The sequence below is a fragment of the Lissotriton helveticus genome, chromosome 9 (genome assembly GCF_964261635.1).
Source record: "Lissotriton helveticus chromosome 9, aLisHel1.1, whole genome shotgun sequence".
Lineage (NCBI taxonomy): Eukaryota > Metazoa > Chordata > Amphibia > Caudata > Salamandridae > Lissotriton > Lissotriton helveticus.
The window spans coordinates 91,925,816-92,054,155 of NC_136070.1; the positions used below are offsets into that span (position 1 = coordinate 91,925,816).

General features: G+C 46.5%; 2 protein-coding genes across 2 annotated transcripts in view; one reads left to right on the forward strand and one right to left on the reverse strand.

The window, feature by feature from the left end:
- Positions 1-690: 690 nt before the first annotated feature.
- On the reverse strand, positions 691-65,072 carry LOC144782639 (galectin-related protein-like). The gene is made up of 4 exons (XM_078661996.1): positions 64,870-65,072; positions 54,465-54,553; positions 36,110-36,284; positions 691-959 (listed from the first exon to the last, which is right to left on the reverse strand). Exons 1-4 carry the CDS (start codon positions 64,894-64,896, stop codon positions 816-818), a joined length of 435 nt encoding a protein of 144 aa, XP_078518122.1. The 5' UTR covers positions 64,897-65,072; the 3' UTR covers positions 691-815.
- A 54,810-nt stretch (positions 65,073-119,882) lies between these two features.
- The window catches only part of LOC144783137 (zinc finger FYVE domain-containing protein 26-like), a 73,819-nt gene continuing 65,361 nt past the window's right edge, over positions 119,883-128,340 (forward strand). Inside the window, exon 1 of the mRNA XM_078662272.1 lies at positions 119,883-120,259. Within this exon, the coding sequence (XP_078518398.1) occupies positions 119,985-120,259 (275 nt within the window). The 5' untranslated portion in view covers positions 119,883-119,984. The remainder of the gene's footprint in view (positions 120,260-128,340) is intronic.

Below are 128,340 nucleotides of genomic sequence, written 5' to 3' on the forward strand. Positions count from 1 at the left end.
GCAACATCCATGAATTTTGACACTGCCCCAGATTTACTAAATTAAGTAAACCTAAACTAAAACCTTACGACTCCCCAGAGCAGGTGCAACAAGGAGAAATTATTTCATTTCTCCTCGTTTTTTCCTCTTTCCATGTGTGCTGCATTCTGGAGCACACATAGAAAGAGGAAAACACCTATGCGGATTCTTTTTGTGCAGGATGGTGGCCCTTCCTGCACAAAAACTATTCTGCCTGGCATTAGGTAGCAAATTGTGCTTAAGCACAGAGGAAAGGACAGGAATGTACCATATTTCATAAATACTGTACATTCCTGCCCTTTCACATTAGAATAGGGCAGCAAAGCAAGAAGACTTGCAGCACTGCGCTGCCCTACGCCAACTCCTTGTAAATGACCCCTTGAGCTTTAATGCTATTGATCACTCCCTGTTATGGCCCAAAGCACCCCAAGGCCACCATATTGTAGTTAGTAGCGTTTTACAAAAATCATGAATACAAATAATACAGAATACTCTGGTTACGCTTGTACTTCAAAACAAAGCAATGGCTGTCACAAGCTTTTTTCACAAATGCAGTCCCTTTTAATAACCATAAGCCCACCCTCATTGTATGGAACTGTGCTGTCTGCTCTACGTGGCAGCATTTGTGCAAACTAACTTAAAATGGGCTCCTATCTGCAGCACTAGGCTGAGATTTCCCCAGTCTGGCCCAGTATATTTCAGTAACTCAACAAATAATTCTGAATGCAATTGAAGTAACGTTGTTGAGGCAAGTTTTTGTGTTTTCCTTCTAGTTTTCTCTCCATCAGAGCTTCTCTTTATGCTACTTTGGTAAGCTTGGCATCCCCAGATATTTTTAAAGCAGTCACTGTCCTAAGTTGCTGCACTCGATGGGCGAAGTTGCAGATCTGCTGTCCATCCACAAGAACCCGAATCTGCTGGTGTTCACAGAGGATCTCTATCTGCAAGGCAACAAACACTGTGTTAGTACATAAGAGATGCAAAGGCTGCTGGGAAATACATGAATACATTGCTGCAACGAAATTGAACTAAATTATAGCTCCACAACTGACATGTGTCATACGCACAGGGCACTCCACAGTGTAAGGCCTTCTTGCAATAGTCCATTTGCAAGCGGCAGCTCTGCCAAGTACCACGCATGAGGGGTTAGACTAGCACATTTTAGTGCTGGGGTCTGCATCACTGCATAAAAATGCATTTGTCATGCAATTATGGTACTCCAGACCACCCCACATGTCGCAATCTATGAGGAGCTGCATTAAAACAACAATCACACTGACAACAGTGTGAGCTACGCAGAGAGCGACTCTCTATCGCTTGTTTATTCAACATCAGTACTTCGTGGGAGCGTTCAGTCTTTGTCATGTGCACTCTTTCTATTTTCACATATGTGAAAGACACTACCCACTTTATTAATTTGATTGAAGCAGAACACTTTGATCCCACCACAGTGGTTCTGGTCATGTTCGAAATATAATCTCTCTATACCAATATACCACAGACGGGAGGCATTCAGGTGATTATGGAGACACAACTCGTCCCAAATGCTACCAACCCCTTTCTTTCCAACATACGCTTATGGAAGATATACATATAATGTTGGGCGGAATCACTTCTGCCCGACACCAACTCGGTCATGGGACTGACCGACACCCGGTTGGCGGTCCCGACCGCCCCATTAGGATGCGATCGAACACTGTGCGGTCGCATTCCTATTTTCACTATGGGAGCATGCATTACGGCCATAAACCAACTGTAATGCTTGCTGCCATAGTGAGATGGGAGGTGCAGTTCATCCCTACACCCCCTTGGCAGGCACCTCAAGGTGTCATCCATGATTGGCACCTCAAGGTGCCTGCCACATGGTTCAGGGATTAACTGGAGGCCATGCACCAAAGGCAGCCCTGCTGAGGGCCCCATAACACGCTTTCCGACATGGTTTCCATGTCAAACAGACGGGCATGGAAACCATGTCAGAAACCATGATCATAATGTCAAGGGCAGAAAAGGCCGCCCTCGACATTACAGGCTGGATTCTGACTGAGGGACGGGCTCTCCAAGCTCATCAGAAGCCATCTGGAATGACCGGCTGGTTTCCTTTCCAACCGTCTCCATCATGATGAGGCGGGTAAAGGAAACCGACCGGCCCATTATGATGTGGCCCTAAAGGCTCCAACCAAAGGTCGGAGCCTTTACGAGCAATATCGTAATCGGACCCAAAGTCTTTTTGATATGGTTAGGCAATGAAACAACTTACCAAGTTCTGACAATAGCTGAACTATTGTCAACCAGATCTCAGATTCACACACCACCACAGCAACATCCAAATTGAATACCTAGATATCACAATTACGGATAATGGAAACTAATTCTTCGAAACCTGTTCATTGCAATACATCATCGTTTAGCTGCCTATTTTTGCTTGCCTTTGTGGATTGATAAATGTTTTGTCTTGTAATTTTTTAACCCAATAGGAAAAATGGGGTGACCCTGTGTCTCTCAGAACCTGAGTATGTATGATATATCGCAAAGTGGTTCTGTCGGGAAAGTGTCAATTTCTTTGTTCAATACAATCAATGTATCCAGAACAATCAATGTTTTTGTGAAGAACATATACAATTTTGAATGGGAAAAAATTCTACGTCACTTTTGCAGAACAAAACAAGAATATTAGGAACACACCACAAGGACAAAAATATTTTTTTGTCAGAAATAACACTTTCTATTATATGAATATTATGCATACAAATTAATGAAAATGGCTGTCCATAAAGCAATACAATACAGGATAATAAAGTGATTGAAGTGCAAGAAAAGTGACGTCGAATTTTTCTCCCATTCAAAATTGTATATGTTCGTCACAAAAAAATTGATTGTTGTGGATACATTGATTGTATTGAACAAAGAAATTGACACTTTCCCGACAAAACCACTTTGCTATATATTTTAATTTTTTAAGACAAATTATTTCTTGATTGTTTCTTGCAAAAGACTCTTTCTATTTCCATGGCACAGTCTGCAGCAGTTCTGTGATTGGCTCCTTCCCCCTGCCTGCATTCCTGCATGTACCAGCCTGCTCTCATTTGCACTAGGTTTATGTTGAGCATGCTTCCTGATTGGGCTGCAGGATGCGAGTGGGAGAAAAATGCACAGGTTCGGGGTGGGGGCTGCGCGTTCGCTAAGAACAAACCTGCTGAAGTGACCTGCAGTCAGGGCCGGACTGGGAACCAAAACCGGCCCTGGCAAAGTGCTCGGCCGCCCCGGGGAAGGGGAAGTGGGGGGGCTGAGGGGGTGGGAGGGTTTTGGTCTGAGCTCTTTGCCACCCGGCTTTCGGGCGATTTTGTTGCAGGGCCAATTTTGCAGCTATGCTGCATAAACAGCCCTGTAACCGGCCCCCAACCTTGTGGCGCACCGGGGGATTGCCCGGTGCCCGCAACGGCCAGTCCAGGCCTGCCTGCAGTGCTAAATAAGGATAGCCCCAGCGATTTTGGGATTTTGTTATCCATGTGTCATCCATGATTGGCTACTGATACCTTATAATACGTTACCAATGAGTGGTGCACTCAAGAGAGAGTGGCAATCCGTTTTCAACCCTGCAGTGCTTTAATGGAACCTTTGGGAAACATGCTAATATATATATATATAATAGTCTGCAGTGAACCTCATTTCTTTGCCGCACTCTTCAAGCTGCAATTCCTGTAAGAATCTAACAATTTTGTTTGCTTCTAAAGACAATAAATCCAAATTAAAAGAGAGCGAGCCACTAACAAAGATTTTGTTTCACCTTATTTGAAATCCCACTATATTATTGCAATTGGATTGCATGTTCAGTCATTGTCATGTCACCATAGCACTATCTTCATCAGGCCTGGCAGAGTGCCCCAAGTGGGTGGTGGGTAGGGAGGTCGTGCATGCGACTGACATTGAGGAGGTCAGGTTGCAGTGGTGGTTTCTTCATGACGGCGGAGGAGCTTTGCAACCTGCCCACTGCAAACCACGCCATAATATGAAAAATAAAATGGCAATGAAATGACTTCATTCCCATTTTATTTCTCACCGATGGATGCCACAGCGCCAGTCTGCCACCAAGCCGGAAGAAATGTGGGGCGTGTCCTCTGATGCCGATTGGCAGCATGGAGGACTGGAGCAGTGGATGGCCAGACACTCTAAAGTGTGCATGTCAGTTTGGCCGATGGTCTTATGATGGCCAGATTCACAACCCAAGCTGTTTTAGTGGGTGTAAGCCTGAAGGAGCATCCAGGCAACTCGCTCCATCCAATCCTAACGCTTCTCTCATGCTGGTTAACTGCATGAGATCTGTGTCTGGATTAGGAGACCTCTTCATGCCACAGACTGCAGAAGAACACAGAGGAGGACGCACAGTAGAGTACCATTTAATTTAATTTAATGTATTACAAATGTTAGTGTAATGCATGTCAGTGAAGTGATTTAGTTCGTATTAATGTTGTAAAATGCTTTTTGTTTTATTTTGGGCTTTTGCAGGGAAGGGTTGTTTAGTTTGGGCTTTTGGAGGGAGGGGTTGTTTAATGTTAGTTTTTGGGAAGCGTTGGGGCACTTCTCTTGCCCCATCACTTTTAAAGGTTACCAGCCGCTCCTGTCAGGTGGGTCGCTCTGACAGTGTGGTCAAAGTCCTGTAGCCCTGGCCCACATTAGAAGCCCCGAGCACCACAATCCACGTGTGTGAAGCACAGACAGATGGCAGGATGTTAGGCCTCATCTGACCTCCTGCCTCCAGTCATGTGTGGGATCTTTGTAGTTTAATCTCATGCCAGTGGGCGAACGCACACTTTTAAAAGTGTGACCTTGATTTCACCCGAGCCTGGCAGCAGCACTCAAAAACAGCCTGCAGTGTAGCACAAGCCTCAAGGGTAGCACACAGACACAATGCATCCGGGTGCCAACACCCCTCCTCCCCCCCCCAACACGCGATATCCCAGTTACAAGACGTTCTCTCTACTGACAGCCTAAGTCTTCCTTGCCAGCCACTTCTGGTTGGCACTGGTGAGTCCAGAAGCAATGGGGGCAGTGTCAGAACGTTGGGCAAAGACGTGGGTAGAAAGAACAATATTATTCTGTCTGCATTGTTAATGGTCTTTCGCCTTTAGATACCTAATACAGTCACACGCACCTTAAATGAAAGCTAATGCAAATTCAAGTAATACATGGGAAATACACTCTTTTACATTTTGAAACCTCAATTGGTTAATTCAGTCTTTCTGCAGATGTCTGTCTGTGTTTAAGCAGAACTGAATCCTGGTTGGCACAGTAGGGAATAGTGACTTCTCTATTTATAGTGTTACGACATCCCATTCTGCAACTGAGAAAGCACTTTATGCAAGTAATGGATTAAAATACACACAGTAAGAGATAAGGGTTACTCAAAGTGTCACACATTTGGCGTCTCGCAAACGTTGGAGGGCAACATCACCTTGGGCCAGCAGGACTCCTGACATCCTCCTGACATCGCCGCTGGTCTCCCCCCGCCGCCGCAAGCCTTTCCACACCTAGGCGCGGCCGCTGTGAGGGGGGGACTACCAGTCCCAGGTGCCTCAGCGGCAGGAAGCCGTTCCCGCCCTTTCCGTGCCTGGAGCGCTTTAAATTGGACGAGCGCCCTGGTGGAGCGGGCGTCTCTGAAACGTTGGAGGGCAACATCACCTTGGGCTAGCAGGACTCCTGACATCCTCCTGACATCGCCGCCAGTCTCCCCCGCCGCCGCAAGCCTTTCCACACCTAGGCGCGGCCGCTGTAAGGGGGGGACTACCAGTCCCAGTTGCCCCAGTGGCAGGAAGCCGCTCCCGCCCTTTCCGCGCCTGGAGGCGCTTTAAATTGGACGACCTCCCCGTGTCGCGGGACGCGCGGGCGCCGCCAGGCTAAGCCCGGGCAAAGGGCGGGCCGTCTGTGGCCGTCCGGGGCAGACCGAGGCAGGGCGGGGCCACCCCTCTAATCACCGCCGGAGGAAAAGTGAGTGTAACTATTATATTATGGAGAAACGTTCAGCTATACCTGGCACTAAGCCTTCGACTGTGACTGCTATTGAAAGCATGCTGGTAGAAGCGGTCAACATGGTCTCAAATGAGATTGAACTAACCGAGAGAAGACTCTCCATGAGCCTACCTGCACCCCTCCGGCTTTCATTGGGGGAGTAGAACAGGGTAATTTATCCATCCTGCCCCCATTGTCGCCAGAGATTCTGATCATTACTCCTAGCCAGCGTGATATGTCAACTAAGGGCCTGGAACCTGACACTGAATCTGCTGATGCTGATGTCGATAGAGTTAATATAGTGTCAAAAATTAACGTCAATAGTGGAAACTTGTCCACAGATATTACGGCTGTCAATATAGTGGGCGGAAAAAGGAAGAGAGGAGTAACCAAACCAACACTAAGTAAAAGGAAACAGCCGGCTCGTTCAAAAACTCAACCCACTCCGCAAAGCATGTGGAAGCGAGGACCGACCGCCGCCCGAAGGGTCCCACAGAGCCTATACTGACTGATATCGTGGATTTGACCCCAGTTGTAGATAATATCCACTCCGCCAACACACAAACTGATCATATGATAACATATGGTATACAGGGTAAACTGGGGGACTTTTCAATTGACATTTTAACACATTCAGTTTATGATCGCTTAAAACACTAATTGATAAAAAATTTGACGCTCTATTTAAACGGCTGGATAGATTGGAAAATTTGGTTAAAAAACCTGAGTCTAAGAAAAATAATGTTGTTGTTGTTGACAAAACTGCGGGTGGTAACAAACATATGGGAGTAACAGTTCAGAGCACGTTGAAAGCTAGTGGCATATGCTCATCCCCAATTATTAATGTTGCTCGTGATGAGCAGGGCCTTTCTAAAGACAGCCACCTCCCTAAATCAACTCCCACCATGATACTTATACCCAACTCAGTAGCAGTTACCAATGGGTCTACTAGCAATAGCCAGTCAAGGTTACCAGCGTCAGCCTCCCCTGCATTATCAATGCCAGGGCTCTCAGGTGGAGCAACTGCTCTGAAAGATGGTTTTAATGCTTTTAAAGATGTTCTTAATTTACCCCCTGAAGCCTGCCCATACGTTGTAATCCTAGCTGGCGTCCCCCCCCCCCTGAAAAAAGACCAATCGGAGTCATGGGATCAACTCAAAAACAAGAGTACCGATTGGCTAATAAAACATAAGGGTTTAGGGATGGAGCACGCCAATGACATTCTTGTGGTGCGACGTGTAGGCTGGGTGGGGTCTTCAGAAAAGAATATCCAAGGTGATTGTATAATCATAAACTTTAGACGCCCCCCTTTGTTAAAATGGCTATTACAAGCACAAGTTAACCATCACCCAGCCCCAACAAACATACAATCTCTACCATTGGGCTTCTTTTACAACCCCCCATTAGGCCATTATATTCCCCCTACAAAAATTTGGAACACACAGAACCGTCCTAGAGCTCTGTTTTGTTCAGAGGGCTTGCGTAATCCCTTTATGCCACCATGGAATTTACAGAACCGGTTTTCCGCTCTGTCCTGCCTGAAGAGTTAGGATTGACTACCGAACCCCCAATCCTTTACCGTGTCTGAGATAATAGACCCTTCCACAACACGTACAGGCCCCAGCGAATAAAAAAATGTAGATCCAAATATAAATGTTTTAAGCTGGAACATAGCGGGTTTAAGATCTAAGCTGGATTCTGTAGAGTGGGTTGACCTGGTTAGCACCATTGATATTTTAATGTTCCAGGAGATATGGTGTATAAACGAATTGTTCCTAGAGGGATTCGTGTGTCATAACAAAATTGTAAATAGACCAAAAACAGGTCGACCATGTGGGGGGTTATCCATATGGCTAAAAATAGCGGTCGAGGGCAGTATTAAACCCATATCTACGGATAACTTAAACTTTCAAGCCATTATTTATATCCGGGGGCCTCAAAATGTTTAATTAATTTTTTATAACAATGATTTTATGTCACTACCAAACAGAAATTGTATTAGATTGTTTGAATTTATCGACGAATTAAATGATGAACAGAAGTATGGTAAAATAGATGGTATAATGTTAGCAGGGGACTTTAATGTCCGACTATCAAGCACCACCAACAATAATACCATTACCCAATTGAGCGTGACTTCATGCAGAAGAGGGGAGGAACTTTATAACCTTTTATCACCCCGTAATCTGATTAAAGTAATGGAAAAGGCTGGTGTACACCATAGTGAGGGGCCACTGCCCACTTATAGAGGCCGTGGCTGTTCCTCCGTCATAGATTATGTTTTTATATCATCCACTTTGGAGAATTTCCTGGTAAAAGCAGAGGTTTTATGTACAAGCCAAGGTGATCCATTGAGTTGGGTAACAACAAGCATCTGTTATTCAGCGCCAAGATGCCCGTAGTGGTGAACGTGCACTTTACAAATACACATGTTATGTTATGTTATGTTATGATCATAATCCCATTTTAACAACTATTAGACTGTATTCTAAATTTAATCTACTTAGGGAAATAGGGGCAAAAAACTTGGAGGCATCTACCGACAAGCTCAGATTGATATGGAGGGGGATAGACAACAAAGCCCTCCTTGCACGTACGATACGAACGTACCCTGAGCTTGTTGATATATGTCTATCAAGCAGCTCTCCAGGCGGGGTGATTATTGAAGCCTTCGGTGGTCTATGTTCTGGTATCAAACATTTAATTTCCAAACCCGCAACCAAAATAAGCAGAAATCCCAGGTGGTTTGATGGCTCTTGCTCACGGGCTAATAGAGATCTGCGTGAAGCATTAGCGGCTTCACCCAGAGATATAACTCTAGTCAGATCATTAAGAGTCCGCTACAAGAAAGCCACCAAGACACGCTCCGATGAGATAGTAAAAGCACACTGGGATGATCTAGTCAAGGCTGCTTCTTTAAAAGACACAACTGGATTTTGGAAAGAAGTAAAAAGTATGAGGTCGATGGACACAAATATCACCCCAATAAGTTGTAACATTTCTAGTGAACTATGGGAGGAACACTTTGCTGGGATTTATACTGCTTCGTCAACTAACAGTAATGTCATTTGCTCCCAGGTCTTAAAGATCATTATTGCAATATCTGAAGTTCAAGAGGCCATACAACAAAGCTTGGGAAATAAAGCACCAGGCCCAGATGCGCTATCTATTGACCTTATAAAAAATGCACCAGATTTCTGGGGCCCCCTTCTATGCAATGTTTTCAATAACTTGACCAATGCAACCATCCCGAGCACCTGGTCAACCAGCATTATTGTCCCCATTTTTAAAAAGGGGGATCGATCCAACCCCAGCTGCTACCACCCTATCTCGTTAATTGATAACACTCTAAAGATTCTGGGCAGGGTTGTTTTTAACAGAATTAGGGACTGGGTGGAAGACAATCATATTTTAAATTGTTGCCAACTGGGTTTTAGGAGTAATGTTGGAACTGTGGAACAGTGTTTAAATCTGAATCTTATCCTGGGGGAAATACACGGTTGCACAAAAAGCCCCATTGTACCTTGGTTTTATGGATTTATCCTCAGCATTTGATTTCGTTAATAGATCACGTTTATGGGAAATTCTTTTAAATTATGGGTTGGATGAGGCACTGGTTAGTTTTTTGGCGTATTTGCACAGGGACCTGAAGGCACGGGTGAGGATAAGTAATGACGGGGAAGTCTCCAGGGATATTAACATTGGTCGAGGGGTCAGACAAGGTTGTGTTCTGGCCCCTCTGCTTTTCATTATTTATTTAAACGAACTACATAATACCCTGGGGAAAATGACTGCGATGTACCCAAAATCAATGGAAAATTACTGCCCGTGCTCCTATACGCAGATGATGCGGTCTTAATGGGCCGCACGTCCAATGCACTTCGCACTTTAGTCTCGGGATTTGTGTCCTTTATGGCAGATCTTGATCTCTGCACTAATTAAAAAAAATCTTTTATAATGAGTTTTGGGCCGAAAAAACACTGTATTAAATCAATTTCATCGGGCAGCGAACTTCTGACAAGCACTAGCACTTTCCCCTACCTGGGCTTAGTCTTTTCAGAATCAGGTTCATGGAAAGCCCATACGGCTCATGGAAGAAGTACACATTCCAAAGCGGTAAATTCCATCATTAGCTTACGGCAACCCAGGGAATCTGAGGTAGTGGTACCATTGATACAGATATACAAATCTCAATGCGTACCAACGGCTACCTATGGAGCGAAAGTCTGGGGGTATGCGAATTGCAGTGGGATTCAAACCGAACAGAACAGATTCTGTAGGAAAATCCTTTGTGCACTAATTTCATCGCCCAATTATTTATGCCATAATGAATTAAATCTTCAACATGTGGAGGATTTCATACACACTTGAAGGTAACATCTCCAGGGGTATCCGAGCGCTTAAAGGTAGCATGACCTTTTGGTCCACCCTGCCCCTATCGGTGGCGGGAAGAATTGCACTACTGAAGATGGTCGCGCTGCCCCGCCTGTTATACTACTTCAGGACGCTGCCGATCTGGATCCCTAGATCTAGCTTTCAGGGCCTGGAGTCCATGATAGTGGCATTCCTGTGGGGCTCGGGCCGCCGCAGAGTGGCGCTCAGGACCTTGCAGAGACCTAAGGCGGAAGGGGGGTTGGCGGCGCCTGACTTTGAGAAGTACTATTTGGCCGCACAGCTGCAGACCTATACCCAGGAGATGGCGCGTGAGTTTCGGGGTCCGGAAGAGACACGGGGTACTGGCATACCCAGACATGTCTTGTCATATATTGCGTTACAACAGAAACTCGACTTGAGGGACCTCACTCTGGAGGAACGCACCATACGCTCATGTTGGAACAGAACGCATCGTAAAATCGGAAGACCGAGACCTTATGCCCCGGAGATCCCGCTGGGAGTGCTCACTGCACTACCCCATGGTGGTGACTGGTCACGTCTGGAAGAATGGGAAGAGATGGGTGTACAGACCGTGGGCGACCTTTACGAGGACGGGACGCTGTTGCCCTTCCAGGCGCTTCTGGACCGATATGACGTCCCTAGAGGCGATTTCTTGCTCCACGCAGCGGTCACAAGGGCACTTCAAGCACATTGGAAGATGGGCCAGGAGGAACCACAGATATCGATGGCGTGCCAATACGTCATGATGTCTGCGGGAACGGTTAAAGCAATGTCATGCTTATACTCCAGAATGGTGGAGGATAGACTGACCCCCTTGACGATCCTCAAGACCAGATGGGAAATGGACATAGGAAAAGAAATCCCTGAGGCCACGTGGGCCCAGCTGGTGCAGCAGGCCTGGAGGGGCACACGTAATGCCCGATTCCAACTGGTCCACTTCTACATACTACATCAAGCCTATCTGACACCGGAGAAACTACGGAAATACTTCGACCTGGAGACGGCGGCCTGCCCTAGATGCGGGACGGACGGAGCGGACCTGATGCACATGCTGTGGTCCTGTTCTGGGCTGACTTCCTACTGGTTGTTTGTGGGAGAAACACTGGCCGAAGTGACTGGGAGATCGTTGCAGATAGATGCAGCTGTAGGGATCCTACATTGGTTTCCACATACCCCTAAACATAAGATTACTAATAAGTTTATAGATTTAGGGCTGCTTCTGGCCAAAAGAGAAATCACCAGACACTGGAAGGCGCGAGTTGGTCCTACAGGTGATAAGTGGCGTGGTGAACTTCTCAAGTGGGCGGGGAGTGAAAGCACATTGCGATACCAACAGGCGAGGAGGCGACGAGATGAGAAAGCCCTAGGGACGGCGCAGGCATGGGAGACACTGGTGCAGGCCCTGCGCGACCACAACACACACACTGACTCTGATAGTATGGACGGAGAGCGACCTGGATCCCGATAACAGATCACTAGTGGGTTGGACCCCTGTGGAAATTTAGTTCGTATACTGAACATTATCTACGCCATCTTGCAGACTCACGTACGAGCATACACGACAGCCATTTTAAGACACCATGGTCTCCCTGTTCACAATCGCTCATCAGCACACTTCCCTGACCCTGCGAGCATCCCCCATGCACCCTGACTGCCCCCGCTCTCTCTTGCACAAGTCAGGAGCCCTCCCCTCCCGCATGATTCTGTCCCAGAGAATCGCACCCCGCGCCTGACCAACACCTCCTTTCCGTCCATGAATACCCCTCCTTTGATGACCCTTCCTCTGAGCCTAACGTCAGCACTGACCGCTGGTCATCCTTTAGCCCGAGGTTACAGTTTATTGACCCCCTACTGTATGCACTCGCCTCTCCTGAAAGAGGCCACTATTGATCACGACCCTCCACCCCCAGAGATTCGATCAGGCGCACACATTCCAGAGAGATCGGCAGATCACTCAGCTGCGTGATAGCCCCTCCCAATCATATGAGGGGAAAGGGTCTCTACTGTTGTCATGTGTTGGAATGGGCCGGAACTGGGGGGGTGACAGGGATATCGTTCTGTCATTCTCATGCTCTACAATGTCCCTGTTGTAATAAAGGACGTTCACATGTCTAAAACCAGTGTATAAAAGACCAGCTCTCAGAGAAGTTGGGAGAGCACCTCGAGACGATACCTTGTTGTCCGATCTGATGTGTTCCACTCCGTCGGAATAAAACTTGTTTCCCGTCTTCCAGTCTCCAGCGCCTGCCTCTTTATTGAGTAATTTCGTATGGTATTAGAGGCGTTTTACGCCGGGCAAATTCACTTAGGAAACAACTACTGAAATCGCCTGACCATTGTAAATTGATCTTTATCAATTGGCGCCCCAAACGCGGGGCCCATCAGCGACACGTGGATCCAGTGGGAGAGGTCCTGACGACAGAGTGAACGACTGCAACGATCGGAAGAGCTCCTGTCCGATAGACCCTCGTCTGACAGCCGATCATCTGAACTTCACTGATTCCGAGCAGACCTCTCCCGAGTGATCTACGGTCCTGACTGGGATTAACCAGGAGTGCCGCGATAGCAACAGAGAGTAGAGGACGATCGGGCGCTGGAAGCGGAAGACGAGAAACTGTCCATGCGGTCCGGGTAAGGTCGTGACACACGACAAAATTGCGAAATTGATTGATTGATTGTTTGATAATACTAGTATTACTTATTTGTCTCTGAGAAATTCTCTATTTGCAAACAAACACAGAATCGCCATACTCTGTTTAGTCTTTGCAGATAGGGGAGAGTAGGCAACGCAAAACTTTAACACGTCGTGCTTATTCTTTTTTTCTCCCCATTGATTGATTGATTGAATCGAGCATTGAATTGTTCGAAGTTGGTTCTCTTAGGGATCTTCTCTGCCTGCAAACGGGGAAGAATAGGAATATTCTCTCTCCCTTTGCAGAAAGTGAAGGGTAGGTAACGCAAACCTTTAACACATCGTACCTATTACGTTCCTCATTGATTGATTGTTCGACCAAACATTGACTGTTTGGAATTTGGTTTTTCGGAGGTATTCTCTGTTTGCAAATAGTGTAAAATAGAATATTCTGTCCAGCCTTTGCAAATAGTGAAAAGATAGGTAGTGCAGGCTTTTGCCCCCTATGGTAATTCGTCATGCCTATCTTCTCCCCATTGGTTCATAGTTGGGTCAACCCGGACCGCTTATTAGAGATGAACCATCCAGCTCCACTGGAGGGCACCCCTAATAAGGACATGTTTACTAAGCAAGGACTAGTCGCTATAGCTTATAGTAAGTTATGGCATAAATATACAAAAAGGGATCCTAAAAACCAGTGGCCACTGATAGGTTCTTTTGATGAAAATAAAATAAAAACACTAGAAGCAGCTGTAAAAATAAATAAGGCAACATCCACTATGCTCGATAGTATCGGCATGTGGCGCAGAGAAGCAGAGCATCGCAGGAAAAAAGAGGAAGCAAAAACAGTGAAAGAATTACGAAAAGCAGCCCATCTGGCCGCAAAAGAACTAGATGAAGAAATAAGAAGAAGAGAGGAAGTTAAACAATCGCAAGAATCAGGACTGACAGGTCAATGCCCTGTCAGGACCACTCCTACGCTCTACCCGGAGATACCCTCCAAACAACGGGCAAATGACGAGTTACTGCTCGGTCCTCCAATGATCTACATGCCTCCTCCTTATGCTCCCTGCCAGCCTCTAGCACAACACTCACCAGTCCAGAGTGCAGTCGAGGGTAACCCTAGCGCTAGTGCCCCGACTCTTACGGTCTTCGCACCAGCCGCATCGGTAACAACACCAGATGAACTTGAGACTGGCAAACAATTAACAGCCAGACCAAACAGGTTGAGCAAAGATGAGCGGGATGGAATCGACCAAATAGCAAAAACCCTGGTAGAACGGAGGGCGAGTGAAGAATATACGATGAATATGCACAACTCGCATGCCGGTAGTCACAGACGGCATTTTATTTTACGGTTCAGCTACCACACCCTGAACGCGTATGAGGATAGGTACCAGACTAAGGGTCCTGCTAAATTGACGGCCCTATATAGAAAGGTTGATGTCGGAGATGGGGCTGAAAGCGATATGACGGATCTCTTCATGCAAATGCTTGAGGTCTTCCGCCACCTCGCGGAGCAGAAACCAGAGGTCAAGCTCACAGTCCCTGAGACGATTGAACCCTCACTAGGAGCAGCCAACACTATGATGCCTATCAGAGAAGCCGCCCCCTATTGGGTTCCCCCGAGAGGTCAGGGAACAAACGATGATATCAACCATGCAGATGCCAAAGGGAGGGTTGTGTACAACTGGGTTTACCAACCATGGGATCGGCAAGATATTTTAACTTTTAGACAAACCCTGCCCGATTTAAGAAAAAACCCTACAGCATTCTATACCGAATTAGGCACAGCTTTGGGCTCAACTATAATGACTTTAGCGGACATGGATTTATTTTTCGGGTTGTGTCTGCCGGCTGATGTGTGGAAGCAAATCCGGAGAACTGACCACACAGAGCTGTTCGGACACACCTGGACAAAACTCGATGAACTAGATAGGCAGCGAGAGCCCGGAAAGAAACCTTTAAAAGACATACTGGAACTCCCCGACAAAATAGTGCAGAAGCTAAAAACGTTGGTCCCAGAAAAGAAGGTAGACTGGTCGATAGTCACGGCCTGCCGCCAGAAACCTCAGGAGGACGTATCAGAATACTTCTCACGATTTGAAACAGTGTTCTCCGACTACAGTGGCCAAGACATGACCACCGCAACCGGACAACACCTATTCGTGCAGAACTACGTAAAGGGGCTATTGCAAGAGGTCTCCCAAAAGTTACAGACTAGCGAAAGTAGTTGGGGAGCTTCCAAACCTGCAGCTATACTTCAGATGGCTCAGTATTACGAACACCAAAAGAATGAGAACGAAAGGGCAACTGAGAAAAAGAAAAAGGACCTAAAGGAACGAGTAATGATTGCGCAACTACAAGGAGTGACCACAGGGAGGGAACGGTATAGGGGGAACTACCAGTCGAATGCCCCTAGGAATTCGACCCCTAGAGACCGCAACCCCGCCCCTGGCGCTCCACGAACCGACCTTGATGAGAACCAATGTGCATTCTGTAAAGAATTTGGGCATTGGAAGTCTCAGTGCCCAGCCCTTCGGGAACTAATTAGAAATAAAGAGACGAGGGACATGGCAAATGGCCCCAAAACTGGAGGGAAGGGACGAGGACAGACCCCCGACACCACCAATGACCGATCTGGTAGACCAAACACATTTGACCGCCCCCGACAGAATCAGTGCCAACAGTCCGATGGCTACAATGATCACGACTCTGCATAGGACTGCCAGGGGCAAGGGAGGGATCCAGTCGAGCTCTGTGTAGACCAGCAAGGTCCTTATGTCACCGCTAAGGTCCTGGGTACAAAGACTCCATTTTTGGTAGACACCGGAGTGACACGTAGTGTATTATCAAAACGACTGATTCCAAGGGCACCCTTGTCTGGCTCACACATTACCTCGATAGGTTTCGATGGGACGCCCTCCACTAACCCCCTGTCTGTACCTATCTCCTTTGACCTAGGAAACAATCCCACTGACACGACCTTTCTACTCTCCTCCAACTCCCCTGATGCTATTATGGGTATTGATTTACTGAAACATTTCCGAGCTACTATTAGGTGTTCCCCGGAAGGAGTCCGAGTCATCCTGTACGACAACCCGAACATGTCCGGACCCTACCCCGCACGACACATGTACATTTTGACAGATGCTGACCTATCCTTGCTCGATTCGCTACCCCCGCACCTATGGACCAGAAACGACTCAGATGTGGGACGAATGATGATCGATCCTGTACACATAACTGTTCGACCAGATGCAATACTCCCGAAACTCCCACAGTACCGGATATCGCCCGAGGGCGAGAAGGCATTGGTGGCGATTATTCAGTCCTTGGCAGATGCAGGAGTGGTAGAGGAAGTAGTTAGTAATGTCTGCAATAGTCCTATCCTACCCATTGTTAAGAAGCAAGGTGAGGGGGATGAGAAAGCGTATCGCTTCATCTTCGATCTACGAGAAGTCAACAAAGTGGTGGTGCCACAGTACCCTGTAGTCTCAGACATCGCCACCATTCTGACTCTCATCCCGTCCACTGCCACCACCTTCACCGTTATTGATCTTAAAAATGCATTTTTCTCTATCCCCATCCATCCAGACAGCCGTTATCTCTTCGGCTTCACTTTAAAAAACCGTTCATACCGATTTTGTAGAGCTCCCCAGGGCTACACTGAAAGTCCCAGCATTTACAGCCAAGCCCTGAAAAGGCAGCTGGACGCTGTCCAGCTACCAGATGGAGTAGTGTTGATCCAATATGTCGACGATATCCTTTTGGCGGCCGACACCACTCCACTTGCAATCACAGCCACTATCCAACTCTTGCACTTTCTTGCGGAGAATGGCCACAAAGTCTCCAAAAAGAAACTGCAGTTCTGTCAGTCCCAAGTAACATACCTAGGTCATCTCCTGTCCAAAGAAGGGAGGAAACTTACACCCGACCGAATCCAAACCATCCTAGACACCCCTATTCCAAAAACACAGAAGCAAGTCCGTTCATTAGTAGGCCTTACTTCTTTCTGCCGACAATGGCTACCAAATTTCAGTCTCATTATAAAACCCCTACTTTCCCTGTTGGCCAAAGATGTTCTGTTCCCACTCCCGTGGACTCCCGAATGCCAAGCATCCTTTAAGGAGTTGCGAGATGCCCTTTGCTCGGCACCCGTTCTAGGAACACCAGATTACTCCAAGCCCTTCTCCCTCTACACTCACGAAAGGGAGGGATGCGCATTGTCCGTTCTGACCCAGTCCATCGGCGCCAAACAGCGCCCTTGTGCCTACTTCTCTGCCACTCTTGACCCAGTCGCCAGAGCTCTACCAGCCTGTCTTCGAGCAGTAGCCGCTGCTGCTGTCTCTATCCGACAGAGTGAGGGAATTGTACTTTCGAACCCTCTCACAGTACTAGTACCCCATGCAGTTGACACACTTTTGAACCAGACAAAGACTCAACATCTGACTAGTGCACGACTGACAGGATACGAATTGACTTTGCTTGCGCCCCACATCACTCTGAAGAGATGCACGACATTGAACCCTGCTACACTGCTACCCTTGCCCGAAAATGACCCCGATGTGCCCTCTATACACGACTGCGTGACTCTCACAGACGAACAGACTAGGAGTAGAATTGACCTCCGAGACGTTGCTCTCACAGACCCTGACGGAGAACTATGGGTAGATGGCTCTTGCATCAAACTCCCAGACGGCACCACTTCTGCTGCCTATGCGGTAACGACTGCTCGAACAGTAGTTGAAACAGCTTGCATCATACAACGATCAGCACAGGCAGCAGAACTAATTGCCCTCACACGAGCATGTATCATAGCAGAAGGAACCACGGCGAACATTTACACGGACAGCCAGTACGCCTTCAGAGTAGTTCATCATTTTGGGATCCTGTGGAGGGAAAGGGGATTCCTGACGTCCCATGGCACACCCATCCTTCACGGAGATCTAGTCTCCGCCCTGATTGAAGCAGTCCTTCTCCCCACACGATTAGCAGTGATCAAATGTCAGGCACACAAGAAGGTGACAGATTTAGTTGGACAGGGAAACGCACTAGCCGACATCACTGCCCGAACCACAGCTGAGAATAGGGCCACGACGCGCATATATGTGACCAGGTCACAGGCAGAACAATGGACCGACGCTAGGGAAACGATCAGGGATATCCAATCAACCAGCACATCACACGAACTGACTGAGTGGGCACGGGTGGGTCTAAGGGACGAGGAAGGCTGCTGGCGGACAAAGGACACAAACAAATGGTTGCTGCCTGATGCATACTTGATCCCCATACTGACAATGGCACACTCCCCTGCACACATAGGTTCTGCCCCCATGATCGAACTCATTTCCAAAGTCTGGCACAACGGCAAGATCCCCGACTCAGCCAAACGCCTAGTCCAACAGTGCCTTATCTGCTTACAACACAACCCCGGGAAAGGAACTGTGGTACCCCGGGGAGGGTTTGGGATCCCCGACCACCCCTTTGAGGTCCTCCAGATGGATTACATCCAGCTAGAGAGGTGCCAAGGCTTGAAGTACATATTAGTCATTGTATGTGCCTTCAGCAAATGGGTGGAAGCCTATCCGACCCGTGATAACACTGCCATGACTACTGCCAAAGTACTGCTGAAGGAGTTTTTCCCTCGCTACGGCCTTTGTCGAATTTTATGGAGCGACAATGGCCCCCACTTCATAGCTGAAGTTATCCAACTTATCCTGAAGGGGTTGGGGGTCAAACAAAGGTTCCATGCGGTCTTCCACCCCCAATCCGCTGGCCTGGTTGAGCGACACAACGCTACACTGAAACTGAAACTGTCAAAAATAGTGGCCACCACAGGGCTTAAGTGGCCAGATGCCCTTCCACTGGCACTACTATCGATGCGCTCCACCCCCACTAAGCATCACTTGACCCCCTACGAAGTTGTGTTTGGGCGGCCTATGAACCTCTGGACTGCCCCCAAACCAACCTCCATTCATGACGTCCCCGACGTCCTGCTGTCAGATTATTTGTACAAGTTAACTAAGACATTGTCTGTCATTCATCAACAGGTGCAGCAGGCCATCCCCGATGCTTCCAGGGGCCCCGGTCACGATATCCAACCGGGTGACTACGTCCTAATCCGGAATTTCCAACGAGCGAAGAGTCTGGAACCCCGGTGGACGGGCCCCTGGCAAGTACTGATCACCACTCGGACGGCTCTTCGAGTGGAGGGGAAGAAGCACTGGCTGCACGCCCATCACTGCAAAAAGGTCTCCTCAACCCTGGCCACGACAGACAACGTCAACACCCAAGAAGAGCTCCTGAACAAAGACCGACCATCACTGAACTGTTATCCTGATACCGAGACACTTGAACTTTCAAAACACTCTGATCCCACTGTGCCATCTCGAGAAGGGTATTTCCTACGTCGAAAGGAGGGAGCTTCGGCTAAGTAGACCACTGACTAAGTTAAAAGTCTCAGAACGGTGACCCAAAGCAATCAAGGGCTACCTGGAGAGAAGCTAAACTAAGTCTGGGGTTCTGCCCACTACCGAGCACCTTGAAGATGAAGATGATGGAAGCGCCAGATAAGAAGATGATGGAAGCGCCAGATAAGAAGACATCGAAAGCAACAGGAAATACCCACTATAGGAATCCAAAAACTGACAAATTGCACAGCTCAAAGACAATCGCTTTCTTCGTTATCTCCCTGTTCTGCCTCCTCCTCATGACTTCCTTCTGGATCCTGGAGGAAAGCACGCCCGCTCACCAAATGTTGCCGACCACTGTCCAGCCGACCACCGTGAAAGAGCACCACCTGATCACCCTTTCACCTCAGCTCCGAGAAAGGCGTAGGGAATTCTGGAACAATTCCTTTGTACAACTGTTGCACCAGCACAACCTTGCTACAAATGCCACAAACTGTTGGATCTGTGGGTTGCTCCCACATGCTACCGGACACTCCATCCCCTTTATTCCTTCACCTTTCTCAGTTCACGGCTCTTGCCTCGCCTGGTTGATCCTCATGCAAGAAAGCCACAAGGACAATGTTGCTTCTGGTCAGACAGTGTCGCACTTCTACTATGGGTTTTTGTTGAACAATACAGGAAAGCCCTTTTGTCCTGCAATTTCAGGTTCAACCTTCCTTACGAACATCCCTGCCAAAGAAAGGGTCGAAATGCAAGTGCTCCACAATCCAGCCAGATCCACCTTCTCTCACCTGCGGAAACAAATGGCTGCCACGCTGACTACGGCCCTGTCCGTCATCAATGTCACAGGACTCCTATGCCTCGAAGGACAAGGAACACAGCTGGTGGGTCACAGTTCTTGCCGCATCACCAAACCATTGGCCTCAGCTGACTCCCCTTCCTTTGTTGCTTCCCCGAATATGTACTTTGTTTGTGGCACCAAAGCTTACACGTGGCTCCCAAAAGGCTGGAAGGGTACGTGCTACATCGCCTTCATACTTCCTCCCACGTATGTGGCCCCAGCCAACCACCACCGGCAAAAGCGCGCTGGAGATGTTGAACAAGCCGACTCCACCGGAGCACAGTTCCTGGATGCAGCAAAGGGACTAGTTCCTCTGTGGGGACCAATGGCCAATAGCCGCGCAATCCGACATTTGACTCAGGCATTAGAAACAACCATCAACATCACTGCTGGCGTCCTCGCCAACAACACGGCTGAGCTTCAGGCAGTCCGCCTGGTGGCTCTTCAAAACCGTCTTGTTTTAGATGTGATTCTGGCCGACCGTGGAGGTGCATGCCGTGTCATCGGCTCCAGCTGTTGCACCTACATGCCAGATAACTCACCTTCAGTCTATAAAGCAATCGAACACCTCCACAGACTGTCCTCGGAGGTTCACCAGGAACAGGAAGGATGGTCGCTTGGAGGCTGGTTCTGGGACACTTTAAAGAACTGGGGATGGAGACTGTTCACGTTTTTATTGATACCGATCACGATACTATGTGGATGTTGTTTAGGTATTCAATGTTTACCACCTTTATGTGCACTTATTTCCAACTGTATGTGCCCTAAGACTTTGAACTTTAAACCTGAGCACATGAGTCCCCTATACGAAATAGAAGTGCGTGGTCTCATGGGGATTGATCCGAACTGACAAGCTGGCGAGACATGTTAAAGGGAGGACTGTGGAAATTTAGTTCGTATACTTAACATTATCTACGCCATCTTGCAGACTCACGTACGAGCATACACGACAGCCATTTTAAGACACCATGGTCTCCCTGTTCACAATCGCTCATCAGCACACTTCCCTGACCCTGCGAGCATCCCCCATGCACCCTGACTGCCCCCGCTCTCTCTTGCACAAGTCAGGAGCCCTCCCCTCCCGCATGATTCTGTCCCAGAGAATCGCACCCCGCGCCTGACCAACACCTCCTTTCCGTCCATGAATACCCCTCCTTTGATGACCCTTCCTCTGAGCCTAACGTCAGCACTGACCGCTGGTCATCCTTTAGCCCGAGGTTACAGTTTATTGACCCCCTACTGTATGCACTCGCCTCTCCTGAAAGAGGCCACTATTGATCACGACCCTCCACCCCCCAGAGATTCGATCAGGCGCACACATTCCAGAGAGATCGGCAGAACACTCAGCTGCGTGATAGCCCCTCCCAATCATATGAGGGGAAAGGGTCTCTACTGTTGTCATGTGTTGGAATGGGCCGGATCTGGGGGGGGTGACAGGGATATCGTTCTGATGTCATTCTCATGCTCTACAATGTCCCTGTTGTAATAAAGGACGTTCACATGTCTAAAACCAGTGTATAAAAGACCAGCTCTCAGAGAAGTTGGGAGAGCACCTCAAGACGATACCTTGTTGTCCGATCTGATGTGTTCCACTCCGTCGGAATAAAACTTGTTTCCCGTCTTCCAGTCTCCAGCGCCTGCCTCTTTATTGAGTAATTTCGTATGGTATTAGAGGCGTTTTACGCCGGGCAAATTCACTTAGGAAACAACTACTGAAATCGCCTGACCATTGTAAATTGATCTTTATCACCCCCGGAGAAGAATTAAGTCTCTTACACCAATCTGATAGACCACACGATACTCTGCCGATGACGAGTGGGGAGGGGGAAAGAGGAGGAAAGCGCTCTCGATTTCCGTGAACACTAAAATGAGATACCGCTGAGACTGACAAATTGCTCCTCTGGGGGGGAAAGGGCTGTTTGGGGAAGGGAGAAGAGATGTTTTCGTTGGGTTGTTTAGAAAAGCAGAAGTGTTTAATTCTTTCCACCTGCTGAACACTGTCGGAACGGAGAGAGGTTACCTGTGATCTACTGGCACACCTGGCCGACCCCCGGGTTGTGGGCTGAATGGCCGTGTATAGAATTGATAATTTTAACATCCTCATGGCTCTTCTTATCTGTCAGGTGCCAACAATGTGTTCACATTTCTTTCCTGCAATAAAAACATATTTGACAAAAAAAAATGTGGAGGATTTCATTAGGTCACGGCCAGCGTTATTCTGGATGAAAATATGGCAGAACCCTGCGGCAGCTCTAACCAGAGAAATTATTTTAGACTGCCTTAATTGCGATAAAGGTGGCTGTATACCCTGGCTAGCCGCAGTAAAAAATAGCTTAGCCAGTGTAGATATGGAAAACTTCTTTCTATGTCCCACAGGAGCGGAAGGAATAAATATAAGATCAGTAAGGGGGGCACTCTACGACTCGTATCGTAAAAAGAGACAAGAAGTTGAGCATCTTAAACCATCTATTGCTAAATACATGTCCCTCTTTGAGACAACAAGCACCCAACATCTTATGCCACAGCAATATCTCAGAAAGAGCACGGGGAGATGGAAAAGGAGTCTCATCTACCGCCACAGGGACGGAAGCATTAAATACTCACTCTGCTTTCCACTAGGTTTTAACAAAGATCTAGAGCAACTTAACCCCTTCGGGGCTGATGACGAGCTGAGCTCGTCATGGGCGTAACCTGCCCTACGCTGATGATGAGCTGAGCTCGTCACGTAACGCGGGTTTTTTAAAAACGCAGCGCGCAGCGGGAAAACCGCTAGCGCGCATGCGGTTAATTGTCCCTGTGGCTTTGGTGGCAAACAAACTCTGCTACACTTTTTACTTTTTTGTAAATTCTATGTAAAATACACTAAATGGTACCTCGCCCCATACTTTAAAGCACGGGCCATCACTGACTTTGAGAGCGCATATTTTGAGATATTAAAAATAGGTAACGATGACTTGATCTTTCGAGTTAGCACATTCCTTCAAGCTGCAGTACGTGCTTCAATGGAGGAATTCTAACGCTGTACGCACCCACTATTCTTTTAATTATTGTTTTAACTTTGCGCAGGGTATCCCAGTGTACAATAATTTCGGGTTCTATCTTAGAAGACTTTTTGGACTGACGGATTATTAACATTGTTATGTCAACTATCGCAGCCCTTGTACAGTCTTAAGTAAAAAATGTTTGCACCTTCCAATGTTCGATTGTACAACTTTGCACCTTATTGGAAACTTTGCGAGATTTGCACATTTTGTCCTGACTTATTCTGCGCAAACGATACTCAAGCTGCTAGATTGTATAACTTTGCACTTTACCGGAAACTCTGCGAGATTTGCACATGTTGTTCTGATCAATTTTGCACAATGACATTCAAGCTGCAAGCCCCCAGACCGATCCAACCTCCCTTTTTATTATTTTAAGATTTTTTGTATTGTGTGTTTGTATTGGATGGAAATGTAAATTTACAACGTTTTTAATATTTATTGTATTCTGTTTGTTGGTGACGAATTGTACTTTTATGGATATTCTTATCAGAATAAAGATCATTTGAATTGAATTGAATTGAATTGAAGTCACTCTTAAGTACACTGAAATCATGGAAATGTCACACATAAGCAAACTGAAAACATGGCAGCTATGAAGTGGTACAGGAGGTGGGCATCTAAACCATCAATGTAGAGAAAGCAGAACTCTTGCAGGTCCCTGGAGAACTAAGGTAGCGAAGGTCCCTCAGGTCCCTGGAGAACTAGAGTAGGCAGAGCGCTCTCAGGTCCCTGGAGACCATGGGTAGGCAAAGCTCCCTCATGTGCATGGAGACCATGGGTAGGCGAAGCTCCCTCACCTCCCTAGAGACCATGGGTAGGCAGAGCTCCCTCGAGTCCCTGGAGACCCAGGGTAGGCGGAACTCCATCAGGTCCCTGGCGACTTAGGATAGGCAAAGCTCCCTCAGCTGTCTGGAGACCTTGAGTAGGAGAAGTTCCATGCAGTCCCTGGAGACCTAGGGTAGGTGAAGCTCCATGCGGTCCCTGGAGACCTAGGATAGGCGGACCAGTGCTCCCTTGAGTCCCCGGAGACCTAGGGTAGGTGAATCTCCATGCGGTCCCTGGAGACCTAGGGTAGGTGGAGCGCCCTCGAGTACCTGGAAACCTAGGATAGGCGGAGCGGAGCTTCCTTGAGTCCCTGGAGACCTAGGGTAGGTGAAGCTCCATGCGGTCCCTGGAGACCTAGGGTAGGTGGAGCGCCCTCGAGTCTCTGGAGACCTAGGATAGGCTGAGCGGAGCTTCCTTGAGTCACTGGAGACCTAGGATAGGTGGAGCTTCCTCGAGTTCCTGGAGACCTAGGATAGGCGGAGCTCCCTTGAGTCCCTCGAGACCTAGGGTAGGTGGAGCGCCCTTGAGTCCTTGGAGACATAGGATAGGCGGAGCTCCCTTGAGTCCCTGGAGACCTAGGATAAGCGGAGCCCCCTGAGTCCCTGGAGACCTAGGATAGGCGGAGCTCCCTTGAGTCCCTTGGGACCTAGGGTAGGCGAAGCTCCATGCGGTACCTGGAGACCTAGGATAGGCAGAGCGGAGCTTCCTTGAGTCCCTGGAGACCTAGGATAGGTGGAGCTCCCTTGAGTCCCTGGAGACCTAGGATAGGTGGAGCTTCCTCAAGTCCCTGGAGACCTAGGATAGGTGGAGCGCCATCGAGTCCCTGGAGACCTAAGATAGGCGGAGCTCCCTTGAGTCCCTGGAGACCTAGGGTAGGTGGAGCGCCCTCGAGTCCCTGGAGACCTAGGATAGGCGGAGCGGAGCTTCCTTGAGTCCCTGGAGACCTAGGATAGGTGAGCTTCCTCGAGTCCCTGGAGACCTAGGATAGGCGGAGCTCCCTTGAGTCTCTGGAGACCTAGGATAGGCGGAGCTCCCTTGAGTCCCTGGAGACCTAGGATAAGCGGAGTACCCTGAGTCCCTGGAGACCTAGGATAGGCGGAGCTCCCTTGAGTCCCTTGAGACCTAGGGTAGGCGAAGCTCCATGCGGTCCCTGGAGACCTGAAAACATGGCAGCTATGAAGTGGTACAGGAGGTGGGCATCTAAACCATCAATGTAGAGTAAGCAGAACTCTTGCAGGTCCCTGGGGACCTAAGGTAGCGAAGGTCCTTCAGGTCCCTGGAGAACTAGAGTAGGCAGAGCTCTCTCAGGTCCCTGGAGACCATGGGTAGGCAAAGCTCCCTCAGCTCCCTAGAGACCATGGGTAGGCAGGGTTCCCTCGAGTCCCTGGAGACCCAGGGTAGGCGGAACTCCATCAGGTCCCTGGCGACTTAGGATTGGCAAAGCTCCCTCAGCTGTCTGGAGACCTTGAGTAGGAGAAGTTCCATGCAGTCCCTGGAGACCTAGGGTAGGCGAAGCTCCATGCGGTCCCTGGAGACCTAGGATAGGCGGACCAGTGATTCCTTGAGTCCCTGGAGACCTAGGGTAGGTGAAGCTCCATGCGGTCCCTGGAGACCTAGGATAGGCGGAGCTTCCTCGAGTCCCTGGAGACCTAGGATAGGCGGAGAGGAGCTTCCTTGAGTCCCTGGATACCTAGGATAGGTGGAGCTTCCTCGAGTTCCTGGAGACCTAGGATAGGCGGAGCTCCCTTGAGTCCCTGGAGACCTAGGGTAGGTGGAGCGTCCTTGAGTCCTTGGAGACCTAGGATAGGTGGAGCTCCCTTGAGTCCCTGGAGACCTAGGATAAGCGGAGCCCCCTGAGTCCCTGGAGACCTAGGATAGGCGGAGCTCCCTTGAGTTCCTTGAGACCTAGGGTAGTCAAAGCTCCATGCGGTCCCTGGAGACCTAGGATAGGCGGAGATTCCTCGAGTCCCTGGAGACGTAGGATAGGTGGAGCTCCCTTGAGTCCCTGGAGACCTAGGATAGGTGGAGCTTCCTCAAGTCCCTGGAGACCTAGGATAGGCGGAGCTCCCTTGAGTCCCTTGAGACCTAAGATAGGTGGAGCTCCCTTGAGTCCCTGGAGACCTAGGGTAGGTGGAGCGCCCTTGAGTCCCTGGAGACCTAGGATAGGCGGAGCTGCCTTGAGTCCCTCGAGACCTAGGGTAGGTGGAGCGCCCTTAAGTCACTGGAGCCCTAGGATAAGCGGAGTACCCTGAGTCCCTGGAGACCTAGGATAGGCGGAGCTCCCTTGAGTGCCTTGAGACCCAGGGTAGGCGAAGCTCCATGCGGTCCTTGGAGACCTGGATAGGCAGAGCGGAGCTTCCTTGAGTCCCTGGAGACCTAGGGTAGGTGAAGCGCCCTTGAGTCCCTGGAGACCTAGGATAGGTGGAGCTCCCACAGGTCCCTGGAGACCTAGGGTAGGTGGAGTGCCCTTGAGTCCCTGGAGACCTAGGGTAGGCGAAGCTCCATGCGGTCCCTGGAGACCTGAAAACATGGCAGCTATGAAGTGGTACAGGAGGTGGGCATCTAAACCATCAATGTAGAGTAAGCAGAACTCTTGCAGGTCCCTGGAGACCTAAGGTAGCGAAGGTCCCTAAGGTCCCTGGAGAACTAGAGTAGGCAGAGCTCTCTCAGGTGGGAAACATCCTTAACAACGAAGATTGTACAACGACGTACCTGAACAACGAAGCCGGAACCACGACTTACAAAAACCACGAATTTCATTAAGCACGACTTCCCTAAATCACGAGTCTCTCCACTACACTCTGCACCTGTAAAAAATCACTCCAAAGAATTAAGGGATAAAAGGGGCGGTGGGGGATCTCCCCCCACAAAAAAATGATAAATAAAAAAAAATGAGATAATGGTATGCGTTGTAAAAGAATAATAAGATAATACATTTAGATCCGTTTTTAAAAAAAAAGAAAGGATCACGCAAGAAGTATTATAATTACAATAGTGCCATCTAATGGGCAAAAACGAGATATAACATTTCGTGGTTAAGGAAGTCGTGCTAAAAAAAGGTAGTGGTTAAGATAAATCGTGGTTAGGCAATCGTGGTTAAGGAAGTCGTGGTTCCGGCAGTAGTTGTTTAAACATACAACCCTCTCAGGTCCCAGGAGTAGGCAAAGCTCCCTCATGTGCATGGAGACCATGGGTAGGCAAAGCTCCCTCAGCTCCCTAGAGACAATGGGTAGGCAGAACTCCCTCGAGTCCCTGGAGCAGCTCTGCCAAGTGTCACACATCCGGTGTGACACTAACGCATTTTAAGGTACATTACCGCATTACCGCATGCGAAAGGATTGTCACGCAAATCAGTGTATTTAAAAGCTGAGTGTAGTATTTGAGGTTGTCACTGTCAAGCCTGCGTGACTGTCAAGCCTGAGTAAAACTGAGAGTCTGTGGCAGCGTGCAGCCAGCCTGTTGCTTATGCGCGCTGCTCCAGCAAGCTTGGGGGTTCAGCTAAACTTAGGCTGCAGGCAGCTTTATTTCAGGTGCTACAATCTATCATGATTGAATCTAACTGCTGCGGCTCGACTCTTATTGGCAGGCTGATGTCACCCCGGTGGGACGTCACGGTGGAAGCGCGCGCAGTTTATTTTGGGCGCTCGATGCGGCTGGATAGTTTGCGGGCGGCGCAGCATGTCATCATCTTTAGAGGTAGCGCTGGGATGCTCTGCTTCCAGAGAGCGCGGGGAGTAATTAAAAATGTTGGCGCGAGCAGGACTTACACTGGTTGGCAGGCAGTCGGGAAATCATGGTGCTCGCCCCGTAGCACACTGCTATTCGCACCACACTAAGAACTGCCCAGCCCACTTGGGATCGCGATGTGGGCCAAGGGAGGCCAGGAGCTAAATGGTCACGCCGCCCGCTGTAGATTATTTCCGGCAGGCAGTCCGGGAGGGCCGACGGTGAGAGGCTGGGGTTGATCATCACCGGTGCAGAGTTACAGAGTCACGCTTCCCCAGGGCAGAAGAAGGTCAGAACTAACGTTGTAAATTAACCAGCTTAGTCAAATTAACACAATCAATCATCACATAATGTAATGTTAAGAGAGCGAGTGACGTATTACTCTAGTACTGCTGCTGCAGCAAGCGCTGTGCATATAAAGTGTGCGTGTGATTTCTAATTCTACTTAATTGTCTCTGTCATTAATAGCAGACTACCTCTCATGAACACTGGGGTGACGTCTGCCTGTGCCATGTGCATTTAAAGTGAGTGCGTGTGAGATTTCTCACTTTACAACCGCAGTGAACATTGCCGAGGGTCAGGTCCTTTCAGAGAGATGGGAATTGGATGTCCCGAGTTACATCCACCCGGATGTTTATTGCTCGATCCACCTGTAAGAAACACTTCCCATGGTTCCATTTTTAACCATTACGTTAGAAAAGCTGCATTACCTTCACAGTATATCGGCACCCGCCTGTGGTGCTTTCTATTTTCGAAAAATACTCTGCCATTTAGAAAATTAAAGCTTACAATTTGCTACTTAAAAATCGGAAATGAATGCATTTTAGCCAGGACTGTACTTTGCACAATTGAAAGGCGATGTTTGACTCTGGGGTTTATTTAAAAGCAATGGCATTTTAACTTATTCCACGAATAATGCATTCTTAATTGTGCACCGTGATCTCATGTAGTAGCAGGCAACCTTAAGCAAAGCCCCCCAAAATGTCACTGGCTGGCTCAGACCTGTAACTTTCTCAATCACTGACATAGTGTAACAGACTCTTTAACACTCATCTTGTGTTTCACCAACGTAACAGACACACTCTCGCTTCTCTCGTAGCCCTCATGGTTTTCTTGAGGTGATATTGTTACTCCCCTTCATACCAGCCAATTAACAGTCGCTAGACTGAGTGACAAACCCCATTCTAACTACCCTTTTTGGTACGAGCTGTCTGTTGCGCTCTCAGTCCAAAGTTGGGCAATTGTTTATTGAAATGACTCTTTCAGATGCATACACTGAGACATAAACAACAATGTGTTGCTTTTCGATGTTTACCCTGGATAGTGCTTCACGTCTTTTTTAATTCCAATCAATGGTATCCGAATGTGCCCTCAGGTGAGTCAAATGGTAGATAGGAGTGTCTTTAAAGCCCAGTAAACTGGACATTTTCGTTCATTCTCTCATTTTGATAGGAAGAGTTTCAGCCCATAGTAGTTAAGGGGGAACCTTTTTACCACTGAAACACTGCACAAATTTGTAAGCATTTCTTGAAGACGGGGCATTCTCTTGTGATTGCACCATGCACATTTCTGCCCCAGTTGTGGAGTGTGATATAAGCTGGCAATAACATTGTTTTAGAAGTAATACTTCCTGCAAGTTGCTGCCACTGGAGAAATGTAGTTGGTGTGTGAGCCATACGTTTAATTACATGGGCCATGCATGCCCCTTTCAGAAACGCACACTGTTTTCATCCCACTTAAAACCCTGATGTCAAGCTCTTCCATTTCTGGTACTTTGCAGCACTTTTAAGATGATCTAGAGATTCTCATTGCTTAAATGGCTGTAATTTCTATGTTTCCCTCATCGTCATTGCTTGAATTTGCTCGTGAGAAAGTGTCACTCATAGTCATTGAAATGTCACTCGTAATTGCACTGAAATTCAGAACATGTCACACATAAGCAATCCGAAACCTTGGCAGCTATGCTGGAGACCCAGGGTAGGCGGAACTCCATCAGGTCCCTGGCGACTTAGGATAGGCAAAGCTCCCTCAGCTGTCTGGAGACCTTGAGTAGGAGAAGTTCCATGCAGTCCCTGGAGACCTAGGGTAGGCGAAGCTCCATGCGGTCCCTGGGGACCTAGGATAGGCGGACCAGTGCTTCCTTGAGTCCCTGGAGACCTAGGGTAGGTGAAGCTCCATGCGATCCCTGGAGACCTACGATAGGCGGAGCTTCCTCAAGTCCCTGGAGACCTAGGATAGGCGGAGCGGAGCTTCCTTGAGTCCCTGGAGACCTAGGATAGGTGGAGCTTCCTCAAGTTCCTGGAGACCTAGGATAGGCGGAGCTCCCTTGAGTCCCTCGAGACCTAGGGTAGGTGGAGCGCCCTTGAGTCCTTGGAGACCTAGGATAGGCGGAGCTCCCTTGAGTTCCTGGAGACCTAGGATAAGCGGAGCCCCCTGAGTCCCTGAAGACCTAGGAGAGGCGGAGCTCCCTGGAGTCCCTTGAGACCTAGGGTAGGCAAAGCTCCATGCGGTCCGTGGAGACCTAGGATAGGCGGACCAGTGCTTCCTTGAGTCCCTGGAGACCTAGGGTAGGTGAAGCTCCATGCGGTCCCTGGAGACCTAGGATAGGCGGAGCTTCCTCGAGTCCCTGGAGACCTATGAGAGGCGGAGCTCCCTTGAGTCCCTGGAGACCTAGGGTAGGTGGAGCACCCTTGAGTCCCTGGAGACCTAGGATAGGCGGAGCTCCCTTGAGTCCCTGGAGACCTAGGATAAGCGGAGTACCCTGAGTCCCTGGAGACCTAGGATAGGCGGAGCTCCCTTGAGTCCCTGGAGACCTAGGATAGGTGGAGCTTCCTCGAGTCCCTGGAGACCTAGGATAGACGGAGCTCCCTTGAGTCCCTGGAGACCTAGGATAGGCGGAGCTCCCTTGAGTCCCTGGAGACCTAGGATAGGCGGAGCGGAGCTTCCTTGAGTCCCTGGAGACCTAGGATAGGTGGAGCTTCCTCGAGTTCCTGGAGACCTGGGATAGGTGGAGCTCCCTTGAGTACCTCGAGACCTAGGATAGGCGGAGCTCCCTTGAGTCCCTGGAGACCTAGGGTAGGTGGAGCGCCCTTGAGTCCCTGGAGACCTAGGATAGGCGGAGCTCCCTCGAGTCCCTGGAGACCTAGGATAGGCGGAGTACCCTGAGTCCCTGGAGACCTAGGATAGGCGGAGCTCCCTTGAGTCCCTTGAGACCTAGGGTAGGCGAAGCTCCATGCGGACCCTGGAGACCTAGGATAGGCAGAGAGGAGCTTTCTTGAGTCCCTGGAGACCTAGGGTAGGTGAAGCGCCCTTGAGTCTCTGGAGACCTAGGATATGCGGAGCTCCCACAGGTCCCTGGAGACCTAGGGTAGGTGGAGTGCCCTCGAGTCCCTGGAGACCTAGGATAGGCGGAGCTCCCACAGGTCCCTGGAGACCTAGGGTAGGCGGAGCTCCCTCGAGTCCCTGGAGACCTAGGGTAGGCGAAGCTCCCTTGAGTCCCTGGAGACCTAGGGTAGGCGGAGCTCCCTTGAGTCCCTTGAGACCTAGGGTAGGCGAAGCTCCATGCGGTCTCTGGAGACCTAGGATAGGCGGACCAGTGCTTCCTCGAGTCCCTGGAGACCTAGGATAGGTGGAGCTCCCACAGGTCCCTGGAGACCTAGGATAGGTGAAGCTCCCTCGAGTCCCTGGAGACCTAGGATAGGCGGAGCTCCCACAGGTCCCTGGAGACCTAGGGTAGGTGGAGCGCCCTTGAGTCCCTGGAGACCTAGGATAGGCGGAGCTCCCACAGGTCCCTGTAGACCTAGGGTAGGTACAGCTCCCTTGAGTCCCTGGCGACCAAGGATAGGCGAAGCTCCCTTGAGTCCCTGGAGACCTAGGGTAGGCGGACCAGTGCTTCCTTGAGTCCCTGGAGACCTAGGATAGGCGGAGCTCCCACAGGTCCCTGGAGACCTCGGATAGGTGGAGCTTCCTCGAGTCCCTGGTGACCACAAGGAGACGGCGATTCAGCGCCAATCAAAGCACTGCATTCAAAACCCTTTTTTCACTGTTGTGATGTTAAAAGCAGTGAGAAATGATTATGGCATCCTGTGGTATCTATTAATAACAATATAAATATTAATGTCTTACATGTATTATACCCATAGCATTATTTGTTTTTTCATCTTTTAACATAGTTTCTTGTGTTTGCTTTGTTAAAACATTTTGGGGGAAACGCAGCTCATTCGAAATGCAACTCGAACTGCAACTGCAACTGCAAGGGGGCGCAAGCTCTTAGTAAATTTGGGGCTCTATTTGTTATGTGAGAGACATCTATTTTACTCTTCATCCTCAACGGTTTCAAGGCTCAGATGGTATTAGCGCTGTAATAAATATTCATTCTGCTTAGTCTGGGAACTTCACCAAAACTGACAATTATGCACATTTCATACATTTTATAATGTACTTGCTTATTTAACCGTGGGAAGATTCGATACATTCTGGAACAAGCATTTAGAATGCAACGGTTTCGCATTTGCAAAAGTTTGAGCTATTGGCATTGTAAATGACAACATTTTTATTTATGTGTTGGTTTTGAAAACAGATAAATAAATGGCACTGTCATTTACAATGCCAATAGCTTAATCTCTCGCAAATGCCACACATACACACCCACAGAGCCCCCCCCCACACACACACACCCACACACAGCCTCCCCCCCACACAGCCCCCCCCCCCCACCACCACCCACACGTTTGTGACAGACCTCCCGCTTTCGGGATTTAAAAAGATGCCAAATGCCACTGCTGTTCTCTTTTTTTGCGGCGACAAAAGTGATGCTCGAGTTTTGTTTGGTATGTTATCATTTAACTTAAATGGGCGCTATATACCCTGCTTGGAATGCAAACTGCAGGGTGGGTAAGGAGGTTTGGTATCGAAGGATTGCCGGGCTGGTCCCTTTCGCCCCGTCAGGGTTCAGCCAGCAGGAACCCCAGAGTCATCTGGGCGGGGTGGGGTACACTCGGCTGATCCCAGGATGTCTGCAGCATGCCTGCCTTTTGTTCCCCATCACACGCCTCTGTGTAATGGTGTATGCAAGCACACCAAGGAGGGTGCTGAGGAGCACCTGTGTCTGGGCTTTACAGGGGGCAGAGAGCAGTGGGTGCTGGACACTGGTGTGGGAGTGAGAGTGAAATCCGTCCTTCGGCTGGAACAGGAAGCTCTCCCTGGAGCTTAACTCTCGAGTCTTCCTGAGGGCAGCGGGTCCGAGAGCCCATCCAGGCTCCAGCCTCATTCCTCGAAACCCAACCGGAGCCCCACTTTAGACCTTCATGGTGGGCACGGGAATCTTTGCCGAGGTAGGAGGGGCGGTGGGAGGCAGAGGAGGGCCTGGGATTGGAGGGAATAGGCTGGTGAGGGAACCCCCAACCGGCCACCTCAGGAACCGGGGTCCCCTGCTCCATCGCCCCTCCCCCACGCCAGACTCCTCACCTTTACCCTGGTAACGGCTCATCTGTAAATATACCCCTCCCCAACTTTCGCTCACGAAGCAACAACATAAATGATGCCACCTTCTTAGGGTATTCCCCTTGTTGGACCCTGGGGTCTCTAATGCGTCCTTCCGGGTGAGGGCCTGGAGGAGACCAGGTATCCAGCTTGGACCATTTTAGCTGTCACTGGTGTGTGAGACCGCGTTGAAAGGGCCTGGAGCCGGCAAGGCAGATGCTACAGCAGTCCCTTTGTTCCCTCCTGGTCACATTGGGAGGGTGACTCGAGTCTGAAGAAACTGCAAGTAAAGTTGGCGGTAGGGTGGTTTATTGAGTTGGTGAGTGGAAACGAAGTCATGTATATAGCGCCTACAGACTGGGCTTCCTTTTTCAGAGTTTAGTGAAGGGGCCCAGCCCTCGGAGGGACGTGTTGACAGAGTAAGAGACCCCCCTGATGTCACTGGGCATCTGTGCCTCCCTTGGACAACCGTGCTCTTTGTTAGGTGGCACGGTGCCATGTGCCTCGACTGATAGCGAGCTTCGATGCCACTGATGCAGCTCTGACCCTTGTGACGTTCCTCGCGCTGCCAGGGCACGTCCTGCCATGGACCTCCTCTGCTGCCCCTCATGCCGGGGCGTCCTCTGGGACCCGGTGACGCTGTCTTGCGGACACTCCTTCTGCAAATTGTGCCTGGGGGGCTACAAAGGGCTCTCCCGCTGCCCATGCTGCCGGGAACGGCTGCGCCATCGGGGCAGCGTGAGGTGCAATGTGTTGCTGGGCAGCCTGCTCTACAAGTGCCTAGATGCCGGCTTCAAGGTAGCGCGGCTGAAGGCCGACCTGCGTGAGCTGCTCAAGACCCGGGACTACACGGAGGCGCTCCATGAGCAACTACCTGTGTATATGGAAACAAGAACAACGGGAGGGAGGGTGCGGGAACGGGCAAACAAGGACAGCGGGAGGGGGGAACGGGCAAACACGGACAGCGGGAGGGGGGAAACGGGCAAACGCGGACAGCGGGAGGGGAGGACGGGAACGGGCACACACGGACAGCGGGGGGGGCGGGAACGGGCACACACGGAGAGCGGGAGGAGGACGGGGGAAGACTAGCACCTCCCATTCCTGACTGTGTTTACAGAATAGCTTCGCCCTGGGACAGGAAGAAGGTTGAGGTGTCGCGCGCATGCATAATAACGGAGGCAAACAGGCAAAGAGGGTTGAGAAAGAAACAAGGACGCACTCACCTGGACATCTTCCGGCGGCAAATGATAAAAACATGGCGTCCAAAAAAAAATATAGGAACCGCCCACCACCGCAATGACGTTGTCAAAGGGGCAGGATGAGTAAAAATGGCCGGAACGCCCACAAATCTGCTCCGGCCATGACGGACAGATCTCTGTTCCAATGGCTAGCCTCCATTTATGGAGCTAGCCAATGGAACAGAGGGCGGATTCCCAAGCCACATACTGTAAACATTAGATTTCGCCTGCGCCGAAAAGCTGCGCAGCTTTCGACGAGGCGAAACCTAAAAAGGGAGAGGAAAAAAATGGATTTGTAAGCCGTGACAGTAGAATTTTACTTACTTTCCCTCTTCCTAGAATTACGCAATTCCGCCCACGTAGGTACGACTAAATCAACACCTAGGTTTCTGCTCGTTTCGTGATGCCTCAATTACATGCACTTGTCATTCCTTGGGACAATTTTGCAGTTTATACATGAATTTTTTAATCATCACTCAAACCGACTAACAGATTCTAATATCGAAGTTATATATTTAATAGACCATGTCATGTTACAGTCATTGATAATGGACTCAATTCAAGCCCACTTCCAATTATACAAATTTACCTGATGATATCAGTCCGAGCTGCCCACCTTGATCTCGACTGTGGAGGCCCTGTGTGCCATACATGTGTGGCAGGTGCCATTAAAATAGCAAAACGCCAAAGATGGACCCTGCAGATGTTCCGCTTTGCACCTGGGTATCATGAACCTCATGACCTGACCGGAATGCTTCAAGACACTCAAAGGCAGGACAGCCAGGGCATACATCATGTTACTGAAGGACCTACTCCCACATTACAGCTTTCACACCACATGAAAGATGAAACGTTGCCATTTTAAACATGGCTGAAGATGGTCTCACTGTCCTGCAGCAATACCCCAAATATTCACAGGACAGGGTCAAATTAAATATTTAAGAATACAACAGCATGTGAATGAAGCAGTCAAGGCAGCAGCCCCACACCACCTTTTAGGATTAGTCTGTGTTCAGTCCTGTTTTTAGTTGTGATGTGCAGCCTAGGGATGTATGTCGTTACAACGCATGCTTTTTCCACGCATGCCTTTACAACGCAAGTTTTACAACGCAAGTCATTACAACGACTTGCGTTGGGGTGCGCTGGATTGTGAATAGTTTCATTTACTATTCCAATTCCAGTCCCCGTGGATAGTAGGGAAGGTTTTGGATAGTAAATTAAACTATTCCCTATCCTACAGCGCCCTCCAGCGCAAGTCATTGTAACGACATGCGTTGTAATTCCTGCGTTGTAAAGGTACTGCGTGGAAAAAGTTTCGTTGTAAAGGATGTTTCCCGCATCCTAGTGATGCTGGGGAAACCTGGAACCAGACTATGATCTTTAACTTCAGATGAATGTATAAAATATGTTCACACTTTTAACCCAAGTGTTGGCATATTTACTACGAAGGTCTCCCACTGTATTTCTGGCAACTTGACATTATTTCCTTTTACCTTGAAATTTTCTCCACCTGTAAAGGGGAAGTATGTTATATTTTTCTCCTCTGCGCCCCATTCCTCTGCAATTTTTGCATTTCGAACTATGGATCGCTCCTGGAAGTTGACTGTCAGTTGAAGCGCTATGTCCGCCTTGGGGTCGGTGGGATTGCACAGCAAACTCACAGCAAGGCTGAAAAATATCAGAACAAGTATTAATGTCTGGAGTTGATGGGGAAATCATGACTTGCATAATATGTTATGTTATGTTAACCAGCATTTATAGCGCACACGGCTACTCGGAAGTGTCCTGGCACGAAAACCTAGGCAGGGGAGCGCGGAAGTGAAAGACGCGACTGGAGAACTAAAAAAGCCATGTTTTCAACTGCTTTTTGAACACCCTAAGATCGTGGATGCTCCTGAGCTCAAAAGACAGGCTGTTCCAAGCCAAAGCTGCTGACATGGAGCAACCTCCCATTCTGGTGAGACGGAAGTGAGGAACAGCAGCCAGGCATTGTCTCCAGGACTTCAATTGTCTCGATGGGACGTAGAACTTGAAGCGCTTCCTGAGGTATAGAGGTTCCGTTTTGTAGAGAGCAGAATGGGCAATAGTCAGTGCACTGTTTTGGGACATCTCATCTGCATGAACTTAAAATGCTTAAAGACTCATTAAAACACTGTTTTCAAAACAAATCTTTCCAGAAAGTAATGAACTTTTAAAGAATCCAGAGAAGAAGAAACATTTTAAAAGGGAAATACGGATCCAATCTAGGAAAGTGACCAGAAAGACTTTTCCCTTTAATACCAAAAGGTGATGTCAGTTTCTAAAAATCAATGAGTAAACAATAAGAAATAATATAAAACAAGCATTTACAATGCAACGGTTTCGCCTTTGCAAAAGTTAGAGCTATTGGCATTTTAAATGACAACATTTGTATTTATGTGTTGGTTTTGAAAACAGATAAATAAATGGCATTGTCATTTACAATCCCAATAGCTTAATCTCTCGCAAATGCCACACCCACACAGAGCCCCCCCACACACACACAGAGCCCCACACACACACACACCCACAGAGCCCCCCCCACACACACACCCACAGAGCCCCCCCACACACCCACAGAGCCACAGAGCCCCCCCACACACACACAGAGCCCCCCCACACACAGCCCCCCCACACACTGCGAGCCCCCCCCCCCCCCCAACATTGGCTGCTCACCAGCATACAGGTGTAGTATAATGCGAATATTTAGATGAGGGTGCAGTCTCGAGGCATAAATCAGCGTTTGAAGTTCTCGGGGGTGACCCGCAGTGCCCGGTAATGTAACGGACGTCACCGTGAATCACCGGGGGGTAGACAGGTGCAGTCTGTGGGCGCGGGGTGGGGGAGGGTCAGCCTATAGAGCTAACATTAGATTTCGCCCTTGGGCGGAGCAACTGCTACGCAGTTGCAACGCCAGGGCGAAACCTAAAAAGCTTTTAAAGAAGACATATTGGTCTTTTATACATGGTATTTCGTCCCATTCCTCTAATGTGGGATCATTGACATCACGTTTCCTCCAAATAAAAACAGTTTGGAAGTTTGAGCACTTTCTGGACGAAATACAGCCGCAGCTAGCTAAATCTTTATACCTTAAATACCGCTATGGTGTCCTACACAAAGGCAAATACTGTGAAATGGGCGCCAGGCAAAACAGAGGAGGGCAGATGTGTATTATGTGATTTAGGTGCAATAGAGAATGAAAACACACCTACTGTTCTTCTGCCCATACTATTTGCAATGTAGGAAGAAATGGATTAAACCCATTAGTATTATCAGGTATTTGTTTGGCAAGGAATAGGGAAGGCCTGACACCCTAGGCTGACAAGAATTAAAAGTATAATGAGCTTGGCACGTGCACTTTATGAATATAAAATAAAATGTATAATGATTTTTAGACTATTCTTAGTATTTATTAATGAAGCAATTGTCTTTATTATATATATTTTTTTAGAGGTAGTAATCTAACTGTACAGTTGAATCTTTTTTTTAATGACCTGTTATGTCTATTCCTCATATCTGTTTTTATTAATTTTTTATACTACCATGCAAAATTGCAAAACATTTGATAAATCCTTTCAACATCACAAAATTGGTTGATTATTCCATGTAGTATCCAGTGTGTCTAGCAGTATTGTTTCCTATGCTCGACACCATGCATTGTCAAAATTCTTGCATTGTCGAAATTGTTGTACTGTATTTTACTTTGTTAAGCTTTTATGGTCTTTTACACCGAAATAAAGATTGAATTGATTGTAACGTGATAAGTCCCGAGCCTAGTGCACCGTGGAGTCACTGCATCAAAAGAAAGCTCGCCATTCATTTAATATTACAGCCACTAAGAATGTTACAATTTGGAATATTTCCTTATAAACCATGCCTGAACCAACACGAGTTTAGTGCAACTGTTTAAACAAGGCGTCGTGTACCTGGAGGTTCAATATTGACTGCAGAGGTTATTTTGTAACTCTTTACAGAATGCCAACAATAAAACCGTCCTTAACTAGAATGCAAAGATCAAGTGCAATAAGCAAATAAACAAGGTTTGTATATTTTATCATCAACGAAAAGTAGTGGCTCTGCTTTAGAAAGGACCTACAAAAAAAATTGGCAAAGCTAGAAGTCTAGTCTTTGTCATCAAGTGGCTTTCCAAACGTTACAAAATTACGCGATATTGTACTGAAGGAGTTCCAAACCCCCAACAAAATGTAATTGTGCTAAATGCCACTCTGGCACGTTGCACTATTTTTCAAGTGTGTTATATATCTTTGCAAAGAAGGATTTCGCTCTAAAAGAGAGGGGGTTGGGGAGCACAAACGTTGCTAACAAGCATTCACGTACTATTCATTGCGTGATTGCCGTGCTCGTGAGATAAGGTCTTAACCCGAAAGCAATATCAGGCATTTCGTGTAAAAAGGGTAATGCAAAATACCAAAGATTGCGGCGGCATAAACAAAAAAGTTCCTAGGCCCAGCCTTCACATTCGCAGTCACACTACATTCTCCAGCCCATTTCTGAATGTCCACCAACCCCACCCCGCACCCACTCAAGTTGACCCATTATTCCTATTTGTCAAAGGAGTCAATCCACTCATACTGTAACTACCGCTGCTTAGCATCCCCTTCCCCCACCGCCGCAAAGTCGGTCCGAAGACCTATGTCAAGTTCAACCCTTTCAGCCAAACTTGACGTTCATGCGGAGCTTGTAAGTGTACCGGGTAGCTGTACGTGCGAGTAGATCATTGTTATCCATCCTTTCCTTTAATGTTATTAATAGTATAGTTACATTTTAATTTCGCGGCAACACACACCAAAGTGAACTTAACGGGCAACCCATGCGTGAACCTAGAGAATTCTGCAGCTCTATTCGTACCCCACATTATGGTTTTTCTGGGACTCACTCGTAGCACTATAAACCACTGTCTCGTGTGCCAGTATGCAGAGGAGCAAAAAGCCAGAACTATGAAACGTGTCAGACAGGACATGGGTCTACTTGCCAGATATGCTCGAGTCCCTTCGGTGCGCGCCCGTCCCTTAGGTGGGAGAGTGACTCTATTGAACTACAACCGACGTCACACAATGCGCTCAGCGCGCGTGAGCTCTTTCTGGTGCCCCCATTAACGAACCCTCCCTCTCGCTTTGGAAGGTAGCTTATTCCCTTTTCCATTAGGGGACCAGATATTCTCGTCCTGCGCCGACTGATTCGTGTATGAACTGCTGAGTGGTCATTCTCTAAAGGCTCTTGCACCATAAAAGGTCCCCAATCCAACTTTTTTACGTCCTCACCGGCCACTTTTAGCACTCCAGGTGCCCATCGTTAACCATACTTCCGGTCTTGAACTGGTAACTTCCTGTTTCTGTGCCGCCACGGCGGGCAATTTGCCACGAACGCTTCCCTGCAGCAGATACTAGCTGTAGTCGACTCGGGCGCGGCTCCGCCAACCGAAACCGTTTGTTTTCGTTTCACAAGCCAATTCCACCAATTGGAAGAGACATCACATTGAACCAAGAATTGTAACGAATACTAGATCGCCATGCATCAGGTTAGCCGGTCATATACCAATCAGGTGGATCTACCAGCTGAAGGGGGCGGGCTGATGTCAGAGCAGGAATTTGCAGCCGTTCGTCTGAGAAACGTCCCTCTTGAAATGGGTCATTTTACCGGCGTTCGTAGAGAAGCAGCAGCGAGCGCCATCTTCGAACGGATCGAGTGGGCCAATTTACCTCAGAGTGCGTATAAATACAGCGCTGACATCACCGACTTACTCTAAAGTTTAAACTCGAATGATATTTTTTTGCCTGGCTCTACGGCATTGTTATCCGCAAAAAAAGAATTCTACATATAGTGGACTTTTTGTCACGAGTGACTATTTTACGTATGAGAAGTACATTACAAACAAGTCAGGTCCCGGGCCGCGCTGTGATTGGCTGACGTCACGGGGGTGTCCCGGCCGGCAGCCAATCACAGCGCGGCCCTGGAATGACGTCACGGGGGGGTCCCGGGCCGGCAGCCAATGGCAGCGCGGCCCGGGACAAAGGGGCGGGGCTTAAAAAAAGCACCAGAAACGCCCCCGAATCGCGTTTTCGAGAGAAAACGCGATTGACAGCCTCTGCCTCCCAATGGCTAGCCTCCATTTATGGAGCTAGCCAATGAGAGGCAGAGGCGGTTCTAACCCCACTATTAAAAACAACAGATTTCGATCTGGGAGGGGCTTCGCCCCTCGCCAGGTTACGAAACCTAAAAACACAAAATAAAGCACAAAAAATGCGTCATTGCATTTAGCCGTTCGGATCAGCTGAGCATCACAGGACGGAAAAGAGGAAGGCTGGTGGCTAAAACCAGAAGAGAAGGAAGCCAGAGGGAGAAGCTGAGGAGACAGAGAAAAGAGAAGGGGTAAGGGGGAGAGGGAAGAGGGAAAGACAGAGAACGGGAGCCGAAGGGGAGAGCAGACTCTAGGGATAAAAGAATGTGTAGGAAAAAACAACAGAGGAGGATAAACGGGTATCCCTCTGTCAAATCATCCATACACTCTGTAGAGGTGGAGGGAGGCAGGAAGAGCAAGAAATTTCGGGACAAAAAAGCGGGGGAGGAGGATAAGGGTTCCTCCATAAAAAACAAAAGAAAAAGTCAAATAAAAAAGGTTTTCAACTAAGTTGATGGGATTGTTTCACATAAAATACAGTGTAACTGAACCCATGGATTCAATTGCTTCTATTCAGTTTGTCATCTCATCCCACGTAAGCAGAATTACTGTGCTCCAGTCTGACCAGCAGACAGAGCCCGCCCCAGTTCTAGATAGTTTGCGGCCCATACTGGCTAGAAGTCCAGAGCTTGTTCACCCCACTTGGCCTTCTTGCATGAAAATGAGCTCTGCAAGGTCGAGGTTCTTACCTGGATAATGTACAATGCAAGAAATTGTGATGCATTCAATCGTGTATTGCTTTCTTTTTGTAAAAGCCATACAGTATTGATTAATTGTGACCTCGTTTCCTAGTGAAGCCCCACTTTCAAGGGAAGGAGAGGACAGTGTCAGTCCATTGAAAACTCCTCCTCCTTGAGTTACATGTCGCGATATCCGGAGTCATAAAGGTTCTCCTAATATGCTCCAAATACCTCTGTGATATCTGGTGGTTGAGTTTTCAGAGCCTTGTCTTGTATGGCCAGGATAGGCAGCTGTGCTTTCCTCTGTTTGTGATGCAGTGCTGCTTCTGCTCCAGAACAATTGCATAATGGAATGATCTGACACACCGACTTCTAATAAGGTGCATAGCGTGACTTTTGATATCAAATAATCTTGGACCAAATAGTATTCAATATGAGATGATGTGGATAAGCCGGGCAAATAACAGTAAAGCTCTTCCCTCTAGAGTTCACCACCTCCACGTGTCCAGTATGCCCTGTCTCTCTTACTCTACCTAAGAGGGGTCAATCCCTAAGTTCGAGTCACCACCTAGAATTACCTGCATGTTGCGGGATACAGTCAACAGTCTGAGCAGGAGGAAGATAGAAGGAGCCTAGTATAAATACTGTATCTAGTGTCTTATTATAGCAAATGCATCTCTGCCTCCCAGGTCCTTCTATGTTCTAAGTACCTTATGCATGAGCCAGCTTTTGAGAAAGATGGCAACTCAACTTGTTTTTAGAATAATTAGCTCCCCCTTGTTTCCTTGTATCTTATCTTTGTTTCTGCTACCCACGTTCCCCCTCAGTACTTTTCACTTTTTGCTAACTTGATTGCCGATAATTGTTTTTCCTACTTGAAGGTGTGGGAGCAGAACCTTTTACTCAAAACTTCAGGACACTGTAAAACTCAAATCACCCGAATTTCATCTTGGGTGGTTCTGCTTCGGGCTTGTAAGGTGCTAAAAGGCACCCTCCTCGACATCATGCCCAAAATTAGTTTAGCAGAGTATAAAATAAGTAACGTGGACCGCTTAATCACTGAGTTCTAGATCAGGAGAAAGTTAAAGGGTTTTATAACAAAATCTCAAAATTAAGCCGTACAGAATACATGAATGCCATGAAGGCTCAAGTGCAACGTACAAAGTAGTCACTAATCAGAATTAGTCCCAAATGAATCATAAAGAAGAAATCAGGAAGTATCAGTAGTCGAAAGATGATCAGGAAAATCTCTGGCTCACCCCGAAAGCCAAGGGGTTCTTATACGCAATCCTTCCATAACAAATGAAAAGAAAATGTAGTCTCTTCGTGGCATATTCAAAAGTAACAAATATTGGACAAATCAGGTTTTGAATCATCATTGGAACGCTTATAACACTAACCCACTTTTAAGAAAACGTCGAGCAGCTTCTGCACTGTTGCTATCCAGGGATGTGCCCAATAATATGAAGCTTCATAAACAATAAACCATAAACTGGTAAATATTGCTAGGATCAGCTATGAAACTACAGCAGAAGGTCCTTGGAGAAAAAGTTACATTGAGAATACATTGAGAATACGAAGAAGTTCATCCACCATACATATACACTAGTTTCTATGAGATCAGCTTTGTCTACGCTCTGCGGAGCCTGTGGGGAGTGAAAATGCGCAGGAGGACGAGATGGGATGGGGAAGAGCAGGAATGAAAGGACAGTGCAGCATCAGAACATCCATGCAAATTAATATGACGTTCCAAAACAAAGTGTTAGGACACAGAACGAAGACACAGCGCCGACGGACAGATGAAGGAACTACAACCCCCAGAGCGCATGGTTCGAGAACTACTGGACCCAGAATGCCGAGCGGCGAGCCGGCGATTGTCAAACACACAGCAGTAAAGCCCACAACGGACACAGAGGAAGGCGTCAGTTATTGCCGTTCGTGGACCGAATTGACACCTCCAACAAGGTGAGCCCTTGAATCCTGTATCGTGCCACAGCCTTGTTTGCACGCGAGGTGTGTTCTGTATACCTTTGTGAGAACCGTTGTTCTCAGCCACAGTCCCCGCCCGAGGGTTTATCGAGCTTAAAGACTCACGCTAAGGCGCCTACTACTGCAGTCCCCGCTCAAGGGTTTATCGAGCCTGGAGACTCGCGCTAAGGCGCTATTCACGGCAGTCCCCGCTCGAGGGTTTATCGAGCCTGGAGACTCGCGCTAAGGCGCTAATTACTGCAGTCCCCGCTCGAGGGTTTATCGAGCCTGGAGACTCGCGCTAAGGCGCTAATTACTGCAGTCCCCGCTCGAGGGTTTATCGAGCCTGGAGACTCGCGCTCACGGCGCTATTCACGGCAGTCCCCGCTCGAGGGTTTATCGAGCCTGGAGACTCGCGCTCACCGCGCTATGCACGGCAGTCCCCGCTCGAGGGTTCATCGAGCCTGGAGACTCGCGCTAAAGCGCTATTAACCACAGTCCCCGCTCGAGGGTATCGAGCGTGAGACTCACGCGAATATAGTTTTGCTTCACTGTTTTGGATTCAAGAGACTAACCGATTGGAGAAAACCGGGCTAGGGAAAGGCTTACAAATTGCCCTCCGTTGGCTGGTGTTAGGCATAACATCAATGCGGAGGACGAAACAGGAAAACATCCTTACTCCCCCATAAACAATCGAGTGGCATTGTCGGCCACTGCTTAGCACGGTGTCCTCTGTTGGAGAGTGTTGGGACCGACATTCGTGCAGAGGACAGTTGGAAGGAAGGGCAGCAGCCCCTACGCTCCTCCGGATTTGATAGTCTAATGTTCTTTATATGCTGTGAATAAACCTCGGTTAACAGCATCACTGATTCTTTTACGTCATTTCAAGGTACGGATGTGGGGTGGTAGGGTTCTATACTCAATCCTGAGGTCACAAGGATTACACAAAGTGACACAACTAAATTACTCTAATAAACAGACTTCTGTAAGGCATTTTAAACAAATTTTAATTACAAGATTATTAATTGGGCATTTGTGTATCGGCCTAATCATTAAAATTATGAATACTTAATGGTTTCACCCAAAATTAACAACTTGGAAAAACTGTACCAAAAACAATGCCCAGGTTTTTACACTATAAATAATGCACTATTTCTATCTTCTTACCAAAGTTTGGACAGCCAATTCACATTTAAGGAGTGAACACTGATCAGTTGGTTACAATATCATGGAATGGTAGTGGTGGTTAGAACAATTGAACATCCAATTCTCTCAATAGTACAGTGTTATGTATTTACAGTTTTGAGATATATAGAAATTATGGTGCCTTTCAAGGTAACAAGGGCATCCCACTACCAAGGATGTCAAATCAACAGGTATGAATACCTATTGTTAAACATCTTACATATAGGTTGTACCTCGGCACTCTAAAATTTAGACTGAAACAATTTGCAATATTTGGTGTTGACTAAAAGGCCAGTGCTCAAAAGATCCTATAACAACGATCGCCTCCTCAATAAAGGAATATTGTAGTTTTATCCAGAAAGAAGAAAAGAGAACATCATAAGGTCAGGTATTTATCTTATTCCATTTAATATTATTTCAGTCCAATGTTTTATCATATGAATTGTGAAAAATTCTAGACATTAAACTCCAATAAATACAGAAACAGTAAATATGGTGTTCACATTCAGTACATAGTTTACTGATTCATTGAGCACTACAAGAAACAAGAGTAGCGGCCAAGCCGGAGGTCCTAGTCCTAGGGCCTTCCAGGTCGTGATGGTTGAAGGAAGCCGATGACAGCCGACACGTGTTTCGTTACATATGTGTAACTTTCTCAAGGCTTACTCTCTGTGTATTTGAAAGTTGATACAGCAATGAACCATTTGGCGATGTCATCAGTGATGTCACTTACCATGTCATGAATGATCTAATATGTGACATCATCAGCTGTGCATTGCAGGGGCGCGAGTTATAGTTAGCTCAACTAACTCTAACGGGCGAATTTCCCTGGTTTTGTTCGAGTGAAATGTCCAAATAACTATAACGTTCCAAAAACGTATGGGTTTTTTTCAGTGAATTTCTATGTTTTTTTTAAAGACTCATTTCTAACTATAACGTCCCTGAAACCTATGTTTTTTTCTGTGAATTTCAAAGGTTTTTTAAATACTAATTTCTAACTATAACGTCCCTGAAACCTATGGTTTTTTCAATGAATTTCTAAGGCTTTTTTAAATGCTAATTTCTAACTATAACATCCCTAAAACCTATTTTTTTTCAGTGAATTTGTAAGGTTTTTTAAATGCTAATTTCTAACTATACCGTCCCTAAAACCTAGAGTTTTGTCTGTGAATTTCAAAGGTTTTTTAAATGCTACTTTCTAACAATAACATAGCAGTCGCAGTGGTGGAGAAAGGTGAGTGTGACCTTCAAACACCTTTTAGCAACCCCACTGTGTGGGATTTACTGCAGGTAAAAGGAGGGGTAGTTAGCCCCCAACGTCAATTTTAGGGGCCAACTACCCTTTTTATTACCTTCAGTAAATCCCACACAGCAGGACTGCTAACTTGTTATATCAGGCCCAGCCCCCTCCCTGCACCACTGTGCAAGCGGCCCCCCCTGGCATGTTGTAAGTTGGGGGATTAAGTTTCCTTGAATCCTGAGGGTCCCTGGGGGCCAACTAAACCACAAGGTACCTCCAGTAAGCACCGCAGAGCTAAGTTGCAAAGAGGTGTTCCGAGGCCACGCCCCTTTTCACACCACGCTGCAAACGTTGGCTTCTGGCACACTGCTGCTCAGCGGGGGAAGTCCACTTGTGTCCTGAGGTCCTCAGGACACAAGAGGACCTCATCGCCCCAATATATATATATATATATATATATTTTTTTTTTTTTTTTTTTTAGCTGAACATAGGGAACTCATGTAGAGGATGCACTATTTATCTTACTGCCATCCAAACTTCTCTCCCTCCCAGAACTGATATATCTTTTCATATATGATGAAAAAACACCATTTGGCCATATCCCTATAAAGAGTGGAAAAATAGGATGATGGGATTAATAACAGTGATCGTAAGCCCATACAGGGCACAATAAGGCGTGCAAGTGCAATTGAGAATAAATAAACGGAGAAGCGAGAGTTGTTATAAATGGAGGAGGGTGCCACAGGATGATGCTTAGAAATGATTAAGAGATAATGATGTGGTATACACAATGAAAAGAATATAGGATTGACCATCATACCGGTTTAAACGCATAAAGTGCTGTAACAGGGTTAGTGGGAATAACAGAAGGCATCAATGTAAATAATTCACCTGACTGTCCTTCCCCAACCCTCTTTCCTCCACTCTAGTCTCCAAACATAAGAGCACTGAAAAGCACGAATGAGGATTGTTTTTTAGAGAACATCGGGTAATTCCATGTTGTCTTTTTAAAGGTGCACATTCACTTGCAGTTCACTATTTCCCCAGTATTATTTTGTTAATGTCTGTGTAAGAATTACAACATTGCACTTTCAAAGATGGCCGCCACAAAACTTGTGGCGGAGTTTGTCCTTTCTCTGTGTCTAGGGTAAGGTTGGGGATTTAATGGTGGCGCAAAATGAAACTGTAACTAACACTGACGAAGCCTAAACGGTGAAACGCGTCTGTTGTAGGGGCACGGGGGTCTGCCAATAAATCCATTGTGGTGAAAACATCGACTTGGAGTGCCGTCTATTCTTCACTTGTGGATTCGAGTGTGTGTCGGGTATATATATATATATATATCTGTGTATATATATACATATAAACGGAGGAGAAGTTTGATTTGATATATATATATATATATATATATAACAACCCTGCTCCTGTGCCCGTGACCAAGAACACCAGCAGTTCGAAACGCGTTGGGCTTTGATTTTGAATAATGTGACCTTGCAACCTGCACTGCTGATAACCTCGAATTAAAGGCTTTCAACCCTCCGGGCGGCATTTTCATTGTGAGGCAACTCATGTTTGGACTTGTGTGTAGTGGCTTTGCTCGGCCGCGAAAATGCCCGCTGTGTTCTCTGCAGATCCTGCGTTTGGGAAAAGCACCTAAGCGCATTAGGAGCGGAGGGGCCGTTCTGAGGATTTTTATTGAACAGTTCAGCAGATTGTCAGCTCCATTTTCCACCCACTGGGGTAATAGTGTGGACTATCGTGCAGGTAGTGGCGGCACCCACTGGGGTAAATACGAGGAACTACAAGCACCAGCAAGCTCTGTAACACACGCCCACTGGGGCGGGACTAGAATCACTTATCAAGGTGTTCCTCGTTAGTGACTGCAACTTCCTGCTCCTGTGCCCGTGAGCACCAGCAGTTCGAAACGCGTTGGGCTTTGATTTTGAATAATGTGACCTTGCAACCTGCACTGCTGATAACCTCGAATTAAAGGCTTTCAACCCTCCGGGCGGCATTTTCATTGTGAGGCAACTCATGTTTGGACTTGTGTGTAGCGGCTTTGCTCGGCTGCGAAAATGCCCGCTGTGTTCTCTGCAGATCCTGCGTTTGGGAAAAGCACCTAAGCGCATTAGGAGCGGAGGGGCCGTTCTGAGGATTTTTATTGAACAGTTCAGCAGATTGTCAGCTCCATTTTCCACCCACTGGGGTAATACTGTGGACTATCGTGCAGGCAATGGCGGCACCCACTGGGGTAAATACGAGGAATTACAAGCACCAGCAAGCTCTGTAACACACGCCCACTGGGGCGGGGCTAGAATCACTTATCAAGGTGTTCCTCGTTAGTGACTGCAAATGCCCGTGACCAAGAACACCAGCAGTTCGAAACGCGTTGGGCTTTGATTTTGAATAATGTGACCTTGCAACCTGCACTGCTGATAACCTCGAATTAAAGGCTTTCAACCCTCCGGGCGGCATTTTCATTGTGAGGCAACTCATGTTTGGACTTTTATATATATATTTTTATATATATATATATTCACTGAAAAAACCATAGGTTATAGACCATATATAGTTAGGAATTAGCATTTACAAAACCTTGAAAATTCACTGAAAAAACCATAGGTTATAGACCATATATAGTTAGGAATTAGCATTTAAAAAACCTTATTTTACTCACACAAAACCATTGAAATTCCATATATAGTTAGTTGCACTAACTATATATCGCGCACCCGCAATCCACTGCTGATCATGTCACATATTACATCATTCATGACATGGTCAGTGACATCACTGATGACATCACTGATGACATCTCAAATGACATCACTGATGACATCACTGATGACATCTCAAATGACATCACTGATGAGATCACTGATGACATCATCCAGTGACTGTGTGTTTCTGTAAAGTTTAAATATGTTTTACATATTGAAGAATGAGTAGATGTATAAGTGTCTGGACGAAGGATTTAGTAGGTGCATGACTGAATGTATGAGTGAGTGATTAAATGTGTCTCACTGAGTGCATGGGTTAGTGACTAAACTGTCTTAATTTGTGCATCATTATGTCTGTTGTTCTGTAAACTGCTGCATGTGTTGATCAGTAGCTATATGATTAACTATATGGGTTATTGATTGATTGTCCAAGTATTTGTATAGGAGACTGAGTGTGTGTGTGGCTGGCTGGGAGGTGTGTGACTCTGTGCCGATCAATGTGTACTTGTATCAATGATTGTATAAGAAAGTAAGTATGTGTTAGTGTATGTTTGAAAATGTAAGGTGCTCTATGTTTAACTGTATAGACAAGAAAATGGAAGTGTGATTGATTCTTTACAGGACTGACTAGGTGTGTGAGTAACTCCATGGATGAGTGGCAGAGTGTAAGTGTCTGTATAGGTGTATGAGTGCATATGATAGTGTTGTAAAGATGAGTGATTGTATGTATGAATGATTGTATGGGTGAATGAGTGAATGTGTGTGTAGACGTAGGAATCAGTGAGTACGTATGTAGTAACTAGTATTGGTGTGTCAATGGTTTCAAAAATTATACTCTGTATTTAACACTGGGTGAAACAGAGGTTATATTAAAACGTGAGGAGATGCATTGTATTGTCACATGAATGATATCATCAGTGATGTGGTCATTGATGTCATTTGAGATGTCATCAGTGATGTCATCAGTGATGTCACTGACCATGTCATGAATGATGTAATATGTGACATGATCAGCAGTGGATTGCGGGTGCGCGATATATAGTTAGTGCAACTAACTATATATGGAATTTCAATGGTTTTGTGTGAGTAAAATAAGGTTTTTTAAATGCTAATTCCTAACTATATATGGTCTATAACCTATGGTTTTTTCAGTGAATTTTCAAGGTTTTGTAAATGCTAATTCCTAACTATATATGGTCTATAACCTATGGTTTTTTCAGTGAATTTCAATGGTTTTTTAATAGCAAATATCATAAGCTGTCGAATGTCAAGTACGTGGTAAGTAAAAACATTTTCGTGTTTATGCACACTGATCTGCTTTGAATACTGCCCCCCACCCCTCATTTCTATTAGGAGTACTCTCTCTTTGCAGATAGTGAAGGGTAGTTAACGCAGCCCTTTGCCCCCTTTGTAATACGTCGTGCCTGCTTCTCTCTCCATTTGATTGATTGTTCTCTTTGGTTCATTCTCTATTTACAAACAAGCACAGAGTCGCAATACTCTGTTTAGTCTTTGCAGATAGCGAAAAATCGTGTAAAAAAACAAAAGGAATCGAGCAAAATCAGTAGGCCACTAATGGGATCTCTTTTTGACCTCGCTAAAATAGAAACATTAGGAACAACCTGTTGAAAATAGCAATGCGTATGTACATAAGCGGCGTTCATTTGTGTTCACAGTACCCCTTGTTGATTGTTTCAATCGAGCATTGAATTGTTCGAAGTTAATTCTCTTAAGGATCTTCTCTACCTGCAAACGAGGAAGAATAGGAATATTCTCTCTCCCTTTGCAGATAGTGAAGGGTAGGTAACGCAAGCCTTTAACACGTCGTACCTATTTCATTCCTCATTGATTGATTGATTGTCCGAACATTGACTGTTTGGGAATTAGTTCTTTTTGGAGGTATTCCCTGTTTGCAAATAAACGTAGGAAAATCTTTGCAAGTAGTGAAAGGGTACGTAATGCGGACCTTTCTCCCCCGTTGTAATCTGTCATGCCTATCTACTCCCCACTGATTGATGCACCTTTTTCACCCGGACCATTTACTAGAGATACGTCATCTGGCCCGACCAGAGAGCACCCCTAGTGAAAAGGACATATGCAATAATAACGAAGTGATCACTGTATCCTGTTAACAGAAACTTTACCATGAAACAACCTGGAAAGAAAAAAATAGGAAAACGAAAATCAGTAGGCCACTGATGAACATGAACTTTTATTAAACAACAAACAAAGAAACGATAACATAACGTAATGATAAAACCTATTAATGTCCTAGAAACAAGAAAACGTTAAAGTATGCCAGTGGTGAGAGACCAGAAAAACAGTCCGAGAAACCAAATCACCCCTCGCTGTCCCAACTCATGCACTCTGAAAGTTCAAAGTTTTGAGGAGTGCTTGTAACATTGTCTGAAGCCTATTTGCAATTGCTTCATCTTCACTATTCTTAAAGTAAGTGGGGGCTGTTGTGATGCGGTGCCACCCTGAACCGCTTGACGGAGGCCCCCGAGGGACGGTGTCATGTCGCGGACTCGGAGGGGGCGCTTGGCTCCGGCCCCCTCCCCAAGTCGTGTTGCCCTGGTGTGGCCTGAGATCGCCCCCGACATAGGTGGCCGGCTCCCGGGGTCAAGCGGAACTTTTTTCCTTTTGGTGACTCTTCCATTCTTCACCTTGTCCCACAATCCGTTTCACCTAAAGACACGCTGTAGTGGGGCACCCCTTTTCCGTTTCATTTGCCATTCAGCCCGCTTTTGCTACACTGTGCCTCTTCCGCTATTCAGCTGTTTACCGCCCGCTCTTTCGACTACAGCGTCTCGCTCACCATGTACTTGAGTTGCTCCCGCTCTTGCGGTGCAGCGATAGGCGGCTGCCACAGGACTCTCAAAATGGCGGCCATCTCTTCAGATTTGGGCGTGGTCCACTAAAATGGGCCTGCGACACCTTGGAACTCGGACGCTTGTCTGCTAGAGCTTGGGCTCCATTCTCGAAAGCGTCCCCTCATCCTTGAAGATTCTACAAAAGTCTTGGGGGCCCCCGACTCCCGCAGGCTTCTGGTGGGGAGCGCCTAGCATGATTGCTCGTGGAATGGCCACGACGGAGCTACGAAATGGTGGTGCTCTCATGCTAACGCCAGCTTCAGTCTGAAACATCCAGAAACACTGTAGACTACCAATTCGATCAGTTCCGGTAGCGCTCCAACGTGACCCGGTAGAGAAGAACTTGCCCTCCCCTCTTTGACTGATGGTTCTTGTTGCCTGTCCCTTCTGTTGTCATTTAACAGAACTATTTAGCCTGCTGAAAGGGGTTGTGTGCCGTCCGCTGGTTGGTGGAGACATTTTGACTATATTCTGGACCTGCGTTGTCGCGTAATGCGTCATATGACGTGCCGCGTTAGAAAGTTTAATAAATTATTAAACACAATAAACAATCCTTAAAAAATAAAAAAAAATAAAAAATAATCAACAAAACCAACAATCAATTAACAACAGTATTTGAAAAGTCTATCATTCATTTTTCATTGCAGTACGCTGCCCAGAAAGCTTCCCGGTTCCCGGACCGGGCGCTACCCACGCAAAAAAACAAAAAAAAAATTTTTTTTTTTTTTGCCCCGCGGGGCCGTTTTAAAGCCTCCACATTAAACCTAGGGGGTCAGGGAGGATCTACTATGCCCCCTTATGGTTATTTGCCCCTTTGTTTTGGCCTCCTCTTGTCTCTCGATCCTACCGAGAGACAAGATGGCGGCCGCTACGGACTTTTTGGAATGTTGACAGACGCCAGAGAACCAATCAGCTTCGCTTCACAAAGCTCCGTTGCGCGAAAAGTACGCGTCCTGGAGCGCTGCCCAGAGCGCGCTTACAGATATATATCTTTTTTTAAACGTTAATTTCTCAAAATCCACTGGAGCACATATATTGAGACCTACAAAAGGCACATCGGGCTACCAGTCCCTACAATTTTGCCAAGTTTCGTGCAAATCCATTCAGCCGTTCGGGCTAAAAGTGAGGCCAACCGCCCTATGGAAATTAACATGGGAAAAATGCGTTTTGGGACCCCCCTTTTTTCTCGGCCCCCCCTTGACGAACCCCCCCAAAATTTTCAGGGGCTGCTCAGAAACAAAATGTGCCATTTTCCTGAAAATTTCAGCCAATTCCGTCCACAAACGCCAAAGTTATTAGACATAGAATTTTCAAAAATCCCATAGAGAAAAAATCCTAACTATATATACCTACTGGCGACCGCCAGTAGGTAATATACATATATATATATATATATATATACATATAAACGGAGAAGTTTGATTTGATATATATATATATAATAACCCTGCTTCAAAAGAAACAAGCACGCACACAAAGACTGCCGGAATAAGGCTTCTTTTTAATGCAATGGGCCTCCCAGGACCCAGCAACCAAGCGTTTCGGCTGAATCAACAGCCGTTATCAATCTGGTGTGCGCCATTTTACTCTTACTATTTATAGTGTCACATTAGTAAACATAGTAAAAACACCTCATGTTTGAAACATACACTTGTGCATATATCTTCATTGCATTAAATGTGCATAAGTCCATTAATAGCTATTAAAAACTACAAATCGCTTTAAAATAAAACATGAAGTGCAAAATAACATATTTCATCTTTTAAAACACCTTCCATAAATTTGCTTTCAAGGTTGGCGCAAAACCACCTCGGGTAGCACTAGGAAATGAGCTGTTTGCACTTCCCACGTTAAGAAGACGAAAAAATGCCCACATTATTTACATACTCTGCTTATTATATCTTGGGCTGAACATCACACTGGCATCACAACTCTGCCTGAAGAACAAAACATTCATCAGAGATTAAACAAATTGAGTACATAACTTGACCTTGCACGGTTAAGTTAAATTAAGCATAGCAGTACCGCGCGCACATGTAATGCATTAGTCATTAGCATAGTGTTCAAAGTGCCATACAACCAGTTGAAGACTCACGAGGGATTACTGCTCCCATAATGCCACAGAGGAGCATCACCGCAATTTCTTAATCAATTATGGCATGAATCAAACGTAATTGAAAATAACATGCGGTGCCGGTTTCGCTTTACAAGGCTACGAATGTCCAGCAAGGTCAAATGTTATTTTTTCTGAGTTGTACTCGGGTTGTGAACAAAAATAGCTTTTCAGTCGAAATTAGTTCAGCATGCTGTGTATTGACAAAGCAGAGCCAAGACATCCACGTCCTCAAGAATATGTGAGTATCCTGTTAGAGAAATCTATATATAAAGGCTTTATACTTACCTGCAAAATCCTTACATTTGCGTTGTAAATGCATGCGTGTTAAAGGTGTATGCCTGGTAAAATTTTGTTAAAGATGCGTGGTAAAGGTAATGCGTGATAATTGCCGCGTTGAAAAGGCTGTTACTTCATCTGTCGCCATTTGTGAAGGAGGAAAATGCCCCAGCCAATTGTAATGGCTATGCTTGAAATGTAAGCCTCTCAAGAAACTTAACAGGACAGCACTCAGGCCACTGAACAGCCACTGCATTGTCACAGCCATCAAACTGTATGTGAGAATTATCCATATTAAATGTTGCCATATTGATGTGTGTACTACAATCAGGTGTGTATCTCATGAGAGAGCTCAACTGAACAGATTGAACCTTATAGATGGACATTATTTGTACTAGACTGAAAAGACATTTGGTCAACTGACACATCTTACCTGCATAGAATGTCTGACAGTATAGTGATAATGTACTAATGTGGACCTGCATTTATAGAATGTTGTTTTATAAACCTGAAATAGAGGCAGTAAACCCAAGAGCCACAAAACACCAAACACTGACCTACTGGCCAACATACCTGCTCGGGTTGGGACTCAGAACACCCATGACTGTGAGTCGCATGGCTGGTTTCATTCCTCCTTTGATCTCGCCAACATATTCTTCACCCTGCAAAAATTACAAATGTTTACTCATGTGCTCTTGCGCAGGCGCAGCGTGCTTCTATATCCTTTTGCAGTATGTCTGCCTGAGTAATATTAGCCACTGGAGGAAGAAGGACTAGCATCATGAAGATTAGATCAAGCTGTATGTGAGAATTATCCATATTAAATGTTGCCATATTGATGTGTGTACCACAATCAGGTGTGTATCTCATGAGAGAGCTCAACTGAACAGATTGAACCCCTTGGACACGCGGCAAATTCTGCCGTGGTGCGGGGGGGGCGGGGCTGGGCATGGCGCTCGGGTACTCTGGACGGCTCCCGGCCGTCATGAGTCACAGTGGGCGTGTGCTCATTACAGCCGGGAGCCGTCCGAACTCCGCCCACTGATTAATTCTCCCGTACAGGCGGGGTATTAATCGCGCATGGGCGGAGCGGCAACGTTCGGATGGCTCCCGGCCGTCATAAGCACACGTCTACTGTGACTCATGACGGCCAGGAGCCGTCCTGAGCATGGAAGGAGTTAATCCACTCTTATAGATGTACAGTGACTGACACTCCAAGTAGGTATTGTTTTCAAGATCGCTTGCATGTCGTACAAAGCGGTGACAAACACGGCACAGCCCACCAATTGGAAACAGTGAACAGCGCAACACAAAGAGCCAGGATTGTTCCAGACTGGAAAAAAATATAAACTACAAAATATCCTGGAGGAAGTCCTTCACTTTTGAGTAGCTTTACACTTTTCAGTTAGTTTACTACTTTTCGGTACTCACAAACTGCACCTTTTGCAGTAACTTATACATTTGTAGTAACATACAATTTTGTAGTAAGTCCAGCACTATACATGTCAAACCACTGGTACTGCAACACTCTCCCATCAGGGCTGGACTGGGCACCGAAGCCGGCCCTGGCAAACAGCTCGGCAGTCCCCCGTGGGGTGAGGGGAGGTGCAGCTGAGCTGTTTGCGAGGGCCGGTTTGGGCCGATTTTGTTACAGGGACTGATTTTGCCGACGCTCGCTAACAAAAATGGCCCCCAAGGGGCCCAAAACCGGATACCAACCTGGTGGCACACCAGAGAAACGCCCGGTGCCCGCTATGGCCAGTCCGGCCCTGTCTCCCACAGAAAGTAATGGAGGAAGGGACTTAAAATAAAACCCATGGGAAATAATGTTTACATAAATGTAATTATTTAAAATAGTTAACAATATAAATGGATATAAATAAATTAATGTTAAAAATATATAAACAATAGTATTTATGTATTATTTAAATATCATATATATATATATGTGCTGCATTCAGGTGCAATTTGCCAACATACGGACACATTCAGGGGCATCTGTGTTTATTTGCTTTGCCTTCAGAATAGCAACCTGCGTGGGATGAGCAAGGTCTCTTACTTTCAGTTCAAGCTGGGCTCAACATAAATGACTCACTTAACAGGCCATCAGCACACCTATTATTTGAGTCTAATCCTAGAGCTAGCTGGAGGCTAACACCTTGTTGAAAATGTTGTTACCTAACTAGTGCTTAAGAGCTAAACTATAATTTGCAACAAGGTTTTTGTATATTCCAAGCTTTGTGTGTAAACATTCACTGTAAGAATACATCTGTCCATATGAGTAATTGCACAAATAACCATTTATATAGCACTTGCTAATAAGCATTTATTAATACCCCAAGGGACCCTTTTTTAGCAACCTTAGAATAATGAAAGATTGTTAAAAACAGTAATGGTATAAACTGCTGCCTTGCTACTTGCTTGCAGTTCCTTGATGTCAGTTCATACCTCACTGCTGTACTACAAGAATTGTAATTTGTGACCTTAAGGTAGCTGCAAGGATCACTGCGACAGAAGCAGTAACCTAATGAACTATCTACATTAAGGGCCATATGTAGGTAGCTTAATACTGGTCGGCAACGGCCGAAAATCGGTAAAGTTGCCGTTACCGACCGGTATTTAGCTTTTTCTAATGTAGGTGGCTGGATTTAAGGATTCAGTAATTTACCGATTCGGTAATTTAAGGAATTGGTAAATTACCGAATCCTTAAATCCTATGTAGGAGCATTCAAGTGAGTGCATTTTTGATTTAAGGATTTGTTATTTACCACCAACTACAAGTTGGTGGTAAATTTCGAAAACCTTTAAAAAAGCAATTTTGTGCTTTTTAAAAGTGCCATGTGGTAGACATACATGCCCATAGGGCATGTATGTGTGCCACATATGCACACATGCACGATTCAGGGGTGCAACAGGGTGTCAATGTAACACCCTGCCACCCTTGAATTTGTTCCCCCTATCACTGATTCGGTATTTACCGAATCGGTAATAGTGAATGGCTTCCCATTCATTCCTATGGGCCTCCAGGCCCTCCAGGTAATACCGAATATTACCGAATTGGTAAAATGTACCGAATTTTTACCTCCATACTATTTACAGATTCTTAAATACTGAATCGGTAAAATTCGGTATTTAAGAATCTGTAAATAGAGATTACCTACAAATGGCCCGAAATACATATCCGTGACCTGTATGTTACATGTTGTGCTTTACAGGAGGCACTTTAACCTTCTATGGTATTTTATGAGTCAAACCTGTGATTAGATACACACATCTCTCCAGCAAATACCTCAACCACTAGTGGTACCTTACGGTTAATATACCACAGAAATTTCTGGATGCACAAAGATTGCTGCAGCAGATACCTTAATCCCTTCAGACATTTCAAAATGAAGCCTGTTGGTGACTGCAATTAAGTAAGCCACAACACATTTTTATCACATTTGTCCTTGTCGCACATTCTCTTTCGGGCACAGTTTTTTTTAATTAAAAAAGTATGTGTTAAGTTTTGATGACTTCTGTTAGCCTAAATGTGGTAGTCTTTGCCATTTTGTTGCTAACATTAACTATGTGCCGCCTCTGACGTGTATTTTCACAAACTCATTTCTGGAGTTGCAGGCGAGAAATTCTCAGGTAGTTTGCTCAGCTCTACAAGTTTACATTTTTGTAACATTTTGAAGGTCGAATGTGTAGCCCCTCAAGTCTTTTCCATGCACCTGTTACCCCTCTTTTGTTTCCATTTCGCCATGTGATTCCCGTTGGAGCTCTGTGTATGAAAACATATATCTTTATCTTGTGTACGAGTGTGCTTTAGTTTTTATGCTCACTGGGTACTGGCGGATCCTCGGGCCTCATCACAGGCTCATTTTATTTTGCTAATAAACAGTTTCAGACTCCAGGTAGGTGTGTGAGCAGATTTCTTTAACATAAGTTGAACCACAATGTTTGGTCTCTCAGGAATTTTTTTCTATTTCCAGCACTGGGTATATGAACAAACAGTGTGAGGAGATGGGGCCCATGGACTGGCACTGAGAAGAGTTTGGATCACACAATCAGATGGTGTGAGCTACTTGTAGTTTATAAACAAACAGTTTGAGGAGCAGAAGGTAGTGTGAGGAGCTTGGAGCCCATGGACAGACAGTGTGACAGACAGCATGAGCTGCTGGGACCTTGAACTGGCAGTGTGAGGATCTCAGGAGCTAGGGCTGGCAGTGTGAGGGGTGGGTCCATTAAACATATGATGCTAGGATCTTCACACCTCTTAACAGGAAGCGTGAGAAACTTGAGGTGCATAGGTAGGCAGTGTGAGGAGTTTGCTGCACTTGGAAAGACAGTGTCAAAAGCTTGTGGCTGGCGGAGAGACAGTGTTACAAGTTTGGGGCACCAAGCCAAGGGTGCGTATGGGTGAGCCAATGTGGGCCCAATTTTTCTCAAATCTGAGCATATCGAGAGTTATTTGAAATTAAGAGATGGTGTCTATACTCGTCAGCCTCAACATTCATAATTTCCAGCAGGCCAGACTCCAACACAAGCTCCTGGATACCAAGCAGATTGTAATACTAGTGCAAGCTTAAGGAGGTCCCCGTTACCACACCCAAGCCTTACCATCTGCTCACTAGGAAGACTGGCTATTTATTCCTCACAATTTGCCCAACACTTATTTCTTTTGAGGATGAGAGTGACTCTGGCCACCAAGTATTGAATGTTCTGCAGCCTCTTGATGAGATGCTTGTTGATTCCGGAATAGATGGTGTTCTTGTAGTCTAGTTTGCTATTGACAAGAGTATGGGTGATGGTTTTCCGGGTGTTGACTGGGTGCCATTTGAAAATCTTCATCAGAATCTTCAGGTTGTGAAAGCATGTGATGGCGTTGTCTTGGGCTGTGTAGTCAGGTTTGCAGTCGATGACGATTCCGAGGTTCATGGCGTGGGGGTTGGGAGTAGGTACTAGCTCTGTCGCACACCTGGTGGAGTCACAGGGAGAGGAGCTCTCCCCAAAGATCAGAACTTTAGTCTTGCCGCTGTTCAGTTTCAGGCAGTAGGAATCATCCATTATTCATCTATCATTGTGATAAATATATATTCTAGGGCAGATTCAGCTATGGGGAGAGAAACACTAAAAGCTTATGAGGCTTTAAAGTTTTTGAGACCCTTTTTGTTAAAGGGGAAATTTGTGTATCTCTTGATGAGGGATCTACAAATGCACATGTGCTATTTGAGTGAGTGTTGTGTGTGTATGCTCCTGTGGTGTTTTGTGCATGTGTGTGAATTGGCCATTCTGGTGTTGTGTTTCCGTGTGCAGCGTTTGTTTGAGCCTGGTGTGAGGTGCTTGGGTACAAAAGTGCTTGGGCATAAACATGTTGTTTACACATATGGTAGGCTCCTGAATGTGATGCGTTTTGTGTCCATTGAACTCCAGATGAGTTTGCAAAATGATATTGAGAAAATGACATGATAACTTATTTTAGGCGAGCAAACAGCATGCATTTTCTGAATATGTATGTGAGGCATTTTTTTGGCCCTGAAAGTCAAAGGACCACACATTCTGCAGCTTCTTTGCATGGATCATTAGCTGTGTGACCTCTCACTGTGACAGCGAGCCTATCAAACGTAGTCATATGCAGTGAAATGTAAAAAGTAAACAAATGCTATTCAGGAAATATGACAAATTATGATAGATTAAATGTTGTCCTAAAAACTGTATATATTTGGTTTTAATATAGTTGTATAAAGTATGTGCCACGATGTACCCAGAGACCATCCATTTATCTGAACATAATATTTTGTTTGTGGTAAAACTTTAGAGATGTTTATTTTAAAATATGACTGTGGAATTAATTATTTAGCTCTGAGGTAAGTTTGGATAATTAGCATTAACTGCACTTTGTGTTTATCATGCCAGGTTCCATAACCGTGGTAACCTTTTATTGAACTGAATTATGATCAGTCCCATTGTCAGTAGATTTGATTAGACAAAGAATAAGATCAATATAACCAGGGCCACTGAAATTATATGGCAAGAGATAGCCAAATTATGCAGCAGGGTCGACTAAATTATGATGCAAGAAAAGACAAATTATGCAGCGTAATATTTTGTGATAGTATTACCTCATTATTTTGTCATTTTCTTTGCACCTATTAACACTGATTTAGCAATGGTTGCACCTCATTAGTGTAAGTTTAAGACCCAAGTACAGCAATAAGCAACTGAAAAGTGACCAGTCAACTTTTGCAATGGTCTTTCAACTTCGCTGCAACGTGTGGCAGCATTGTTATTATGTTTTGGTCCATTTTAGCTGAAAACAATATTTTTAAATCTGCAGATTACAAAGCAGATGATGGATTATATGACAAATGTGGCAAATCCATAATTATGTGGAAAACTCCACAGCTACAAAATTGCATAATTTCAGTGGCCGTGATTATAACCTGGGAATGTACTGGAACAATATATCAAAATATGAAATGCTCATATTTGTCACCCTGCTCTACTGGTGAGAGTAAATGTAGCCCAGCAAATATCTTACTTGAGATAACACGGTTATTTTCTTTACAAATGCATCTGGCAGAGAACAGACAGACACACATACTATTGTAGGCATTGTAACTCCACATTAAGGGCCTGATTTAGATTCAGTGGATTGGTTACTCCTTCATAAATGAGATGGATATCCCATCTGTGGTAATACAAGTGCATTATATGCAATAGCACTTGTAATAAGGCAAGGTGGGATGCAATGCACTTGTAATAAGGCAAGGTGGGATGCAATGCACTTGTAATACGGCACGCGGGATGCAATGCACTTGTAATACGGCAGGTGGGATGCAATGCACTTGTAATACGGCGGGCGGGATGCAATGCACTTGTTATACGGCAGGTGGGATGCAATGCACTTGTAATACGGCGGGCGGGATGCAATGCACTTGTTATACGGCAGGTGGGATGCAATGCACTTGTAATACGGCGGCCGGGATGCAATGCACTTGTAATACGGCACGCGGGATGCAATGCACTTGTAATACGGCAGGTGGGATGCAATGCACTTGTAATACGGCGCGCGGGATGCAATGCACTTGTTATACGGCAGGTGGGATGCAATGCACTTGTAATACGGCGGGCGGGATGCAATGCACTTGTAATACGGCGGGCGGGATGCAATGCACTTGTAATACGGCGGGCGGGATGCAATGCACTTGTAATACGGCGGGCGGGATGCAATGCACTTGTAATACGGCAGGTGGGATGCAATGCACTTGTAATACGGCAGGTGGGATGCAATGCACTTGTAATACGGCGGGCGGGATGCAATGCACTTGTAATACGGCACGCGGGATGCAATGCACTTGTAATACGGCAGGTGGGATGCAATGCACTTGTAGTACGGCAGGTGGGATGCAATGCACTTGTAATACGGCACGCGGGATGCAATGCACTTGTATTACGGCACGCGGGATGCAATGCATTTGTAATACGGCATGCGGGATGCAATGCACTTGTAATACGGCAGGTGGGATGCAATGCTCTTGTAATACGGCGGGCGGGATGCAATGCACTTGTAATACGGCAGGTGGGATGCAATGCACTTGTAATACGGCGGGCGGGATGCAATGCACTTGTAATACGGCACGCTGGATGCAATGCACTTGTAATAAGGCAAGGTGGGATGCAATGCACTTGTAATATGGCACGCGGGATGCAATGCACTTGTAATAAGGCAAGGTGGGATGCAATGCACTTGTAATACGGCACGCGGGATGCAATGCACTTGTAATACGACAGGCGGGATGAAATGCACTTGTAATACGGCAGGCGAGATGCAATGCACTTGTAATACGGCAGGCAGGATGCAATGCACTTGTAATACGGTTGGAGGGATGCAATGCACTTGTAATACGGCGGGCGGGATGCAATGCACTTGTAATACGGCAGGCAGGATGCAATTCACTTGTAATACGGCACGCAGGATGCAATGCACTTGTAATACGGCAGACGGGATGCAATGCACTTGTAATACAGCAGGCGGGATGCAATGCGCTTGTAATACTCCAGGCGAGATGCAATGCACTTGTAATATGGCAGGCGGGATGCAATGCACTTGTAATACGGCGGGCGGGATGCAATGCACTTGTAATACGGCAGGTGGGATGCTATGCACTTGTAATACAGCAGGCGGGATGCAATGACTTTTAATACGGCACACGGGATGCAATGCACTTGTAATACGGCATGCAGGATGCAATTCACTTGTAATACGGCACGCAGGATGCAATGCACTTGTAATACGGCAGACGGGATGCAATGCACTTGTAATACGGCGGGCGGGATGCAATACACTTGTAATACGGCACACGGGATGCAATGCACTTGTAATACAGTAGGCGAGATGCAATGCACTTGTAATACGGCGCGCGGGATGCAATGCACTTGTTATACGGCAGGTGGGATGCAATGCACTTGTAATACGGCGGGCGGGATGCAATGCACTTGTAATACGGCGGCCGGGATGCAATGCACTTGTAATACGGCGGGCGGGATGCAATGCACGTGTAACACGGCAGGTGGGATGCAATGCACTTGTAATACGGCAGGTGGGATGCAATGCACTTGTAATACGGCGGGCGGGATGCAATGCACTTGTAATACGGCACGCGGGATGCAATGCACTTGTAATACGGCAGGTGGGATGCAATGCACTTGTAGTACGGCAGGTGGGATGCAATGCACTTGTAATACGGCACGCGGGATGCAATGCACTTGTAATACGGCACACGGGATGCAATGCATTTGTAATACGGCACGCGGGATGCAATGCACTTGTAATACGGCACGCGGGATGCAATGCACTTGTAATACGGCAGGTGGGATGCAATGCTCTTGTAATACGGCGGGCGGGATGCAATGCACTTGTAATACGGCAGGTGGGATGCAATGCACTTGTAATACGGCGGGCGGGATGCAATGCACTTGTAATACGGCACGCTGGATGCAATGCACTTGTAATAAGGCAAGGTGGGATGCAATGCACTTGTAATATGGCACGCGGGATGCAATGCACTTGTAATAAGGCAAGGTGGGATGCAATGCACTTGTAATACGGCACGCGGGATGCAATGCACTTGTAATACGACAGGCGGGATGAAATGCACTTGTAATACGGCAGGCGGGATGCAATGCACTTGTAATACGGCAGGCAGGATGCAATGCACTTGTAATACGGTGGGAGGGATGCAATGCACTTGTAATACGGCGGGCGGGATGCAATGCACTTGTAATACGGCACACAGGATGCAATGCACTTGTAATACGGCAGGCAGGATGCAATTCACTTGTAATACGGCACGCAGGATGCAATGCACTTGTAATACGGCAGACGGGATGCAATGCACTTGTAATACAGCAGGCGGGATGCAATGCGCTTGTAATACTCCAGGCGAGATGCAATGCACTTGTAATATGGCAGGCGGGATGCAATGCACTTGTAATACAGCGGGCGGGATGCAATGCACTTGTAATACGGCAGGTGGGATGCTATGCACTTGTAATACAGCAGGCGGGATGCAATGACTTTTAATACGGCACACGGGATGCAATGCACTTGTAATACGGCATGCAGGATGCAATTCACTTGTAATACGGCACGCAGGATGCAATGCACTTGTAATACGGCAGACGGGATGCAATGCACTTGTAATACGGCGGGCGGGATGCAATGCACTTGTAATACGGCACACGGGATGCAATGCACTTGTAATACAGTAGGCGAGATGCAATGCACTTGTAATACGGCGGGCGGGATGCAATGCACTTGTAATACGGCACGCGGGATATCGGTCACGTTTGTTAATCAGGCCTTAATTCTAAGGCAGTGGCTGACATTAATGATTCCCTCGTGACTGCTCGTCCAATGAGGCATAAGCTACCTCTATCTAAATAGCATAATGCATGCCCCATCCTACAGTATATCACTGTGCGCTACGTACACAGATTAAATACATAAACACTACCAGAACACCCCCCCCCCACAGAAACAGCCATTACTGAGGTGCAGAAGGCTGCTCACAGCCATGGGCCCTGGTGTCACTGCACCATTGGCAGGTAAACCCCTGTCCCTGGTCCCCCAGTACACACCGCCCAGCTTGCCTCGGACACTCTAGGCTGCCTCCTGCCCATTATGTTTACCGGCATGAACAGTATTTTAATGTCTGAGCCAGTTCAAAAATAGGGAAAATCACCTAAAGGCAGTATTGTTATTGCTTCTGAGTACATACTTAAAACAGTAGTTGTAAAAAATGACCTTTAAAGTGTGTTTTAGAGGTTCCCTAATAACAAAGTAAAAAAAAAATCGTAACGTTCAGCCATGGACATGAAGGAAATATTTAACAGGTGCGTTCTCGACGGTCTCTATTGCCCTTACAGGAAGGGCCAAAGGTCATGATTGGGAGGACATGCCCCCCTTCCACCACCAGTTAGATCCGGGCTTGTCACAGACCCACACATCACAGCAGCAAATCCCAGTAGGTCTAATTCAACCTTTCATCCTTCTGACGTTGACAACATAAGTACGTTTAAGTTAGCTAATTACAACGCCTTTCATTGAAGCGCTTTGAAACCATTCAGTTTGTGGTGGGAGCGCCACCTGGATAGGATTACTCTAATGCAATGTGACACAGCTGCCCGGTAATAGTTTTGATTAAATAAGAGTAATAAATACATCTAGTCTAAAAATTAACACATTTTCTGCACAACACTCGGCGGAATAACCCGTGTAACAGAAGGTATTAATTAATATGTGAAAACTAAAAACGAATCTTCTCGGGGGAAAAAAGTTTGTCAAACCTTTCTTGCTTCCAATATACTTATATATAAACATCGATCGAATAGTTCTAGTGTTCTGTTGAATGCCTGTGAATTATGATACTTTTACTCTGCGATACTTACTGGGACTTTCCAATAAATTAAACCGATGCTGTCTACTTACTTTCACTGAGTCGCCGTTTTCCGTCATTCTGCCGCCTGTTTCAGTTTGTCAAAGCGGGGAGCCGCTTGCCCAAGAGATCAAAGTCCTTTTTTGTATTTTCAAAAATACAGTACTCAGTATGCCAGGAAATAAAGGCGAAGGTTTATCTGCCTAACACAGAGCTCAGCCCCGCCTTGCACAAGAGTTTCACCAGTGACAAACCTCCAGCGTCCGCTGCATGGCGTGCCCCGCCGTCACCATGGTAACAGCAAACATTCCTGCACTACTTTTAACTGGGAGGGGGGGGGGGTTTTGAGACCTGAGGAGGCCGTGTTTGCAAGCAGGGGTCTCCCTGTCTTAGCTGTAACCGCAGGTGCCAGCTTTTCAGAGTTCACGGCTCAGCCCTGCTGTCTTTGAAACTCAATGTCCCTATTCACAACAGGTGTTTTGGCGCTCAACCTTTTGAACAGGTGCAGCCCCTGAGGCTGGGATGACCTTTTCGAAGAGGTCGCACCTGTGTGCCTGTCTAGACCATAGTTACTTAGGCTGCGGCTGGGTTGCCCCAAATATCGTAGAACTTCTTGGTGAGTTCTACTACCCACGACAAGCCGTGCTGAAACAATTTCCAGTATAGAAAAAACAATTGGTCCTGTAGGGTAATACAATTGCTTTGATCAATTTATATTATTGTCAACATAAAACAAAGTATCTCGATTGACCTTTCAACAAATGTGAGTTAATTATATCAAATCAAATAAAGAAATGAAGCTTTGCGATAAGAACACATCTAAGAAAAGAGAATTGCAAAGATAAAGGGCCAGATGTAGGTAATCCCAATTTACCTATTCTTAAATACCGAATTGTACCGATTCGGTATTTAAAAATAGGTAAATGGGATGTAGATACATTTTCGGTAAAAATTACCGAATCTGTAAAGATTACCGAATCAGTAAATACCGATTCGATAAAATGGGGGAAACATTCAAGGGTGCCAGGGTGTCACTTTGACACCCTGTTGCACCCCTGAATCGTGCCTGTGTGCAGATGTGGCACGATTCAGGGGTGCAGATACATGCCCTAAGGGCATGTATGTCTGCCACATGGCACAGTTGAAAATGCACAGATTTGCATTTTCAAAGGTATTCGTTATTTACCCCCAACTTATAGTTGGTGGTAAATAACGAATCCTTACGGGTGAAAAGCACTCTTGAGTGCCTCCTACATTTCAGATTCGGTAATTTACCGAATCGGTATTTACAAATTCGGTAATACCGATTCGTAAATTACCGAATCCGAAATGTAGCCACCTACATCCCAAATGCCTAATGCCGGTCGGTAACAGCCGAAATTCGGTAATTTTGGTAGTTACCGACCGGTATTAAGGTTCCTACATCTGGGCCATAGTCTTTTTACTTATTGTTGTTGCTTTTTTCTATTTTTCTATTTTTCTTATTTTCATTCTTATTGTTGTTGATTTTTTTCTATTTTTCTTATTTTCAAATAAAAATAGGAAAAAAGCAACAACAATAAGAATGAAAATAAGAAAAGCTTCATTTCTTTATTTGATTTGATATAATTAACTCACATTTGTTGAAAGGTCATTCGAGATAAATTGTTTTTGTTAACAAATTGATCAAAGCAATTGTATAACCCGACAGGACCAATTGTTTTTTCTATATCGTCAATACCCAGGTCCTGAGCAGTGGTAGAAGTGGGCGGGGACGGAAGGGCACGGCGTGCCCCTACTTCTAGAAATTATTCCAGTCCGTTCCCCTACTTCTTACTTTCAAAAACGCATCCCGGGACAGCAAGAATAGTTCTACTTAATAAAAACTATAACTTTTTTCTTTCAGCTTTCAGGGGCTGCTCGCAATTCTCTGCTAAACTCCAGAGGCAGCAGCAGCCCCTCCCTGAGCTCGCACAGGCTGAGGGCAGGCCCATTGTCATTCACAATTAAGGCTGATGACCCCCTTTCGAATGACAATGCGCCCGCCGTCTGCCATTAGCATGTCATGTGCCACTGAGATTGAAGTTAGTGATTACAGAGGAGCTTTCCCTGAAAGAGCGCTTCAACGCCTCGTTGGGGGTAGTAAGCACCATATAAATACAATTACAATACAATACAATGATTGTGTCATGTTATGTGGGAAGGCCTGAAAAAAATGCCTTTTCTGTGTATAGGGTTAATCAAATTTTTTTTACACTGAAATTTTTTGCACTGTTCTTCAGGAAGGCAACCCAGTACAATCAAAAGAGACTGAGAAAAACTATTTGTCTCAATTCTCTCTATGCTGACTTTGTTTGTACGAGGCTACAATGGCTGCAGATCTGATTGAAATCGTTAAGCAGCACAGATCAGTATAGCTTTGCATCTCCTCGTAAAGGGCCTGTGTGCTGGAGAATCTCTCGTTGTGACGCTACAGTGGCTCTGACAATATGATTCCCCCTTGACACCCATACGACCAACTTTTCATGACCTTCCATCACTCACAGCACAATTGGGGCAGGGCTTTAAGTGGGATGAAAAAACTGGGGGGCTCTCAAAGGGATGTGGCCGATATAATTAAGGATGTGGCTGAAAACATTTATGCTGAAAATATGTGCCCAGCGTAATGTGCTGCCCGACTTGTATTTTGCTGCTTCTGTTATTGCCTCCACATATATAATACAACAAGTAACATTACACCTACAACAAGCCAGGACTATTGGCTTTGACAAAGGTTGTTGGTTGGAAAAGATAAAGGGCCATATGTATCAAGATACCCATTTGCGATTCTCAAATAGCGATTTTTAAGAAATCGCTATTTAAGAATCGCAAATAGGTATGTATGTACAAAATCGAATTTTTTTGCGATTTCTTAAAATTCCTTCATTGCGATTAGCAAATTGCGAATCGCAATTAAGGAATACTTTCCCATTCATTTCTATGGGCCAGGAGGCCCATAGGAATGAATGGGAAGTTATTCTCAATTTGCGATTCGCAATTTGCTAATCGCAAATTGAGAATAATTTCAAGGGTGCAGGGGTGTCCAAAGGACACCCTGTTGCACCCCTGAAATATGCATGGGTGCACATGTGGCGCACATACATGCCCTTAGGGCATGTATGTGCGTCACATGGCACTTTGAAAAATGCATAAATGTGCATTTTTCAAGGAATTCGCAACTTACCACTGTTGGAACCTGGGATGTCAGGTCACCTAGGGTAGCCTGGCCTAGGGGTAAGACAAGCAATTCTAGAGGCACAAGTGTGAAGGTTGCAGACCACCCAGCAGTAAATCCACACAATAACACTTAAAAAGGACACTACACCAATTTGTTATGAAAATAAGTACTGGTTTATAAAGATAATATCTTTGCACTTTTACTTTCAGAGTTCACAACTAATTACACTTCAGTTTGTTTGGGATATAGCAAGAATACTTTTAAACTACTGAGCAATTAATCATCTAGGTTCAACAGTACATTACTTTAGTCATGAAATTAGTGATAACACTTTCAGATTGGCTTACTTAAATCAATAATCAACATCAATAGTGCATCCACTCAGACTCCAGAATTTGATTAGAAATTGTCACTATACAGTGTACTATACTTGTCTCCCACAAGCTACTCTCCTCATCACGTGACACTGTTGGAGAAACGAGCAATGACTAAGCTAGGTTAGTTCCCTACAGGTTTGAGCATCGCTTTCAACAAAGAGCAGTAGTTTTCTTGTAGAAGAGTCTATACTCCTCCAGCAAAGGGGACTCCTCACTGCTGACAACTGTAAAGGTGCTATTCCAAGCAGAGCAACGTTTCATATAGGCCCCTCAGGCAATAACCAAGGCGCTCCACCCTCTGGAAGGGACTCTTTATTCCCCTACTTGTGAAGTCTTGCTCCCCTGCCCTCGTGTAACTCTCCTTACTTGTGATCAGGTTCTTGAGGTGCCAGTGAGTGGGGGTATCCGCTTGACAGGGAACAGGGGGGGCCAAGCGCTGAGAAGGCTCACCAGCCTCCCGGGGCACCTCTCTCCTCTCTCCCGCCGGCTCCTCTGGTAGCGCTCGAGTGGGGAAAAGAGATCTCTGTTTACTGCAGGCTGCCGGGTTCCTCCGTCCCCCCTCCCGCTCGCGCCAGCTCCTTCGTGAGGCGCTCGAGCGGGGGAAGACGATACCACACGCCTAAGCCTCTGCTCTGCTCTCGGCGCCTTCCCGCCTGGTCCCGCCTCCGCCTTCTTGTTGAGAAGCGGCGCGACCGGGCATGCGCGAGCGAGCAGCGGCTTCAACTGGAGTCTGCTCGGTTCGGCTTCCTCCGGCTCCGCCCCCAAACACCGGATCACTCACTCCTATGCCGGGTTAGCGCTGACAGGACACAGCGCCGGAAACGATCCTTCACTCCAGCGCCCACTGCTACCACAGGCACACAGGCGGCCTGATCACGCCGCCAGCGCCCCACAAAGCGCCTCGAGGAGGGCACGCTCCCAGCCCTACGTCAGTCACAGGGAGTTCACTTGAGCAAAGGCAGCCCAGGTACAGGGAAAAGGGGGGAATAACCTGTAATGCGTGGCGATAGACTCCTCACCAGCTCACAATCCCTCCAACCCCTGTAATAATATCCTGGGGATCACTTTCCTTTAGTTCCTTTACTGGGCAGAGGACTGCGCTCCGCAGCGCCGCAGTCTCCTTCTCCTGAAGACTTCCCCTGTATGATTTGGACAAGGGGCAAGCTAGGCGCCCAGGGTCTCCAGTAACCCTCAACAGCGGGGTCAGGACAAGTAACCCAAAGGGGGATAGTGTGGTGGACCAGTAAGGCAGCTTCCCAGTCCAGGAGGTCAACCCTATGTCTAGCCTCTTCCCACCCTTAGTTACAGCCTGTCCTCCAGCTGACTCTCTCAGGTAGACAAAATGGCTGCCCCGCATTCCGCCTTATATAGGCTGTCCCTCAGTGGTCCAGAATGGACCAGAAGGTTCTGGAACGCCCTATACTAGTCTATGGGCAAGTTCTGGGTGTGGCAGTTAGGGCAGTTGGAAGCCACCATTTTGTGGTTCCAACTTTTCCTGTCAGAACAGGCCTCTGGGCCCGAGGTGAAAAACTATGAGGGGGGGAAAGAACACCTATCCCCTTGACCAACACCTAGAAAAAGCTAGTGGACACAAAAATTATTAAGGGTATGAGGGGCAGAAAGGGGACAAAATAAATAATAAATTGGAGGGACTACGCAAAAAAACCCGACAGGTCTAACAACCACCAACTAGAAGTTGGTGGTAATTTGCGATTCCTTAAGGACATTTTGCAATTTTTTTTGGCTTCATACATTGCATTTAAGGAATCGCTAAATTTGCGATTCCTCAAATGCTATTGCAAAATAAGGAATCCCAAATTTTGCGAATGACAATGCACCCGCCGTCTGCCTTTAGCATGTCATGTGCCAGTGAGATTGGAGTTAGTGATTACAGAGGTGCTTTCCCCAAACAGAGTACTGTGGCGAATTTGCCACCTTGTGTATCTTGTCAATGTTGTACACAGAGTGAACTGGGAAGGAGCAGTGACGGGACAGAAGAGGCGACAGGAAAGGAGAGGTAATAGGGCAGGAGAGGTGACTGGGCAGGAGAAGTAACGGGCAGGAGAAGTGACAGGGCAGAAGAAGTGACAGGGAGGAGAAGTGACGGGCAGGAGAAGTAACGGATAGGACAGGTGACGTGTCAGGAGCAGTGATGGGACAGGAGAGGTGACAGGAAAGGAGAGGTGACGGGGCAGAAGTGATGGGGCAGGAGAAGTGAAGGGGCAGGAGCGGTGATTAGGAATGGGCAGGAGCAGTGAACGGATAGGGGAAGTGAACGGACAAGAGCAGTGAACGGGGCTGGAGAAGTGATGGGACAAGAGAAGTGATGGGGCTGGAGCGGTGATCGGGAAGGAGTGCTGACCGGACAGGAGCAGTGAACGGGCAGGAGCAGTGAACGGGCAGGAGCGATGACGGGGCAGGAAATGTGACGAGGCAGGAAAAGTGACGGGCCAGGAGAAGTGACAGGGCACCAGAGGCAACAGGAAAGGAGAGGTGACTGGGCAGGAGAGGTAACTGGGCAGGAGAGGTGACCGGGCAGAAGAGATGACAGGGCAGGAGAGGTGAAGTGGCAGGAGAATTGATCAGCAGGAGAGGTGACGGGTCAGGAGAGGTGACGGGGCAGGAGCGGTGAAAGAACAGGAGCAGTGAACGGGGCAGGAGCAGTGACGGGGCAGGAGCAGTGATGGGGCAGGAGCAGTGATGGGGCAGGAGAGCTGACAGGGCAGGAGAGGTGACTGGGAAGGAGAGGCAACAGGGCAGGAGAGGTGACTGGGCACAAGAAGTGACAGGCACGTGACATGACAGGCAGGTGATGTGACAGGCAGGAGAGGTGACGGGGCACGAGAAGTGACGAAGCATTAGAAATAATGGGGCAGGAGCAGTGATTAGGCATGAGCAGGAGTGGTAACCAGGCAGGAGCGGTGAACGGACAGGAGCAGTGAACGGGGCAGGAGCAGTGAACCGGGCAGGAGCAGTGAACAGGGCAGGAGCAGTGAACGGGGCAGGAGCAATGAACGGGGCAGGAGGAGTGAATAGGGCAGAAGCAACGGTGCAGGAAAAGTGACAGGACAGGAGAAGTGACGGGCCAGGAGAAGTGACGGGCCAGGAGAAGTGACGGGCCAGGAGAAGTGACGGGACAGGAGAAGTGACAGGACAGGAGAAGTGTCTGGGAAGGAGAAGTGACGGGGAATGAGAAGTGACAGGAAAAGAGAGGCAACAGGGCAGGAGAGGCGACCGGGCAGGAGAAGTGACCGGGCAGGAGAAGTGACGGCTGGAGAAGTGACGGGCTGGAGAAGTGACCGGGCTGGAGAAGTGACCGGGCAGAAGAAGTGACGGGCAGGTGACGTGAAGGGCAGGTGACATGACGGGCAGGTGACATGACGGGCAGGTGACATGACGGGCAGGTGACGTGACATGGCAGGAGAGGAGAGGTGACCGGGCAGGAGAAGTGACGGGGCAGGAGAGGTGACAGGGCAGGAGAGGTAACGGGGCAGGAGAGGTGACGAAGCAGGAGAAGTGATGGGGCAGGAGCGGTGATTAGGCATGAGCAAGAGCGATAACTGGGCAGGAGCGGTGAACGGGGCAGGAGCAGTGAATGGGGCAGGAGCAGTGAACGGGGCAGGAGCAGTGAACGGGGCAGGAGCAGTGAACGGGGCAGGAGCAGTGAACGGGGCAGGAGCAGTGGACGGGCCAGGAGCAGTGAACGGGGCAGGAGCAGTGAACGGGGCAGGAGCAGTGAACGGGGCAGGAGCAGTGAACGAGGCAGGAGCAGTGAACAGGGCAGTGTGAGAAGTTGGCCTGGTATATGATGTCCACTATTCTAGTGGGCACCTTGCACCAGTCCAAACAACTCTTATGGTGATGGTTGTAAAGTCAACCTTATAGAGCAGCTATCCTAGTGGTAGCATGGACAAAGCAGTCTTAGGCTTAAACTTCAGAGAGCATGTGAAGCCAGCTGTTTTACCATATATAATCCCTTGAATACCAAATGAAAGGACACCACACTAGGTATATATCAAATATATATGTATTTATTACTAACACAACCCCTCTGCACTCTTTATGAGGTCACAGTTTGAGATACAGCACAAGGTACTCAATAGGCATACTATAAGTTGCCCAAATACAATTCTGCCCTAGGGGCCTCACGAGCCATATACTAAATAAGTGGTATAAGAACCACTTCAGGAAAGGTGAGTAGGCCTAGGGCCTAGGAAATTGCTGGGGCTACACTGAGCAACCAAGGGATTGGAAGTAGGAGGCCCACAGGAAGCGTGTGCAGTGTCTAAACACACACGCAGGTTACCATAGAGTTTCAATGGGAATGTAAAAGTTACGAAGTAGTAGATGTTGGACACTTCCGGATGGACTACGGGAAAACCATGTTAAACTAGGACACTTGGATAGTTAATACCCACGGGAGAACCGGAGTACTCGAGTTACCTCACCCAGGGAAGCCGGGTGCATAGGTGTTCTTTCGTGTCGGGTTTCGTCGCTGTTTCCTATGGAGAGCTGCAAGAAAGTGCTGCAGGCGACCAGGAGAAAAGTGTCCGGGTGGATCCAAGGCCGGATCGCAGTTGTGAAGAACCTGAAAGCAGAGGGGACAGAGTCTGGGTCACTAGCCAGTGACCAGGAAGGGACCAGGAAGGAACCAGGCGATGTCGAGATGCAATCAGGTGAAGCTTGTCTCTGCAGCCAAGAGGACCAGGCGGCGGCGACAACGACCAGGTGCTGGAGTCGAGCTGTCCCATGATGGATCTAGCTGTTGGCGGTGTCGGTATCCGGATTGGCCCCAACAAACCTTGGCAAATGCAATCCACGCAGGATGGGAAGATTGGCTTTAGTTCAGACCAGCAAGTCTGGGGAGCTTCTCCTTCACAGAGAAGCTGGAGCAAGCCTGAAGCAACCAGGAAAGCGGTGTAGTTTTGCAAAGATGTCTTCAGAGGGCATATTAGCCAACGGGCTAGCAACCACGAAGACGTATTGAGCTGAAATGCAGGCGCAGGCCCCACGCGGCACTCGTAGAGTGTGGAGGGCTGAGCTTCGGTGCAAATGCTGCTCGGGGTTGGGGCTTCTCAACCCCAATGCACAACTTCAAGGGTACCTCAGAAGCTGCACAGGTAGAAAAAAGCAGGTAGTCCAGGATGTCCGGTCCCACGTCTCTCATGTCCGCCACGGGTCTCAGCTTTGCTGTGGATGTGGGTCAGAGTCAGAGAAGTCTGGAAGTCCAGTTTCTGCATCGCAAAGTCTTCGGGTTCCGGCGGGAGCGTCGACAAAGCAAACCAGCAAGTTACTGTTGGTGCCTGTTTGCACAAGGTGGTCACTCCTTGACCACAAGGGAGATGTCTTCAGTCTTCCAGTCGATATGGAACTTCGAAGGTCCAAGAGTTTAGTTTCAGAGTTTCTTTCCAGGATAAATCTAAAGTCTCTATACACAGCTCCTAACTTTATACTAAACTAAGGGGCTGTATTACCTGCTAGGTCCCTCCTATGGGTGGAACCTGGGAAGGGGGTGGTTACACCCCTTTCCCTTTGTCCAGTTTCGCGCCAGAGCTGGGGCTGGAGTGCCCCAGTAACTGGTTTGAACCGGGCTATGCATGGAGCACCTTGTGTGCCGACGGCAGCAACGAAAGGGTTGAGGTAACATGTTGTTCCTGCTTATATTTCACATGCTTTACATAAATCTGTATTCCCTATAAGTGTTTGCTTTTTCCTGAATTAAACCTCAAATAAACATGTTTATCCATTGTTTTAATTAAATAACGTTATAAGCTGTAACTGGTCAGTGAAATGCTAAACGTACTAAAAATTGGTATGTTTTGCTATTTCTAGTCACACCCCTGACTCCGCCCACTGTTTCAATCTTTGGTAATTCCTGCCCCCTGATTCTCCACCCACAGTTCCCCTACTTTTTATTTCCCACTTCGACCACTGGTCCTGAGGGACAGAGGGTCACCCCAATAATTCTAATAAAACAATTTCCAGCGCAGGGAATGGCGCCATCAATGTTACACCACCAAACTCATTGGGATTGAGAAATAGCCAAGTGTTAACCAAGTGTCGCACACAAGCCACACCCGCTCAGCAAGAGAATGATAAGGATGTAGTACAGTGGCAACAACTGCTGCGGAACAGGGGCGGTGGGCGGGGCATGGGGGATTGAAAAAAACAAAAAACACTAACCTGTAACTAACCTCTTTTCTGTCCTCTTCTTTTCCCGGAAGCACAGAACGGAAATACACAGGCTCCCAGAGTCCACCCCTTCGTCAATCACGATGCTGCTGCAACCAGCATAAAAGCAGCATTGTGATTGGTCTGGGCGGCCTGTTGGGCCGCTCAGGCAGTGACTTGGACAGTTCTCCACCCAGCTGTGCAACACAGCGATGTGGAGAAATGCTAAGTGTGCATGTCAGTTTGTTTGGCCCAAGACGACCAGTCAAACTGACATGTGCACTTATAGTGCACATACTTGCTTCTATCCCTGCTCTGACTGCCCAGCTTCGCCTTGCCCTAATCTGGCTAGGATTCTGCACTGAAAAATAAAATGATAATAACATTATGTTATTATCATTTTATTTTTCCTATTTTGCACTGCTCAATGAGCAGTGGGGCGATGCTCCTCCACCTTGTCGGAGGAGCCGCCACTAGTGTAATATGGTGGTGCTCTGTGAAGCACTTCAGTAACTATGGGCTAGATGTAGGTAAATGGCATTTACCGATTCGTAAATACCGAATTTTACCGATTCGGTATTTACAAATCGGTAAATGCTATGTAGGTATTTTTACCGAATAATTTAACGAATAGGTAATATTCAGTAATTACCGAATCGGTATTTACTGATTCGGTAATTGCCATTGATTCCTATAGGCCTTCAGGTCCATAGGAACCAATGGCAATTACCGAATTGTAAATACCGATTCTGTAAAATTACCGAATTGACAAGGGGGACACCCTGATTCAGGCTTGTGTGCCAAGTGACACACATACATGCCCTTAGGGCATGTATGTGTGCCAAATGGCACAGGTGTACATGCACAGATGTGCATGTACACAGGAATTTGTTATTTACCATCAAATTGTATTTGATGGTAAATAACGAATTATTAAGGGCCTGTGGCACTGTTTTCAGTGCCACCTACATCTCACATTACCGATTCTGTAAATTTACAGATTCGGTAATTTACAGAATCGGCAAATTTACCGATTCGGTAAATTTACAGAATCGGTAATTTTTAGGGCCCCTACATCTGAAACTACAAATACCGGTCGGTAACGGCCGAAATCGGCCATTACCGACCGGTATCTGGCCACCTACATCAGGCCCTATGTTATTATCATTTTATTTTTCCTTTTTTTCACTGCTCAAAGAGCAGTGAGGCGTTGCTCCTCCACCTTATCGGAGGAGCCGCCACTGGTGTAATATGGTGGTGCTCTGTGCAGCACTTCAGGAACTATATTACTACAGCATGATGTGCAAGCACACTCTCCTTTACAAACAGTCCAATTTCCATTGAAATGGCTACTAAATTTGCACCGACAGTTTTATTGGTAAAACTATAAGGCGCAAACGATAATGTGTGGAAACCGTGTTTCAGCTAATATTTATCATTTAAAAATGTCTTAATTCGCTTTGATCCTATTAAAATCTTTGTGTGTACAGTTGATTTAAAGGTTACCAAAGCTGCTGTGCACCGGCTTCAGATTGTGCAAAAACTTGCAGCTCGACTTTTATGTCCTATTTTTAAATCTGCTTTGCTTTGCCGTCACTTACAAACTCTCCACTGGCTCCCTATTATTAAAAGTATTCAGTCCAAAGCCTTGTGATATATGCACATGGGCTATGACCGACCGTGGACCGAGCTATCTAAAGTCAGCATTCAGCCATACACCCCCAATCGCACTCTTTGTTCAGGTAGTCTGAATCTGGCTGTGATTCCTCGTGTGAAACGGACATGGCAAAGAGGAAAATCCTTTGCTTTCCTGGGCCCCGCTTTGTGGACTCTCTTCCTCAGAAGCTTCATACATGTGCCTCATTTGTGAAGTTTAACAAACTTTTGAAAACCTGGCTATTCTAATTGTCCTTCTTCTGTTTCTGGTGCTTACTTAGTGCTGGGTAACACCAGTGGATTAGCCATGCACTTTATAAATCAGAATAGAATTTACAGGTATTTCAATTTTGTTGTGCGTTAAAAAAAATAACATCCTACAGCCTTTCCTTTCATATTCTCTGCACCCCTGCAAGATTGCTTAACAAAATCCTTTCACTTTGTTATCCTAGAAAAATAAACACCAATCTCCATGCTAAAAGAAAAATCATACATACTTGACATTTGACCTTTGTCTTTGAACCCACAGCAAATATGACAAGATAAAAATAAAATTTACAGGGATTACTGCTCGTTCACCTTTGGAACATCAGCATGGCTATTTTGAGGGTGCTGCAGCACCCCTGCACACCTACTTCCAACGCCTATGCTCACTACGTGGAAAACCAAGGAATCAACAAATAGTAGGCTTTGAGTGTCAGCAGCAGGACTTTCAGAATGCTTATAAGGAATATCACCAAGTGTCAGTACTTGAATATTAATTCACTTATCCTTTCTATACATTCCTCTCAGTGAGTTACACATCTGCTCCACAAATCAGTCTGTAACCTCAATGTCACTCATGACTTAACTGTACCATATTCTGTGCATGATGAAAGCTTGAATATGTTTTGCGGGAAAAGGAAGAATCCACTTGCTACCTTTTCTGAGAACCATGCTATATCTGTTTTGTGAGAAAGCAAAGCTTGCACAACTGTTCCCTGATTTGTGTGTCCTGTAATGAGGGCAGTTTGCGCTGCGGCTGCCCTGGTGATACATGTCTTCTGAAAGAGGGAAGCTTGCATTGCACTGTCCCCTTGGTGTACCTACTCTATGAAGAAGGAGGTTTCCACAGCAATCTACAAACGCCATCAGCTGCAATTCTTCTGACCAAGGGGGGGTTACTGGCAACATGGGGACGGCTTTCCCGTATAAAAACAATCAGATCTGGTCCAAACAGTCACACAAACCAGATGCCAGCATTTTATTTTATTTAAGGTGTTGCCACAATGCATTTCGCCCGTGACTCTGCCTTGATCACATACAGGGGCTGCCATTTTAAAGAACCTATTTATACTGATGTCACAAAAAATATAAATAAAATACTGGTTTGGTTCACTTGCTAATATTTAAATTAAATACCAAAATGTCATGCTTTTTCTAATAATCACCATTCAATTATCAATCTTTCATAATTAAGATATAAAAATGTAAAATATAATATGAGCCCTTCAACAATCATGCCTTTGTGGGATAATTCAATTGACTCCTAATCATAAGGGTGGAACCCCATTTACAGCATGAGAGAGACAGACATGATTGCATACAATATTCAATTTTTCTTCTTTGAAGTATAAAAAGTGAAAAATATAACGTGTGCCCTTCAACAGTCAAACCCTGGTTGGCTTATTCAGTTGACTGCCTATTCGTGAAGGCGGGATCCCCTTTACAGCCTGAAAGAGATAGACTTGCATCCGAAGAAGAAAGTTACAAATATCATTCAACTCTACATTTTACGATTAAAACATTACTGTAAATGTACATAAAATGTATCTTCAATGTTCAAACCTCTTGGATTTTTACTGTCTAATTTAATTATATATATTGATTCCAATTTACATAATTCTTTTTCTCTATTACCTCCTCATGTCCTTCAGAGTATGGCATCTAAAACATAGTATTTGAGATCTTTAATTGGTTATCATGTTCATGTGCAAGTGTTGTACAAATGGGTAAGCTTTATCCTTATTTTGTATAGCTCTAATAGTTTGTAATACCCTTTTATATACTTGTTGTTTGGTACAATTTCTTCTCCATATGAAATGCTAGAAAATAGGCTTTTGGGGTGAAAACTTTGTGCATGTAAAATCATATTTCCTGCAGTGGGTTTCTTATAAATCTTTGTCTATACCTTGTGTTGACTCTATTGAAAAGGTGCTGGCCACCTGGCTACTGAAGACCAGCAATACCTACACTCCCTTACGCATTTCTAAATTGGTTAGATACTACGATTTCGCTAAACGGCTTTCTGAAGAATTAAAATTAGCCAAGATGGAATTACACCAAACGGACCGGAAATGGCGGACAGACTACACCCCAGAAAAGAGAGAAAAACATCTTGGCTATTGCAGGCAAAGTCGTCTTTCCTTACTAGCAAGATCCTTCAATCTACAAACAAATCAAAGAGATTTTTAAAATAGTATAAGAATTATCTTAGCCCGATGTACTGACACTCGCTTTTCCCCTCTTGGGACTACTGTGACTCACTTAACGTCTTTTAAAAAAAAACTATTAACATCATAAAATACAGTATTTCTGTTAGCAAGAATTTAAAATGTGCCATGCCAGAAGATAGAAACCCCACTACACTAGCTACCTTTACCCCTATTATCAATGAACGTCTCTCTGTATTATTGTCTAAAGTTAAGTCGGGCTCACCAAAAGTTCCTGGCCCTCCCAGAGTTCTCAAAATTGTTTTTTTCTATACTCCCTGGCCCTTGAACTCCTCCCTATCTCACAGCTGTGTGCCTAACTCTTTTAAGAATGCCACAGTAATTCCACTGCACAAGAAATCTGGTGAGGATCCTTATTGATGAAAAACTATCAATCTATTTCCTTAATCCTTTTCCTAGCAAAATTGTTGAAGACTCATGTGGCAAAGTGTCTCTGCTTCCGTTTATAGAAACCAAAATTTCCAGGGCTGGGTCAAGAAGGTTTTCGTCCCTCACATGCTACTGAGTTAGCAATCTTATACGTGGTTAATGATATGCACCAGTAGTATGATGAATACTCCACATCAGCGTTGGTCCTCCTGGACTTATTAGTGGCCTTTGGCACGGTTGACCATAATCTTCTGGTGGACTGTGTTGAGGCCGTGAGGCTTTGTTGCCCTGGGCTAATTGGATCAAATCATTTTTGAAGGACCGATCTCAGTCAGTGTGACTTCTTTCAGGGCAACAGAAGTTCACCTCAATTGCTGGGTACCTCAAGGCTCTTCTCTATCATCTTTTTAACACCTATAACCGCCCTCTCCTCCAAGCTCCCAGTAATACGAATTGTACAATTTACAATGATGATGACCTGAAGTTACTTTTCAGGCGTGGCAGCTCATTAATATCTAAGGATAACATTCAAGACACTATGCATTTTATCCGCGAATGGATGAATAGCAATCATCTTAAACTCAATGCAGACAAAACTGAGATTGTCATCATTAGACTATTGGAATGGTTCTGTTTGGCCCAGCAACATGGGGGATCCACCGCCTTCAAAGAAATCAGTAACAAGCCTGGGAGTTATCATTGAAAATGAGAAAATGAGCTCACCTTGAAATCTCAGTTAGGAGCAGTCATGTCATTTTGCTTCCTCTCCCTTTGTTGGACTAACAAAATAGCTAAATTTCTCACTTTTGAAGCATTGACCCAAGTAGTCATAGCCTTGGAAATATCTTGCCTTAACTACACCAATTCTCTCTAAATGGGGCTCCCAAAGATTTTACTTTCCAGACTCCAAATTGTTCATAATGAAGCAGAACCTCTGATTTACAAACAGCCAAAATGATGCCATATTACACCCTGACTGAAAGTCCTCGACTAGTTCTCAATGTAGCAAACAGTTGCATAACAAAACTTAAGGGGGCCCCCCTGCAAAGTACATAGAGTGGCCCCCCCACGCTTTGGACCCAGTCAGGAGGTCTCAGGCTAGGGGCCTGCCATCTGTGCACAGTGCCAGAGGGGACCCCTTGCAACCGGGGAGGCTGAGAGGCCTATTCCTACGCCACTGGGAGCAAAGGATTATCTTTAAAACAGGGCGCATCATTTTTAAGCCCTTGCTCAGAAAGGTTCTACCTTCATGCATTCTACATTCCTGAAATACACCCAAGTAGGACACTTCACTCTTCTTCTTTACTTAACCAAGTATAAAAAGAAAAGGATGTGAGGCATCAGGTTCTCTGTCTTAGCCCCTCAAACCTGGAATTAATTTCCTCTCAGTATATGTATGGCACCAAACTACTTGATGTTCAGGCAGGCCCTTACGACCTGGCTATTTTGGTAAGAGTACAATTAGTACATTCCCTCAATGCAGCAGGTTTTTCTGTTACCTCAGCGCCTAAAAAAATTGTGGTGTATGTGTGCTTTATAAGATTCCACTAACATAACATAACAAATACCACTGATATTAGACCTCTACAGTTTTCTGTGTACTTGACAGCATGGTTTCTCTCAAGTAAGATCAAAAAGAAAAACCAGCATTGGGGTTCCTCGACCCCGTCGACACTACAGGAATGGACGTATACATGGCAGCAGAAAGGGTCACATATAAGGGTAGAGGCGGCCCGAGAAAGTTCTATAGAATATGGGACAGATGGATGAAATACTATGGGTTTGACCTACCAGATAAAGACACACAGACCACATATGCCAGGGAATAGATTAGATATCACCACAACATCTATCCAGGGATGAAGTGACACCCCAAAATAATGAAAACATTAACATCACATATACTGGACATGCATGAGGTACTACTGTGATATTGCAGATATATTGTTTTTTTCAAATATATCTTTATTAATCTTTTATTCAAACAGACACCACATGCACCACAACATGTGCATACATTACTGATTGTTCAAATTCCAAATACAATCGGCCGCAGCCCAAGTACAACAGCATCAAGTTCCCTATTGCAGCTATATTGTAACAGAATATGTATTATGCTTGTATACACTCCAAGGATCATGACGTCTCTATAGAAGGCTGTTTATGACAATGTGCAATGACAGTTGTGTTTTGAACGGCTTGTTTTTTCTTTATTCCTCTTATGGATTGAAAATCAATAAAAATATTTTTTTTTAAAAACAATAATCAAAAATCTATTAGTTAAACCTACTGTGCAAAACAGCAAAACTTTCAGTTTGTTTTCAATGTGAGTCTGTTAAGTTCAGTTGGCTTCAGGATTAAACACCTACAATCTACAGCTGGGTATACTAAAGGTACAACAAAATCCTCCTCTTGTACAGGAACCTATGGGCCTTATCTTGATTGTATACACAGGATACAAAACATGAACTTCAGCGTCTGGATATATGTCACTTGAAATAAAAAATATCAGTCTGTGTTCATTGTGGTAGCAGTATTCATGGGGATATTTCAAAAACACTTTGATGATTATCAGTTTAATTTGCTCTCAGATCAGGGTTTCTCTCAGCAAACTAGATCCTCTCATAAGCTAAGTATCTTCGATCTGGGACTCTGCAGCTTTATTCTTCTGAATTCCTGCTGCTTACTTTCACTGCCACTCTGTTCAATTGGCTCTATTTCTTCTCTGATCATTTCTGGAATGCATTCTTCTGACACAACAGTCTCAGTCTCTCACCACTTTTTGGACATTTCTCTCTCCCTGCATTCTACCGGCAGAAGTGCTTACACTTTCTTCCACCTCATGTTGCACACCCTTGTTGGGGGCGTGGCTAACCACCAAACATGTCGGTCGCACAGTAGTGGAGCGCCAAAACTGGACCTAGTTATGCAGCAATTATCTGCGATGTTGGGGGACATCCAGTTCCACATCCTACCCAGCTGCTTGCCAGAACCGAGCGTAGTGCTGAAGGAGTAGTGTTCACTCCACACTGCGCCAAGAACTGCGGCAGCGAAACCATCGACGGCGGCAAGAGACGGGAGTCACAGGCAAGCCTGGGCCTGACTAGCTGATCGAACAGCATGTGGCGCCCCATGGACCTCTGTAATGCTGCCCCGAGTGGCCCTGAGGTGACTGATGGAGGCGGAGGTGGCCCGCGACACTAGGAGGGATTGTGTGATCGCCCGGCCGACCGCGACACCACCGGTGAGTGCGGCCTCCCACATTCCCCTGAGCGGCGTCAACACTGGGCCTAGGCCAGCATTGGCCGCAGAGGAGCCACTGGGGAGTGGCGGTAAGCGCTGTAGGAGCAGAGTGGCCTAGCTGAGAGCACCGAGTCGGCACCACAGGCTGCATTGCAGAGACCCGCCTGAGTAAGTGGCCATACTCCAGCCTGCGGTGCCACTGGGCCTACACCGGCATCCGTCACAAAGGATCCATTGTGGAGAGAAGATGGGCACTGCCTGGGTGGAGCGGTCTCGCCGGGTGCAGCAGGCCGGCGCCGGTAGCTACGTAGTAGAGACCAACCCGCTACGACTGCGATGCTGAAGTAAGGGTTAGGAGTAGGCGGCCATACTTCAAACTGCCTGGGAACTCCTGGTGCGGATGCAGACATGACATGCTTGATCAACCCTGCAATGGAACGCACAATACAGGATACTTGCCTTGCGCAGCGGCCTAACTCAGGGCCTTCGACCCAGATTGCGAGACTTGGGCCGACCGGTAAGACATGTGGTCCATGACTTCTGCCTGACTGGATGTCCTGACTGTGGCGCCCGGTGGCTGGGGTGCGGCCTGGTTGTGTGTCAGCTGTGGTGACAGTATACTGAGACTGGAGAGGTGAAGGACTGTCCTGACTTGGCAAGAGCAACCTGTCCCTGATGGAGGATTGAGGGGCCATACGTTCTTAACACGCAGGAGCGCAACGCACACCGGGCGGGTCAATGATAGCGGCCCTGCCTCATAACTGTCCTGGCCCTGTGGAGGGAAGCCTAAAGCCCTACACATCTGCATAGAGATGAGTCCGGTTGGGACACGCCCGGTCTCCACAACTCGGCTTCATGAAATTTCAATCTGATAGCCCACCCTTTACGTACCTGGAGCTGCTCTGACTACCAGTCGCGGTGGTGCCCCCCCTCGGGTGTGCCTTGTGAGGCACCCCCGGTGCGCCTATGTGCCACGGTACTATTAGCGCTGGGCTCCAATTTATTGAGGCCGAGGCTGGTCCTATCCGGCGATACACAATTGGACGCACAAAAGGAAAGCAGCAGGAGTTGTTCTCCATGGGCACAACACAGCTATAATATTCAGATAATGCTACCCAGATGCCCCCTATGAGCTGCATCCCACCAATAAATATGGAGACCACCCCGGACAAATTGGATCTAATTTTGCAAGAGGTCAGGGAATCACGGAAGGCAATAGAGCAACAAATAGGCTCACTGACTGCTTTCCATTACTCAAAGTAGATCACGACAAGCTGGCCTCTACATTGAAAACAATAAGCTACTCATAGCAGAAATGTTCTCCCAGCACACAGGCCAGATCTTCCAGATGCAGCGCAAGTGTCCAGTCTACAGGACCGTGTCGAAGACGAGGAGGGCCAGTCACGAAGAAACAGCATCCGCATAGTTGGCTGCCGGAATGCTGTGAGGGTCCCAACGCCACTCGATTTGTGGAACAATGGCTGCGTGAGCAGGTAGCCCTGGCGGGCTTCTCTTCTGTTTCGAGAGAGCTCACAGAATCCTCATGAGAAAACCAGTTGCGGGCGCCCCCACACGTCCTATGATTGCCCAGATACTCAATTATAAGGACCGAGATGCACTGATCCGTATTGCCAGGGAGAAATCCCCTATCCAGAATGAAAACCATCGGATTGCGTAATACCCGGACTTCACGTTCCTAGTGCAGCACCAGAGGGCCTCCTACCAAATGATCAAGAAGAAACTCAGAGCTCTGAACCTCAAGTACGCTTTGCTGTTTCCTGCCCGTTTGAAGATTATACACAAGCAAAAGTCACACTTCTTTGTCTGTCCGGAGGCAGTGGGGGACTGGCTGGAAACTACTGTAGTGTAGTTCCTATATTCCCAATAGGCTCTGCGCATTGGAATAATATATCCTGCAGCTTAGACGTAGGACTTAAGTCGACTAGGTCTCTGCCGAATGTATTAGACTTAATTGTGAGTGCCAGCTAGCTCAGAGGTCACTAGAAACTTTCTTGAAAATACAAGAAGGGATTAGTCTCTGACAAACATATAACATGACAACTTTGTTTCCCCGGAATTAAACGTATCTCTAGAGTCGCGGAAACAATAGACGGCTATTTTACTCAGTCAGATGTGCATGCTTCGTTTCACCAGAGTTGCTTAGAAATAGAGAGACGGGCGTTTTCAATAAAAGTATTTATTGAAAAGTCTTATTTCTTAAGCATAAGAAATGCACTGCTACAATTGAAATGCTAGTTAAGAAGTACAATGCATATAATACGAATAGTATTATAAAATAGTACTGTAAGAGCATGATATGGTTTCTAAGCCATAAACATAGAATACATAAAATGCATAAAATACATACAGTGATAAAATAGTGGCTAAAAGTACTCAACTGGTGCTTCTAAAATACGCCTACCCCGGTGTACCTAACCTAAGTCTAGTACGAGGGAGGAGTAAGTGTAGTGTAGCTTAAGTCTAGTTATTTTCTGCCAAGAATCTGTTCCAAGAATTCTCTACGGGTCTAATCAGCTCCGTACCTTGGTTTTAGAATGATAGAGGTCTTGTATCTCTCTCTCAGGACTCGATCTCCCAGCAACCCGCAAGGGTAGCCTGGAAACATCGGAGCTGGATTTCTCGGCAAGAGAAAAGACAGCGTCTTCTCAGTGCGTCAGTTGGCGGGTCGGCTTCCTTCGGCACTTGCAGCAGCAGGGCGTCGGGCAAGTAGTTAGTCGATCTGCTCCTAAACCACTGTGTGTTTGACTGGGCAAATGTAGGCATATTTATACTTTGAAGGTGCCGAGTTTGACGTAAGATTGAACATAATATCGTCACTAGTGCGTCAGTTACTTGAAAACTCCAGGAGCTCTTGGATAAATTAGTATTCAAGCAGGGGGAAGTCCCTGACTGCTGAAGGCTGGTTTTTCCAAGAAATCGTTGTGGATTCTCGGAGTTTAGTGGAAGTAGCCATGCCGTATTTGGGCTGCACAGGCTAAGACTAAATAAGGCAATGATTCCTATGCCTATATATGGATTGGGTGAATTATACCTATATATGGGCATGAATCGGGAAAATTACACTAGGGTCCTAGATTCCCACATAACACCCACTCCACGATTATTAAGTTCAATAACACCTAAGCACTGAACATATCAAAAGCAAAGTGTTCACAACCCCACCCCAAAATACAAAAATGCATTTGAATAGGCATGTTCACATGAAATGAGTATATACTGTATGCAAAAGTTATAGGGGTCATCTGAAATCAAGCATAAATCATGAACATATATTCTCTCATTAAATAAAACGAAAGTACATTCATCAATTGATACCTGAAATCTGTCCCATAGCATAAGCTTTCTAACTGTGTTTTATTTTTAGGTTGAAGCCAAATATTGTCATTTTTAGGAAGTTCAAACACGAAATCTTGTCCTCTAGGAATAGTTTTACTTTAAGCAGATTACTCCGTGCCAAAAGTTCTATTTTGGAAAAAGTTCAAATTAGTGGATTGTTTTGAAAAAATGAAGGCCGAATTGCAGAGTTCAGGGAACGCTGTGTGAAATAATCAAAAGTTATTCTCAGGAGTGTCAGGAGAAAACATCAGATTATCTAGGCTCGCAAAGAAACCGTCTACTGTAGTAGGTGAAAGTGGAACCACTTCAGTTAGCAGATCAAAAGTGCAGAAGTGTGGATCATCGCCGTCAGCGTTTGATGCATTAGCAATGTCCGTAGTAGATGGTACCTGTATGCCTGTAGTTTCTCATATCTCACCCTCAGTTAGACTTGCCGGTGAGACCTCAATGAATGCCGTCATCAGAATTGGCAGCCGCTGGGGTCAACACGATGCATTAGCCGTTACTGGACCTAGCAAAGCGTCAACATCCGATGGCAGTACTGATGGAAGTGTAAGACAAATGTCCAACACGCATTCCTGTCCGCAAAGCAGGCATCGAAGAACAGGTAAGATGCAATCTTGCCAGATTGGTCTGAACGATAGAAACCACGTTGTGTTCAGATCTCTTAAACGAGCCAAGCCAAGAATCTGTGAAATCCTTTCATGATATCTCATTGCAAGGAGGCATTGTTCCATGGTAGTTTCGGTGTTGCTGGTGACCGGACTTGCCATATTGGAGCAGAAGGAATAAAAATAGAATTCCTGCTACTAGTCCCAAGATGAGAGGCAGGCCTCCAAACACAGAGTGCAAGAAATTTGGAAAAGTGCAGAGGACTGCTTTAAATGGTGTTAACAGTTCTGAAAAAATCATCTTAAATATATGTGCAATGCCGCTGGTATCAGACATGTTTAAGATTTGACTTAACATTTCTGCGAAATGTAGTAAGCAGTTTGTTGATAATAATGCATTTATCTCTGCAGAAAACCTTGTTACTTGCAGATCATACGTTTCTCTAGACGAGGTCAGTGGCACATTTTTTGTAAAAGAATGGCTTTCATTCTGCCTTAAGTATCAATTCATATAGAAGAGATATTCAGTGAAGGCCATAAAGCCGTCTCCCTTCCTGTCTCACTTTTTGGGTACAATACTTGCATACAACAAGTGACCGTGGATGACACAGTTACGAGATAACTTTTTCCTGGCAACATGCCACAAAAGCTGTGATCGTTGAGCATAACGTAGCTGCCATTGGATAGCTACCTGAAAATCGGTACTATCGCTGTGGAGGGGGATCCGTGCAGGTGGCATGAGAGGTTATTTGCAGAACCGTTGCAGGCTCTGTGTAAATTAATACCCTGGCACAGAAGTGTACCACTCAGTGAGTTTTTACAATTTTTCCCACTAAGGAATACTTCATGTCCCCCATTCCAAAATCTGTGTGTGTATGGTAAAACCCAGGTCGACTTATTGTATTCTTTACCCAACCTTTCATACAGGCCCGCTGGTATATGCTCCAGACAATACTGAAACAGGAAAGACGTCACTGGTATCGTAATGGTGCCATGACGGAGTCCGTTTCGCACCATTGCGCGTCATCTAAGCTACATCTAGGACAGCTATTCGTTGCCTCTGGGAACATTGCGTGTATTCTGTGTGGGGTCAGGTAGGCTCTGTGGACTATCATTAATTGGATATATTTAAACTTTGGGTTACGCGCCACGTTTTTGGGGTATTTCAGTATTTTTTCCCACTCTTTGTCCCTAAGTGCTCTGCCCGCATCCGTCTCCCAGTGGGTCCGTAGGGGCTGTAGTGACACCGCTCTGTCCAGCCGTATACCGTGCGTCAGCCATCTTGTCAAGTGACTGCCTGTTCCCATCAGGTATTGCATTGTGAGTAACGTGTTTGTGACTGGTTCCGTGACGTCTCTCGCCCGGTGTGTGGTAATATAATGCGCTACCTGCGCGTGTGTGAGGAATAGCTTTCCTGGGGTCTGGTGTAATCTGGTGAAGTCTGCGTGGGTCAGTAGGCTCCCTTCTGAGAAAATGTCCCCAACTTGCAACACTCCTGAAGCAGTCCATGGTTGTAGCCTGCGTTCCGTGAGCGTGCCAGACCCCAGGGGTATTCCCAGTAGCGGTATCGTGGGTGCGTATGTAGAATTTTTATTAGTGTATTTCATCGCTGCCTTCCAGTGTTTAAGAGCGAGCCGGAGCAGAGGTGGGGCAGTGTCAGGAATTCTAGACTGCGGGAGTAGTAATCTGTGTATATCTCCTCTTGCTCTGTCAGTTTCAGACATATTAAGTTCATATAGATTACGCCCCGCCAGCCAATAGGCTAGCCACTGGAGCTGGCATGCATAACCATATGCGATTAGGTCTGGGACTCCCATACCGCCTCTGTCCATCGGCAGTTGCAATTGGGCAAGGCTGATGCGACGCCGGCCCATGCCCCACACCAGGTCCGTTAGGGCCGTATTCAGGGCTCTAAAAAAGGCCACGGGTATCAGTAGCGGTAAGTTTGTGAAATAATACAACAATCTGGGCAGAACCACCATTTTGGAAATCGTAACTCTACCTGCCACTGATAGTGGTAATGTGGTCCAGAAGCAGATTTGTGTTCTTAGGCCATTAAGGGCCTTGCCCAAATTACCTTCTAGCATATCCAGTGGCCGTCTGTAGATCTGTATGCCTAGGTATTTGAATGACCCAGGTTCAACCTTGAAGTTGTATGGTGGAAACTGTAAAGGTGATTCCACAGGGGACTCATGGAAACAGTATCCATAGATTTGGTTTCATTGATCATGAGTCCTGATAAATCTCTAAAATCACGAAATATTTCTGGAAGTGGGGTTAGTGGGTTCGACATATCTTTGAGAAATAATAATATGTCATCCGCATAGGCGGTAATTCCCTTATGGACTGCCATAGTCCGTACCTTTATTAGGAGGGGTTCTAATGCTACGATAAAGAGTAGGGGCGATAGTGGGCAGCCCTGTCTGGTGCCTTTTGCAATGACAAACTGCTCAGAAATACACGCGTTGGTTTTGACCCGCGCTGTGGGGCCATAGTAAAGTAATTTCACCCATGCTATGTATTCAGGCGGAATGCCGAACTTATCTAGTACTGCGAACATGTAGTCCCATCTCAGTGAATCAAAGGCCTGTTTAAGGTCAAAGGAGATACATCCCTCATTTTCCCCATTTCTACCACTTGATAACATTAGCTGACTCAGCCTACGCAAGTTCAGTGCAGTACTCCTCCCCGGTACAAATCCACACTGGTCCGGATGTATTATGTCTGCAATACACCTGGATAGCCTGGTCGCTAGCAGTTTACTTAGGATTTTGTAATCCGTATTTAGTAAGGACAGTGGTCTGTAATTTTCTATCTGTAAGGAGTCTCTACTCGGCTTCAGCAGGGACACTATCAGCGCCTGTAGTGTCGTTCCTGGTAGCGCGCTACTTTCAAGTGCTTCCCTATATAACGTGTAAAGCCTAGGACCTAGGGCGTCAATATATTTGTTAGATAGAATTCAGCCGGGAGGCCGTCTGACCCAGGGGATTTATTTCCTGGCATAGCTTTGATGGCCTGTCTGATTTCCGACAGTGTGATGGGTTTCGAGATTTCAGTTCGTTGCGCAGGTGTTAGTTGTGGGAGTTGTATGTCGGAGAGGAAGTGGTTTAATTTCTGCTCTTCAAGTGGGCTGTGCGGGCCATACAACTCAGTGTAATAAGTTTTAAATGTAGTGTTTACATCTATTTGAGATTGTATTATCCGACCGTCTCGATCTTGTACCTCCGTAATGGGGGTGAATTCAGGCGCATTACGTGACAATCGTGCCAGTAGCGGTCCCGCTCTGTCTGCCTGTGTGTGTTGTCGATATGTGTATTCCCTATAATCTATCACACGCAGCTCCTCCAAGAGTTCCGCGTGTAGGATATGTGCTTCCTGTAGTTGTGTGAGGTGGCCATCTGTGCCCGCCGCCTCGTTCTCTAGCCGTGCCAGACCGCCCTCCACATCTTTAAGTTTGTCTAAAATCTTGTGTTTAACACCCACTTTTTTCCCCATTGCAATCCCACGTATGGTTGCCTTGAACGTGTCCCACTCTATCTGACGAGAGCTGGCCGTGTTCTCATTTTCAGTAAAATATTGGGTGGTGGCAGCCAACATATCTGATCGAAAGGCCGGGTCTTCCAGTAAGCCGGGCGATAAACGCCACGTTGGTATCGGGATGGGGAGCCTTCCCCAACGTAACGTTAGTGCCACTGGGTTATGATCTGATAGTGTCTTACCCATATGAGCCACTGACATTATGGAGCCAGACAATGGTCGGGAGCACAAACTGCGGTCTATCCTAGTGTGTAATATGTGGGGTGGGGAGTAAAATGTGTATTCTCTATTGCAGTGTTCATTGTTCTCAACGAGTCGACCAGGTCCCATCCATCTGCCCAGGCCGCCAGAGCTTCAGCCTGTCTTTTGCTTTCCGTGGCATGTAGTGGGGGATGTGACCTGTCAAGTGTAATATCCAATACCGCATTGCAGTCTCCTCCCACCACCCAATCTTGTGTTACCCAACCCGATAACACTCCACTAATGTCGCGAAAGAACTGCGATTAATCTGAGTTAGGTGCGTAGATGCATCCCAGTACTATACAGAGGCCGTCCAGCACCCCCCTCAAAAACACAAATCTCCCCTCCTTGTCAATCTTTAGCTCCAAAACTTTGAAGGGGACATTGTTCCTAATCCAAATGGCAGCGCCTCTGGAGAACGCCGAATAGTCTGTGGCAAATAATTGACCTTTCCATTTCCGCAATAATTTAACTCCCTCCCCTCCATTCAAGTGAGTTTCCTGTAGGAACGCTATGGACACTTGACGTCTATTCAATTGTGCCAGAACTCTATGACGTTTGTGTACTGACCCCAATCCCCTCACATTCCAGGTGCAGATTTTATAATTATTAGGAGTCGACATGGTGAAGGGTGTATTCCATTTTAGACATTGCCCTGCCTCTCAACAATGCATTCCCGACATAATATAGTGTAAGTGCGACTTGTGTGCTGAACTTCCCAACTATAAGGTCCCTCTCTCTAAACTGTGAAGGACCAAACCATAGTGCCCAACTGGGGTAAAAACTGATCGCAATTGTGCCTACGCCTGGGGGGGTGTGCCCAGCCGATGTCCTTTAGCAGGTAACCACCAAAAGTTCCACCTTCGTGATACCCCTGTGACAGTATAGGCCTTGGTACCGGTTCCCACCCTCCGAATAGGCAGGCAGTTCCGTGGTTACGTTACCAATCTGCATCCGTAGTGTCACTGCTCACGTGTCCTCTGCCATTTGAGCCATAATGCGTGGGAACAATTGCACACTCGCGTCTGTATCTGATGCAGCTGTACTTGAACTGGCTTGGCTGTTTGTGACCTTATCACTAGACGCATCGTGTGCTGCCAGTGCATCCGTCGTCACGACTGCCACTTTGAGGGATGTCCCCACGCCTGTCCGGTCTCGACTATTATGGCGTGGGGCGTCCACCTCCCCATCCATTGGTTGGTCCGGGTGTGAACGTGAGTCCTCCTGCATGTGTTCAAGTGGCTCGCCAGTATTACCCTCTCGGGATTGAGGTGGCGTGAGCGATATTTCCATCCATTCCGAAGCTTCTTCCGGAGTGTCAAAGAAATAGGTCTTGTGGTCATCGATTACTTTAAGTCTTGCTGGGAAGAAAAGTGAATATTTTATGTTTCGTTCTCTCAAGGATCGCTTCACTTCCCAATAGGATGCTCGAGCTTTCTGCACTGCTTGGGTAAAATCCGGGTAAACGGAAATTGTTCGGTTTTCATATTTCAAAGGGGCCTTCTCTCTAGCAACCTTCAGTATTGCATCCCGATCTCTGTAGTGCAACAGTCTTGCTATTAACGGACGTGGAGGGGCTCCTGGCTTCGGTGGTCTAGGGGGAACTCTGTGTGCTCGTTCAACGCTGTACAGCGGGGTGAGCTCCTCAGGGTCCATGATTGTTTTTAGCCAGTCTTCCACGAAACCAGTCGGGTTAGACCCCTCGCTGCGTTCCGGTACACCTAAAATGCGTACATTGTTGCGGCGGGAGCGCCCTTCCGCGTCGTCTACTCTGTCCCTCAAACCTTTGACTTGTTTCTCCAATACCTCAAGTTGTGTAGAGTGTGCAGTCTGTTGGGGGATCAGATCGGCCAGCGCGAGTTTATGCTCGGCTACTTTTTCTGCCAGCTTTTTATGGTCATCTTTCAACAGTGAAAGTCCAGTGGACATCGAGTCCATTCTTGATTCAAGTGCTTCTCTGGAGGCCCTAATTTCCGTAAGAATGAGATCCAGTTTGGCTTCCTGTGTCCCCAAACCTGTCGGTGGAATGATGTCCTCGTTGGAGGAGGCCAGGGGATCTTCCGAACCAGAGGAGCGGGCCATCGTGCGCGGTGTTGGGTCAGTGCGACGGAGTCCGTTTCGCACCATTGCGCGTCTTAGTTTCTTGCACTAAGTAGGTACTGTGCTCTGTGGGTAAATACTAGCCTCCAGCAAGTGTCCCCGTAGCAAGATCCCCCAAGATTATCCGAGGGACAGGGCAGTCTCATCACGTGGACCGGCCAGACCGCTGCTGTGTCAGTTGGTGAACCTAAGTCCCACTCAGTGGTCACAAGAGTGCTTAGAACTGCAAAGACAATAACGTCCAAGATATTGTACCTCTCACCTCCGATGTGTGTGAATGATTGCGCAGCGTTCGCTGTAGGGGCCCGAACTCCGTGTGTTACCAAAGGGCAGGCGAGCCGTGCACTACACACACCCGGTCTGCGCGTGCCAATCACCAATAATAATCGCGGGTGCCAGACGCTGGTTGTGGGGTTCGTGCTATTACCTTGCCGGGCCGCTCCGGCGTCCTCCAAGGTCCCGCAACTGTTCCAGTACAGGGGCACTGCCGATTAATGGCCACCGTCACTGCTCGTGGGTGTGACGCACCCAGATGGATTCCTTCAGCTCCGCTGTTTCCGCCGGTTCCCGTTTCTCACCCTGTCGTGCTAACCAGCCGCATCCACACCATCGCGCTGCATCCCCTGATGTATGGCGTCCCAGGGGGGGGGGTTGTGGTGAAGTGGGGAAGCAAATGGGCGCGCCGGGGCTCACCTCCGTCGTCGGGCACTATCCCTCGGGTGTTGATGGTGTCACGCTGAGCGACCGTCAGGCAGCGTATTCAATTTCTCCAGGCCAGTAATACCAAAGGGACGTGGGGAGAGCACCACAGTCCCCCGCTGGACACCCTCGGTGACTTCCGCCGATACTGTGTGGGAGATGGGGGGTAGGCGCTCACCACTGCCGAATTCAGGGCACGTCCGGTCCGCCGAGGATTTCACTGTGGGCCGGGGTCGTCTACACGCGCGTTGGCCCCGCTGACACTCTAGAATGGCGTCGTTTCCAGGCGGCTCTCTGGGCTCGAAACTTTTCCCACTGTCAGTTGGCAGTTAGCTCTCGTCCGGAATGCTCCGGGAAGGGGTAATTTGGTTCCAAGATATCAGGATAAATAACTAAAACAGGGGTTTTAGATGGAGCGAGGTCGAGTCACGTCTTACATGCTAGGCTTCCGGCCACGCCCCCGTATGCTGCATATATTCCGGCGTATATGAAACGTTTTTGCCGTGGTTTGCGAAGCCCCATTAAGAAATCTCGCAAATCATTGCTTTCTTTAAGTAAAGATAAGTGTTGTTTAATTTCTGTAAGTGTAGATTTCTGAAGCCACTCAAGGCACAGCTTCCCTACACTGTAAGTGGTTACTCTCCCTGAATGTTGTCTCTGGGAATATCGTGTATCTGGCCTATTCACTGTGAACCCCTGTGTTTTGTCAGGAATCTATCTTGACAGTTATATGTGTCTGTGGGCCAGATTACCATTTTTTCCAATCAGGATTTGTTCTGTTCTGTTTTAAAAAATAGGGTACGTCTACCTCCTCTTCTGTAGCATTATGACTGTCGGAAGTGGGTTTAGGTATAGACGGTTTATTTAATTCTTTTATCTTAGCTAAGCCAAGACAAGAAGTTTGTTGAACAGTGTCATTTAAAAACATAATTTGTTCTGGGATGATGCAGGCTCTGAATAAGGCTTCTATACCTTGTACCTGCCAATCGTTAGTGCCCCAGATTGTTTTCGTCTCAATGTTGTCTTTCCAAAAGTTAAAACCTAATGCAGACAGTTGAGCATAGAAGTTTGCCGAATAAATTTGTTTAGTATTGGTCAACATTGTTTTCATTCCTGTCTAATTTATGTTTTTAAAATAAACCGTTTCTGGATTGGTAACATTAAACCCTGAGAAGTACAAAAACTTTTCTTGAAATGTTTTATAGCTGCCTTTCGGCGGAGTAGGACAATGTTCCCATTGATTGTAGTGAAACACATTTCTAGGGCTTGCAGATTTATGCAAATAATGGTGACCATAATGATTAAAACAATACATTTGTTCATAATCTGATGACACTTCTAAGTAGTCATGTTCTGTCAATTTAGCTGACATTTCTAAATCTTTCATCATGTTGTTAACAGTCTTAAAGTCCCAATCATCAGAAAATTTACTGGGCCTGACAAAGTCACTCAAAGAAACCTTAAACTGATGTGAAATCTTCAATAATTCCACCGGACCATAGATGTCATAATCAGTTCTGTCCCATGTTATACCCCCAGGTATAGGAACGGCTGTGATGTTTACTGCTGACAGGCCTCTTCTTTCACGATGAGATGATTTGTAAGGTCTCAGGACCAAGTTGAATTTCTTACTTGCTGTGTCCATAGTACTATATTTTCCATCAATTATCCTTCCCAAGCCTAACACTAGTATGAGCCAGAGCAGGAGGAAACATACACCTAATCCAATCCAAAATTCAACCCATGGTGAAACCAGATATGTTTTTTCTAGTAGATGAAGGAGTTCTGTTACTTTTTTCCTGAAGTTTGTCTTTGCTGGTTCATCCTCAGGTTCACTGGGATCCTCAGAAAAGTTATCGAAGTTGATAAAGTAGCCAGTAGCAGTTCTGTCAATTGTTGGGATCGCATCAGGATTACTTGAAATCACTGGAGCTGTTTCTTGTTTCGCCTTGTTTGTATAGTCAGATGTCACATCATTGTAGACAACCTGTTATTTGGGTTTCCAGAGGTACAAGTTCCATGGCTTTGTTGCATAGTCCTTCTTTTCTTACTGCAGGTTTATCAAAAAGTTGATAAGTCTTTCAGTTTGAACCTCTTGGATTGTAGCAAGATTTTGTCGTCTGCTACTTCTCGGGAGTCCACTGGGCCTACTACTTATTATCTGCCACATGTTGCGGTTTGACCAGGTCGATAGATACAACTCTGTTCTCCCTTTTACCAGCATGGGGCGGTAGTACTACTGATCTTGTTCCTTGGATTGCCAAGACAGGTACTGCTTTTCTGTAAGAAGGCCCAAATTCCTTCTTCACCGCGATTTTCTCTCTGACTAGATCCCCAATCTTTGGAATCCAGACAGGCCTTGCTGGGGCAGGTGGTTTGTCTTCAGTGGGCATTTGCTTCTGTATTGTATTACTCAGACTTCTTCTTGTTTCATTTAAGTCCTGTAAAACAGTCAAATGATCTTTGACATCAAAGGGTTTTTGTTCCACCACTGAAGTCTGACAATCGAGGTCTTCGATTATCATTCTAGTACCAAACATTAGTTCATACGGAGTGACTCCACCCAGAGAATTTCTTGGCAGATTGTTAAGACTACGTTGGACACTTATTAGATGTTTGACCCAACCATCACCCAAACCTAATACCTTAGCTGTTATGGATTGCTTTATGTCACAGTTTTTTCTTTCCACTACCGCATTACCCTCAGGATGGAAGGGACTAGAATACCGCAATGCAACGCCCAAGCTAGCCATGGCCTCCTTGTAAACTTGAGAACTAAACGCAGGACCCTGGTCAGAATGTAGCGTGCCAATTGCGTATGTGCTAATAAAGACTCTCAAATCCTTTATAACAGTTCTGGCGTCAGCCGAGCGCTGGGGCCAAATCCAAATAAATCTTGTCCTAGTAGATGTGGGACTGCATTCGTCCATTATGACGTTTGCAGGTAGATAGCCTAATACTGTCTAGCAATGGTATCTGAACTGGGCTGGCTACTTTGCAGTCAGGTATCTGGTGGCTTTCGCTGCTGCGATTTCTGTTGCAGTTAGGGCAATAAGTTGCGAAATTGTACACATCAACTCCCAGTCCCGGCCACCAGTACATCTTTTCTAATTCTATTAGAGATTTCAAGATCCCTTGATGTCTCAGACCCTCTCCCATATGTGCTTCATGTACCAAAGCAGCTCTATGGTTCCTGTTTGGAATTACTCTGTCCCTCACTCCAGGGATTTGAGTAAAAGGAACGGAGTTTTCATCAATTATGTATGTATTACCGAGTGGATAGTACAGAGGTAACGCTGCATGATTTCCTTCCATTGAGGCTTTTACTGCAATTAGCGTTTCACCATCTATTACTTTTTTCGAACGAGTGATTGTAGCTACAGAAGCCGTTTGCACAGCTGCCTTCGCGGCTTCATCAGCCAATTAATTCCCTGCAACGTGAACGCCATCACGTTGATGACTCAGCGTATGAATCACAGGAGTCTTTTGTAGTTCTTTCTGTAAAAGAACTACTTGTTCCCAAAGCATTTTATGCTTAATTGTGCCACCTTTTGAATTTTTGAAACCGTTTTGAACCCAGTTCTGCAAGTTTTTGTTAGAAGATTTAATGCAGAAATATGAATCGCACACTATTAGTGTGGCGAATTCGCGATCGGTATTTTCAAGCGCCATCTTGAAAGCCTGTAGTTCAGCTCGCTGAGCTCTACAGTGTCCGAGTGATTGAGTTTTAGTGACGATAGGTCTGAATTTACCTTCGCGCCAACGACTTTTAACGATCGCGCACGCAGCACTATATGCTTGTTTACCCCCAATTGCGGGCTGTGCTGATCTGTCTGTATATATTATACAGCCGTAATGTTCTACAGCCAAAATTTCGGTCGGCAGAGGACATTCGTATTCGTATTGTAGGAATTCCTGTGTCTTCAAATAGGGGTCAAAAACGTATTCAACGTCTGTTGCAGCACGAGAGTTAACCCATTGTATCCATCTCGGATGTAAAGCTTTAGCATTTGGAATGTTCGCTTTCGTCACTGCCTCTAAGGCAGGTACAGGTGTAACGATCATTATGCATTTACCCTGCGCAAGAGCTCTCTCTTTTGCTACTGCAGTTTGAACCGCTGTCAGAATTTTTTCTGTTGAAGTGAATTTCATTTCAGCTTGTGTGTACAAGTGTGATTTGAATGCAATTGGTACCTTTTCACCTTCATTAAAGGTCAGGTATGTGAATCCGCATTTCCCTGGGATGACACAGATCACGAGATTGCGCGCATTTTTGCGTGTATCAAATTGTGTTTTTGCTAACATGTCTGTTTGTACTGAACGCAAAATTTCTGTATGTTTCTGAGTTCAATTTGTTGGTTTGAAATCAGGTTTGATTAGTTCGTAGAGAGGTTTAACCCTTTCTGCGAAATTTAGAACATACGTTCTTCCAAAATTTAGGAAGCCTAGAATTGACTGTACGTTTTTCAGCGTCTTTGGAGGTTGGAGCAGCGCACATTTCTCAAGAAAGTTTGCTGCCAGGCTTTTGCCTTCACTTGACAACTCATATCCTCAGAATAGGACGTTGAGGTGGGCAATTCGGGATTTCTTAAAATTGATTTTATACCCTTCAGAAGCAAACCCAAGTATTATGGTGTTCACTCTTTTCAAGTGCACGTCCAAGTCGTCATCTGTAAGATAGATGTCATCGACATAAGATAATGCCTCATCATTGTACATTTGTAGTATTTCTGTTACTCTGGCTGAAAATAACCCTGGACTATTCTTGAATCCCTGACAGAAAAACCCATTTGAAATGTCTAATGTGGTTTTATATTTTTTGCGCACAATGTTATTCATCAGTGCTGCACTATGTGAATTTTGTACTGCAAAAGTTTTGCAACAAGAGTTTAGGTGTCTGTAATCCAAAACTAGACGATATGAATTATCTGGCTTGGAGACAGGAAACAAAGGATTGTTCATAAATGAGGTGCATGTTTCAATCACCCCTTGATATTCAAGTTGATCTAGGATCTCCATGACTTGTATTTTAGCTTCTTGCTTGACTGGATACTGCCTTTGAGCAGTAGGTTAATTTTTTAACTGGATTTTGTGGTGAGGAGACTCCTCATCCCATCCTACGTGATTTTTATATAATGCTGGAGCTTGAGCTACTGCCCATTTTCTTGCATATGTATATTTTTAATGAATTGGAATGTGATTTGAGAAGGCTGGCATAATTATCTCTTTGCCGTGTGGGCACTCCCTAACAAATGCAGGTGGCCAGTTTCTTTCAGCTAGAAGTATGTCATAACCCTTGGAAAGCTTGTCCCAAAAGAGAGCTTTTATTTTTCTAGTTATGTCCCCCTCCATCCGGAGTGTTACTTCATATAACTTGTGGGGTACACTAACCCTGGTGTCGGCAGTTTCAACCTGAATGCATTCATTCAAGTCCACTGTCTCCAGATGATCCATCAGGATCTTGCGAGCTATGGTCACTTCTGCTGCGCTGTCTAGAATTGTCTGAGCCCATTCCCCGTTCTTGAGTTGTGTCCTCAGAATCCTCGGCATGTCTGATCTTTATGCTTGCTACCTTCTTTTTGGAAAACTTAGCTTTTTTACTTTGGTGAACGGGTTCTTTGTCTTTGGACTTGACGCGTTCTTCTTTGTGTTCTGACCGTCCTCTTCCTTCCGATTTCTGCGAGGAAGTCTGAAAAGATCGAGAGGGACGTGTGTCATTATCTTGATATCTATCAGGTTTTCTTAAAGTATCCCTATTTCTAAGGTTATACCTTTTTCCAGAGGGCTCTCGTTGGGGAGACCTCCCCCCCCCATTCAGGAGACCTAACTCTCCTTTGGGGAGACCTTCCTCTGAACTGAGAACGCTTCTCTCTAGGAAGTGTCTGTTTACTGTTTTCCCACTTCTTCTTAGGAGTAGTGAGATTATTTTTTATAAAAGTTTTTTCAGGATTCTCTGTTAGTTGTGGTTTTAGTGGTTTTCCATCCAAACTATCTCTACCTAGTTCTTCATAGGATTTTTCAATAATTCTGGCAAGCTCAAATGGTTGCTCAGTAATGTCTGTTTCTTTTAATTTCTGGCGGATTGCCACTGATGCTGCTTCACCTTTAATGTTGGCTAATAGTATAGCCGAGACCTGTTTGAAATCTTTCAGTAATTTCATACCTAAATTTAAGGCCGGTTCTGGACCGTATTCATTTTGAATCTATCTTAGAACGTCTGGTATTACCGCCATGGACGGAACACCATGTGTTTTAGTGTAGATTAAAGCAAAGACTGTACCCCAAGTGTCTAAGGGTCTAATCAGCTCCGTACCTTGGTTTTAGAATGATAGAGGTCTTGTATCTCTCTCAGGGCTCGATCTCCCAGCAACCCGCAAGGGTAGCCTGGAAACACCGGAGCTGGATTTCTTGGCAAGAGAAAAGACAGCGTCTTCTCAGTTCGTCAGTTGGAGGGTCGGCTTCCTTCGGCACTTGCAGCAGCAGGGCGTCGGGCAAGTAGTTAGTCGATCTGCTCCTAAACCACTGTGTGTTTGACTGGGCAAATGTAGGCATATTTATACTTTGAAGGTGCCGAGTTTGACGTGAGATTGGACATAATATGGTCACTAGTGCTTCAGTTCCTTGAAAACTCCAGGAGTTCTTGGATAAATTAGTATTCAAGCAGTGGGAAGTCCCTGACTGCTGAAGGCTGGTTTTTCCAAGAAATCGTTGTGGATTCTCGGAATTTAGTGGAAGTAGCCATGCCGTATTTGGGCTGCACAGGCTAAGACTAAATAAGGCAATGATTCCTATGCCTATATAAGGATTGGGTGAATTATACCTATATATGTGCATGAATCGGGAAAATTACACTAGGGTCCTAGATTCCCACATATCACTACCTTCCCCTCACACACATCAGAAAGATCGACACAAAGCACAAACCTTGAATCACAAGCAACAGCAAGTGGGAGAACACGTCGTACCAGATCGACTTGCAAAATCAATGCTAAAAGCCCATCCCCGGAACAGCCTTGCTTTATTCTCTTCTATCACCCCACAAACTGTGAACGACTACCTGGGGTGTGGGCCCCCTCCCCTTGACGCCCTAGGCCTAGAGGGTCAGAAATAGCCTAATAATATATTGGTCAAGGCCCATGCAGCTTCCCCATTATTCCCCCAACTTCTCAATATCCTCAGTAAGTAACTATGGTCCAGTCACTAATAAGGTGGAGCATAACCCAGAGTGTTCTGTAGAGCGTAGACACCGCCTTCCCCACAGCAAATGTACTCAGATGAATGTTAACGAAGTTGAGTTTCCAGTTTGGTCCAGCATTGTTTTAGGGTTGGACCTAGTATTGGATGTTAACTTGGGGTTCCTGGCTTACCCCCTACCACACATCACGCACTAATCTTCCCCCACAAAGGGACGAGACCCAGAGTTGAACACACATTCCTATGGCCACAAAGGAATGTTAGAGGGCTCTGGTCGGTGCACAAGCGACATAGGATACACGCACAGCTGAACAGGCGGAGGGCACAGCGTGCCTTGATGCAAGAAACACACCTCACCGACTCTAAACACCACTAAGCTTCATAAGAAGTGGAAAGGCCAAGTGTTTAACACATCATATTCAGCCTATGCGAGGGGAGCAGCGATATGTGTCAGACATGGGGTTCCATTTGTGGCCTTAGAGCAACACATAGATACAAATGACAGATATGTCATAATCCAAAGCACCCTAGACAGCACCCACATCTACATAGGCAGTATATACACCCTGAATTATGACCAGGATAAATTCTTAACAAATCTCAACACAGTGCTTGCTGACTGGGTGGGGTATCCATGGGTACTGGGGGGATTATAATGCTGGCTTGGATGTGCTAATAGATCGCTCTCACCCCCCTCTTGTCAGAGAGCTGTCTCTGTCAGGCAGGCAGAAGCCCTCCGTGGATGGGCAGCGGGTTGGTCACTGGGAGACATTTGGCGCTTGAAGAACCGAAATAGCCGGGAATACTCATTCTATTCACCCCCACCTGCTTCACACGAGGCTAGACATGGTATTCTGTTCCCCCTCTACCACAACTCAGTTATCTCACGTCACATACCTTGGGAAGACCTTTTCGGATCATAACCCGCTGAAGGTCACGTTGTCAAAAGGGAGAGTCCCCACACCTTTCCCCACTTGGAAGTTATGGCTACAGATGCTGGAGAACACCGTCTTCCGTGATACCATGGCCACGGCCATCACTAATTATTTCACTGAAAATGTTAACTCGGTGTCTTCGCGCCTCATAGAGTGGGATGCATTCAAGGCTGTAGTGAGGGGTTCTGCTAGCAGTGCCACGGCGGGGGCCCGGCAAGAGATCAACAAACGCCTCAAGATAGTTGAAGGCACCCTGAATAAATTAGAACAGGATGCGGTCACTGACCCTACCAAAGAGGGAGCTCTGCAGGAGGCTCGTATACAGCACGCTGAATTACTGGGGCTCCTTCGGGTCATGGATTACCAATCCTATACCCAGATCAAACATGCAGAGTCGATAGATCGGGGCGCTCCTTGCGCGGTTGTAGCATGATACGCCACACTCCACTCCTATATACGAGATAGTCTTATCTGACATAACCACAGTGAACACACAACAGAACATAAATTCAGCCTTTTGTGAATATTATGAGGTGTTGTACAGAGCCCGCGGGGGGCAACAGGGGAATGAATTGAGGCTTTCCTACAGGACTTCAATTGTCCCCAACTTCCACACGCAGACCACAAACACTTGATTGGTCCCATCACTAAAACTGAAATTAGAGAGGCCATCCGGGAACTCCCACGCAACAAGACTCCAGGTCTCAATGGCCTACTGGCAGAATTCTATGACACCTTTTCGGACAAGCTAGTCCCCCACCTAGAGCGACTATACCAATCGGGCCTGGATGCTAGGGGCTTTCGCCCCCCCACCATGCAGGCCTTGGCTGTCTCCCTTCCTAAACTGGGCAGGGACCCCTCGGACATGTCGGGCTACCGTCTGTTGTCACTGTTAGCCACCAAATATAAGATTCTAAGCAAAATCTAGGCTTCTCGGCTGTTCACCTTCCTGCCAAAACGTATCCACAAGGACCAAAATGGCTTCATCCCAGCTCCTAGTACCTCTCTGAACATTAGATGTCTCTATCACATCAAGGAGGCCACTCCAAGGAAATCCCTGTGCGCTGGGTGCATTTCCCTAGATCTGCGTCAAGCCTTTGATACCCTAAACTGGGAATACATGTTCAATGCTCTTGGTAAATTTGGCATCCTACTGGGGAATGTGAAATGGGATAAGTTGCTCTACACCGCCCCCATGGCACAAGCCTGGACCGGAGCACATGTCTTGCGTTCTTACTCAGTGTGCAGAGGCACGCGACAGGGCTGTCCTCTGTCGCCACTGCTATTTGTGCCGGCGCTTGAACCCCTTGTAATCTGACTCTGGAGGGAGGCAGAGATGACTGGGATCCGGATTGGCAATGTAGTACTTATAGTGTCAGCATATGCTGACGATCTCATCCTATATGCCCATGACCTAGCGGGTGACCTAGAGCCCATGCCGCATATTTTCAATCTGTTTGAATGCATCTCTGGTCTCACCATAAATGAGAATAAGTCCCATGCGTTCTTTTTCCGCTCCAGAGAACATCAGGTTTGGGCCGCTCTCCCTTTACGTAGTACCAAATACCTTCAAATACATGGACAGCCAAATATATACGACTCCACAAGACTTGCTGAAAGGTAACCTGATGAGGGCAGCTAAGGCACTTTTCACCCAGGTGGCCTTCTGGGTGTCCCTGCCCCTCTCAGTGGCGGGCAGAATAGCCATCTCCAAGATGGTCATGCTCCTGTGCCTATTGTATTTTTTTTACAAATCTACCAGTACTGATCCCTGTCTCCTTTTTCAAAACTCTGGACCCTCCTTTTGGATCTAATCTGGGGACGAGACTGCAGAAGAGTGGGACTGGCCAAGCTACAGCTGGGGACATCAAGAGGAGGCATGGGGGCGCCGGACTACAGTGCATACTGCTTTGCAAGCCAACTGCAATGGCTGTCATACTGGCTGGCTGGGTGCAACCTGTATGAATTCCCTGGCTCGGGCACTCTCCACTCCTTGCTGCTCCCACAGAGTAGGATTCCCCCTTGGGTCCACCTACTGCTGCAAATAGCTCTCGCCTACTGGAAGAAAGCACTACAATATACAAACCAGATACTCCCCTACGCCCCTAACACTCCACTGCTCGGAATCCCCACGCCCACCGGGCTGGTTCTCCAGGAGGCGCATTCAGGACTGGGCTCGGAAGGGTGTCTCTACAATCGGGGAGCTATTTGTGGATGATGTATTGATGGACTGTTGCAAAGTCATCCTGTGCCCTGGGCACCCCCCAACGTTTTGCTGACTGGTACTGGTGGTAACTGATTTTGACTGACCCTGGGCTCTGCCTAACCAGGCCCAGGGCCAGTGTTATGCTGAAAGAGACACATTAGAATACAGTTAAAACACCTACATACACTAGGGTACACAATGGTATGTTGGGGTGCCCCTGTGATTGGCATGAACTCCCCTACAGGCCCCTAGTATATAATAGGGCAGGGGGATTGAAACTACATAGAAGTCCCCAGTAGCCTGGGGCATGGCAGTTTAGAGGATAGCAGCCTTTTTCTGCACATGCATATGTGCACTGCTGAAGCCTGAGGTCTGTTTAAAAACAGCCCTGGGTGCCAGGACTGCTTTGAAAAGTAAATTGTGCCCAAACTCGACTTTGGTGTTTGGGGCACCTAAAAATGGATTACCTTCAATGTTTTGGCATATTAGGGACCCCCAGGGTCTCCCCTAGGTATCCCAGGGGTGGGGGGAGGGGTCAGGTATGTATAAGGTACACCCTTATAAAATGAGTTTGTATATGCCTGGGTAAAGTGATATTTCACATTTCACTCCCCACATTGTGGTAAAGTGCTGCTCAAATTCGACTTTGATGCTAGGAGCACTGCGGAGGGAGGGTCTGCAATATTTCTACAGATTCAGAACCCCTAAAGTCTCCCCTAGTTTCTCCTGGGGTGGGGGTCCTGTAGATATAAGCAAAGTACTTATAAAATATGTTTTTGTTAGTCCTGGTGCTGGAAAAATGTCCCAAGTCCTTTTTCCCATTGCAAATCCCCTGCTACATAGGTTAACATGGTAGGAAGTTATTGATTAATAACTCTTGATAGGAGAGGGCTAGAAGTGCCATTCAAAGACTTCCCCGAATGGTATTAATAAATTCAACAATATGATATTGTTGAATTTCTCCTAAAGTGTACAGACAAGAAGTTATAAGACTCTCTAAGTCCAGATTCCGCCTTCCAGTGGTTTGCCCGGATTGGTCAGAGTTAAGTGGATTAGCCAGGCTGCCTTGAAGAGGTGATAAAGAGCCCCTGGGGTCAGCCAGCTCTGCTGGCAGGGCAGTGTGCTGTTCCATAGGGATGCCAGGCCAGGGGGAGGAGTTGTAAACTATATTCTTCAAAGAGGAGAGCAGAGAACAGTGTCATTTACAACTCTGAACTTCCCACCTTAGGCAGATGGCCGGATTAAGGAAGGTATGACCAGATGCAGGGGGAGAGCCTAAGTAAATTAGACATCCTAGAAGTGTGTTTAGCCAGCTCTTACCTCCTTGTTGGAAAATCAACCATTATGGATTTGGAAGATTTGATACACTCTGGGACAAAATAATGCCACACTCTACAGGATGTGGTCATATCTTGGAGGAGTTACCCTGCTCCCATTGGTCAGTAGTGACCTCATGTTTGACCCAGAGAACTTGGAATAAGTATCTGAGAGGGGCATAGCCTTCCAGATGTGCTGCTTGAAACTTACTGAAGCAAGAAGTGCCCTGTTGAGAAGTTTTGCTGTGCAAAGATTTCCCCTCCGATTCCGGCATACTGCTACGGAGGGGTAGGTCGTTAACCCAGGAGAGGCAAGCAACTGTAAGTAACTAATCCCCCACACGCTTTGATCATGATGGCACATTTGACCGAATTTTTGGCACCATTTTAACCACGCACCTCTCTATCGCTTAACAGAAATTCAGCCACTCACGAGAGCGTGCCGATGGAGCCCGATTTCTTTAATGAGGGGTAGGAATTATGGAGTATATGTGTGCGTATGTGTGTTTGAAGTATGTGTGACCGTTTTAATACTCACGGGAAGCGCATGAAGTGTGGATGTTTACGTGCTGTTTTTACCACCACGTTTCACCGGTCCTCGTACTATCTGGACCTTAGCCACTATTATGATCAATCCAGTGCAGTGCACCGCAAGACCACTTGACCTGGGGCTTGTGCCTTGAAGTCCATACCGCCATCCACATTAATTACCGATTTCTAAGATATGCATCAAACCTCACCCAGTTTCATTAAGTGGGAACCATTCTCAGCGGGCAATGTGCATGTGGAAACTATAGGGTATCCAATTAGAGATTCAGCCTATAAGCGTCACCGTTTGCACTATTGTCAGCTGCACCCTGTGATACGTGTCCTTTTTTCCCACTGTTATTTAAACACTCGAGACTATAATATGCTTTCCTTGTATGATTGCAAGAGCGCAAAGCACATCGCATGGAAATGATGATTGCCCTTCATGTAAAATGCATTTTAATATCCTTATATATATTTGTGTGTCTTTCTCTATTTTTGTTTTACCAGGTTGGGGATAGGTACCTACATTGAGAGTTCCTATCAGCGCAAGGACGCTTACACACCTTAAGAATAAGGTATCACAGGTTCACAGGATTTTCTTTTTCCTGGGACCTGTCCTCTTCTTGTTTATTTCACCAGCTTTCCGGTCCAGACGAAGCACCCAAGGATCCCTTAAGGACCAACTAAGGATTTACACCTTTTTTAACTTACCATTTGGACCCCCGAATAAACACAGGTTCTGGGTACCATTTGGTAATTTTAATTCACCCACTCACTCACCTCCCTAGGCCCACACACCCACATGCACAACTGCGGCATCTCCTTAAAAGATCTCCGCTAAAGAGCCCTCTCACGGGGCCCGTGGGGACAGCAGTGTCACCCCCATGAGGAGCAACGCCTGATGATGAAGCATGACACTTGCAAGGGTGTGTGAGGGCACTATATCCAAAAGGAGGGATTCCCCCCACGACTATTTATAAACCCAACCTTCCTGAGTCTGACAACTGGTTACAATTCCCTCTTACTAACCAAAATGTGGTTGCTACTCTCCTGAGACCTTAGGAACAGTTACCCCCCCAGTGTATAAACGTTATTTATTTTTATTTATTTATTTTAAAAGTTTTATATAGCGCTAGCTTAACCCGTAGGTATCAAAGCGCTTTACATACGCACAGTCAACAGCACCAGGACATTACATTACATAGTAGGCCGGCAGTAAGGAAGCCAACCAAAGCAAAAATACAGCATGGGAGATAAATATGCAGTGCAGCGGAGGGGGAGAGAGCAATAAAAGAAAAAGAAAAAGGTGAGAATGACATAGACCGGACACCCACTATCCTTGAATGTCCGGGAAGAGAGGAGATAACTCGGGTAAAGTAGTTTAGGTAAGTTGACGTTGGTCATGAAAGTATTTGTTGAGGAGATGGAGTTTCAGGTCCCTTTTGAAACAGGAGAAGGAGGGGTTGCATCTGAGGACTCCAGGGAGAGCGTTCCATATCCTGGGTGCGTTGCCAGAAAACGATCGGTATTGGGTGGTTTTCTTTTTCATTTTCGGAGGAATAAGAAGGAGTGAGGAGGAGCTCTCAGCGATCTGGATTGACCTGCTCTTTTCAGTTTGTTATTAAGGTAGTTGGGGGCAGGAGAGTGAAGGGTTTTGTGTGTGATCCAAGCCAGTTTATAGATACATCTCCCTTCCATGGGAAGCCAATTGAGGCAGTTGAGAGCTGGAGTGATATGTTAAAATCTTTTAACTCCAGATACGAGTCGAGCTGACATGTTCAGCACTGCCCATAGAGGGGCTAGGTGAGCTTTTGGAGCCCCTGTAAGGATGGCGTTCCCGTAGTCGATTTTAGAGAGAACTATGGATTGGACTACTGTCTTGAGGTCATCGTGGGGGTAGAAAAGGTTTCAATTTCTTGAGGTGTTTTAGAGAGAAAAGAGCACTTTTTGCAGAGTTTTTGATGTGGGCCTCCATTGATAAGTTCTTGTCAAGGGTGATGCCTAGAGACTTAACTGAGTCGGATAGGGTAAGGTGGCAGTTTAGGGCAACCAGATTCTTGAGCCACTCTTGGATTGGATGATGGTTACTTTTTGGAGAGAATAAGATTAGGTCAGTTTTGTTTGGGTTGAGCTTTAAGTGGTTAACGTAGAACCACGATTGGATCTCAGTTAGGGTGGTATTGAGGAGTTGGATGTTGCTGGGGGACTTGATCCTGAAATAGATTTGGGTGTCGTCCGCGTAAAGGTGGTAATTAACTCCAGCTTATTTCAATATGATTGTGAGGGGCTCCATGGAGAGATTGAAGAACACGTTCAGGTACCTAGGTATACACATTTATAGAGCCCCACCTGACATCTTGGAGGGAAACCTGACTCGGGCTATCTCCTCCCTGCGTGCACAGATAACCTTCTGGAGAACCCTTCCTCTAAATGTGCCTAGCCGAGTTGCACTGACAAAGATGATAATCCTACCTAGACTGTTATATTATTACGCAAATATTCCAGTATATGTTCCGACCCGGGTGTTTCGGGAGCTGGAAACCTCGCTCCGAACCCTCATCTGGAACGCCGGGAGACCTCGCGTGGCGCTGACAAAGCTCTATATACCCACGGAGGCTGGAGGCCTAGCGGTTCCCAACCTGGAACTGTATTACCTGGCTGCACAGATGCAATGGGTGACGGGATGGCTGAGTGGCAGAAACTTAGGTGATACTGCCACAGAGGATACGCTCAGGACACATACGCAGATCTGCACGTTATTCCACCCCCTGACCAAAACTCCCTGCCCGCCGCAGCTACACGTGGCGGTAGCTTGCAGATGTTTTCTGCGCTGCTTGAAACTAACCCGTGAAGTAAAGCCCTACGCCCCGGCGCTTCCATTTCTGGGCACGCCCCGAGAAGGCGGAGTGGTGACTGAGGCTATGCTGGAGGGATGGGTGCAGGCGGGAGTGGAGACACTAGGCGACCTATACGCGGACGGCGTCCTGCTTCCCTTTGAGGCGATGGCCAGAGACACGGGCCTACCAGCTGGGCAGTTCCTTCTCCATACGTCCGTAGTGCGCACGCCTGCACGCCCTTGGGGAGACATGTGTCACAAAGTAAGACAGATTGACTAACCTTGAGCATCAGGTACAGCAGGAGCGATGTAGTTGCTAATTTCTCTCCTCCCTAGGAACGGCGCCTCAAGGGAGTCATAGACATGAATACTCCCTATGAGGACCTCCCCCAGGGAAGGGGAAAAGAGGAGAAATAAAACATAAAGGACTGGCAGCCAGAACCCATCTACAGAGCGCGGCGACAGGAGAGACACCATACGTTAGATCTGTGTTCTGATTCCTGCAGAGAGACACAAGAAACACACATAAATGCACCCCCCCCTGACTACAATACTGGTTATATATACATATGTGTGTGTAATCACTTACTTAGTAAAGCTGCCACAAGCATTCCAGTAGAAAAGGGCACAAAAAGGTAAAAATAAAGTAAATGCAAAAGAAACAGAAGATATTCAAGAACCACGGTTCTGGAAAGCTAAAAGTTGTTTAGCTATAATGGTGAAATGTCATATGAGTGAAAAGCTACTTAGCTTCATGAATGCAGTCTCTTTCTGCTCAGCTGCACGGGTATCGAAATCCCAGAATATCGCTTGGAGTCAATACTTCTTGCTTCTGTAGCGATTCACTAGGCATAAATCCGAGTCTCTCACCAGATGAGGTAAGCCAAAACGTGCAGCAAAATGTTGATTCCCAAAATAATTGCCAAGAAACAAAGCTCTGCTAACATGTGTCCGGTATTTCTGTATGTTTATACAATCCAATGTCAATTTCAAGTCCGTTCCTTCCCCTTCGCAGAGAGCTCTACTCTCTGCTCTTCCAACTCGGCTCCAGATGGGGTCAAGGGTCAATAAGCATCGCGAACGCTGTACCAGAGAGCTTCTCCCTCGGCTCTCACAGCGCGGCTCCAGATGAAGAGATTAAATCCGAGGCAGAGTGGAACAGCACTCTGATTTGCAAGGTTCCAAATCCGATAAGGCACTAGAGAAGGGCAACACCACAGGTGACAAGCACCGAGGGCTTACTGAGAGGGATAGATATAGAAAGCAGGAGCATAGCGGATAGGGAAAGAAAGAGGAAGGACTACACAGCAGGCATTCTGGGAGACGTAGTCCATCACTAAACACCTAAAACGTGACAACATGACTGAGGAGCTGCAAACACACCACTTCATACAATACCTCCATGTTATGGGCAACGGATCCCATGTAATCCACTGGCTGGCGCAGGCTCCCCTAATGCACACACAACATTCCACCCAACAGCTGCGAGACAAGTGGGCGACGGATCGGGGGAGGGTATGGACGGACAAAGAGTGGGTAATGATACTGGCTGACCCAGTTAATGTCCCTCGCAACTCCCGCTTCAAAACTTTACAATTTTATATATTACACCGCGCATACCTGTCGCCGGATAAAATCAATAAATACTTCTCGATCACCACCAAAGCATGCCCACGATGCTCCCTGGTCGATGCGAACATACTACACATGCTCTGGGCCTGCCCCAACATAGACACGTACTGGACTAGAGTGACTGCCCTACTACGACAGAGCGCTGGCGAAGACCTGCCGCACACATGGGAGGCTTGCATCTTAGGACTCTATAAGAGGACGAAGCTCAATAGGGTGCCGGCTAGATTCTGGGACTTGGGCCTTGTCACAGCCAAACGCTTACTCACCAAACGCTGGAAGAAGAGCGAGCCCCCGCACACCAAACACTGGTATACCTCTTTTTACAACTGGGCAAGAGCGGAGAGTGCCTTACTGCACAGTGAGGATACGACGGGTCACAGGAAACTCCCCATTGCGCAACTCTGGGACGATACTCTGAAGTCCTTCCAACAGGCGAGTTTAGATCAGGGAATCACTTAGATTGTACCTCCCCTCAGGCCGGCCGTGGCCGGTAGCTGGGACAGACACCCTCATGCCCCCATCGACACCCCGCCATATTAGATGAGTGAATGACATAACCGATACCCACGCTAAGAGGCACCGCTGCAGAGACGCAGCATCACCGCCGCCCGAGACCCCTGCCCCTACAGCACTGATATTTCGATACCTGCTGGGCACCTCTGGGCCGCTCTCCTCCCCCTTTCCCCCCCCCTCCGAGAAAGGCCCGCGCTCCTCTAGACTCCACATGCCACATGTTCATGCCACGGTTTCGGTGGCGCACCTCCACGGACATACTTTGACACTCCTATAGATCTATCAGCCCTTTACCCTCGCCCCCCCCCCACTTCAAGTTATCTCCTTACTTTTAATTTTTATTCCCACGCCTCACAATGTTGGTGAACATTTTCCTCTTATTTTGCCCGACCACAACTTCCCTTCTGGTTCCGTTTGGATGTCAAGGCAGTTTTACCTGTGACATGCCTGTTATACAGTTATGAATATTATATTAGTTGCTGATACCCAATTCCCCCGCAACGTTCTTAATATGATCATACAATGGGGGATACATTACATATTGGCTGACGGGAGTGACCTGGGGAAGGCGTGCAACTGCAAGAACATGCCGCCCCACACCACATCTCATCCCCACACCCCGAGTTACACTGCTAATAGCACCATACAACATCACATTCTCCAGCAAGCACCTTCTTTCTCATATGTCCTGTTAATTTTGCAACAAGAACTGTGATATGTGTTCAATAACTCAACATGTATAGTCGCTGCACTGTATTCTCGTTATGGTGTTATGCAAGTTATATGTACCATCACCTCGTACAAAATGCATACTCGTGTAAGGTAAATGAATGCTGCAAAACTAATAAAAGATATTCAAACAAAAAATGAAGAGATTGAAGAGGGCCGGGGACAGGATCGAACCTTGTGGGACCCCAAGTGTGACTTTAGTGGGCTTTGAGAGACAGGACTTCATTTTAATTTGTTGTGAGCGGTGTTGAAGGAAGGAGGTGAACCATTTTAGTACTGTGCCATTTATGCCGGAACGTTTCGACAGATTCTCCAGAAGGGCTGGATGGTTTACTGTTTCGAATGCCGCAGATAGGTCAATCAGGATGAGTAGGCAGGCATCACCTTCATCTAGGGCCTTGTGAATGTCGTTGGAGACGTTGAGCATTGCTGTTTCCGTGATACAGCCTTTTCTGAAACCAGATTGAAATGCGTTGAGGAGGTTGAACTCATCAATGTGTTTATTGAGTTGGAGAAGAACACATTTCTCCAATGTTTTGGCAAGGAATGGGAGGTTAGAGATAGGTCTGAGGTTGTTAAGATCATGAGGGTCAGCCCCAGGTTTCTTGAGAATGGGTGTGATTTGTCCTAGTTGAAGGGAGTCTGGGACACAGCCTGCGGTGAGAGAGGAGTTGATGATTTTTATCCAGAAAGGGAAGATGATGTGGTTGAGTTCTTTTATAATTGTGGAAGGGAGGGGGTCCATAGTGTGGGAGGAAGGGTTTAGATTGGAAATTATATTGAAGACCCCGCTAACAGACATTAGCTCAAAGTCGGACCAATGCGCATTGTTTTTTAGCTGGAGGTAGGTTTGTTTGTCCTTGTTAAGAGCTCTTTCCGAGTGGCCCAGGGATGTTGAAGGGGGGCCTGTTAAGGGGGAAGGAGGGTTAGCAGTTTGTAAGAAGGATTGATCAATTTTAGAGACTTTATTCATGAGGAAGGTGGCAATTTCTTCTCATCGCTCATTGGTGGCTTCAATTTCTTGAGAAAGAGTGCAGTTAGTTTGGCTTTTAACAATGTTGAAGAGTTCTCTTGGTCTGTTTTTCGCCAGATCGAGTTGGCTGCGGAAAAAAGATGCCTTTTCATTGAAGATGTGTTTTTTGTATGACCGCCGAGCAGATCTAAGATGTGTTAGGTGCAAGGACGAGGGGTTTTGTCTCCAAGACCTTTCCGTTTGTCGGAGTTGGCGCCGTTCATCATTCAGCTCCACGTTAAACCAGGGTTTTGATTTGGTTCTCCTCAGTTGTTTGAGTTTGAGAGGATCTATTTGGTCTAAAACCTCTGTCATTCTTGAGTTAAAGTGTGAAGTAAGGTCGTCAGCTGTCCATGATGAGGGATAGAGTTGAAGGTGGGGATGAATCTTGGCTTCAAGTTCGGATAAAGGTATTTCTTTGATGTTTCTGGCCAAGAGTTTCGGTTTGACAACACAAATAGGTTGGAGGCTGGCAAGTGTGTCAATCCTGAACAGAATGAGGTGGTGGTTGGACCAGTCAATGGGAGAAATCTCTCTCAGGAAGATCAGATCGTTATTGGTTATGATTGCATCTAGTGTAGCACCTTTGATGTGAGGTGGATTATTGCAGAGTTGCTTGAGGTTATATTTTCCAGAAGGTTGGAAAGGTTCAGGACAGTGGAGTCTTCTGGGTCATTCCAGTGGATATTGAGGTCACCCAAGAACACGTCTTTAGTGTTTGTCAAGGGGAATCGTGTTATTAGGTCAGTTAGTTCTTCGGGTAAAAGGGTGCGCTCTCCAGGAGGATGATAGATGGTGTGGAATTTGGTGGGAGGGGTGCCCTTGGTAGTGAGTTCGACACCTAGGTTTTCAAACAATAGGTATTCTACAGGTTTGAGCTTGGTAATCTGTATTCCATCTCTATGAATAATGGCTAGTCCCCCCCCCAGTTTTGATCGGTCTGTCCTGTCTGATGATGTTGTGCCCTGGGGGAGTGAGAATGTCAAGTATGGGGGGGAGTGGGCATTGAGCCAGGATTCTGTGCGTAAGGCGATGTCAATTTCTTCAGCGAGAAGAGCTTCAGCAATGTCAGTAGCATGTTGTACTGCTGATCTGCAGTTTAGAAGCATGCAAGAGAAAGGACGGGGAGCCTCGATGATGGGGGAGTTAGGTGGATAGAGGTGTATTGAGCAGGGGGTCTAGGCGAGTGGACAGTATTCGCGATTCTGTTAGGGCAGATAATTACAGGGATGTGGAAAGGGGCTGACTTCTGGCGCAAAGTGGGGTGAGAGTCGTAGAGCTCATCTGGTTTCGGTACCAAAACAGGTTGGCTATCCTTGTAGAAACTGAGAGCCTGGCTCGATGATGGGCTGGAGGGTCGAGGGGTGTTTAGTGGGGCCATGTGAGATGTAGTGAGTGTAGTAGGAGTATAACACCTCGGGGGAGGGACCACTGTGGTTTGGCCCTGTTAAGAAGGTCTTGTTGTAAGTAAACAAAATCAAAAGCAAGGGAGTTAATTTTCTGCTCCATTCTGTTCAGTTGCTGTGCTATTGAGCTGAGAAAGTTTAAGGTATTAGGCAGGGGTCGAGGATGACTTGGGTCTATGGGGGGAGATTGAGCAGGGGTCAGGGGTTGGATGGAGTCCCTGGGATTAGGAGAGGGTAGACGTTGTACACAGGGAGTCGGTGATGTAATGTTACTATTCGAGGAGTTCGGTGGAGGAGAAATGGGACTGGTGTCCAAGTGATGAGGGAGAGAAATTCCGGGACAGACGTCAGAGTTTCGGGCGTTGTCAGGGAGATAGGCGGTGGATGCAAGTTGTGAATGGGGGACTGCAACAGCGGAAGAGGAGTATGTAGTGGTAGAAGGGGGAGAGAGATAACTGGAAATGATGTTAGACAGGGGGGAAGTAAGGGTCGGAGGAACAGGGACAGTGAAGGTGGTAGGGGAGGGTTGTGAGTTAGGGCTCCGATTATCATGGGTAGAGAGGGGAGCGTCTGTGAGGGGGGAGAGAGACCGCTGGATTGGAGATGACATTCGACCAAGGGGAAGTAAGGGTCGTGGGAGCAGGGTCTGAGTAGGTGGTAGGGGAAAGTTGAGGGGGAGGGTTCAGATTCTCTGGGGCGGAGAGGGGAGTGTCTGTGGGGATTTCCGTTGCAGAAGGACTGCGGTTAGAGACCAAGTTGTTGAGATTGGCCTTGAGGGGATTGTTGGTTGTGGGTATGCTGCCCCAGGTGAGATCAGTAGATGTGAGAGTGGTGGGTGTTTGGCGACGGAGAGTAAGAATAGGGGTAGTGTGATTGTAGTAAGAGACGGTGGAAGTCCATGAGTTGAGGAGAGGGTCTTCAGGGCAGGTAGATTGGATCAGTTCCACGATATTAGTGAGGGTAAAGGGGGATAGGGGAGAAAGGGATTGATGGCTCAGTTGAGTTAGCGAGGAGAGAAGTGTGGGAAAGTGGCGGTCAAAAGTGGTGAGGTACGGGTCGGTGGCCTGAATGAGAATGGTTCCAGTTCTGTAAATGGAAATGGTGAGATCCCCTTTGAAGGTCGGGGATATGGTAGTGGAGATTTTTTCACCATAGGGAATTGTTACTGACTTGTCGACTTGAAGGTGAAGAGAGAAAGTGTTTTTCCATAGGGCCGGGCGATAAATATAGAAAATGAAGTTTGTTTTCGTGCTGCCGTTGGTCGCTGAGTGATAGTTATCTACAATGAGTGTTTCAGGGTGTTGCTTTAGAGTGCTGTGCTTGAAGTCCTTTTTTGCATTACTGGTCATTTTTTTAGGGTAATTAATGTACCAGGAGTTGGGTCCTTAACGCATGAGATTAGTGTTCCGGGGGGGGTTAGATGGGCGCATGATTGAATGGTGAGAATGTCGAGACGTAACTAGCAGTCAAGTGGTAGGCTGGACGCCCACTTGAGGAGCCACGAAGGTAGGGTGGAGGAGGGCACACTAGAGATTATAAAATTTACACAGACTAGAGAGTAACATCCTGCATAGTAGTAACAACATGCACATGCCTACATGTAGTTTAGGCTTGGAATGTTTGCTTGTGCACTCTCCTCAGTGGGAGGACCTAATGAATGGACAACATCAATTACAAAGTCAATTTTAAAGTACAACAAAATAAAATAAACAGATACTATGTGTCTTTACCATTCCCAGAAGTGTTAAAGAATGACTGCTTGTGCATTAAATGGCCTGTAAAAAATATAATCTCAATGTCGCACATGCCTATATGTAGCACAAGCTTGGAATGTCTGCTTGTGCATTAATCTCAATAGGAGGACCGAATGCAATGGACAACCTCAATTACAAAGTTAATTATAAAATACAATAAAATAAAAATAAACAGACACAATGTGTCGTTAAAGTTACTAAAAGTGTTAAAGAATATCAGCTTGAGCATTAAATACCCTGTAGTAGTCAAGGTAGCGGGGGTTAATTTCCGGCAGCTATTTTGTAATCAGGCAGATCCGGCTGTTTCCCTGTGTCCCCGTGAGAACGTGGCCTCACCAATCTCGAGGCTATAAAGATTCTTTTCTACGAATGATTTGGTGCAACGAGGGAGGCTCGGGTGATGAAAAAAGGAAAACCACTCACCCTGGCCTCACACGGGGACGTGTCGTACGCCATCTAAGGGAGCAAGATGTGGTGGATCATCGCCAACTTATCCTCAACAGGATTCCGAAAGCACAACCAAATTTGTGGCCCGAGGACCATCGGGGGCTGGCAGGAGACTCCGAGGCTTTAACGGTGGTTAGGAAAGGTGGGGGGGGTGCTGCAGGGCCGCTCCGTGGGGGATCTTTAACGGACGTCACCAGGCAGGAGGGGCTCGATCCGGTTCACGGGCCGGAGAGGCTATGAAGTTGAACTGCGGGTTGGAGCGAGGGGGGAGTGCTGCAGGACCGCTCCGGGGACGCCAACAGGCCGGAGGGGCTCGATCCGGCTCATGGGCCAGAGAGGCTTTGTAATTGAACTGCGGTTTGGAGCGAGGGGGGGGGTGCTGCAGGACCGCTCCGGGGGGCTCTTTAAGGACGCCGCCAGGCCGGAGGGGCTCGATCTGGCACACGGGCCGGAGAGGCTTTGTAATTGTACTGCGGTTAGGAGCAAGGGGGGAGTGCTGCAGGACTGCTCCGGGGGGGCTCTTTAAGGTCGCCGCCAGGCCGGAGGGGCTCGATCCGACTCACGGGCCGGAGAGGCTTTGTAATTGTACTGGGGTTTGGAGCGAGGGGGGATTGCTGCAGGACCGCTCCGGGGAGCTCTTTAAGATCGCCGACAGGCCGGAGGGGCTCGATCCGGCTCACAAGCCGGAGAGGCTTTGGAATTGTGCTGCGGGCAGGCTCCGTCATTCTTGGCGCCACACAGGTGGAGGGGCTCGTAACCTGGCCCACGGGTAGGCGAGACAATGTGATTGGGCTAAGAAGCTAGATTTGACTCACCAGATCGACATAGGTCTCGGTGTCCAAGTTGGAGGCAGAGTCGATGCGGACTCGTAGCAGCTGGGCACAATATTGGCAAAGGGCATCAACGGTGTGAGGCGAAAGGCGAAAGGGAGGTCGGGATCATTCATCGGCGCGATCAGGGTAAGGTAGGATGAACCGTTGTTAGATGCAATGAGGATTTGGATTTCTTTGGGAGCACGGGTAGTGGACCTCCTTTCTTTCCAAATAGCTCCCGGTCCCCAATTCTTATTGTGTGATGATCAAATATTTCTAAGGCCTGACCTCTAAAGACTGCACCATCTGAAACTAGAGCCCTGCGGATTATCTTGCTGAAAAAGAACTAAAGAGTGGGCTCCCTTAAAGCTACAGTTTAAAAGAAGGGCATCTGGAACATCACCAACTAAATCCGCACCTTGGAGAACCACCAGTGGATTTGTAAGGGTTTTGTACCAGTGGATTGTGGGAACTGAAGTCCTCAACTTTCAAGGAGTGAGTTTGAGACACTTTGGGACCCCTTGAGAAACTTCAGGAAGAAGTTTAAGAAGTTTGGAGAACTTTGGAGCAACTTTGGAAAAAAGCTCCATAGCGGGACCGACTCAATCTGGCCAGCCAGGCCGCCTGCCTTCAATCGCAAGATGGCCAAGCTATCCAGGTTTGTCCCGCTAAAACCTCCCCAGGTCTCACTTCTGGAGATTGACCGGGAGTAGAAGAAATCTGAAGCCGGCGAACCCTCACCGGATCCGGCTACATGAAGAGCATTGAGAGACCCCGCGAGAAAAAGCTCCAGAAAAGTTTATAAGACCGCTCGTATAAAAGGTGACCGGGATCAATCGCGAACGCCAAGCCGCCTGACTTCCATCATTTGTCAGCCTGGATTCCTGGATTGCCCTGCTGAAGTGCTAAAGGAAAATTTTCTACGTCCGCTCCAGGGAAGTTGACCGGGATCTCGTCGAAAGGCAAGCTCCAGAAACGTTTTAAAGTGTGAAGGTAGAAACTGAGACAGGGACCTGCCGCGAGCTGTAGCCGCTCACGGTTCCATCGTGCCCGGCTTTGGCCCGGTCTATCGCGAGCAGGTATCACAATATGGTGCTATAATCTTCTAAGTGCTATATTTTATTAAAACGTTGAAAATTCATATCTCCGGTTCCCTACATTGGATATTGTTGTTTTTGTGTCATTTTAAAGATACAAATATTTCCTATTTTTATAAAATGGTGTTGGATTTTTATTATGTGTTGTGTCTTAATTATTCACTGAAATTGTGTTTTTTAATGCTTTACATACCTGTCTTTGAAGTTAAGCCTGTCTGCTCACAGCCACGTTACCAAGGTTTGAACATAGAAATAATTTTCTAAAACCTATGCTGAGTCCTACCATGTGTTAGTGGCCTTATTGCCAGTGGCAAACCTACATTTGCCCCTACCAATAAACCACTTTCCAACATTTGGTGCTCAGCAGTGTGAATGAGGACTTGTGTCTAAAAGTACACCTTTCAGTAAAGTGAATTAAGATGATAAAAATCCTCTAAATTGCCTTAGAACAAAATTTGATCAGGTGTGCAACGCCCATAGGGCTCAAAGGGCTTCAGCTTTCCCACCTGTTGTGTGTGTCAGCCCGGGCTGAGACAGCTTCCCCACACACACACAGACAGTTCTTGAGCTGCTGTGGGCTTGCTGGTCTGGCATCTTATCGCTGCAGCACCAGAGTATTTCACAGGTCTTTAAAAGACCATTTACTTGATAACACGCCTTTGTTGTTTTTCTGACCCGTTCATGGAGCCCCTGCATCTCCACTCTGCCTATTCCTTAAAGTTGCAAATAACTTATGTAGCCACAGTGTGAGAATGCATTTCCTGAGAAGTAAGCTTAGGCTTTGCTTTTTTGTAGTTTTATACAGCCTGAACTCCACCCGAAGGTATTGAGGCACTTTTGCCTGAGCACTAGTTACATTATACTAGGACACATTGCTGGAAGTATTAGCCCCCCTCCCAAATTTGGCTCTACATTGCTGGAAGTATTAGCCACCCAACCCCAATATTGGCTGTACATTGCTGGAAGTATTAGACCCTCCCCCCACACTGAAATTTGTGTCTAGTTATGCCCCTGCATGAGATTACCATACATGCCAACAGACCCGATTCAGGCGGGAGACTCACAAATGAAATTTTTAAGCCACAAATGGCTTTATTTTAGCGGTCTCCCACCAAAAATCGCTTCTGCTTCAATAGAAGTCAACAGAGAAAATACATTCCCTCAATTTTTTTCAACAAAATCTCTCATTTTCCTATTATGGAATGCTGTCATGTAGGGATTACAGTTCTGTGGGAGGCAGCTACAAAGTGAAACTATTTCTTAACATTACAGACAAGGTTCATGATCAACGAAAGCTGTTTTGAGTGAATAATAACACATCCCAAACGTCACTGAAAAAGGTACTCTACAGTGCCTCGAAATTCGTTTTACCTAAACTAAGAAGAACGGCTCAGATTTATTTGTTTTTTCCCCCAAACTGCCCACTGCAAACACGGTCAACTCCTGAAACAAATGCCTGCAAATGCTAGCGGTGCAATATTAAAACACGACTAGAAGAAGCAACAACTTTTTAACCAGTCATCTACTGAACAACAAATGCTGTTGTTGACAGTTTTTATGATACCCCAAATTTACATGACCACACCCACTGATATGAATAAGCAACTCATAATTGCAACGGAGCACGCGCAGAGGCGAGAAGACAGCCTCCTTCTCAAAGAACGCCCTCGTGCCAGGGACTGGGCGGCGCATCTGTCCACTGTCTTCAGAGCCCGCCTATTGTAGGAAAGTTGAGAGTGCAGTATCTAAATACTGTCACGGAACCACATGCGCTCCCCAACATTTCTGAGCCAATTATCAACTAAGGCGAGCTTCCTCAGCCAATCGCATAACTATACTGCCTTCAGCCAATCCAGTGTGACCACACTTCACCAGCGCAAAACAGATATGCTTCCACCTATCTCATTGGTTGTGATCCTACGGGTGCTATCCGGTTTTACCAGTCTTCTTGTATTTGCGAAGCACAAGAGTAGAGGGTTCGGGGCTCCTAAGGGAGAGGAGCCGAGACGGGAGGGCAGCTAACCAAGGAGGGAGAACGGCAGTGCTGGCAAGAAGAGGAGGAGGACAATGGGAGAAGGCTAGTGCCGGCCGAAACAGGAAGGGATAGACAGAAGGGGCAGGCTTTGGGAAGCAGCTGATAGATGCTGTCAGACAATAAACAAGATTAGACCCTGTCAGACAATTTAGAGGAACGCATTAGCGACCGTCCTCCATAACAATTTCTTATTATTGAGGAATAACCTCCATGGAATGTTACTGAATTTGGGTATTTCGAGTTCCTTTCCTTTTGGTGATGTTTCCTGGGGATTGCATTTTTGTTTATTGTTTTTTCAAACAAAGATACTGTTTTTTGTATTGTCTTTAAATAAATCCCTCACTAATCTATACCTAATGGAATTTCTGCGACAACGGACTTCTGACGTCTACAAATAATGTCTTGTTTGCAAGAAAACAATTTAAAACCTGTGACAAGAATGTAGGTGAAGTTGTGTGGTAATGCGATTTGGCCCTATGTATTTGATTCAGTACATTAACCCCTCATGTCTGAGTTGCACGGGTTACAGCGTTTACTAAAGTGTAATCTCGGCAAATACATTTCAGCAGCAAACTTCAGAAGTGGGTGTCGGTGTTTGTTGCAGTTAGCCCCCAGGAGAGCTCCTGTATGGCAGAACCCCTGGAGATAGAGTGGAGGTGGTAGTGATGGAGACCTCTACTGGCACCCGTTGCCCCCTCCTGGGCCATGAAGTCCAGGATCATGGGAGGCAGACCGAGTGCTCCAGGGGTCGGCACCCCTTTGGCAGGGAGGAGGAAGCCTCACTGCAAAGGCTCTTTCTCTTCTTCTGTCAGTGCCTGCAGCGGGGGGAATGGGAGCTGGCCCAAGCCTGTATTCCTCAACTCCACCATTGGAAGGGACAGGGACCCAAACAAGTAGAAGATATCCTCCGGGCTATTGTGGCTTGCCCTTACATGCTAAGGTAAGTGACATTTAGGGGGAATTTATTTATTTGAGGGTAAATGGCTGGAGTTTTCAGAACATTCGTGGAGTTCTTTGTTACTTATCTTTTTTTTTCTTTGTGGTATTTAATACCACCATACCTATTGGAAGCTTGATGGCATGTACCGTACATTGCATTAGTGCAATTGGTTCATAATATAATTGCCAATAGTGAAATATTTTGAAGTCACTAAAGCTTTTTGATGCCTTTCAGTACTGTAGAACGGCAGGTGTAAAAACATGAATGATGTTTTTAACTGTCCTGGACAGTGAGAATTTAAGTTCGAGTTCTCTTAGATCGGCCAGACCCCTCACATGATAACATCAGTAGCATTTGGTTTAACCCCACGATTAGTTCTGTTACACTTGCTAAGCTGATACTAAGGATCGGTTGTGGAGGTGATGAATATGATTCACACAGGACCCATACAAAATATGTTCTTTTGTCCTTTCCTAGCTCACAGTCAGTAAATTCCTGGTGTCCTACCATGACTACTTTAAAGGTCCTTTCCATTTTGGTATATATTTAAGGTTTTTTGCACGCTATCCCGCATCTCTTCACTACTCCTACTACTTATCAAAACAATTATCTGACTTTTATTCCTATCTTATTATTAATGCCTTCCTAAAGCAACCACACACAGCATGTCATTCTGGTGTTAGACTATTCAGATTGTGTACCTAACTGTATATTCCTTTATCCTGACTGGAGTTGGTGGTGTTTGTGAACAATTACGTCAACCAGGCACAAGCTGCCACACACTGTTGACTGTTTGCCATTTTTATGGAGTACAGGAGACAGGTGCTTTGCATAAGCTGGCCATTAATTTGTCTTCTTTTATTCAGATGCTTGATTGTTTAATTTTCACATTTTGAGATGCACAATCTGGACTGTGTGGGTATGTGTGGCCTTGTATACTCACGCCCTTATCAGATTGTATCAGTTACCTCTAACATAAGTGTGTCACCCTGGGGCCTCATCCTGTATAAAGCATTGGCCGGCAGCTTTGTTCGCTATGATGTAATAGAACTCATCAGTTGCTTTATACAATCCGATATAATATAGCTACAGCCAGATAGTTTTTAAAAGTCCTGATACATACTTTTCATTCTGTGAATTTGATCCTATTGTTTATTTGTTAAATGTTAGCAGACTTATTATTTGACGTACAAGGAAGGGAATGTATACTGTCATCTGAACCTTTGAGGAATCTATGTGTGATGAGATGATGTGTTTAGGATTGTGTTGGACTGTCAATATATTTCATATCCCATTGTGATGATATGTAATCTGTGTGTACTGACTGACAGTGTGAGATATGTAGAATCCATACTGAGTGATAATTGTGACAAGTGAGTGCCTTTCATAATGCTTCAACAAATATATTGGTGAACTTACTGTGATGTGGCATTTTGAGCATATACTGTCTTCAGATTCTCTCACAGCTTAATTCACCCTCCGCGCTTCCCTCGGCTGACCCAGCTCTCCCTCACCATGCAAAGAATGATAGGTCTGTTTTTCCTCTGAAATGGGTCTTTTAGAACCAACAGTCTTGAAAACCTAACTTATGATGACGTCAAATCCTTGACATAAATCCTCATATTCTCCCGAGTAAAATGATACCTCACTTGTGGGGGTGGACCAAAGGCCTGTGACTAGGATTACCCCAAAACAGTAGAATTCTCTGTGCTTAATTTGTCAATCCTGAATGCTACAATTTCTTAAAAATACATTTTTGGCCTGTTCTGCTTTGGCCCACCCACACAAGTGAGGTATCATTTTACTAGGGAGAACAAGGGGAACGCTGGGTGGTAGGACATTTGTGCCGCCACGGAGATTCCACCCAAAAAAGTTTGGAAAAGTGATTTTTTTTTACCTAATTTTAAGGTTTGCAAGGAATTCTGGGTAGGAAAACATTGGGGGACCCACGCATGCCATACCTCCCTGGACTCCCCCGGGTGTTAGTTTTCAGAATTGTATTTGTTTGGTAGTTTCACAAGTTTGCCGCCGAGCCCCGGGCCAAAAACTCAGGTGCCCCCCCCCCAAAAAAATGAAGGTAGTTTTACAATAGGTTATTTTAAAGTCTCCACCGTACGATATGGGCCTTTTCCTGTTGCAGCCACTATGCCTACCCACGCAAGTGAGGTACCATTTTTTTCGGAAGACCTGGGGGAACGCTGGGTGGGTGGAAATTTGTTGATCCACGCAGATTCCAGAACTTTCCACCACAGAAATGTGAGGAAAATGCGTTTTTTTGTCAATTTCTTAGGTTTGCAAGGGATTCTGGGTAACAGAACCTGGTGGGAGGCAGTCGAGTCACCCCATCCTGAATTCCCCTGGGTGTCTAGTTTTCAAAAATGTATAGGTTTGCTAGGTTTCCCTAGGTGCCGACAGAGCTTGGGTTCAAAAACAAAAGGTAGGCACTTTGCCAAAAAAGGGCCCGTTAACACTGTGAAATTGCAGTGCGAACACCTAGCGTTTTGCGCTGTTTCCTGTCTCAGGCAGACCCAGGCAAGTGAGGTACCATTTTTTTCGGGAGACCTGGGGGAATGCAGGGTGGGTGGAAATTTGTGTCAGCCCAGTGATGCCACACTTTTAAACACAAAAATGTTAGAATTTTTTTTTTCAACTACATTTACAGTTTGCTAGGGATTCTGAGAAAAGGAACGTTGAAGGATCCATGCAAGCCATACCCCTTTGAAAGCCAACGGTTGTCTACTTTCCAAAAAAGTGTGGGTATGCTAGGTTACCCTAGATGGCAACCAAGGAAGGAGTGAAAACCCCATGTGACCCCCCCTAGCTAAACCAATTAGTTTTGTCAAAATTAGTTGTTTACTTGTGCAGCGTGACAATTTGGGCGCAATATTGAAAGGAAATTATGACGGACATTGTGAGTTTTGCAGGATATTGTGGATACAATTAATTGCTAAATTTCACCAGAGAGACATCACCATGAAGTCCCATGGGTTTTCAACAATATCTACAATTGGCAGGTTATTCGTAAGCGGAATGTACACCTTGGCACAAAGACTAAGAAAAACAAGATCCCTACACAGCCATCTATTCCTCAAACACACACACATACTGGTTGGATTTGGCACGAGGGCGATTGATGGTTCAGTATATATAATTTTATTAACAAGAGATTTCACAAAAATGAAATGCACTGTCAATTACATGGACAAAAAAACTGAACCAATGACTCGCAGCTCGTGAGCTGTAAAGCCACTTCAAGGCACCAACCGCTTTACAGGCCATTCACACACCTTTCATACCTGACATACAGAAGACCATTCACACCACCAGGCACAAAAGCAACACATCACAACATTTACAAAAAAAGTGACAAGGTGCGTCCTGCTTCCCTGCTTCAAAAAAAAAAAAAAAAAAAATATACAGACATCAAGTTTTCAAACACACACACATACTGGTTGGATTTGGCACGAGGGTGAGTGATGGTTCAGTATATACCATTGTATTAGCAAGTGATTTCACAAAAAATGAAATACACTGTTAATAATGGAAAGGACAAGAAACTGAACCATTGACTCACAGCTCGTGAGCTGTAAAGCCACGACAAGGCACCAACCGCTTTACAGGCCATTCATACACCTTTCATACATGTGACACATACAAAACATTCACACCGCCAGCCGCGGACCCATCACATTACTACACTTCCTCCAGCAGACAACGCCAATCAAGGGCCCATCACTTTCACATGCCCACATTCCTGACACAGCAACTACACAAACTCATGGATTACATGAAGTGGCGCTCAACTAGCACTGTGTTTAGTAACCAGCATTAAGTCACTTTCCACACACCGCCAGCCAAGCACTAGTCCACGCACACCACCAGCCAAGGACCAGACCACACACACCGCCAGTCAAGCACCAGACCACGCACACCGCCAGCCAAGTACCAGTCCACACACACACCGCCAGGAAGCACCAGTCCACAGACACCGCCAGCCAAGCACCAGTCCAGGCACACCACCAGCCAAGCACCGATCCAAACACAACACTAGACAAGCGCAAGACCACACACACCGCCAACCAAACACCAGACCACGCACACCGCCAGGCAAACACCAGTCCACACACACACCGCCAGGACAGCACCACTGCACACACACCGCCAGCCAAGCACCAGTCCAGGCACACCACCAGCCAAGCACCAATCCAAACACACCACCAGGCAATCCCAAGACCACGCACACCACCAACCAAACACAAGAACACACACACCACCAGCCAAACACCAGTCCACACACACCACCAGGCAAGCGCCACTCCACACACACCGCCAGCCAAGCACCAATCCCAACACACCACCAGGCAAGCGCAAGACCACGCACACCGCCAGCCAAGCACCAGTTCACAGACACCGCCAGCCAAGCACCAGTCCACAGACACTGCCAGCCAAGCGCCAAACCATACACACCGTCAGACAATGGACACTACACGCAAACCAACATCATACTTTAGTTTTTTTTCAATACAAATAAAAAACAAAAACAAATTGGTACAAATCTACTAACACAACAACTAAATCTAAATACACTACACAAATGCCAACTTTGAAACTGAACAATAAGTTTTAAAGAATAGAGACCAGCCTGTTCACTTTACCACTCATGGATGCTCCCAAAAATTCTTTTGTGTGTGGTACATTCTAAAACAAGCAGGTACACACAGCCCAGGGTTAGAAGGACAGTCGGGCTGTACATATGAACCTCCTTCCGCAAACCTCTTCGCCAACAGACTCTACATCTCCGACTGGGAAAGTCTTTTGAGGTTGTAGGAGGAATTTGATCAGGAAAGTGGCGATCTTTCAATCTGGCAACATCCTCCACCACTCCAACTCTAGGAACCCTTGCCTGTTCCACTAAAACAAGGCTGCCTATTACAGACTCCTGAAACTTTACAAAAGTCATCTTTGACTGAGGACAAGATTGCTGGAACACAACAAAAGCATTAATGGTTGCCAAGTGGAAAAGATGGATAGCCAACTTCTTGTACCAAATGTAAGACTTACGAAGAGCAGCATTCGGTTCCAACCTCTGATCTACTCTGTCAACACCACCCATGTGCCTATTATAGTCCATAATGCACACAGGTTTGCGCGCTTCTGCAACCTGACCCCAAACAGTCACCGCTTCAGTGCTTTCATCATGTATGGAAGTCAACATGTAGACATCTCTCCTGTCTGAAAACTTCACAGCTAAAAGCTCCTCACAACGCAATGCACTGCACTGTCCCCGAGCAAGCTTTTGACAAACAAGTTCTTTTGGGAAACCTTTACGGTTAGAGCGGATTGTGCCACATGCAACAGTGTCCACTTTGGCCAATTCCCTGAACAACCGCACACCAGTGTAGAAGTTATCTACATATAAATGATGGCCTTTGTTAAAAAATCCTCTACCAAGTTCCCACACAATTTTCCCAGTCACTCCAAAAGTGGACGGACAACCAGGGGGGTTAATCTGGGATTCCTTACCGGTGTACACCCTAAAATTAGAGACATATCCAGTCCGACTGTCACACAGCATATAAAGCTTAATTCCATAGCATGCCCTCTTACTAGGAATGTATTGCCTAAATACCAAGCGGCCCTTGAACAACACCAAAAACTCATCCACTGCAATTTCTTTCCCAGGAGCAAAGATCTCAGGAAATCGATCAACAAAATGATCAATGACAGGCCGAATCTTGAAAAGACGGTCACAATCAGGGTGATCTCGTGACAAAGCTAAACCATTGTCAAGTTCAAAAGACCTTTATTCGAATTTCATAAAATTCATAAAAGTACCGCAATTAAAAACAACAAATCATTACAATATACATCCATGCAAAAAAGTTTTATAATTTAAAAATTACATCCTTTAAAGTTCCTTACAGTTCAGCTCCAGTAAGACTAATTTATGATTTCAGGGATTTTCCATCATTTTGCACACTCGTATAGTTAGGCTTAAAAAAGTACTGGTGCGAAAAATTAGTTCATCAGAATCCAGGGAAACCAACATTCTATACGACTCATTAAGTGAGAGTGGTCTATGTTTCTTAAAATAAGGAGTTAAAAACCATTTGATATACCTAAGATAAAATTTGCAAAAGAATAGGAAGTGCAAATCATCCTGTGAACTGACACCATCACAGGGGCACGGATTAAAATCCGTACTGTGTCGATACCCCAAAGGAAAAGACAACAAAAATGTCACTGTACCCGCCCTTAAGCGAAACTGAAGTGATCTCTCCCAGCTAGTCATAGGTAGGGAGAGATAGGGTGGGAGGGGTTGTCTACACAGTTCATTCCCTAAATATTTTGCGACAGTTGATTTCTGCGATTCTCTTCCTATCCGTTCAGTATTGGTAAAGTGCATACAGTGCATTTTTAACCTCAACTTTATCCTTGGATTCAATTAACGTAGGATCAGTGAATAAGTTGCCTCTATCCACTGCACTCAGTGTTTTAAAAACTTCTGAGAGCCAAGGAATCGCCATTCCGTAATCCCAATTTAAACAGTCTTTCATAATGTTTTGTGTGAGTGCGGCAGCGTTGTTCCTCCAGACTTTAATCCAAAAGAGTGCCGGTCTGGCTCTAATAAAATCACTTATATATGGAAGGTTTAGTTCACTGTGGCAGATATAATCAGAGGATGAGATCGGGGCGCCCAATATTTTCCTACAGAACGACTTTCCACTCGTTGGATACTATGGCTGCTTCCCGACCCCCAAACCTCCGCTCCATATGAGGCAACAGGTGAGCACTGCAATCTGAACATTTTTAAGATAGCTTTAGTGGCACCAATTTTCTTTGGGCGTGGAAGACTCAATACAGAATTGGTGGCTTTCGAGAACTTGCTCGTGGCGTGGGCCAAATGCCCACTCCACGAGCCGTTCGCAGCGAAAACCAACCCTAAATAAGGAAATGTAGAAACAGATTCAAGTTTATCTTTACCTATCTGTATGGTATTGAGCTTCCTTTTGCCGGGACCACAAGACATAATAAATGATTTTTTTAAATTAACCCTCAAATCAAGACCCTCCATAAAATGAACAAAGCTATGTGCAAGCAGACGAAGGGCATTTGGTGTGCGGGCCATAAGCACCGCATCGTCTGCATATAAAAGCACTGGTAAGGGTTTCCCTAGGATTGTAGGAACGTCCGTGGTGACTTTTTTCAGGCAATTTGATAGACCATTAATATAAATAATGAACAACAGGGGTGCTAAAACGCACCCCTGTCTTACCCCTCTGCCTATATCAATGGCTCCTGAGACTTCACCACCCATCCCAACTCTGACCCGTGCTTTCAGGTCAGTGTGAAGATAGGCAAGAAATCTGACAAGGGTATCATCTAGGCCATTTTGTGATAGGATTGTCCAGAGTTTGGATCTATTCACTAGATCGTACGCAGATGAAAGATCCATAAAAGCAAGGTAGGTAGGAGACGTTCGAGCGATGCTATACTTATCAATTATTAGTTTTAAATTCAAGCATTGCTCCACTGTTCCTACCCCGCTCCGGAATCCCATCTGACATGGATCCAGGAAGTCTATGTCTTCAGTCCATTCAAGTACTCTATTGTAGATTATACGTCCCAAAACTTTTAGGGTGTTGTCCAAAAGGGAGATGGGGCGATAATTAGCTGGTTCTGTCCTATCACCCTTTTTAAAAATTGGGACGATAATACTAGTTGCCCATGTGGCCGGCATAGCCGCTGTTGGCAGACTATTAAAAACGTTAAGGAGAATTGGCGCCCATAAATCCGCATTATATTTAATAATGTCTATGGGCAGACCATCAGGACCAGGCGCCTTATTTCCCAGGCTCTCTTTTATAGCTATCTCAACTTCGTGGGCTTCAATCTGTAGGCCGCCCAATTGTCCTAAGTTTGAAATAGACGGCTCCTCTATTGGGGCTGTATAAATTTTGGAGAAGTGGGTCTCCCATACACTGCTGATTATATTGCAGCTAATCGGAGTAAGATTCTTACCCATTTCTCTTGTTTTCCTAACGGCGGCCCAAAAAGGACCGCTGCCACCCAGATTTGCG

What these genes read in the sequence shown, in the direction of transcription:
- LOC144782639 (XM_078661996.1), bottom strand. Translation starts at nt 64,896, where the DNA reads ATGACGGAAAACGGCGACTCAGTGAAA. An exon ending in CTGAGTCCCAACCCGAGCAG is followed by an intron (nt 36,285 to 54,464) that starts GTATGTTGGCCA and finishes GATATTTTTCAG; the next exon opens with CCTTGCTGTGAGTTTGCTGT. An exon ending in CAGGTGGAGAAAATTTCAAG is followed by an intron (nt 960 to 36,109) that starts GTAAAAGGAAAT and finishes GTTGCCTTGCAG; the next exon opens with ATAGAGATCCTCTGTGAACA.